Source organism: Acomys minous (genome assembly GCF_964271855.1).
Source record: "Acomys minous genome assembly, chromosome: 15".
NCBI classification, from domain to species: domain Eukaryota; kingdom Metazoa; phylum Chordata; class Mammalia; order Rodentia; family Muridae; genus Acomys; species Acomys minous.
The window spans coordinates 7,568,118-7,708,556 of NC_140497.1; the positions used below are offsets into that span (position 1 = coordinate 7,568,118).

Consider the following 140,439-nt stretch of genomic DNA (forward strand, 5'->3'; position numbering starts at 1 on the left):
ATTTCGGGACATGACATTTGTGGCATTCCTATACGGTGAGCGCAGAACTAAGCTGAGCACGTTCACAACAGATGAACGGAATGGGGAATGTATAAGTGACACCTATTGGCTCGGTTGCTGCCCTCGGGTCCTAATTTTGCAGCGATGGCAATGTTAGACCTGTGGGAAGACAGATGCTTGTATGTCCCTCTGAGATCCATGTGACACTTGGTTGATCTTGGCACTGGCCTCCTCCTTAGTGAACAGACTAACTTTGTTCTCCCGTATCCAAAACTCTTATTTACTTGTAAGCAATGCCCCAGTCGAATCGCTCATACAGATAGTGCAGCCTTAATTATTTGGAGCTGAGGTGCCACCCCAACACAGTGCTATCTCAGTGGGTCCAAAGTTGACGCCGGATGCCACGCTCTTCTGGAACAGACTTAGAACGAGATGCCTCGTCCTCTGCACTGAGAACCTGTGCTGCGCCTTATCCCACCGGAGCAGCTCCCAGGGCTTGCCTGGGCAGCAGAAATAAGCCAAAGGTGTTTAGAATCTGGAGCTTAATTATCTGCTGTCCTCCCCCTCCCAAAGCCACACAGGAGAAATGTGAGCTGCTTCCCATCAGGCCCCCGGGCTTGGGTGAATATTAAATCACCACCTTCTGCAGCAGTGTCAGGTAACAGGGCGCCCACCACCTGAGGTTCTGGTACTGTTTTGCTATCAACACAGGCAGCCGTGCACCAGCCTTTCTACCCCAACACACGTGGAACGTATGCCAGCCAGTCCTACCTGTGGTGAGAGCCTCAGCGGTTGCCATGTGCATGACGGTGTTGTCACTCACTGGCCACTTTCCGGGCGAGAGCACGAGGGTGTCCAGTCCCCCCGTCTTCTGCAGCTCCTCCTGGATTGAACCTAAAACACTGTTTTCTCTGCACACGTTTCCATAGCCCAGTGCATCGCCAACACTCCCCAGCAACATCGCAGCCTTGAACTTCTCCATCTTAGAAGGTGACCCCTCTTACCCTGCAGTCGCCTTTGTCCTTCCCTGGCCACCCCTAGCCAGCCCGGCTCACATTTATAGTGGTCATTGTATCACCATCCAGCGCTCTCCAAATGGCCAGGCGTTCCTTTCCTGCCTTGGCAGGTGGCACCAATGAGATAAAGGCTCTGCGCACACCACGTGGGAGCTGTTTGACAGCACTGGCTCTCCAGCAAAGGAGCCTGCTGGCACCAGTTCATACCCAGAGCCTCGCTACTGTGTCAGCTCCTTGACAGAATGTGCCCCCTGCTGGCAGAGCAGTGCAGGTCACAATGTCAACATTACTGCTCCATCCCATTTTTTTCTCTGCCCCAACTACCAAAAAATGGCACTCACTTTGCCATCACACGAATAGCCTTTGTTTTTGTTTTTAGAGACAGGGTTTCTCTGTGTAATAGCTCTGGCTGTCCTGGAACTCTCTTTGTAGACCAGGCTGGCCTCGAACTCATAGAGGTCCATCTGCCTCTGCCTTCCTAGTGCTGGGATTAAAGGCACGTGTCACCATCTTGGTGAAGATGACATCTTTTTTTTAATCTGCCCCTTTCACTCAGCCTAATTCTGAGATTCATCCATTGTAGTTTTATGCTTTTAGAAAACTTTTCTGTCTGCGTGGTGGTGGTACACACCTTTAATGACAGCACTCAGGATGCAGAGGTAGGAAGAAACCTGAATTGGTGGCCAGCCTGGTCTACATAGGGAGTTCCAGGACAGTCAGGGATACATAGAGGAACACTGGGGCGGGGGGGGGGGGGGAAGAAAACCAACAAAAAAAGAACTTTTCTGATTATAAAATTGTGAGGACTCTGGGAGTAGCTCTGACAGAGCAATTACCTAATGTATACAAGGCCCTTGGTCTGATGCTCAGCTCCATTAAAAAAATGTCATAAGAGAAAACCTTAAAAGGTGTTTCACTCCTAGCCCCTGTGAAAAAGTATTCTCTCACATCTCCATGTCCCCTAAGGGTCTCCAATGTTAAACTTTAGAGTGCTGCATATCTCAGCAAATACAGTGAAATGTGGTCATGCTACCTCACGCCTCCTGTGCTGCAACCATCACTGCCAGCTCATGGAGTTGCTAAATAATATGAGGCTGGGTAGGTGCCCTTTATAAAGCCAGGGCTCTTGCTTTGAAATGAACTGTGAGGAGGGCCACCTCCTTACTCCCTGCCTAAGACAAACTTTGCAGCCCGCTCCCCCCCCCCCCCCCCCCCCCCCCCCCCCGTGACTTAGTCTGGCACACCCAGAATTGGGCAGGGAGGATCACTCAGATTTAAATACAATTGGTGACAACTTTAGTGTGTAGCAAGATGCCCTTCCGGCTGGCACAAGTCTCAGTCTAAAGCAGTCCTGCAGAACCAGAAGGCATAACGCTCCCATCCAGATAAGACAAACAGCAGAAAGCCAGTAAGAGACAGCTACCCACTTAGGGCCGAGCAGCCTATGGATGAAGTGTGAAATGGCTGAGAGGGTCAAGTTCAAGGACTCTTGGAGAGAAACTTTGTTAAGGAAGGCGGTCTCATTCCTTTGTCTAGCTGACGAGCACTGAGTGCCTCCTCTGTTACAGGATGCTAGGCACAGCAACAGGAGCTGGGGGAAGTCTACGTTTGCGGCCACAGAGCACGCAGTTTGAAAGGTACTGAACACTTAAACTGACACAGCACTGCACCCATGTCACTTAGCAAGGACGATGTTGTCTTTCCTGGAATTCCTGGCAGTCACTAACTGGGACAGATCGCAGGCATTTCTTAAAGCTGTTTTGTCTGGTAAATATGTTTTAAACTAACTATAGCTTGTTGTAGGCTATTTGTTTATTGTACATAGAAAACCTAATTGTTAGCAAGATATGAAAACTTAAATGGGGCTGGAGAAATGGCTCAGCCATTAAGGCTAGGCTCACAACCAAAAATAAAAAAAGCTTAAATGGATGTCAGGTGCAGTTATGGGTGTCCTGAAGGGATTGATGCACCTTGGGTGAAAAGTTCCCTTCCTATTCGAAAGAAAACGCTTGGGAGAGCTCTTGTGGTCTTTGCTCTATGAATCAACGCAAAGTCAGCTGGTTGGCTTGAGATGCTCCACCAAGTGAGCCAAGGTGAGATGGCTTGGCCCCTACTGACCTGGCTTGACGCGGTTCAGCCACCATGGCTGTAGAGGCAGAGCTTGAGACCTGCTTTACAGCAGCTGGACCTCTGAGAGCTCTCTCTGCCCTGTGGCTGGGAAGATCCCTCATGGAAGGAGCTCCCGGTCAGAGGCACGGATTCTCTCTCTGGCTTGCAAGAACCACAGAGAGGCAGCTGGCAGGACCCAGCCTAACCAGAGTTCTAGGAAAGAGAGCTACAGAGCCCTCGTGGGGTTGGAGGAGCTTAAGAGAAAGCTAGCTAGGTAGAAGGACACAGATAGAAAGCTTTCTAAAGAGCCAGCAGTTTAGTTGTAGAATCTTGTAGATATTTTGTATATAGTTCAGAAACAAAGTTATGTTGCTGAGCTTGCATCTCCTTTTTCTCCCTCCCCCCCCCCTACTCTTTCTCGTTTTTTTCAAGACATGGTTTCCTTGTGTAGCTCTGGCTGTCCTGGACTCACTCTGTAGACCAGGCTGGCCTCAAACTTACAGAGATCCGTTTGCCTCCTGGGGTTACAGGTGTGCCTCCCATGTATAAATATTAGATAACTTAAAAGGATAAATATTACATTTGGCACTTCAACATGTGGCAAAAGTACATGGAGACAGATGTCGGCCTCCTTGTGTTATAGTAGCTGCAGTAGTATACTCTGATGTGAAGCTCTCACATTCCAGCATGCTGCACTGAGAAAGACACCTGCGTGCACGAAGCTGTCTGTCGCCAAGGGCTTGCTTGCTGCTGCTACAATGGGCCTTTCTGCTGGTCCAAGACAAAGACTAGGGCCTTGATGTGCACAGGTAGGTATTTGTGCAACCAAGAATAAAGGATGTCACAACACCAGGGAAAATATTTTATTTACTATTTCTGAAGTTTTCAGCGTTTCTGTAACATGCACAATTCAAGTGTAAATAACAGAACAGAGAAGCAAAGTTCTCTGAAAAGCCTTCGTTGAGCAAGAGTACGTCACAGCCCATTGACAATCCCGTAGAACCTAACATTTTAAAGTTACAGTTATTTCTTTATTTAGTTTATTGTGTAAGTACATGTGTGTGTAGGGGGAGTGCATGCATTTCGTGGCACATGTGTGGAGGTCAGAGGACAGCTTGTAGGAGTCTGTTCTCTCCTCCACCATGTGGCTCCCAGGGACTGAACTCAGGTTGCCAGGCTTGGCAGCGCGTGCCTTAACCTGCTGAATCCTGTCACTGGTTCGTCTCCTGAAGAAGTTTAAATCTTAAGAATAAAAACGTATTGCAGACTTTCAAATTTTAGTTATTTTTATCTATAAACTTCTCTAAACAGAAGTTAACTACAGGTCAAGAACCCACAAAGCCTGGAAGGACACTTTGTTTCCCAGGTTTTCACTAAGTTGGTTTGGTTACCTATGCTCTCAAAGATGTCCCAGTTTTCCCTTTTACAGACCTGTGTTGACAGGTCGCGAGTGATGTCATCTCACACACTGAGGGGTTGGCTTTGTGGAGACTGGCCTCCTGTACCAGTCTTCAACCTCCTCGGTGAGATCCCTGTTCAACAGCAACAGTGTGCCTCATTGTGGGGCACGTGTGCCTCTGACTGTTCCTAGATCAGGAGCATTGTCCCATTACCAGAAGCCACCCCGACAGCACATTTGGGACATGCTTTCTGCACATAGGTATTGACCAGTCCTCATGTCCTGAAGTGGGCCCAGCATATTTGCTCCAAGGCCATGTTGTAGGCCGGGCAGCAAGGCACGCTTGTGACACCAAGTCTTGGCAAGTGTGAGGTAGGGTCAGCACAGTGATGTTCAGAGCTTGACACCAGATGAGCAGGTAGTAGTATCCGGGCCTCCATGCCTGTGTGCGTGAGTGGATCTTGACCAGACAAACACCAGAAAAGCAGATGGTAACACGGCACAGTGACGCGGTACAGTCCCATGGTATAGACAAATAAGACAAGGGTTTGGGTGTAGGAGATTCTTTCAGGATGATCTATGTGTTTGCTTCCAAATGCATATGGCTATCCAAGGATTGGACACTGGGCGCTGAAGACATTATAGACAGGTAAAGGGAACCAGTGTATTTGATTTGTAAATCTAATTCATCACTCAAAAAGAAGTATTTCTTATGGAAAAATGTCCTTTTAAATATAATAAAATATATTAAAAAAATAAGAAACTTCTCAGGAGGCAGCTTCCAGGCCTAATAATAACCTTATTAGAAGTAAAGCAGGCCCACCAGTTTGTAAACAGTTTGAGATAAACCTGCTGGGTTACATCCTGTGCCGTCCCTGTGCAAACTGCAACAATGTCTTCTAGAGAAAACGAAAGCAAAACATCTAGTAAATCTAGAGATTTGATAATTCAAAACTATCAATCTTGAATACCAAGATTAAAAGCAGCAGGCTCTCTGACAAGGCCATCTTCATGAGGGCGTGGACATGTATAAAAAATACAACATCATTCCTAGGACACAGACACTATTTTGAAGCATAGTTACAACAGGCTTCCAGTTTGGGAAACGCTGGTGCTCACCTTCACATCATGAACTGAACAGCATGCTTTCAGCCTTGCAAACAGGTTCTATGTTGCTTTCTGTACCGACAAGTCATGCAGGCGTCTCCTAAAGTGATAGCCCTGATGACGCGTCCCTGGCATCCCGTGGAGCTTCTCGTCTGCCTGTGAGCCGCTGCAGCCTTTAAGCGGAGGAAGGATCTGCTTTATGAATGGACGAGGAAGACTCTGAAGTCAGCGACAAATGCACACAGCAACCGACCCAGCGGTCTCCTCCAGGACATGGCCCATTCTACCCTCCATCCATCTGGCTTTTTCACCTAGAGAGGGCCACGTCTCCCACCTGTGACTACGGGTCGTGCATATTCTACAAAGTCATCTATAAGGACAGGCCAGGCTCCTAAAGGAAGAAAAATAGGTTTTTATGATAAGTCTTATGACATTATTTTTACATTAAAAACGTTCTTCCCCCAATTCTAACATCTAAAGAATCAAGATGATTTGAAGCTTATGCAGTTTGCATCTGATCACATGACTTCTGCTCCCGGAAGTAGGGTCACTGAGTGGTGGGGGTAATAGCCTTGCGATCACTCACTCACTGACTGAGCCTACATGTTGGCTTCTCAGGCCTAAGCCAATTTATAGGCAGTTAGAACCTGCTGACTGGGAATGGAAATATATGGACCTACTGCTTCCTAGGGCCCAAGGAGCACTAATCCCCTAGTTATGAGCTGGGTAAGGTTGAGTGTAGAGGACAGAGATGCGGGGCATGATGTGGACTGAATGCTGGCAGTGACAAGGTAATGCCCACAGGCGTGAGGCCTGAAGGTGCTCTGGACAAAATCCAGGCCAGCCACCCGGGGCCAAGCTCCTCTGTCAGGTCTCTGCTGTGCGCTTCTCTGGCATGGGGAGGAGAAACAGACAACATGCCCAGATGTTTGATGCCTTCTGTAAGGCATCCTACCCAGGCTTGATGTGGCTATGGGAGCTGACACGGACGGAAGCAGTTCACTGCTCTTATCCCTGTGGGTGGGTGGCCTTTCTTGGTCACTGTCTGCCCCTTGCTCTGCAGGTGGTCAGTTGGCATCATAGGTCATGTGAGCATTTCTGGAAACCCTGTGAAGTCCTACAACTTCTAGTACCTTCTTCATCGTAGTTAGACAAATCATCTGCAATCATGTTTCCAAAATCTAGAAGAAGGTTCCAAGTGTCCCTTGGGATTGATCTTTTGTGATGCTCCTAATACATAAGAGAAAAACACCCACCAGGTTAAGGTTCACATCATAACTCAGTGGAGGGGACACACTGGATTAGTAAGTCGTCTTCCTTCATGTGACGAGGACAAATCCAAAACCAGCGCAGGTGAAGGTAACGGTCCTTTATATCAACTGTATGTGCTGTGTGCCATGTGTCCAAATAAAGAATACTGACTTACTTACATGCATTTTAAACATGAAAACGACACATTTCTGGTTTGGTCCCACAGACAGCCAGTCTCTAAATGTCTTTGCCCTTCCCCTCTGGCCTAAACTGTTCAGAAATGACGCGGGGCAATATGGAGTTCTTACTATGTCACATTTATACTTCTGCACACCAAGTGTTTCTTGAGTGTGATGAGATCGCCGTCTAAAATAATCTTTGTTACTTAATGTTGCAGTTACATCACAAACATGGAGACTAATACCACGCCTGTGCCACAGAGAGGCAAGTTCTGAGCCAAAGCTGGGCCTCCAGGGCTCCGGTCTCATCCAGCTCTCGCCTTACTGCCTACGAAAGCACTCATGTCGTCAACCTGTACACGTCAGTACATGCATGAACGCAAACAGCTGCTAAGTGTGCATGCTACCTTAAATCTTTTCACTTTACCTTTTTTCTGTGCATGCGTGTAGTTCAGAGGACAACTTGTTGGGGGTTCAGTTCTCCCTGGGGATCAAACTCTGGTTGTCAGATTTGGTGGCAGGTACCCTTATCTGCTGAGCCATCTTTTTTTTTTTTTTTTTTTTTTTGGTTTTTTGAGACAAGGTTTCTCTGTGTAGCCTTGGCTGTCCTAGACTTGCTTTGTAGACTAGGCTGGCCTCGAACTCACAGCGATCCACCTGCCTCTGCCTCCTGAGTGCTGGGATTAAAGGCATGCGCCACCACGCCTGGCTGCTGAGCCATCTTGCCAGCCCTTGTCTTACATCTTTATTGTTTTTTTTTTAAGTATATTTTATTTATTCTTTGAGAACTTCATATAGTAAATTAAACATCAACAGCCAGATTGTCAGTTGTTTCTACAGTTTGTCCCCGCCCCTGTCCACCCCACCAACATTAGGTCTGAGAGGTGCCCAGCTGACACACTGATCTGATGTCACCGCTCTGTGCACTGTTCTGTTGAGTAAAGGCTCTCACTCTGATTATCGGCCTTCCACTCAGTGGACACTGTGTCTGCTCTAGCATCCTGCTGTCTCTGTGATGTGCTGGCACCTTCTTATTTCTATACACATGGTTGTGAGGTTCTTGGGAAGATGCCTGTAGTTTGGGTGCATACCAAAGACGAGAGCCTGGTGAAATAGGCCAGTTAATCCCAGCTATTTAGTAAGCCAGGCAAGAAGATCCCAAGTTCAAGGCCTGCCTAAACTTGTCAAGTCCATGCCCCAAACCAAACATGAACTGGGGTGTGGTTAGTTGTGGAGTACTTGTCTAGCCTGTATGATGCTGTAGGTCTCATCCCAAGTGTCATGGGATGAGTGAAGGAGGACTGGGTACCGCATTATTAACCACTGAGCATCTTATAAGTAACGTGACACATGATGTCACAAAGCCCGTCCCTAGGCCACTGAGACAGTGTTTGCTCTACACATTCTCTATGAATGCTACCACTAAAGAAACTGAGGTACAGAGAAGTAAAACGCCCAAGGCCACCACTCTTGCCTGTGGCAGGGCAGACTGCGTGCTAGCCGGGGTCACAGATGGGGTCACAGGCGGAAAAGAGGAGGGATGTACCCAGCCAGGACGGGATGTGCTGTGGGAAGCCTTTCCTGGTTGTCCCTATAAGACAGTATCGAGCACACCACAGTGCCTGCCTCAAGACACCACCCAAAAGCCTCCTGTCCAGCCCTATGTGGCGGAATGCGTTTTCAAACAGTGTCAGATCACACATGATGGCCAGGGCACTTCTGGACCACAAAAGCTGGTCCACACTCTGGAGTCCCGAGTGCCATGCAGCAGGTGTGCGTCTGGTACTTTGTGGATTTGCAGTTCCTCAGGAGAAACAAAGGCCTCCTCAAAGGAGATGGCAGGATGAGAGCTGCTGAGATCTGCAGCTGACTCACAAGCAACATTCTGGAGGAGGAGCCGCTGTAGAACAGCCTGGAGCAGCTCCTACCCGGCTAGCATGGAGCTCGATACTTAGACTAGCTGGCCTTGAACTCACAGAGATGTGCCTGCCTTGCCCTCCAGAGTGCTGGGCCTCCCCATGCAGGACCTACATTCTAGCATTTTAAATAAGACCTTCCTCTTAGTTAGGCACAATATGCAAGGAACGGACACTTACCAGCAGAAATGTGTTCCAAAGATCTAAGAACTTAAACCTTCCAGACAGTACTAACTTCCAATATGCAACAGCCATTTCTAAATCTGGCAGAGAGAAATGGGAGATGAGGGAGCAGAGGGAGTTGGGGTGGGAGAGAGGGAAGGACAGAGAGAGAAAGAGAAGGGGTGATTAATAAACCCCAATCTTTTGTTTTCCTTTGGAATAAAAATAATGATTTGGCAATCTTCCCCAATAGTCACAGAAGAGCTGATTTACACAAGTCTTTCCGGAAATGGACGAGATCTAATTTTATGAATCTGAGGACATTTCTTAGGAGGCACTTGTGTGACAGCTAGCCAGTTTTGGAGACTTGCGTCCCATGTGGATCAGACTGAACTACATGCCTGACCCAGCTGGTGCTGCCGTCTAGATCCGGCTGGTTCCCAGGCAAACTGGGCGGCCTAAGGATTCTCAATCCTCAGTGCAGTCAAGACAAACTTCTACATGTTTCCACCACTGCGACCAAAGCCAGCATCCTCTCCCTCAACTAGAAGACAGTGACTTCCTCACCATTCTTAAACAAATCGACACTATAGAGTGTTTTAAAGGTGTGTTTAATGGAAAACGAATTCTGGGTTTCAAAGAGCCACTGGAACAGAATCTCTAGGCAGAATTTTCTGGAATAGCAGTTTACTCCTTTTTATATGCTAAGACCTAGCATAAAGGGACCTGGCTTACAGGGACAAGGCAAGCCTGTCTCTCAGCTTGGCCACTGTTAGTCAAGATGACTACTGCTAACCACAGACAATAAAAGGAGAGCTATGTTGAAATAATCTCCTAATTATATTTATGCATATATGTCAGATAAAGCAAGGTGAAAAGCAGGTTGGCAGCCATATTAAGAGGACAGGTTAGTTTATATGCAAATATGCAATGGGGCACCTTTCTTGACTGGCTTGGTCCCTGTCGGACAGCAATGGTTAATGTCAGTGCTCTAACTTGTCATTGCCGACGCTGATAAACCGGAGATGAGTGGCAGACAGCACTGCGCAGGACACTAGTCCCTATGGTTTATAGGGTATGCTGCAGGCTTGATCCGTCCTAAGCACGCTGGAGTCTCACTCAGAAAGCAGAGAGCTGGAGAGGTCCGAGTGATGGCAGGTGGAGGGCTGCTAGGCCTTACCTATGGGACCCGCTGTAAGGCTAAGGTGATTAGTCTTGTCCTGCTTACAAGTCTACTCCTTATCCCTTAGGAAGGGCATTACGTGGGGTCTACATGCAACCCATGTTAATGATGTAACGCGCTCACACTGGGAAATGGAGGAGAACCTGAGGAGGAAAGAAAAATAACGTTTTACGGCATACTTCATAAGCTGCGTGCGTCTGGGGTACTTCTGGTCCTAGCAACCCTCCTTATAAAGCACCTTATCTGGATGTGCAAGAGTTACATGACCAAAGGGAAATGTATACATTTACAACATTTAATATTCCCATGTGAAAATGTCACAGTGTCCAAGTGAGCTTGGCCATTTACAAAATACTAACTATAAAATCCCCAAACAGTAAGGCTTGAGACTGACGTCAGGGAAGGAGGCATAGTTACTTTGGTATGAGAATGTTTGGACACCAATTTCTTTCCAAGAACCTCTAAAAAGTCCATTTCTTAGCTGGGCATGAAGGCACATGCCTTTAACCCTAGCCCACACTCAGGGAGGCAGAAGCAGGTGGATCTTGGTGAGTTCCAGGCCAGCCTGGTCTACAAAGGCCAGCTAGTGATACACAGAGAAACCCTCTCTCAAAAAACGAAAATAAGCCAGGCTTGGTGGTACATGCCTTTAATCCCATTCGGGAGGCAGAGACAGGTGGATCACTATGAGTTCTAGACCAGCCTGATCTACAAAGCAAGTTCAGGACAGCCAAGATAACACAGAGAAACCCTGTTTTGAAAAACTAAAAAACAAAACAAAACAAAACAACCCCCCCAAAACCAAAATATGTAAATAAGTAAATAAAGAAATAAGAAGTCCATTTCTTGATTAAGAAAGTGCTAGAAGGTAGGCTAATTAGAATGTACATATGTCATGCTCCACTAGACACAGAAGCATCCTCTGTTCAGAAAAAAAAAATTACCTAATTAGTATGAAACCTCATTTCCTCAAAAATGGAGACTCCCAAAGCCAGAGAGTTTAATGGTGGCCAGCGTGACTTCACTTAAGTTTGTGTCCAGACAAAGAAGCAAGCCGAGGGCAGCTCAGCAGCTGAGTACTCACCTGGCACGCGTGAGGCTCTCCGTGTGATCCCAGGAGCAGGCACATGAGTGCGCGCATGCATGCACACACATACACATACATGTCAAAAAAAATGTAATTAGCCCCTTGCTTAGGTTAACTCTCTGCCGAGAACAGAATAAAGAAGGGCATCACATGAAAACACTGTAGCTGGGGCAACGGCAGCAAGACCACAGAAGTCCAGGACTTCGGGGCCGGTGTGGGTAACGTAAGAACCCTTGTCTCAAAAACACCAGTACTGTACACATGACACTGGCATGCACAGACAGGAAACACAGGGAACAGAGAACAAACTCCCTTGCTGTCAAGCCAACAGCAGGATGTGCCTCCTCCAGGAAATGCAGAGCATGCCTGCCGTCCGCCTCTGCTTCTGCCAGTTGCTGAGCAGACACGCCATACAATATACATACATGCTCTAGAAAGACTTAAGCTGACGGCTCTGCTTTTAATTCACACTCACAAGGTGACCCAGTCACAGGTGGATCACCGTGAGTTCCAGGACAGCCAAGGCTGCACAGAGAAACTCTGTCTTGAAAAACAAACAAAAACCTGGATAAGACTAGTCCTTGGTTCTTTTGAAAAAGCCCTTAAAAACCTTCCTCAGATAAAAGAAACAAACTCAGTAGCTTTTAGCTTTCTGGTGAACGATTTGATAAACAACAGTATTCTCAGAAGTAAGTAAGACCGTCCTTTGTTCTTAGCAAAGGGATAATTACATTTTCTGTAGCTTTTACTGGCCAACTCTACTGCCTGAGGCTATGGAGATTTAAAAAAATGGAGGCTAAATATATTAAGCCTGTATCTTTTGTTTTTGTTTTTTGTTTTTTTGGCTTTTTAAGACAGGGTTTTGCCGGGCGTGGTGGCGCACGCCTTTAATCCCAGCACTCGGGAGGCAGAGGCAGGCGGATCGCTGTGAGTTCGAGGCCAGCCTGGTCTACAAAGAGAGTCCAGGACAGCCAAGGCTACACAGAGAAACCCTGTCTCGCAATCCAAAAAAAAAAAGACAGGGTTTTTCTGCTTAGTCTTGGCTGTAGAGGACTCTCTTTGTAGACCAGCTAGGCCTTGAACTCACAGCGATCCACCTGCCTCTGTCTCCTGAGTGCTGGGATTAAAGGAGTGTGCCACCACACCCAGCTCCCTTTTTTTTTAAAACTGTTTTTTGGAGGAAGGGTCTCACTATGCAGCCCTGGGTGGCCTGGAACCTGATCAGGCTGGCCTCAAATTCACAGAGATCAGCTTACTTCTGCCTTAGAGTGCTGGGACTGAAGGCAGGAGCCAACATACGGGGCTGAATCAGCACTTGTTGATGGTCTCAAAGGCACTGAGACAAACACAGGGCCTATGGGGAATTCCCGAGGCTGGTCTTTATAAGAGCTGCCCTGGTCATGGTGTCTCTCCCCAGCAACATAACACTGGCTAAGACAACCAGTAAGAGGAAGGGGTGGGGCAGGGAAGGCAATATCGGGTAAATATGGCCAGTGTATTTAATACACTGTTTGAACATTTCACAATGGAACCCATTATTTAATACAGTCAATATAACTTAATAAAAGGAAACAAAAACAAAAACAAAAACACCCAACAACAGCACTGGGTTCTGCTTATCAAAGAGATATGGAAATAAATCATTAACCAACCAATCATTAACAGGTCCTAGAGGTTATTGGGCACAGTATTCAGACTCCATTTTTCACTGGAAAAAAAAAAGTATGGCTTCTTGGAGAAGCAGGTGAGCCTAGCTCTGAAGAAGAAGACATCTGGCTAAGTCTTGCGCTGTCCTGCAGACAGTGAGGGAGCAGCCGGTATCCTAGGGGTCAGATGAGGAGACCGGAGTCGGCCTGAAAAGGGGTCTGCTGGCTACAATGGACAACCCAAGCTTCTGAAAGGATCACTAATAGTCACAGCTTAGCCTTCAGTGTGGCAAAGCATGGTTTACCTGAATCTCTTTTGGTTTTCGTGCTGGAGGTGGAAGCCAAGGCTGTGTGCAGGCTGAGACTGCAGCCCGCCACTGAGCACTCCCTGGGCCTCAGCATCTTTTGAATAGGGATCAATACATCAGGGTTTCGGCAGTGGCTCTCTGATAGGAAGTGATATCCCTGCCACCTCCTGAAATCCCAGCGCACCTATTCAGACAAGTTTTTAAATGCAACCCTGAAGGCTGTCAGGGGGGGAGGAGGCTGCTTCAGAGGCAGACCAGCCATGGCCCAGTACGCCAACGTTAAAACATCAGCAGAGAAAACAAGCCTCGAAGAAAGCTACCCTAAGGGACTGCTTTGCAAGTGTGGGAAGAAAGGCCACCCGGCTGTTCTGCCTCTTTGGACGTGTACCATGCTGGAGGAGAAGGACGGGGAAGGTGACAGGAGGAGGGGGCGGGAAAGATGGAGGTGAGAACACACACATCTGCACACAGCTGTGTGGCTGTCAGGACAGGCACTGCAGGTGAGGCCTTCAACCAGGTGCACGCCCCTTTCTAACGCCCTGGGTAAGCTGAGTCCTTTGCAGTACCGCTTCTATTTACCAGAATTTACCTTCTAGACAGACCTTCTGATACGCCTGTAAATCCTTATTTCAAAGACCACATAAGCCCTATACCTCAGGTTTGTAAGAGGATTCATATAAATACATAAGTCTTTTACATAGTCCAGTCTAGTAATGGTAGGTTGATATAGATTATGCTTAGGAAGAAATGAGCCAGAAATAAGCCAGTACTCAGATGCAAAACCACATAAAACCCCCAAATAATTCAAAACCCCAACCTGGAATTTTCAGTTACAAACTTCCCAGATGTGTGCATTTGCAGTGAAGCTCACGTGGAACTATACAGTGCTGCAGGAAGCTGTGCTGCAGGTGTGCTATGCTGCAGGTGTGCTATACTGCAGGTGTGCTGTACTGCAGCTGTGCTGTGCTGCAGGTGTGCTGTACTGCAGCTGTGCTGTGCTGCAGGTGTGTTGCAGCTGTGCTGTGCTGCAGCTGTACTGTGCTGTGCTGCAGCTGTGCTGTGCTGCAGCTCCGTGTGCAGTAGAGCTGCTCCAAGGCGTGGCTGGCAGAACCGCCATGTAGGGAACAAGTCCCAAACGTTCAGGCTGTCAGCTCTGATTTGCAGTAACAGAGACAACATGAAACACAACTAGCTCACATTTTAACTTTAAAATATTTAAATTTAGAAGCCAAGAGATACGCTCAGCTGCGTGTGCTGGGATCGCGGCGGCTCCGCCCACTTAAAACAGGACTCGCCCCAGGCACCTGCAGACCTGGGCTCACACTTACCTAAGCCCTTTTGCCCAGGGTTCTTAGCGAAGGTGAAGGTAAATTGGTAAAAGTCCTTGAACTTCGCTGAGTCCTTAAGTTCTTGCTCTAGTCTGGGAAGAAGGGCTTTCAGCTTCTCTGTGCTGTCACACCTGCGACAACAGACAAGGACTTGTTACTTGTGGTCTGCCTGTCTGCCGTCCACTCTTCATCTTCAGAAACCTCATCTCCCAGGATCCCTTGTAAATGCTGTTAGGATCTTGAAGTACAGAGCTGTGAAAGTGCTCAACCCAATGGCTGTGAGCTCTGAATGTGGGAAAGGAAGGTATGTGTGTTACATCAGGAAAAACCCAAAGTGTCCCCTCCCTAAGGGCATGGCTCCCTCAGGAGCTCCGTCCATACTGAGGCCAAGTGAGGTGGCTTAGTGACAAGACGGTGAGTGTTTATTCACTGACCACAGAACTGGACCACACTGTCAGCCTGGGCCAGTGCCACCACTGTGGGGCAATACGAGGGAAAGAAGGCTTACCGCTTATGCATTTAGGGGCCTCAAGTTGAGTTTGAAATAGGCAGGTGTTACAAAACCTGTTTTGGTTTGGTTTGGTTATTTTGAATCAGAGTCTATGTTTGGTTTTGGTTTTGGTTCTTCTGAGACAGGGTTTCTCTGTGTAGCCCTGGCTATACTGGACTCACTTTGTAGACCAGGCCTGGAACTCACAGTGATCCACCTGCCTCTGCCTCCTGAGTGCTGGGATTAAAGGCGTCCGCTACCATGTCTGGCTCTAGAGTTTTTCTATGTAGTCCTGTCTGGTCTGGAGCTGTGTAGACCAGGTTAGATTTCAACTCACAGAGATCCATCCATCTGCCTGTCTTCTAGGTGCTGGGATTAAAGGTGTGCACCACCTTACCCAGGCTGTATTGTATTAAAATTTGATTTTCTTCCAAAAGGACGATCAGCTTTAAAAACGGTAACCAGCCTGGGGCTGGGGTGTGGCTCTGTAGTAGACTGCTTGCCTACTGTATGTAGGCCTGGGCTCCATCCTCAATACTATAAAACAAAGGCATGTCCTATGAAAGTCTTCACTTACCAGGAGATTGGGATAGATGTAAGGACATCCTACTGAGACTCTAGGTAAGAGAAATATAGGAGATGGAGAAATAGAAGGACCCAGAGGATCCTAGAAACCTACAAGAACATCGTGACAGGTAGATCAGGGCCCAGGGGCATCTGCTCAAACCATTGCACTCACCAAGGATAGTACAAGTAGTAAACATCGAACCCCTACTCTGATCTACCCAATGGACAGGACATTCTCAACAGTTGAGTGGAGAGCAGGGACTGACTCTGACATGAACTCTGGTGCCTCTTATTTGACCACCTCCCCTTGGTGGGGAGGCCTGATGGCACTCAAAGAAAGAATAAGCAGGCTATCAAGATGAGACTTGATAGCCTATGATCATATAGAGGGGGAGGAGGGCTTCCTCGGCCATAGACCTAGGGGAGGGGAATAGGGTGAAAGCGGGAGGGAGGGAGGAATGGGAGGATACAAGTGATGGGATAACAATTGAGTTGTAATCTGAATAAAGTAATAAAAATTTTAAAAACCTCTGAATTAGAATGGAAACAAAACAAAACAAAACAAGACAAAGAGCCCCCCACCCACAGAAGCCCAAAATACCTCAGTAAAAATACTGACTGTTCTTCAAGGCATAAATGTGGCACAGTGAGACAAGATTGCTCTTTTCTGCTTCAGCTGTACAACAGGGAACACGGTAAGAACAACATGCAAGCGCCCAGCAGGGGAAGTCCAACTAAGGAAAACCAAGGTACCCCCGGCTGTCCTCTATCCTGGATCCTTACGGAGTGTGGATATGGACGTAGCACAAATGTGCTGACTCCTGCTGGTGAGCCCAGTGCCAGCTGCATCCGGGTAACACACCTGCCGCAGGCACCAGGCTCACACGCGCAGGCTGAGGACCTTCCCTCCCCAGCAATCTGAGGCCGGCTCCCTTGTTTTCCTATCCGTCTCTCCCACCCTGACTTCACTCCTGCACCTCTGAGCTTGATGTAAATGTGAGCTCACGCTACTTTGTGCCTGGTCTTTTGGGCCTACATCGTGTGTGTGTGTGTGTGTGTGTGTGTGTGTGTGTGTGTGTGTCTCACTCTGTGGTATATGCAGATACAACTCAGCCAGCACCTTTGCCACAGGAGCCATATATATATATATATATATTTATATACATAAAGTATAAATAATCAAATACACTGATGGCGAGTATGTAGGCTGTTTGTAGTCCTCTCATCACAAATAACAGTTAGCATTTCTACACACACAGCCTGTACACATGAACATTAAGTCCCATGAGGCGTGTGTCCCTGAGAGAAGCAGCTCTTGGGTTGGTGTGAGTGCACCTTCCATGTGGTAACAATGTGAGAGGCGCACACCACAGCACCCCAGGCCAATCTCACTGCATGCTGCTGGGTCTTATTGCAGCCAGTCTCGAGGCTCCACCCCACTTCTGGTATTTTCACCGGCCCCTGGAAGTGCTTGCTCACACCTCGTTTATTTCCAATCTGCCACGTTCTTTAAGAGGCGGAAGCGTCTGCCAGCATGTATTCCTAAAGTAATGTCTTCCTACTTTAGGTTTTTTATGACGAGAAGTTTTTGTTATTTATTTGCACAAACACTCTAAAAAAAAGTCCTTCCTTTATCATGTTTAATTGGTGACGTTTTAAAACTTAACCTTTTGCATGTTCATAAAGTTATTTTCTGCATTACTTATTAGAGGTTAAATGCTTTCAGCATTGAGAACTACAACCCACTTGAAACCGATTAAACAGACTTGGAAATCATCTTCCTTTTATGGAGCTTTGCAGAAGAGGCTGTTTAAAACTAGGGATTTCTTTGCCTTGGAAGTTTGGTAAATGGGGCTGGAAAGATGGCGCAGCAGTTAAGAGCACTGGCTAGTCTTCCAAAGGACCCGGGTTCAATTCCCAACACCCACCTGGCAGCTCACAGCTGTCTGTAACTCCAAGATCTGACACCCGCACACAGACATACATGCAGGCAAACACCAATGCACATAAAATAAAAATAAATTATTTTTTAAAAAGTTTGGTAGATGAAGCAAATCCTAAGTTTTCTCTTTGAAAAAAAATTTTTTTTTTTTTTTTTTTTTTTTTTTTGGTTTTTCGAGACAGGGTCTCTCTGTAGCCTTGACTGTCCTGGACTCATTTTGTAGCCCAGGCTGGCCTTGAACTCACAGCGATCCGCCTGCCTCTGCCTCCCGAGTGCTGGGATTAAAGGCGTCCGCCACCACGCCTGGCTTTCTCTTTGAAAATTTAAATTACAGATTCTAGTAGCATGAGTGAGAATGTCACCAAGAGGATCACATGTTTCAACACTTGGTCCCCAATCAATGAAACTGTTTGAGAAGGATTAGGGGGTGTGTTTTGTTGGAGAAGGCATGTCACCGAGGGTGGGCTTCAAGGTTTCTAAAGATGTTTCGCCTCTCTCTCTCTCTTCTCTCCTCTTTCTTTCTCTCTCCCCCGCCCCCTTCCCTCTCCCTCCCTCCAGCTTGCTGGTTAAGATGTAAGGGCTCAGCTGTTCTGTCATCACACCATCACGGACTCTAATCCTCTGGTTCTAAGCCCCAAATTAAGTGCTTTCCTTTGTAAGTTGCTTTGATCATGTTGTTTTACCACACTGATAGGAAACTAAGACACAGGTTGACATGTTTAAGTTACAAAATTACCACAATTTCCTCTTTCTTTCCCTGTCAGTTTTCAGCAAGCTGTATTTTAAAAATCATTTTTCTATTTCAAATGGGCTGTCAAGTTTCACTGGCATAAATGTTCGTGATAAGTGTCTGTGGGGCTCTGCAGTGAGGTCTGCCACCCTTATGCGATTTGACTTTGTTAGTTTCTAAAGCAACAAGCTCCTGCTCTTGCTGATCCCACCACTCTCTCCTTTTAATATTGCTATTAAACTACTGCTTTTGGGGGTTGTTTTTGAGACAGGGTCTCATCGTGCCGCTCTGGCTGGCCTGGACCTCACTTACGTAGACCAGGCTGGCCTCAAACTCAGAGATCTGTTGCCTGTCTCCCTAGTGCTGGGATTAAAGGTGTGTACCACCATGCCTGGTTTAAATTATTGTTCACTACTACCACCCCTTTAAATTCCTTCTTTCTACATTGCTGTTTTCCCCTCCTGCTATTTGTACTTTACCTCATCCTCCTCATCTTCAGGTGATGTGGATTAAACCCGGGGCTTAGAGCACGCCCACTTCTGACATCACCGCCTTGCCTACCTCCTTGCTCTACTGTCCTACTGAGGGATGACATTGTCCTGGCTAGTTTCCTGTCAACTTGACAAATGCTAACATCATTAGAAAGAGGGACTCTCAAGAAAACACCTTCCAGGGCGATGGTGGCGCATGCCTTTAATCCCAGCACTCAGGAGGCAGAGGCAGGTGGATCTCAGTGAGTTTGAGGCCAGCCTGGTCTACAAAGAGAGTCCAGGACAGCCAAGGTTACACAGAGAAACCATGTCCCAAAAAAACAAAAACAAAAAGAAAAGGAAACACCTTCCTACAACTAGCCTGTAGGCAAGTCTGTGGGGTATTTGATTAGTGATTGATGTGGGAGGGCCCAGCTTACTAAGGGTGGTGCCGCCCCTGGGAAGGTGGTGTCCTGGATGGTTAAACAAACAAACAAAGGACAGGCTGAGCAACCGGAGCAGGCCAGCAGGCTGAGCAGCACTCCTCCACGGCTTCTGCTTCAGCCCTAGCCTCCAGGTTCTGCCTTGTTTGAGTTGCTGCCCCAGCTTTCCTGTCACCTGAAGTGTACAATGAAATAAACCCTTTCCTGTCCAGGCTGCCTTTGGTCATGGGTTTTATCACAGCTAAGACAAATAACTTAGCCAGTGCTCACCTCTTCCTGTTTACCCCTTAAGAGCTAGAGCTCTGCAAGTTTTGACGCCAGCCTTTTCGTCACCATTGTGCTGGGTGCTTTTTATGTCCACAGCTAAAGGCATCTGAGAGGAGGGAACCTCAGCAAGCAAATGCCCCCCCGTAAGGCCGATTGTAGGGAGTTTTTCTTAATTAGTGACATAAGCGTGTGCTCTAGAGACCGCTTTACAGACTTTCAGTTTTCCAGCAGCGCAGAAGGACCAAGTCCCAAGCACCAACAGTGAGAGTTAGAAAGACCAACAAGTGGAACAAGTGGCCTTTGTACCTCACAAAGCCGGCCAGGAAGCTTAACAAGTAAAATATATTTTTGTTGGGTGTTTTTATTTACTTTTGTGTCACATCTGCTAAATGATCAACATCTTAAGTCATTAATCCTAACTGTGTAGGTAAAATAGAGAAGCAAAAAACAAAATAATATTTTATTGGTATTTAATACAGCACCATAACACATTATACATTTAGTATAAAATAACACAAGTGGTTAAAAATCTTAGTCTGTTCTTCGCTGTTAATTCAAAATTGAAAGAATATTTGTTTTAAGATATTAAGCTTTATTTTTATTAAGTTATATGTATGCACTTAAGTTATGTGTGTGCACATGCACACATGTGTCTATGTGTGCTGAGAAATTATAAAATTATAAAATGTAAGACGCTTGCTTGCCCTGCCCAGAGGCTTCTCCCAGTTCTCGTTACTACTAGCCTCAGAGTCCCACCCTAGTTCCCAGAATAGCTACATGCGAGCTCCCGATATCAGAAGTCCCATATGGTTTCTAGTAACCGCCCTAGGGACCCACACCCAAGTCCCCACAAGAAGTCTCCCACTGCCAATGTCCATATGGTTTAAGCTTGATAAGGAACCCCACGTGCTTTGTGGTTTTTGCCCTTAAAAACTAGTCTGTAACAGCTACTCGGGGTCCTTCACCTCCCGAGGCTGAAGGGACCCTGGCGCGTCAGTAAAAACAATAAACCTTTGCTTTTGCATCAGTGTGTTGTGCCTCGCGTGGTCTCTCACGGCGACCCCCCTTCCCGAGTTGGGTGTTAGAGTCCAACATTTGGTGCGTTGGCCGGGAAGTTGAGGTCGCCCGAGACCCCCGACTCACCCACTGAAGGTTCCCCTCCCCCCGGCCCGGGCCGCCGACGGACGACTGAGACGTAAGTGACTTTTGTTTCGTATTTGTCTGTATTTTTGTTTCTCTGTAGCGCGCAAGTCAGTAGCAGGGACGAGAAGTAAGGGCAGACGTGCTGAGCACTCTCTCTCCCTCACCCTAGAGGACGCTCTAGGTGGTTTGGTATCACCCTGGAGGACGCTTCAGTGGTGTTCTGGAGGAGCCCTGACGGCGACACCGTCAGTCTCCTCAAATCAGTAGGCGAGCGTGTCCGCACGCCGCCGTCAGAATCAGTATTTTTGGTTTGGCGTCGATTCAATGCTGCGCAGCGTGTGTTCGCTTGTCTACTAGTTGCGTTTGTGTGTGTTATAGCCCTCTTTGTATTTGTGTTGACTGAAGCGACCAACGCTGACATGGGACAGACTGTGACCACCCCCTTGACTCTAACGCTTGACCATTTCAAAGATATACGTGCCCGCGCACACAACCTCTCTTTAAGCGTCCGCAAGGGACGCTGGCAGACTTTTTGCTCTTCGGAGTGGCCCGCCTTCAATGTAGGCTGGCCACCCGAAGGGACCTTTGACTCACTGACTATCACTAGGGTAAAATCCATTGTCTTTAGTCCAGGGTCGCGTGGCCACCCCGATCAGGTACCCTATATCTTAATGTGGGAAAGCTTGGTTTCAGACCCTCCCCCCTGGATCCGCCCATTCCTGCCGCTGAAGCCTCAATTGAAACCTGACACCACCCTCCTGCCGGTAACGTCCTCAGCTGCTGGAGATCAGGACCAGACTTCAACTTCCCGCGATTCGATTTCTCGGCAGTTCTTGAAACCTGTTATTCCCCAAGATCCAATGCAGGACCTTCTCCATCTGGACTCCCCTCCTCCGTACCCCCTACCTCTAACCCCACCAACTTCGTCTCTACCCTCTACCACCTCCGTATCTACCCCCTCCACTGTCTCACCCACAGCACCTCCTTCCCCTGACCCTCCTCTTACCCCAGCACCCGCTCCCTCCCCTCCTCGCCTCCGCCTCCGCCGGGGCCCCACTGAAGACCAATGGCAATCTTCCCTCTTTCCTCTCCGTACAACCAACGGAGAAATCACTTACTGGCCTTTTTCAGCCTCAGACCTTTATAATTGGAAAAACCATAACCCCCCTTTCTCCCAAGACCCTCAGGCACTGACATCTCTGATAGAATCCATTCTGCTGACACACCAACCCACCTGGGATGATTGCCAGCAGCTGCTGCAGGTGCTCCTGACGACCGATGAACGACAGCGGGTCCTCCTAGAAGCCAGAAAAAATGTTCCTGGCCCCGGGGGCTCACCCACACTCCTGCCCAATGAGATTGATGCAGGGTTCCCCCTCACCCGTCCAGACTGGGACTATGAAACCCCAGCAGGTAGGGAAAGTCTCCGTGTCTATCGCCAGACTCTGCTGGCAGGCCTCAAAGCAGCGGGCAGACGCCCAACCAATTTGGCCAAGGTAAGAACCATAATTCAGGGAAAGGATGAGAGCCCTGCAGCCTTTTTGGAGAGATTATTAGAGGGGTTCCGAATGTATACCCCGTTTGACCCCATGGCAGCTGAACACAAGGCAACAGTAGTCATGTCCTTCATAGATCAAGCAGCTCCTGATATTAAAAGGAAGTTACAGAGACTGGATAACATTCAGTCCTTCAGCACCCAGGATCTTGTGAAAGAGGCAGAGAGGGTATATAATAAGAGAGAAACAGAGGAAGAGAAGGAGGCTAGGATAGCAAGGGAACAAGAAGAACGAGAGGACCGTCGAGAAAGACGTAGAGGCAAAGAATTAACTCGGATCTTGGCCACAGTGGTAGCTAATAATTCTAGGTCTAAGGGGCAGGATAGAGAGGGGGGAGATCGGAGGCGGCCCAGGGTAGAAAAGGACCAATGTGCTTATTGCAAGGAGAGAGGCCATTGGATCCGAGACTGCCCTAAGAGACCCAGAGACCAGAAAAGGGTTCCAGTCTTGGCCCTAGGCGAAGATAGTGACTGAAGGTGTCAGGGCTCTGAAGCCCCCCCCGAGCCCAGGCTAACTCTTACAGTCGGGGGGCAACGTACCACCTTCCTGGTGGACACTGGCGCCCAACACTCAGTCCTGACCCAGCCAGCTGGACCAATGTCATCAAAAACTTCCTGGGTCCAAGGAGCAACTGGAGGCAAGTTACACCGATGGACTAATAAACGGACTGTTGACCTTGGCACAGGTATCGTGACCCACTCCTTCCTAGTAGTTCCTGAATGCCCTTATCCCCTGCTAGGAAGAGACTTGCTAACCAAATTGGGGGTCCAAATACATTTCTCAGAAGAAGGGGCACAAGTACTTAACTCCATGGGAATGCCTGTGCAGATTCTTACTGTCAAACTGCAAGATGAGCACAGACTGTTCGAACCCACCCCTCAAGGGCCTCTTTCAGAAGATAACCCATGGCTCCAGCAGTTCCCTCAGGCATGGGCAGAGACTGGAGGGCTCGGACTAGCCCACACACAGCCACCTATTATTGTGACTCTTAAACCCTCGGCTGTACCAGTCTCAATCAAACAATACCCAATGAGTCAAGAAGCCCGGCTGGGCATTAAAAAACATATCCACCGATTCCTGCAACTAGGAGTCTTAAAGCCTTGTCAATCTCCCTGGAATACTCCACTCTTACCTGTAAAAAAGCCAGGGACGCAGGACTATAGGCCCGTGCAGGACCTCAGAGAAGTCAATAAGAGGGTGATAGACATCCATCCCACAGTGCCTAACCCATACAATCTACTGAGCACTCTAAGGCCGGATTTTACTTGGTATACTGTTCTAGACCTTAAGGATGCCTTCTTTAGTCTGCCCTTGGCCCCCCAAAGCCAATTGTATTTTGCCTTCGAATGGAAGGACCCTGAATTAGGACTCTCAGGACAGGTGACCTGGACGCGCCTTCCTCAAGGTTTCAAGAATTCTCCTACCCTGTTTGATGAGGCCCTGCACCAGGATTTGACTGACTTCCGCACCCAGAACCCTGAGGTGACACTCCTGCAGTACGTGGATGACCTTCTATTGGCTGCTCCCACCAAGGAGGCCTGCATCACCGCCACCCAGCACTTACTCCAAGAACTAGGTAACAAGGGCTATCGTGCATCGGCCAAGAAGGCCCAGATCTGCAAAAAGGAGGTAACATATTTGGGTTATGTCCTGCATGAGGGAAAAAGATGGCTTACCAAGAGCCGAATTGACACGGTGGCCAAGATTCCCCCACCTCAGAGCCCCAGACAGTTAAGAGAGTTCTTGGGGACAGCAGGCTTCTGTAGATTATGGATACCAGGCTTTGCTGAATTGGCTGCCCCCTTATACCCTCTGACACGGGGCACTGACTCTTTCCAGTGGGGGGCCCCCCAGCAACAGGCCTTTGAAGCCATAAAGAAGGCCCTCCTGTCTGCCCCAGCCCTGGGATTGCCAGACACCACGAAGCCATTCACCCTCTTTGTAGATGAAAAACAAGGGATCGCCAAGGGGGTATTGGCACAAACTCTGGGACCTTGGAAACGGCCTGTGGCCTACTTATCTAAACAACTAGACACTGTAGCCGCTGGATGGCCTCCATGCCTGCGCATTATGGCTGCCACTGCGCTGTTGGTTAAAGATGCCAACAAACTGACCTTGGGACAATCCCTGACCATAGTCACGCCTCACGCATTAGAGGCAGTGATACGCCAGCCCCCCGATAGATGGGTCACCAACGCCCGTCTCACTCACTACCAAGCTCTACTCCTAGACTCCGAACGTATCACCTTTGGCCCTCCAGTTACCCTCAACCCTGCCACATTGCTGCCAGCCCCAGACCAAGGACAAGAGACTCCACATGACTGTCATCAAGTGTTGGCTGAGACACATGGAACTCGAGAGGACCTCCAAGATCGTGAACTTCCAGAAGCCGACCACACTTGGTATACAGACGGTAGCAGTTATTTGGACTCAGGTACCAGACGGGCCGGGGCAGCAGTGGTGGATGGGCAGAAAGTCATATGGGCCCAGGCCCTTCCCTCGGGGACCTCTGCCCAAAAGGCTGAGCTTATAGCCCTAACCAAAGCCTTGGAACTCTCTCGAGGCAAAAAGGCTAATATCTACACTGACAGCCGGTATGCCTTTGCCACTGCCCATATACATGGGAGCATCTATGAACAGAGGGGCTTACTAACATCAGAGGGCAAAGAGATAAAAAACAAGCCCGAAATTAAAGCCTTGCTAAAAGCCCTCTTCTTGCCTGCTCGAGTGGCCATCATTCACTGTCCTGGGCATCAAAAAGGACAGGACCCCATTGCCCTGGGGAACCAACAGGCAGACCGAGTGGCAAAACAAGTCGCCTGTATGGAGGCCCTAACACTGGCCCTAGAGGCTGATAAAGCCAATCAGGCAATCAGCCAAGTAGAACCATATATCTACACTTCAGAAGACCAAGCCAAGGCTCAGGCCTTAGGGGCCTCATTAGACTCAAAACTCCAACAGTGGATCAAAAATGGCAAGACTGTGCTACCAGCCAAAGAGGCAACTGCCATGATCCAACAGATGCATGCCTGGACCCACCTAGGATCAAAAAAGCTTCGACAGATCCTGGACAAAACAGAGTTCATCATCCCTGGAGCCAATGCCCTGATTGACAAAACTGTAGCCAATTGCCAAGCCTGCCAGCAAGTCAACGCTGGAAAAAGCCAAGCCCCAGAAGGAACCAGGGTCCGTGGGGACAGACCAGGAACTTACTGGGAAGTTGACTTCACTGAGGTAAAGCCCCCAGCTGCGGGTTATCGATACTTATTGGTCTTCATAGACACTTTTTCAGGATGGGTAGAAGCTTTCCCAACCCGACGGGAAACAGCACAAACAGTAACCAAGGCTATCCTAGAAGACATCTTTCCTCGGTTTGGACTCCCTAAGGTAATTGGGTCAGACAATGGGCCAGCCTTCATCTCCCAGGTAAGTCAGGGATTGGCCAAGATCCTGGGGACTGATTGGAAATTACATTGTGCTTATAGACCCCAAAGTTCAGGACAGGTAGAAAGGATGAATAGAACCCTAAAAGAGGCCTTAACTAAATTGACCATAGAGACTGGCTTAAAAGACTGGAGACGCCTCCTACCTCTGGCCCTGTTTAGGGCCAGAAACACCCCTTCTCGTTTTAATTTGACTCCATATGAGATTTTATATGGAGGGCCACCTCCTCTGTCTACTATGCTCAATTCTTATCAGCCCTCTGCTTCCAAAACTGATTTGCAGGCTCGCCTAAAAGGACTACAAGCAGTACAGGCCCAAGTTTGGGCCCCCCTTGCTGAGATCTACAAGCCTGGCCACAACCAGACAGGACATCCTTTCCACGTCGGTGACTCAGTCTACATTCGACGACACCGGTCCCAAGGACTCGAGCCTCGGTGGAAGGGACCCTATACAGTCCTCCTGACCACACCCACCGCTCTCAAAGTAGACGGAATTGCAGCTTGGGTACACGCCTCCCACGCCAAGGCCGCTCCTCCTCCTCCTCCAGACCCCGAGCAACGCTCCCAATGGCGCCTACACCGCTCCGGAGATCCTCTAAAGATAAGACTCACCAGATCTGGTCTTTAACTGTGCTCTTCCTCATGCTGGCCCTAGGGACAGTGGCCTACCTCAATCCCCATCAGCCCATGAAACTCACTTGGCAGGTCCGATCCCAACTGGGGGATGTGGTCTGGTCAATATCCCGAGAAGCCCCCCCCCATACCTGGTGGCCTGATCTAACCCTAGACTTGTGCCTCTTAATTGCTGGCTTAGATACTTGGGATATCCCAGAGAGAAGTTATAAAGAGTTACCCATTCTTTCTGAAGCCACTCATTACCAAAGAACAGCAGCCTTAGGTTGTGCCAGGCCCTGGTCAAGATGCCAGTTACGACTGGCTCCTTTTTATGTTTGTCCTCGAGATGGTAGATCAAGATCAGAAGCCCACCGATGCGGAGGGCTGGAAAGCTCTTATTGTGCTGCCTGGGGGTGTGAAACGTCAGGCTCTGTCTATTGGAAGCCCTCCTCGACATGGGACTTAATAACTGTATCCCGCAACCACTCTGGCACTACTAAATGCCCTCAGCGGGGACGCTATCTTCCTAGCTCCCAGGCTACTTGCAATCACAATAGCCAATGTAATCCCATAGTTATAAAATTTACAGAAAAAGGAAAAAAGTATTCAGATTGGGTAACAGGGCGACAGTGGGGCTTAAGATTTTATGTAGAAGGCACTGACCCAGGACTTACTTTCTCCATTAGATTAAAATTAGAAAAACCCCTAAAAATGTCTATAGGCCCCAACCCCGTCCTTGCTGACACTGGAGTACAACCCCCACGCCCCAGGCTCCCGACTATTGCCCCAACTCCTCCACCCACTACCCCAAACACAGAGCCACCCTTACCCAAGACTGGAGATCGGCTCTTTAATCTGGTTAAGGGGGCTTTCCAAGCCCTCAACACCACCAACCCCCAAGCAACCCAGTCCTGTTGGCTCTGCATCACCCCAAGCCCACCTTATTATGAGGGAATTGCTACCTCAGCCACTTTCTCTAACACAAGTAATCATTCCTCCTGTGACTGGGGTCAGCACAAAAAGCTCACCCTGACGGAAGTTTCAGGTCAGGGGACCTGCCTAGGCACTGTTCCTCCTAGCCACCAACACCTCTGTAATCTTACCTTCTCCATAACTACCACCACCAGTAACTACTTCCTTACTCCTCCCTCTAACCTATGGTGGGCCTGCAACACTGGACTCACCCCTTGTGTCTCCACTGCCATATTTGCTGCAACCCACTATTGTGTGCTAGTCCAGCTTGTCCCCAGGATTTACTATCAGACTGCCCAGGCTTTTGAAGCCAACTATGAGGACACACGTCCTTCCCGTTTTCGGAGAGAGCCAGTCACTCTGACTCTGGCTGTCATGTTAAGCTTGGGGGTTGCAGCAGGGGTGGGGACAGGGACAGCAGCCTTAATACAAGGGACCCAACAATTCAATATGCTTAGAACAGCTATAGACGAGGACCTCCGTGCCATAGAGCAGTCCATCACCAAGTTAGAAGAGTCCCTCACATCACTATCTGAGGTGGTCCTACAAAATAGAAGAGGGCTAGAACTTGTGTTTCTCAAAGAAGGAGGTTTATGTGCAGCTTTAAAAGAACAGTGTTGTTTTTATGTGGATCATTCTGGGGTAGTTAGAGATTCCATGACTAAGCTCCGAGAGCGCCTTGACAGGCGGCAACGAGAACGGGAGGCCAACCAGGGATGGTTTGAAACATGGTACAGTCAGTCCCCTTGGTACTCTACCCTGATATCGTCTATTATTGGGCCCCTGATCCTGCTCCTGCTTATACTCACCTTTGGCCCTTGCCTCTTAAACCGCCTAATGGCTTTTATCAGAGATCGACTTAATGTCACTCAGGCCTTAATCCTGACCCAACAGTACCAAGCCCTTAAACAAGAGCCTCAAGATTGAGGCCAGATAAAAAAAAAAAAGGAGGGAATGAGAAATTATAAAATTATAAAATGTAAGACGCTTGCTTGCCCTGCCCAGAGGCTTCTCCCAGTTCTCGTTACTACTAGCCTCAGAGTCCCACCCTAGTTCCCAGAATAGCTACATGCGAGCTCCCGATATCAGAAGTCCCATATGGTTTCTAGTAACCGCCCTAGGGACCCACACCCAAGTCCCCACAAGAAGTCTCCCACTGCCAATGTCCATATGGTTTAAGCTTGATAAGGAACCCCACGTGCTTTGTGGTTTTTGCCCTTAAAAACTAGTCTGTAACAGCTACTCGGGGTCCTTCACCTCCCGAGGCTGAAGGGACCCTGGCGCGTCAGTAAAAACAATAAACCTTTGCTTTTGCATCAGTGTGTTGTGCCTCGCGTGGTCTCTCACGGCGACCCCCCTTCCCGAGTTGGGTGTTAGAGTCCAACATGTGCATGTAGGCAGATGCCTAAGGAGGCCAGCGGGGTGGGATCCACTGAAGCTGGTGTTACCTGTGGCAGCTGTGAGGACCCTGACATGGAAGGGTGCTGGGAACTGAACTACGGGCCTTGGCAAGGGCACTGCAAGCTCTTAACCACTGAGCTGTCTCCTCAGCACCACTGGAAACAATGTTTTAAGTTTATGAAATAAAAAAAAAATTAATGTGACTAAAGATAGTAGATAAAACCTTGAATGTGAGAGGAAACCAAAGGCTTACAATACACAAAGAAAATACATGTATATGAAATTAGTATTTATTTGTTGAAAAGAAGAACCAAGTAAATTTCTCCTTCTGAAAAGTTTAAGTTGAGAATAATTTACTTACCCCAGCTCTGTCATGCCGTCCACAAATTCCTTTTTGCTAAATTCGCACTGCGTGGCAGCCCTGAACTTCCATGCTATGACCAGGACTCTAATGCTCGCAGGGTCCAGGCTTAGATCATCGCAAAACTGCTGAATCCCATCAATTCCGATTCTGTTTTCATCCTGTGGATCTGTTGTTAAAATTAGGGGGAGAAAAGTCACACTACATTGAAAAGCAACCCTAAAATGGCTTTTTTTTTTTAATAAGAGAAAGTGTTTATTTGGCCTTATGGTTCCAGAGGAGTAAGTGACCATCCCCATGATGGCAGGAAGCAGTAGGCACAGTGACAAGCATGGCTCTTGTAGTAGCAAGCTGGGAGCTTGCACCCTGAACTGCAAACATGGAACAGAATGCACAAAACTAAAGAAACTGAGCATACAATAAATCCTTATACATTAAAAAAAAAAAGAATCATATAGTCAGGCTTATCATAGCATGGTACAACTTTTGTCTCGTCAAAGCTTCCCCGCTAGTGACAAGCTTCCTCCAGCAAGGCCACATTTCCAAAATCTACTCAAACTGCACCACCAATTTGGGACCAATTATTCAAAATCCCAACTCAGGAGATGGGGGCATCTAATTCAAAACCACGATATCTATGTGTTTACATTTAAGGATTCTGACTATAGAATTTGTACATTATAAGGACCAAGGTGATAGTTAATTTAATATTGATTATAAAATTTAACAGCATCTAGAATTCACCTCAGAGGGATTACATGGATTTTGTTAGCCTCTGGAAATACCTGTGAAGAATCATCTAGATTTGGCTAACTGCGGTGAAAATTTTAACCCTGAGGGTAGTCAGCTCATTTTTGTGGGTTTTCATTTCAAACTGCATTAAAAAATGCTTGCTGAGGAGCACAGACATTCTTTGCTCTATCTTTAATGACTGCAGATGCCATGTAAGGGGCTGCCTTGAGCTCCTGATGCTTGTGACTTCCCTAGCAAGATGATCTAGCCACAAACTATGAGCTACAGCGAATCTTTCCTTCTTAAAGTTGTTACTGAAAAAATATGTTAGCACAGCAATGAGGCATTAACTAATACAGAAAAGTTGTACCATGTTGTGGTAAGACTGACCATACGATTCCCTTTTAATGTATAAGGATTTATTGTATGCTCAGTTTTTTAAAATTTTTTATTAATTTATTCTTGTTACATCTCAATGGTTATCCCATCCCTTGTATCCTCCCATTCCTCCCTCCCTCCCATTTTCCCCTTATTCCCCTCCCCCCTATGACTGTTCCTGAGGGGGATTACCTCCCCCTGTATATGCTCATAGGGTATCAAGTCTCTTCTTGGTAACCTGCTGTCCTTCCTCTGAGTGCCACCAGGCCTCCCCCTCCAGGGGACATGGTCAAAGGTGAGGCACCAGAGTACATGTGAAAGTCAGACCCCCTAAAGTAGCTTTTTAGAACCATACTATTTTATTATACAGTTCTACCTAGTATTTCAGCCATATCAGTCAATGAACAAATATGGAGCATTGAAAGTCTATCCAGGAAACAGTTCTATTCTTAAAATCTAGACTTCTGGATTTTACGGGAAGAAAACAACACTGAAAGTCTTGTGAAGGGACACAGTCATTAAGAATTAATTTAAGAACTGGGCGGTGGTGGCCCACACCTTCAATCCCAGCACTAGGGAGGCAGAGGCAGGTGTATCTCTGTGGGTTCAAGGCTAGCCTCATCTACAGAGTGAGTTCCAGGACAGCCAAGGCTAACAGAGAAATCTTGTCTTGAAAAAACAAAAACAAAAACACAATCAAAAAAGAAAGAAAGAATTAATTTAAGGGTTGAGCATACAAGCTCAGCGTAGCTTCATGTCCTAGGATCTAACATCAACACCAGAAAAACTAAAACCCAAAGCCAAAACTCCAATTTAATTTCTAGCTGTGGATGAGGCTCTCTAACAAAAGGCTTGCTTCGCACGCCCATGGCAGTGGGTCTGTCTTCAGCTGTGACACGGGAGAGCAGTGCAAAGGAAGAGTTCTTACGATTCTGCCAAAGCAGAAGTGACTAACTGTTTTCTTTTTAGGTCATTTCCCTTGCTAGCTCTATTGCTGTGGGACAATATTTCTGAAATATTGTTAGCGTATGCAGCCATATTTAACAGCGTAGAAATTCACACTCCCTACCTCATCTGTCCAGTTTACAAATAAAAGAACTCAGGGTCTGTCTGTCAGTGACATCATGAAATTTGTAGGCAAATGGATGGAACTAGAAAAGATCATCCTGAGTGAGGAAATCCAGACCCAGAAAGACAAACATGGCATGCACGTACTTATAAGTGGATATTAGCCATAAAGTACAGGACAACCACGCTACAATCCACAGGCCCAAAGAAGCTAAGTAACAGGGAGCGCCCAAGAAGGGACACTTGATCTCACTGAAGAGGAAATGGATTAGACACCAGGAGTGGATGGAAGGAGAGCACTGGGCTGGGGAGGAGGGGGCAGGAGGGATGTGGTGGGGAGAAGACAGAGGGAGAGGCAACTGGATTTGGGGGCAGGTGTCTATGGGACAAGCTAGACACCCAGGACAGTGGAAACTCCCAGGAATCTGTGAGGGGACCCCAGCTAAGACTCCCAGCAATGAGGGCTGTGGAGCCTGAACCGACCATCTCCTGTAACCAGGCAAGACTTCCAATGGAGGGACTGGGACACCAACCCAGCTACAGAACCTTAGAGCCACAATTTGTCCTGCCCACAAGATGTGCAGGGGTAAAAGATGGAGCAGAACGTGAGGGAAGGGCCAACCAATGACTGGTCCAGATTGAGACCCATGCCATGAGAGGGAGCCCACCCATGGCACTATCAATGACATTGTGCTGAACTTGCAGACAGGAGCCTAGCATAACTGTCATCTGAGAGGCTTCACCCAGCGACTGATGGAAACTGATGCAGAGACCACAGCTAAACAGTAAGCGGAGCTTGGGGGATCCTGTGGAAGAGGAGGAGGAAGGACTGAAGGAGCCAGAGAGGTCAAGGCCACCACAAGAAGACCTACAGAATCAACTAACCTGGACCCACAGGGGCTCACAGAGACAAAACTGCCTACCAGAGAGCATGCACGGGAGCTCTGCGCGCGAGGCTAGGCCCTCTGCACATGTGTAACAGTGTGCAGCTCGGTCCTCGTGTGAGACTCCTGAAGTGGGAGCAAGGGCTGTCTCTGACCACATTGGCTGCCTTTGGATCCCTTTCCCCTGACTGGGCTTCCTAGTGCAGCCTCAAAAGGAAAAGATGCTCCTAATCTTACTGCAACTTGATATGCCCAGGCTGGCTGATATGCATGGGAAAGGTGGGTGTGGGGGGAGGGAGGTGAGGTGAGAGGTAGGGGCAGGGAAGAGAAGAGGGAGGGGGAGCTGTGATGGGAAAGAAAAGTAAGCAAATAATAATACTAAACAGAAAGAATGAAGTATATTAAAACACTTCAGCAATATCTCAAACTAGATTTTGACATTTCTGACAGAGTAAATGTATCACTATATATCATAGTATATGTGTGAATTCCATTGGTTCAAAGATACAAACAAAAAACCTGTAAATCCTTTGCCCAAATAAAGACTGCCCTTCATAGAAAATTTACCCTTGGTTATTTAAGTACTACATAACATTACTTTTATATATGATGGTGGAAATGTGTGTGTTGTGTATGTGATGCATGTGTGTTAATGCACATGACCATACAGACATGTATAGAGGGTAGAGGTCAACCTGAAACATTTCCCTTATTTCTCTCCAAGTTGTTGTTGTTGTTGTTATTGTTATTATTTTGGTTTTTCAAGACAGGGTTTCTCTGTGTAGCCTTGGCTGTCCTGGACTCCCTTTGTAGACCAGGCTGGCCTCGAACTCACAGCGATCCATCTGCCTCCCCAGTGCCGGCTCCATGTTATTATTTTTTAATGCTTTTCATTTTATTTGTATGAATGTTCTGCCGATATATATTAAACGATATGCATGCCTGTTGCTAGCGGGAGCCAGAGAAGGGTGCCCGTTCCTCTGGGACTGGAATTACAAAGGGTTGTCGGCCATCACATAGCTGCTGGGAAGCAAATCCTGGTCCTCTGTTTCTCTAACCCCACCATCTCTCACTGAACCTGGAGCAGATGCTATGGCTACAGTGGCTGGGCCAGGGACCCCCTGGGATCCACCTGTGCCTACTCTCCTAGGAGTGGAGTTGCTGGTGTGTGTCGCCACAGTTGGCGTTTATGTGGGCACTGGGACTCTGAACTCAGGTCCTCATGCTTGCACGGCAAGTACTTTCCTCACTGAGCCATCTCTCGGGCCCCACTGCTGTACTCTAAATGATGCACTTGTGGTCTTTTGAGGTAAGAGTTTTGCTGCGTTTCCCAGGTTGTCCTTGGATTGGCAGCAATCCTCTTGCTTCAGCTTCCCGAGTGCTGGGATTATAGATATGTGCCATGGTGCCCAGCAGCAAAGAAAAATGGGCACAAATGAGATGAGTGAAACCTGACACTTTACTAACTGCATAACAGGGAAAGCCATATGTATATCCCATGCTTATGGAATAAAGGTTATATTAAAAGACAAAACCCCTCTTCAGCCTGAACAGAAGAGCTTGTGGTGGGGTGGGGTTGGGGTTGGTATTAACAGGTACAACACGGCTGACACAGAAGCCTACAAAACGGATCCCCGTGACTGTCCTTAGTGCAGCATTCGCTGTATCGGAAGTCAGGGCTGAGGGGTTAGGGGAAGTCTCCTTTATTATCAGTCTTTCAGCTCCCTCCCTCATCTCCAGCTTTTCTGCCAAAAAGGGTGGCCACCAGAACTAGCCACCAGGAGGCGGGCGTCCTTGCGTCACTCATGCTGGGGTCTGCGGGTTTGGTGCAGCCCTTACCTTTGTACCTGCCGTACAGCTGCTCCAGCTTCTTCTGGTCCACGGCGCTCTTCATAGACTCGCGGTGGAACGCCTCTGGGTTCTGGAAGAAGCTGTCAGTGGCCTCGTCTAGTTTCCATTCATTCTGTGTCAGGCAGTAGACAGCCGTTTTCTCGCTAGCCTGAGTGCATGCCATGAACTGGCGGACCTTGTCCTTCTGAGTTGATTTAAGTTTATGCTTTGGGGAAAAAAAAAGTGGGAAAGCCAATGAAGCCATGTTTGCTCAGCCTCTATTCTCCCTCCCTCCTCTTAGCCCCCCCACTCCCACCCCCCCATCACTTCTCTGTGTAGCCTTGGCTGTCCTGGACTCACTTTGTAGACCAGGCTGGCCTTGAACTCATAGAGAGATCCACCTACCTCTGTCTCCCAAGTGCTGGGATTAAAGGCGTGTGCCACCATGCCCGGCTAGCCTCTATTTTTAACACCTGCATTTTAACTGGAGTTATTTTTCTGCTTGAGTGACTCTACTTTCAGAATAACAGCAAGCAAAAACTTGCTCTTCATTAATTCAAAAGACTGCATAGTTTTCTAAAAATGGGAACGATAGTATCTATAAAGTAGCAAATATATACAAATTTAATCTCCAAAACTAGTGAAAAAAAATCAACATTTTATAGAAAAGACCCTGCAAACCAAGAGTGGCGCTGCACATCTGTAATCCTAGAACTCGGGAGCCAGAGGCAGGAGGACTAGGAACAAGCCCAAGGACAGTTCTAAGTTAGCCAGGGACATAGGGGAGACCCTGGCTATAAATAAGTAACTTGCTGGGCATGGTGGCCCAGGCCTTTAATCCCAGCACTCGGGAGACAGAGGCTGGTGGATCTCTGTGAGTTCCAGGCTAGCCTGGTCTACAGAATGAGTTCCAGGCCAGCTAGGGCTACACAGAGAAACCCTGTTCCCCCCCCCCCCTTAAAATACTAGTACAACATCTCAGTAATATACATCTGGGCTCCTGTGTACAACACAGGGACCGGAGGCCGCCACAGGGGCCCACCTGCGTAGACACTGAGCTTCCACTGAGTTTAGGCTCTAATGAGCAAGGAGAGGATGGAAAGTCTGGAAGCATTATTGTTTCTAGGCTTTTCCTAGTTCTGCAGAGCTGCGCTGATGGAAAGACAAAGGAACTAAGAATTACACCGGAGGTAATCACAAAAGTGCCGCAGGTCAGCAAAGGAAGAGCTTGTGGTGATGAAATGAAGACGATGGTACTGTACGTGAGAGGAAAAGTGGGACAGAGGCTGTGGGTGGGCAATAAATAATAGAACTGTCAAGTGATGGGGCTATATATAGTCCATAGCGAAACAGGAGAGCGTCTCCGTACTTCCGGACGTGCGCAGCTACTTCTTAAGGTAACTTGGTGACAGTAATGGCAGAAGTGACTAGCTCCTCTCTAGAAATCAAAACAGAGTCCACCGTATACAGCTTCCTTATTTATTTGGTGGCACTGGGGACCAGAGCCGGGGACTCGTGCACGCTAACAAATGTGCCATGCTGCAGCGGCGTGTCACCAGTGCTGAGACCTGAAGATGACACTGAATCTTCTTCAAATAAAGGTGGGGATTTATAGCGACACGGAATAAATTTTAACTTACAGAAACACATAATGAACAGCAAGATGCAGATGGGGAGATGGGGGCGGGGGAAGAGGGTAAGAATATAGTTAGAATAAAGACACGCATACCATGTACAAGAGCTGAAAATGGGCTGAAAAGCGGCTCCAAGCCTCCTAGCTGCCGCAGCAAAGAAGAAAACGTGATTAGCTTAGGACAAATCTCTGGTAATAACACATAAAATATCTACCAACGGATCAGACATAGTCATTGGCTCCTGGCCTCAAGGCTGAGGGAAATGGTCCTCACAGCCCCTTAGGAAATAAGATGTGTGTGCAATGTCCGCTGCAAAGACACAAATGCCAACAACAGAGAGAGCACACCCCAGAGTCTTCCTGAGGTAAAACTCATGCTCGCGTCAAGACACAGCTGATGACGCAGTGGGAGGAAGACGACGCAGTCCAAACACAGCAGCCGTGGGTGGGCACTGCAGAGCCGGGGCGCTGAAATCGTCTGGGGGCTCACAATGACAGAACAGAGTTCCCAAGGTGCAACACGTCACTGACTCACGCTCTTCTCCTCATGAGTATGCAGGGAAAGCCGCTAGCGACTCCATGACTTGTGATGTAACAGGAGGACGGACATAGAAAGACTGGGACACTCCTTAACCATCACGGAACACTTCATGAATCTGCACGCCATCTTTGCACAGAGGGGTCACGGTAATCTCCTCTGTAGCCTTCTAATTTTAGAATGAAGTGAGGCAAAGAATTATCTTTTCTAATGAAAATATTTTGGAAGGAGATAAAGGGGGTGGCTGCACAATATTGGGACATACTAATCACCATAAATTTGTACACTAAAATTTCTAGACAGTAAGATATTTTCATAGGTGTAAGGCACACACACAAAAAAGGGTTTGCCATTGCAAATTCTTTTTAAAGGTTTTTTGCAGTTTTATTATTCTCATGTGTATGAATGTTTCGCCCGCTGCACAGCTGTGCACCATGTGTGTGCAGCACCCACGGAAGCCAGCAGAGGTTGTTGGATACACCAAGACTTGGCGCTCCCGGGGGCTGTGAGCTGCCAGGGGACCGACCACAGGCCTACGAGAGCAGCCAGGGGCTCTTGACAGCTGAGCCACCTCTGCAGGTCCCACTATTAAAAATTCTAAAATATGTTTACTTTACTTCCTGGCATGGTAAATTCTGATTCCCTACCATTATTAATATAAACAAAAGCACCCTGCAGTCCTAATGACTAAAGATACATTGGGTTCCTGACACAAAAGTCTAGACAGGGAACACTGTAAGCTAAAGCCACGAAGTCTCTCACACACACTCAGCTTCGCAGAGGAAAGGCCAACAGTTCAGATACAATGGACATGTGAGTAAAATGCCACACAGGCAGGGGCTTGGCGGCTCCAGTCTGCTGTTCCAAAACAGGTTCTGGAGGAACAAATTCTACATACTATCCTTTAAAACTGATTAAAAACAAAAACAGAAAAAGAACCCAAGGTACATTCTTGGCTAAGATGAAATTAATTAAATCAGGACAGATGTCATATGCTATCACAGTCATCTGACAACTGACAGAGACAGTATCTTTTTATGACTCTGACAGTCTCCTTAAGGGGAAACTGGCAAAGCTGGAAATACTTAAAAAGCCGTAAGAGAAAGACAAGATATGCTGTCCCCAATGGCCCTCTACTAAGAGTAGACAAGGTATCTTTACTGTGTAATAGCTGTTAGTGTTAGGTTTAAAAATTCTGTTATGGTTAGAAAACTAATTTTGGTATAGGTATACAGAGTTATCATTCAGTCATAAAAAGGAATAAGGCAATGACAAAAGCGGCAGCGTGAGTGCCTCTCAAACACACTGTGCTCAGTGAAATAAGCCAGACAGAGGCCCATAAATTATAGAAAATGTCGGGTGCTGATTGGAATGTGCAGAAGAGGCAAGTCTGTAGGTAAGTGGGTACCAGCAGCTGAGGAGGGAGGAACTGGGGGATGCTTATGGGCACATGGCTTTCTTTGAGGTGATGAAAATATTTTGGAAAGAGATAAAGGGGAGTGGGTGGCCGCACAATTCTGAGAGCACACTAATCACTATAAACCTGTACACTAAAAGAAAAGTTCAAGTCAGGCATGGTGGCACATGCCTTTAATCCCAGGGCTCCAGAGGCAGAGGCAGGCGGGTGTCTGTGAGTTTGAGGCCAGCCTGGTTTACAAAGAGAGCCCAGGACAGCCAGGACTCTGTGTAACAGAGAAACCCTGTCTTGAAAAAAAAAAAAATCAGCATAGCAAACAATAAACTCCAAGATTATCCCCGGAACATCCACACCATTTAACAAGTACCATACAGAGTTGTAAATCAAGACACTGTAGTCGGGCTGGAGAGATGTCTCAGAGGTTAGGAGCACTGCCTGCTCTTCCAAAGGTCCTGAGTTCAATTCCCAGCAACCACATGGTGACCGTCTATAGTGTGATCTCATGCCCTCTTCTGGAGTGTAGACGTACACGCAAACAAAACAGTGTATACTTAATATAAATAAATACATCTTTTAAAAAAAGACATTGTAGTCATCTGGAAGGCTGGAGGATGCCTGGTTCTGAGCTAGGTGACTCCTGAACGTACCTTGGTAGGCCTCTCCCAGTGTATGACAACTCAGTTGCAGCCAGGCTAAGAGCATGTGATGGATGCAGGTGTGTCAGGCGCTCCTTGATGTTAGTTTAAGAGTGGACAGAAGTGGGAAGGCAGGGACGTCAACAGATCCCCTCCAATATACTAAAATGGGCTTACCCCCACCAACTGCAGGCCTCAAGGGATTGCCAAGGTGCTAGTCAACATGTGCTGCAGCATCGTCCATGAAGGAGCTGGCAACACAGTTACATAATTTGATTTTTCCTGTACAGATTTTGCCATAAAAAATAATATGCCAATGCTGGGCATGGTGGTGCATACTTTTAATGCTAGCGCTCAGGAGGCAGAGGATGGATCTCTGTGAGTTTGGGGACAGCCAAGCTACATCCATGTAAGCAGTTGTAAAGTCTACTCAGCAAGTGGCTTTCCTTTCAGTTTACTGTGTCATGGGAGTCAAAGTGCTAGCAGGTACTTTCTATGTTCCATTATTTTAGTGTTTAAAATGCTCAGGGTATTTGTTTTGTTTTTTTCCAAAACAGGGCTTCTCTTGTGTAGTCTTGGCTGTCCTGGACTTATTTTGTACACCAGGCTGGCCTGGAAGTCACAGAGATCTGCCTGCCTCTGCCTCCCAAGTGCTGGCATTAAAGGCTTGTGCCAGCACGCCCAGCTAGGAAAAATTATCTGATTTCATACTGATGCCAAGAACTGTGGATCTTGGGTGCTGCTCAGGGTTTTTTACATTCATTTATCAAGTGTATCTCTGCCACAACGTGTGTGTGTGTGTGTGTGTGTGTGTGTGTGTGTGTGTGTGTGTGTGTTGCTTGGAATGGAACTCAGATCCTCTGGAAGAGGCACTCTCACAGCTGATTCATTCTGTTAAAAAGTGCCCGCAGCCACGGATTTGTGTTTTCGTAGCCTCTCACAGAGCTCCACACAGTTCCTCACATACAACAGTAGCTGTTCAGAATTTTTTTTTTTTTAGCAAGTGACAATCAGTAAAATACACGGAATCCTGGACGAGGGGCCCTTTGGAACAGCAGAAGCTGGCATAGAACAGGCAGGCGACCTTCTGAACAGTGCAAGCTGGAATGAAAAGTTCCGAACGATTTATGTGTTATCTTGTGAAAAATAACACACAATCTAGGAACAAAGGTACTTCTTCCTGTATAAGATTTTCAGAACATCCTTCCAGAGACGCTTAGCAAAATACCTCCTCTTACGGTCAATTGACAAAGGGCCCATTTGATCGGATAAGTTGTTTCAGGCCCACTTTAGGCTGACTGCTTTGGCATGCGCAAGCCTGCAGAATCAGTGGGTCATTAAATGCAAATGCTTCCGGATCTTCCGCCTCCCAACATTTCCTTCCCAAGAAACGCTCCTGTTCACATGCCTAGGTGAGCGGCTTGGCTGCTGGCTCTGGTCTGCTAGCAGCTGGTCTGAAGAGGCTGTCCGCTGCTCTTTTCAATTATTTCTTGGTTTCTAGGTTCTCATCTTCTAGTTTTCCAGCCTCGCCCAATTCGTTCCAGCCTCTCTTCCCTCCCTGCGGTCCTCAGCCCTGTTTCCTCTACTCAAACTCCAAGACATCGCTCTAAGGATAGAGGCAAAACTTGTCTTCCTCGACTCCCGCAGTCTCTCGGAGCGTAGCTACCAAACACCCCCCGGAGGTCCAGGGAACGGACTGTCAGGAGCCCCTCCTGCGTGGTCCAGGCTTTTGCACAACCCTACTAGGCTAACCCTCCTCTTCCTCTACCTTCTGCCCGTCTCTCCCGGTCTCCAGGATCCCCAGCCTGATCTTGGCTTTGGAACAGAGCAGGCAATTAATTGGTGATCTCCTCGCCCGGCGCCAGCTGCACGGATCGCAAACCACCCTCACCCCGGAGTGCCTCGCGCACCACCTCCCGGGGTTTGCTTCCTTCCATCTCTTCCAGAAACCTCCCCGGACCAAGAGCTTGCAGAGCTCGGCCAGCTCCGCCCCAGTCGGCGTCACTGTCCACTCAGACGCGGGTCGGCTCCGCCCATCAGGCAGGTGTCACCCTTCGCGCAGCCCCGTCCCGCCCTCCGGGCCGGTCAGCACCGGGCAGGCCAAGTGCCGCTGCCCTTCCTGAGACCCAACTGGGTTGTTCACATCCCTCTCCAAGCCATGCCTCCTTAAGTCAACCGTGCTCCTCCTTCAACACCCCGATGGGGACACCCAGCCCCCTCCGTTAGGTTATGCAGAAGGCGCCACGGAGCGGTGACCTCCGCGCCCCGCTCTGGCCGCACCTGCCAAACGCAAACCCTGCCACCTACCATGCTCCCCAAACGCTGCCGAAGCGGCTTCAATTTTTTGCGCAAGCGCACGCCGCTTTCCCTCTGCGCAGGCGATCGCCGCTGTCACTGCCAGCAGCAGACTCTCTGCGCAAGCGCAGTGTACTGACGCTCGCTTTAGCGGACTGGGAAGCTTTCCCGGCCTTCGGCTCTCAGCATGCAGTGCACATAGGCGCCCTTCAGCTCGGAGGCACGGCGTTTTGGGTAAACCGTAATCTCTCTTTCGGAGGCTGTTGCTTTTCTGTGGCTCTCAGGCTACGCAACCTCTGGAAGGCGACTGGCCAGCCAGCTCTCGAAACTACACTTCCCGGCGTGCCACACGCCGCGCGAAGGCCGACGGAGCCATCTACCGGCAGCCTGCTTAAAGGGGCCGAAACTACTGTTTGGTGCGCGTCAGAAGAGCCTGAAGTAAGAAGAGGGCGGTGCCGTTCTCCGTGTCCTGGTCCACGGCCGGGAAAGAGATGTGGGCAAGTCCACGTCGGCTCGTTTGCTCGCTGCGCCGGGGAGCTCCTGATCAGAGACAGTGATGCTGAAGTCGCATGTCCAGAGAGCGGCCTCCTCCATCGGGGTGAGCTTTGCGGCTGCGGGACTGCTGTCCTAAGATGCGTTCTCCCAGGGTCCCCACCCCGGGAGCTCAATCCTAGGGACTCCTACCCTACTCCTTCTTGGTTTGTCTCTTTCAAAAGGGAGCCCTTCCTAAGGGGCTGCCTTTGTCCACTTTCCCGGGGTGGGGGCTCCTTTTCTAGAAGTTCTTTCCAGTGGCTTCCGGAGCTCCGCTTCCCAAGACTTCACCCAGACTCGGAGGCTGAGCTCTCTGAGCCTCCCGGGTTTTGCCGGTTCCTGGAATTTTATGTCGTCCCTGAGTGCTTCCCCGTGAGGTACTGAGGCAGACAGCCTCTTTTTAAAACGAACACCCCCAAGATTGTCTTTCATAAGGGATGTGATATGCGCACTAACACTTGACTTAAGCTTATGCAGTCTGGGAGGTGTCCTAAGCAAACCAGACATTTTACACGTTCCCCAAGGAGTCTTAATTCTTCATTTAGGTGTAGTCCTCTCCCCCGCCCCCGACCGCACCCGCTTTGGGCTTAACCAATCAAGTTAAGTTGAAAGCGATGTAGAAGGTCACTCTAGCTTTAACCTCTGGCTGGAGCCTCTTGGGTAGATCCTCCTGGCTTTATTTCAGCATCCAGTGTCGTCTTCTGTGGTGAAAGGTGGATTTGCTTAGTTACCAGGGAAATATTTGCCGCTGCTGAAAGGATCTATCTCTTCACGGATCTTTTTCTCCTTCTTGGCTTCCCTAACCAAAGAAAGAACAAACACGGGCAGCTGGCTAATGAATGAGTGAGCTCTGCGTTTCCTTTCTTTGTGGACTTAAGTAGGTGCCTCCCGAACAAATAAAGTAGCTATTTGAACAAGCCTTTGGACACCATCAAGACGCTATGGGTTATCGGTTGTGCCAAATCACAGTTTGCCCAGCCTCTGTTTTTTTCTCATCTTTCTTTGGTTCATGACTTCTTATTCATACTCTTCGGTATTATGTTTTCCCCCCAAAGTAGTTTCAAGGATTGGCCAATTAATGAAATGCTTCTCTCCCCCCCCCCCCCCCCCCCCCGCCAAGTTTAAAAAGTACTTTCAAGCTTTTGGGGGTCACAAGAATTACCTTTTCATTTATATCCTCTTTCTTGTTTTCTCTTTCTTGTACTAATTAGCGAGTGAACAATACACTTCCTCTTTGCCAACTGCCTGCTGTGTTTATGTGGGTATAAGGGCTCTTTTGAAACAGACTTTAGAATTTAGAACAGGCTTTGCTGATGGTAGAACACACCTTCAATCCCAGCACTTGGGAGGCAGAGCCTCAGATCTCTGTGAGTTCAAGGTCAGCTTAGTCTGGCTAGTTCCAGGACAGACATGGCTGCATAATGAAACTGTCTCAAAACCAAACACCAAACAAACAAGCTTTAAGCCAAAGGGCTTTAATTCAGTCATTTTTTTTTTCCTGTTGAGACGTTTCTTCCCTGTCTCATCCATCTCTTCTTTAGCCTACTGAAATGTTGTCTTGTAAAGGACAGAATTCTACCTTGGAGGCTGAGGCAGGACAATCAGAAGTTCGAAAGTAGCCTGCCTGGCTTATGTAGTAACACAGTGTTTCAAAAATGAAAAAAATATTTTTTTCTTCTTAATAAGTTTTGAAGTAAATGTTATGATTCTTTTGTTTTGTTTCTACAAGACAGAGTCTCACTATGTAGTCCTGGCTGCCCTGGAACTCACTATGTAGATGAGGCTAACCTCGAACTCACTTAGCTCCACCTGTCTGTGCCTTCCCAGTTGGTGGGATTAAAGACTATGCTTGGTTTTTTGTTTTGAGACATAACCTTATTCTGTGGTCTGGGCTTGGCTGGAACTCGTTGTGCATTCCAGATTCTTCTTGAAACTCACTGCTGAAGTTATGGCACTGAATTTACCATGCCTGGGAAGATTATGTGCTCTCATGCTGGAAGTGCTGCTGTTGCTGCTCCTAATGAAGAGTGGCCAAGGGCCGACAAGAAAGAGAGGAGAGAGCGAGGAAGGAAGGAAGGAAGGAAGGAAGGAAGGAAGCGAGCCCCTAAGCCAGGCGGAGTGTCATCCACCTTTAATTCCAGCACTTGAGAGGCAGAGACAGGGGCATCTCTGAATGAGTACTAGGACAGCCAGAGCTACACAGAGAGATTCTGGACCCTGCCAAAAAAGAAAAAAACAAAAACAAAAACAAACCAGGAAAAAAAAGTCTCTGTTTCTGTTTAGTGCATTTCCTTATTCAAATATAAAAACGATATATGCTTAGTTCTAAGCTCTGTGCCTCTTTAGGGCTACTTGTGAGCAACGTAAAAACTTATTTGAGTTGATTAAGAGAGCTTGTTGCTCCTCCAGAAAGTGTGGGTTCGGTTCCCAGCACCCACATGGCAGCTCACAACCATCTGTGACTCCAGTTCCAGGGACCTGACATTCTCTTCTGACCTCCGAGGGTACCAGGCGCACATTTGGTACTTAGACAGAAACAGTCACAGTTGGAGAACATCGGGGAGCATGAGAAGCACACATAAAGGCGCTCACGTTCCTGCCCTTAGCATGCTCTTCTGATGGAGGCTGCGCCCCTGGGAGCAGGGAAGGGACAGCCACTTCAAGAGGCACCGAGATCACAGATCCGGCGTGTTGCCAGGTGGGAGGAAATGGTCAGCTTGCGTTTGAATTGGGAACCTGTGTGGGTACAGCGGGGTTGGTCCTGGCACAAAGTCAAGCTGCCACAGCAGCGTGCTCGTTCTTTCTCACTGCTCAAGTCCTGCTAGAGTTCAGTGCTTTGACTTAAGCCAGAATATGGTGTTTTCTTTGGGATTTCGAGTGTTACTCTGACCACAGTGGCAGCCCCCTGGTTTCTCAGTGTGCTGGCTAGTTTCATGTCAACCTGACACAAGCTAAAGTCATCTGAGAGGAGGGAACCTCAGTTAAGAAAATGCCTGCCGGTGGCGGCACATGCCTTTAGTCCCGGGAGGAAGCAGCAGGCAGATCTCTGAGTTTGAGGCTAGGCTGGTCTACAGAGTGAGTTACAGCACAGCTGGGGCTGCACAGAGAAACTCTCGTGTGTGTGTGTGTGTGTGTGTGTGTGTGTGTGTGTGTGTGTGTGTGTGTGAGAGAGAGGGGGGGGGAGAGAGAGAGGTGGGGGGATGGGGGGCAAGCCTGTAGGAGATTTTCTTAATTAGTGATTGCTGTGGAAGGAACCAGCCCATTATTTGTGGTGCCATCCCTGGGCTGGCTGTCCTGGGTTTATAAGAAAACAATGTGCCGGGCGTGGTGGTGCACGCCTATAATCCCAGCACTCGGGAGGCAGAGGCAGGTGGATCACTGTGAGTTCGAGGCCAGCCTGGTCTACAAAGCAGGTCCAGGACAGCAAAGGCTACACAGAGAAACCCTGTCTCGAAAAACCAAAAAAAAAAAAAAAAAGAAAGAAAAAAAGAAAAAGAAAACAATGTGAGTGAACCGAACCGTGGGGGAGCAAGCCAGTATGCAGCACTCCTCCATGGCCTATGCCTCAGCTGCTATCTCCAGGTTCCTGTCCTGACTTCCTGTGATGAACAGTGATTTAAAAGCATAAGCAAAATAAACCCTTTTCTTCCCCGTGGCTTTGGTCGTGATGTTTCATCACAGTAGTAACAGAGAGAAACAGTCTGTTTTTAGAATCAACACGTTGACACACCTTCTTGTAGGAACCCTCACTAAATGACCTGGCCTCCAGGATTTTTGAGTTCTCATGTTTTGATGTTTTTGGTTTTTGTTTTGTTTTGTTTTCTGAGACAAGGTTCCTCTGTTCAGCCCTGGCTGTCCTAGAACTTGCTGTGTAGACCAGGCTGGCCTTGAACTCAGAGACCCAAGGTGTCATGTTTGTTTTCTGTTAGTCTGTCTCCATTGTCTTTCCCTGCCTGCTTTTGTCAGAATGCAATCTCTAGAAGTGCCACCTTTTACTTATTTTACTGCTAGCCCGTGTTGTTTGGAAAATTGCTGGTATTTAACTGTGTGTGTGTGTGTGTGTGTGTGTGTGTGTGTGTGTGTGTGTGTGTGTTAAGAGGCAGATTCCCAGTGAGATGAGATGCTGCTGGGTCCAGGGTGGAGGAGACCTATGGCAGTCAGTTGGATGGTCCACTAAGAGGTTAGGTGTGGTATACCCATGAGCTGCAAAGCGTGTGAAGATGGTATGTTTTGCTTTCTTTGTGGGCATAACTCCTTGTGACCAGGGGTTCCATGATCAGCTGATTCCGTGGGTGACTCCTAGAGTTTAACCCCCTTGACCGCTCTAATCTTTGTTTCTTCTTCGGTCTGCTTTTCAGGCTCCAAGATCATCCTTTCTCAGTGACATTTACTGAGCATTTCTGCTACTGGCTTTTAAAACACCACTCTCCCCCGCCCTGGGCAGTGTCTTCTACTCACCTCAGCTGTAGCTGGCACCAAGACCTTCCTCACGCCCCAAACTAGACTGCAGGAACCAGGTTATCTCCGTCTTTTTTTCCAATCACCAATGTGTGTGTGTGTGTTAGGTCTCCCTTCAGAGAAGACAATAATGAGCCTGGATTTCAGTGATGGAAACAGTGTGAACATTTGATCAAGTCCCAGAGTTCCAGACATGCGCAGATGCTTGTGACTGTTTTTAATCTTCATGTCTTACCTCATTAATCATGGCTCATTTTGGAAAATTGGCAGCACCCCAAAAAGATTTATAAAGCGGGCAGAGTGACCGAGCACACCACTCAGGATCTCGGACGGTGGCTTTCCCTGTGATGGGGAAGTTTATTTATTTATTTTTTTTTTTCTGCTGTTGATGTGTGGCTCCTCTTAAGTAGAATAGGCTTTTGTCTTTCACACATAGTCAGTTTGTGAAGCTGTGTGTAATTCACTTACCTTTCTACTTGTTCTTGGGTTGTCTTGAGACAAGGTGTTATGTAGCATAGGCTGGCCTTGAACTCTCAACCCAGGCATGTGACATTGTGCCTGGAGGGGCTGTGTTTTAGACTTTTTTAAAAAAGATTGTTTACTATGTATACAGTGCTCTGAGTACAGGTATGCCTGTACACCAGAAGAGGGCACCAGATCTCATTATAGATGGTTGTGAGCTACCGTGTGGCTGCTGGGATTTGAACTCAGGACCTCTGGAAGAGCAGCCAGTACTCTTAACCTGAGCCGTCTCTCCAGCCCTGTGTTTTAGACCTTTAAAACTGTCTTTAAAGTCGGATGAACCGCCTTTGCCCTCCACTTATGGTTCTGTGATATTCAGTATTTGGTTGTGATCTGGACACACAGTAAGTTCAGAAGTTGATGCAAAAATCATATATGTCTTTCAGCTGTAAAATGCGTGTGTATAATGCAAGCCGCCTGTAGCAGAAGTCTCTGCACCCTGCCCCTCATCCTTGGACCATGAAGGTACTGGATGAGAGTCTGTTCTGGATGCTGCTCCCAGTCTGTCACCTGATAGCCAGTGCTGCGGAGCACGAGGAGGTGGCCAAACATGCCATCAAGTTACACCGAGGGAAGGGCGCCACGGCCACCCAGCGGAAGCAGTGGGTCCTAGACAGCTGCCGGCGGCTCACCGGGCTGCTGCGGCAGAAGAACGTGGTTCTGAAGAAGCTCAAGAATGCCATCAGAGCTGTGGAGAGGGACGCCAGCCTCTCCGGGGAGGAGAAGCTCTTCCAGGTGCACACATTTGAAATCTTCCAGAAAGAGTTGAACGAAAGTGAGAATTCAGTCTTCCAGGCCATCTATGGACTGCAGAGAGCCCTGCAGGGGGATTACAGAGATGTGGTCAACATGAAGGAGAGCAGCAGGCAACGGCTGGAGGCTCTGCGGGAGGCCGCCATCAAGGTCAGCCACCAGTCAGGGGTGGAGGAACCTGCCCTGTGCAGGCATCTGTCGGGGGGATGGGAATTCGGGGTGGGGTGACACACAAAATTAGGAAGGCCGGCTGGAGGGAGTACCTCTCTCAAAGCCTGTTTGTGTCATCATTACTTGTAGGAGGTGCCTACCCATGTCATGTAAATCCTAGTGCTCAACTCAAACTGACTAGGATTGGCTCGTACTCTGCCTATAAACTCAAAAGTATCCACATGCCTCACACTTGGCAGCTCAGCACGTGGTGTCATGCTGGCAGAGGGCCTCCGTCATTTACTGATGCGCTCACTCTTCCTTGGTATGTTTCAGTGTTGCTTGCCCAGCACATTTTGCTTGGCTCAGCATATTTGAGCAGTTTAGGATGCTTGACTCCCTCTGCTGGGTAGAGTTAGAGTTGCACCTGTACAAATGGCCCCTTGGCCTGGAAAACTTCTCCTGGGTCTAAGCCAGAGGAGGGAGTCAGTCATATGCTAGTGTAATCCTTTCTAAAGCTTCATTTATTACAAATCACTAGGAAGAGACAGAGTATGTGGAACTTCTTGCTGCCGAAAAGCACCAAGTGGAAGCCCTCAAAAATATGCAGCATCAAAACAAGAGTCTATCCATGCTCGATGAGATTCTTGAAGACGTGAGGAAAGCTGCGGACCGCCTGGAGGAGGAGATAGAGGAGCATGCCTTCGACGACAACAAATCAGTAAGCAGAAGACCATAGTGGTCCCTCCGCCGGCTGGGCCGTTGTGATGAGCATAGGCCCCGGCGAGCTCCGGAGAGTCACATGTGTGTCTTAGAGAAGCTGAGACTGGGGCAGGCTCGAGCTCCTCTGTGCCACGTCGAAATTAATATGACATGTGTTCAGAAGTGAGCTAGCTAGCCTGCGCTCTCCCCCACCCTCTCTCTAGGGTTTTGAGACAGCGTTTCTCTGTGTAGCGCTGGCAGTCCTGGAACTCACTCTGTAGACCAGGCTAGCCTCCAAGTCAAGAGCTAGGCATGCCCCTGCCTCCCCAGTGCTGGGATTAAAGTCCAGCATCACCACCCGCTGGCTCCATACAGCTGTTCCTGTTTGAGTGGCTTGTCCCTGGGCCCCAGCTTTGCCACTCAGCTTGGCCTGGGACTCTGGAGCCAGGAAGTTTTGGGGGTTAGGTCTCGGGGCTTACCTACTGGGGAGTACCTTAAAGTTTGCAAAAGACAGGCTCATAGCAGAAACCAGATTCAGGCTTTTCCTTTGCCATGTGGCGATCAAAGGGGAATGATCTGATTTAATATTGACGGCAGGAGCTGTGGGTCTTGGGTGGACTATAACAGTTACTGAGTGTGTGGGGACAACAGAAGCAGGGTGTTCAGTTTTTTTGGGATTGGAGAGGAACTCCTAATCATTTCTAGAGCTATAAATGTTTGAAAGAATATACCATAAATCAGCCAGGCGTGGTGATGCATGCCTTTGATCCCAGCACTGGGGGGGTGGGGGGGTGGGGCAGAGGCAGGCGGATCGCTGTGAGTTCGAGGCCAGCCTGGTCTACAAAGCAAGTCAAGGCGACACAGAGAAACCCTGTCTCAAAAAACCAAAAACCAAACAATAAACAAACAAACAAGAATATACCATAAATCAAGGAAAGCAGATGCTTGGAAGCAGCATAAGCCCTAATTTATTATTTTTATTTTTTTATTCTTCTGGTTTTCCGAGACAGGGTTTCTCTGTGTAGCCTTGGTTGTCCCCAGACTGAGAGATCTGCCTGCCTCTGCCTCCCAGAGTATTAGGATTACAGATGTGCACAACTGCACCTGGCTAGCCATAATGTTTTATCCTTAAATTCTTTAGTGGAGAAATTGCCTAATTCTAGCTAATGGACACTATTGGGTTTGTTTGTTGGAAGTACTGGGTGTTGAACCCAGGGCTGCACACACTGCCAGAAGAGGGCCGCGCTGCTGAGTTACACAGCCAGCCTTCTGTTCACTCTGATTTTGAGATGGGATCTTGCCAAGCTGCCTGTTCTACCTTCCGGAGTCCAGGTAGGTCTCGACCTCGGACCTGTGTGCCTAACCCTCTAAGCTGGGATCACAGACCTGGAACCAGACTTAGTGTTCCTGATCTGTTTGTAACAGAATACTAAAGCATTTCTGTTATTCTTTCACTTTACTCTTTAATTGTCAATGTGAAAGCAGTTAATGCTGCATGTGTGGTATTGGTTACTTTTACAGGTCAAAGGTGTCAACTTTGAGGCAGTTCTGAGAGTGGAGGAAGAGGAGGCCAGTTCCAAGCAGAACATCACAAAGCAGGAAGTGGAGGATGGCCTGGGCCTCAGCATGCTTATCGACTCCCAGAACAACCAGTATATTCTGACCAAGCCCAGAGATTCAACCATCCCACGCGCAGACCACCACTTCATTAAGGCAAGCTGCAGCCGTCATCCTGGGGCTGGCCTGTGAGGCCGAGCCGTGTCTCCAGCCTCATGCTGGATGCCAGCCTCCTTGCTGTCAGAGGCTCCACTGGAAACCTCAGATCCTTTCTTCCAGAAGCCTTCCTTGTCTTGTTTTGTCAGGGCCGGCTCTAACTCTGGGGCCTGGGCTGGCCTGGAACTCACTATGTAGTGCAGATTGGCCTTGAGTTCGCAGCAACTCTCCTGGCTTAGCCCCTGAGTGCACATAGCCCACATTTGAGTTTCACATACCCTCCCCATGAACAGAGAAGGCAGGAGGCCCAAGGGTGCCTCCCAGGTGCTGATTCTCACAGGAGAACCAAGCACACATGGTTATGACTAGAACCCCCACCCCCACCCCCCGAGCTGATTCTGCAGACAGATGTTGTGGGTACCCTCCATGAAGGTCGGGGCTTCTTTGTAATGGTCTCTTCCCCTCCTTTAGTGATGAGTAAATACTGTCTGTGACATACTGGGGACTGTAAACACCCGGCTCCAAGTCTCACTCACCCAGGACTTACTAAGTTATGTAATCATCTGGTGGTGAGGAATCCAAAGGTGAAGGTGGCACGAATTAGCATATGAGCTCTTAGGGCCCTGAGACCAGAGCATCCACAGAACTCAAATACTCAAGGGCCGAGGATGGTTCTAGAGAGCTTGAATAGACAGGCACATCCTATGAGGATGGAAGTTCATCTCTTAGAGCACAGTTTAAGGCCCTCAGCCTCTGTGTTGGGCAGGGCGGTGGGGAGCATTCTTCCTCTTACTTTCATCACTTGTTCTTTATGCTCGTGAGGTGAAACCAGGGACCTCCGTCCCGCTCTGCCCTCCCAGGTACACTCCGTGCTTATTCCCTCTTCTGTCTGTTAGGACATCGTGACCATAGGAATGCTGTCCTTGCCATGTGGCTGGCTGTGCACCACGATAGGCTTGCCTACGATGTTTGGGTACATCATCTGCGGTGTGCTTCTGGGGCCCTCAGGACTAAACAGTATTAAGGTGAGAATCATTCTTTACTGTTTTTAGTGTCTAACATGATGCAAAAGAAACATGAGTGAAGACTAGAGAGGTCTGAGCCCGAGTCAGTGAAGAGACCAGGCAAAGATACCCTTGATGTATTCTTTAATCTATAGGAATATCGCATTTCTTGATGCAGGATGGCTTGATGACAGGCCATCTGCCTCTTTACATTATATTAATTTAAAAAAAAATTTTTTTTTGAGACACAGTTTCTCTGTGTAGCCCTGGCTGTCCTGGTCTGGGTTTGCAGATCAGGCGGGCCTCAAACTCACAGAGATCTGCTTGTGTCTGGCTCCTGCCTTCTGAGAACACAGGTGTGCACCACTGTGCCCAGTTTATATTAATATTTTAAAATTTGCATCCTAATTAAAAGCGGGGCATAGTTAGTAGAACCAAACCATTAGCCTCTTCCTGTAGGAAGTTGGTAGGCTTTCATTATGAAGCTGAGAAGTGGAGATTTGAGTGTATCATTTTGGCATCATAGCTATGGTCTGAGCAAGAGAAGGGAAGGGAAATAAAAGGAAAATAGAAGAAGCAGTAAGGAAGCATAAACACACGAAGATGTCAAGGAAATAACATCGGGCAGAACAGTAAGTGGAATACACTCGCACACTGAGAGACAGGCTGAAGGATAGTATCGAGGGGAAGCGTTGTAGCAAGAGGCCTGGAAAAATAAAGCAGTGGAAAGTGAACACGTGTGGTGCAAGCAAAAGCAGAGTGAGAACACTGCAAACGCAGGTGGCTCGTGCTGGCCTCAGGGACACTTAAAAATTGCTGTCCTGTTTCTTTTCATTTAGTATGACAGTATTAAAAGCAAGTGGCAAATGAGTCAAAACTGTGTGTGTCTGTGTGTGTGTGTGTGTCTGTGTGTGTGTGTGTGTGTGTGTGTGTGTGTCTGTGTGTGTATGATACCTCACATGTGAAAATTCACCTCATGAGAAAAACTTCCTCCTCCCTGGGAAGGCATGGAGAGAGGAGTTCACAAAGACAGAGTGGCTGTGTGGGTGAAAGCCAGTGACCCCCACAGCTGCTTTTTTGTTTGTTTGTCTTTTTGGTTTTGTTTTGTTTGGAGACAGGTTTTCTCTGTTACATAGAGCCCTGGCTGTCTTAGGTTCTCTTTGTAGTGCAGGCTGGCCTCAAACTCACATAGATCTGCCTGAATCTGCTTCCTGGGTGCTGGGATTAAAGGTGTGTGCCCCCACAGCCAGGGATACAGCTGCTTATTAATGGAAACTATAATGAAAATAAATACTCCTCTGAGCCAGGTGCAGTGGTTCATGCCTGTAATCCCAAGACAGCCAAGACTATACAGAGAAACCCTATCTCGAAAATAATAATAATAGCCGGGCGTGGTGGCGCACGCCTTTAATCCCAGCACTCAGGAGGCAGAGGCAGGCGGATCGCTGTGAGTTCGAGGCCAGTCTGGTCTACAAAGTGAGTCCAGGACAGTCAAGGCTACACAGAGAAACCCTGTCTCGAAAAACCAAAAAAAAGAAAGAAAAAAAAAGAAAATAATAATAATAAACAAATAATAAACAAACCTCTGGCAAATCAAGAAAAAGTGTGTGTGCATGTGTGTGTGTATACACATAATCAGGAACCAAAAGATTTCAGATATAAGAGAAATTCCCAGAATTCATCTTTCTTTTAGAACATGCTGATTTTTAGTGGGTAGGGCATATTTCTCTGATTTATCAGCACATGTTCTCTGCATACAGTATACTAAAGAAAGCAAATGTAAATAACATGCTTTTGCTTTTCAGTCTATTGTACAGGTGGAGACATTAGGAGAATTTGGGGTCTTCTTTACCCTGTTTCTTGTTGGCTTAGAGTTTTCCCCAGAAAAGCTGAGAAAGGTAAGGACCCAACCGGCTGCCACTACCCGGGAGAAACTTAGGTTATTCACCTTTTTCTTTTTTTCATTTTGAGCTGGCTGGCTTTGAACTCAGTCTTCTTGTCTATCAGGTGTGTTTTTTTTCTTTTTTAAATGAGAATATGACATTTTAGTTTGATACTATTTTTTAGAAAATACATTTGAAAAAGTCAAAGCTTAATAAATAGGATGAATTTTCATATCGCTTTATATGTATCCCCTCCAAAAGTGTGAAACTGAGGGTAGAATATAATAGCCATTTAGTATTTGGGGTATTTCTCTACAAAAAGTCCCCAAGATGGAAAGTGAGTTAGAGGTTTTATTTTTACCTCTAAAATAAAGGCAATGATTTCTTAAAGGTTAAAGGTGTTGGAGGATAGAGTGACCACCCCTGGAAGCTGGGCTGGTGGTCCATGCCTCCAGTTCCAGCATTTGGGAAGTGGAGATCCATGGGCTCGCTGGCCAACTGGTCTACCCTAGTTGGCCGCCTCCATGCTACTGAAAGACCCTGTCTCCAAAAGGCGGAGGGTACAAGGAACGACACCTGAGTGTGTCCTCTGGTTAGTGTACATATGTGGTATGCACCAGTACACACACATGTACTGCCTCCCCTTCCCTCAGCTTGCACATCCATATGCATACAAATTTAACAACAAAGGAACCTTAACTCTTCATGGTAACAAGCTTAAGAAATGTTGGAGGTGGGTATGGCGGCATATGCCTTTAATCCCAGCACTCAGGAGGCAGGAGCTGGTTGATCTCCATGAGTCTAAGACTCGTCTGCTCCACAGTAAGTGCCAGGCTTGTCAGGGCTACACAGTGAGACCCGGTCTCAAAACAACAACAACTGTTGGCTCTGTTTCTTAACAATTAAACCTTATACAACCCAACTAGCTTACACAAGAGGGAAAAAAGAGTGAACCTTCCAGTGCCCGTTCCATGCAACGGGTCCCTAGGTGTCTCTGGCCTGTGTGCTGGTCCAGCCTGTTAGCTGATCCTCCTTCCAATCCTGCAGCTGCTCTCTCCTCTCTGCCTGCCGGTCTCACTTGCTAAGGGCGGTCTTCCTTCTCCCATTGAGGGTTGATTAGAAAAACAATAGTCCAGGTGGAGTCCCCAGGTCCGCTTCCTGAATTCCAGGAGCAGGATGGCTCCACCCAGTCTATATCAGGGAATATCCATGGTGTGTCCAAGGGTGTGCCCGCCAAGATTGCTTTCACCTGTGACAAAGCTTACAGTCCTTCCCCCAAACAACACAACAACAACAAAACAGGACTGCTAATGGGATGGTGCAGCATGGAGAAGGTGTGTGCAAGCCTGAGCACCAGAGTATGATCTCCAGGAGCCACACTGTGGAGAAAACCAAGGTGACCTCTGCCCTGCATAGGCAGGCTGAAGCACCGCCCCACAAATCCACCAACCAATCAATGAATGTTAAAAGAACGATGTAACTAATCTGGATAGTTCATGGCTGAGTAATAAACTACCTGCCTGATGGAATGTTGTCTAGCCACAGAAACACTAAAGCCTAGAGACTAAGGAAAGTGGTCAGTGGTCGTTACAGCACTAACCTTAAGCAAAGCGAGGGGCTGGAGCGATGGCTCGGGGGTTGAAGCACTTCCTGCCCCTGCACAGGACCTGCTTTCAGTCCCCAGCGCCCACACCAGGTGCTCACAGGCTTGCTGTCCTTGATCCATGGCCCGTCCCCCGTCCCCCGTCCCCCTGTAACTCCTCCAAGAGGACCCAAGACTTCCAGACTCCAAGCACAATTGCACTCATGTGCACACACACCACCACACATAGACACACATGATTAAAAATAAAGCAAACCTTGAAAAAAGGAAAGAAGCCGAGCGTAGTGGTGCACACCTTTAATGCCAGCACTTGGGAGGCAGAGGCAGGCAGATCACTGTGAGTTCGAGGCCAGCCTGGTTTACAGAGTGAGTCCAGGGCAGCCAGGGCAACCCTGTCTCGGAAAAAACAAAAGAAACAAAAAAGAAGAGACATGAAACTGTCCAGTAGCATGAACCTCTCTCTAATCCTAGCCGTTTCGTAGGCTGGCACCGGAGGGGTCCAGCCTGAGCTGCCGATAGTCAGACCTAATGTGGGAAACTAGGGCCCATTACATGATAGCGGCAATGTAAAGACGCAGGCGCACACAAGGAGTCAGCAAGGAACAGCCATAGTTGTATCCCTCTCTGTGTTTTCAATTTTCCTACAGTACTCATTTTTTAAAATAACATTTTTTTATTTTTTGAGGATTTTATATAATTTGTTTTGGTCATATTTACCCCTCCCCAGCTCCTTCCCGATGCGTCTCCACTTCCCTAGCTTCCAACTTTATACTTTGTGCGCTCTCTCTCTCTCTCTCTCTCTCTCTCTCTCTCTCTCTCTCTCTCTCTCTCTCAATCTCTCTCTCTCTCTCAATCTCTCTCTCTCTCTTTCTCTCTCTAATTCTTTGAAAGGGTCAAGTGTCATGCAGTGTGTTTTGGTCATATTCGGGCCCCCCAACTCTTCTCAGGTCCACCTGCTCAACTTTGAGTCCCTTTTCTTTTTAAAAGCCAATTAGTGCAACTCAAACTCTCTGGAATGGATGCTCGTAAGCTGGAGTGTGGTCAACTTACCAGGGCATACAGCTTTACAAAAACCTGTCTCCCCTCTGCTAGCAGCTGCCGTCCTGGCCACGGCTAGAGGTGGGGTCGTGTGCCCAGCTCCCCGTCCATGCTGGGGCTTCGTGTGGCTTGGGCTTGCACATGCTGTGTGCGTGCATCATAGTTGCTGTGAATTCATACACACCGCTGGCCTGCGAGAGGATGTTTCCTTGTCATTCACTGCCTTTTTCTCTTACGCTCTTTCCACCCCCTTTTCTGCAATGAGCCCTAAGCCTCGGGGAAGGGAGTATGGTCTATATGTTCCCTTTAGGGCTGAGCATTCTATAGTCTCTTATTCTCAGGTGATCTACGGGTATAATAACAAGTCATTAGGAGACAGTTTAATGCTATGTCCATTTAACAGAATTCAACAGATAACTGTGGTAGGCTTTTCCTCTAGAGCCTATGTTGTGTCTGGCCGTAGGTTCTTAGCTCAGTGATGGTGCCAGGTGTGGGTTTCGTCTTACAGAATGGGGCTTGAATCTAGTGAGAAGGCGCTTGGTTCCTCCCGTGATGCTCGTACCACTATTGCACCAAAGGGCGTGTCTTGCCAAGCCAGTCATTACTGTGGTGTACATGGCTCACAGATGGTTATGATTGATGATGACTTTTCTCCTCCGGTAGCTTGCATAGAACCTCTAGCACCATGAAAGCTAGTCAATATTTTGATTTTTTTTTTTCAAGACGAGGTCTCTCTGTGTAGCCTTGGCTGTCCTGGACTCGCTTTGTAGACCAGGCTGGCCTCGAACTCACAAGGATCTGCCTGCCTCTGCCTCCCGAGTGCTGAGATTAAAGGTGTGCACCACCATGCCCGGCTAATATTTTGGTTTTTTATTGTTGTTTTAGATTCCCTATAGACCCCTGGTTGAACCTGGTATTCACCATGTAGCCCAGGGTAGCGTTGATGTTGTGGCAATCCTCCTGCCTCTGCCTCCCATGGACTGGAATTATAAATGTGTGCCACCTCTCCTAGGTACTGGTTTGTTTGTTTGGTTGGTTTTTTTTTTTGTTTTTGTTTTTTTTCCAGACAAGGTTTCTCTGTGTAGCCTTGGCTGTCCTAGACTCCCTTTGTAGACCAGGCTGGCCTCGAACTCATAGCGATCCGTCTGCCTCTGCCTCCCAAGTGCTGGGATTAAAGGCGTGCGCCACCACGCCCGGCTGGTATCTGGCATTTTTAAACTTTCTTTTTTAAAGTCTTGTTTGCTTGCAAGAGTGACCAGTGGTTTCTGACATTTGTCTTTACACTGTGTGATTCTTTTTTGCCTTCTCTGGAGAGAGGCTAGTTGTCACTAGTGCCTTTAATTTTCTTTTACCTCTTTTCTGCTATAAGCTCTGTTAGTCTGGCTGATCTCACAGCCTGGGACTGATGTGCCCAGGTAATGCCTCCTCTTGAGGAATTGTGAACTGTCTCAGTGCCGTCTCAGAGGAACTTCTGTCTCCCCCATGTTTCTTTCATCATAAGCCATATATGGTAATCTCTAAACTTGAAGTTCAAAGAAAATTAACCATATTTAATTTAGATCCTAAATTTAAAACAGCCTTATTTTTCCTGGGCGTTCTCTTGAAGAGCTTGTATGGGGTGGGGAGGGGATGAGGTGGGTGGAAGGGATTTCTGGGTGCCCCACTTTGTTATAGGCCGGAGTCAGCCATCACAAGTACCGCCTTGGGCAGGCTTCATGGGAACTGACCTTTGTCTCCAAGTACAGCGGCTCATGTAGGATTTTAAAATTACAGACATTCGATGTAAACAGTTATTTGTGGCAAGCGAGGCAGGTAAAGTTCTGTTTCCCTAGAACAAGCAGTAAGATCTTCATAAGGCTCCAAGCTTTCCTGGACATCACTTTGGGACATCATCTGTGTAGCAGAATTCTGTTAAAGGTTGCCCTGGTTTCGTAATTTTTTCGGTAGTATTCCAAAGTTGATGGTGAGTGACATTCTGTAACATTATAATGTAAGACCCCCAGCACGGCGGTCTTGACGTGGAGACCCCCACCAAGAACCAGCGAGACCAAGGTTTCGGTTGCAACACGCAAGAGGCTTTATTATTAAGGGGACGGGTACCCGGGCGTTTCAGTCTCTGGAGAGGCTGGCGCGCCGAGTGAGTCTTTCGGGGGTCTTTTTATAGGGATTTTGGCGGGAAGTGCGGTTACAGAAGCAAGAAGCATAGTTACAGGGCTCTGATTGGTAAATTTAAATGAGGCGAGGTTATAGCCCGGTCATTAGATGGGCTCTGGGAACAGGGGAGTTTATCCGTTCTCTGGGCCAGGTGGTCGTCCATAAATATCTTGTTTGACGTGAAGCGAGGTTATGGCCCGGCCATCGGATGGGAACAGGGGAGTTTGCCCATTCTCTGGGCCAGATGGCCGACCATAAATATCTTGTTTGACAAGGACAAGCACGCTTTTATCTTTTTCCTCTGAGCCCCAGGCCTTATCTTATCCCGGGAACCTATTATTCTAGTCTTGCCTTGCAAGATAGCGTTACTGCTGCTATGCTTGCTGTCGGGTACACAGGGGAGGGGGTCTTACATTCCCCCCTCTTGTTGTAAACTGAATGAAATCTTTCATTCAATGACCTCTGGTTGTACCTGTTGGAGCTGTTGGTATTGTTGGGTTAGAACCAAGGCCTGTACAACCGATAGGTGGTCTCGGTCTCGGATGAATTGCATCAGTCTGTTAAGAACGCAGGGCCCAAAAAGTAGGAGCAGAACAATAATTAACAAAGGGCCTGTTATGGTAGATATTAAAGTGGTGAACCAAGGAGCCTTATTAAACCAGTTTTCATACCAAGTTCGTCCTGATTCAAATTGCAACTGTCGCTGTTTTAGTCTTTCTCGCAGCTTGGACATACTATCTCTAACTACCCCTGTATGGTCAGCATAAAAACAACATTCTTCCTTGAGGGCTGCACAGAGTCCACCCTCTTTCAGGAATAAAATATCTAACCCTCTACGATTCTGGAGCACTACCTCGGAAAGGGAGGTCAGGGACTGTTCTAATGCACTAACAGATTCTTCTAATGCTTGAAGATCTGCGTTCATGGCCTGTTGTAGCTGCTGAAAATGAGCAACCTGAGTGAGAGCAGTAGTCCCGGTTCCGATCCCTGCCCCAACTCCCCCGACTGTTAATCCTCCCAGTAGCAGTGCCAGAGTGATGGATACTGGCTCTCGGGGGTAACGATTAATCCCCTCAAAATGGTGGTATAGGTCGGAGGGGTCATGGTATGTGATCTTGGGGAAGAGCTGGACTAATACACAGAAGTCCAAGGTCATTTTAAGGATGGATGTTGTGACACATGGGGTTAACCCAGTGTTACAGGCCCAGTAGGTTCCATTTGGGCCAGTAAGGTACCTGGTTTCTGAAATTTTCGGGGTGCTGGTCAAGGTGGTGTTGCACAGAGATTTATGGGACGAGGGGATGGTCCCTAAGCAAGTTCCCTTACCAGATATTTCAGACAGCGTAAGACGGTGAGGGGTATTGGAGAGACACCTATTGTCTGGGGTGGAGGAGTTGGTAATGCTGGTCGTAAGGGCAACTCCCTCATAGTAAGGGGGTTGGGAGGTGAGACACATCCAACATTCCTTAGTCTTTTCCGGGGAAGTATAGTTTAGGGCCTGGTATGCTCCCGTAACCAAGTCCAGGAGCTGATTTCTCGTGTTAGGATGCAAGTGTAAGGCAGAAAGGGTGTTAGGGTTTACCGAGGATGGCGTCAGGGGAGTAGGTTGGGGTGGCGCCTGGGGTCCTGACTGACTAGGTTGTGGTTGAGCCAGGACGGGGTTTGGGCCTATTGCTATGGTGGGGGCAGTAGTCAGAGTCATTTTAACCTTAAAGATCAGGCTGGGGTCTTTGCCTGAAGCATACAAGCGCAATCCCCAAGTGTGTCCCCGAAGCCAGCCACGATCCTGTTTTCCCTTTTCCGTGAACTTAATGACTATGGGGTTGCAGTATTTGTCCTTGCAGGGGCCTTCTGGGCCAGTAAAGGGAGCACACTCCCACTCCGAGTCAACCCCCCAGTATCTATACCTGTTTCTTTCTCCTGACCCATGAGCGTCATAGGTACTATTTCTCTTTACAGTGATTAAGTCCCAACTAGAGGTGGGATTCCAGTATGCCTCTCCAGTTGTTTCACATCCCCAAGCTGCACAGAAGTAGTCAAGAATTCCCCCACATTTGCGCCCAAGATGGCGAGGCTGACCCTGTCCGGGGCATACATAAAATTCAGCGGCGCGGAGGTTAGCACAGTAGAGCTGGCTGGAACACCCAAGGTTGTTTCCTATTCCCTTGGGGATGCAGGCTGCCTCACGGGGGGGCTTGGACAAGTCGGTATGGTCAGGTAGGTCCCAGGTGGGTGATCCTGCTGCCAATTTGCAGATATCAGGAGTTAAGTCTGGCCACCACGTCCATGGGGGATGGAGGCCTGAAATTGACCAGATGGAATCCCCTTCCTCATTGAGGACATTCCAGGTGTGTTGAACCGGGACGTGGGGGCTGGCAGACAGGGTCCAAGGGAGGGTAAGGAAGAGGAAAGTGAGGGTCATTGGGCGAATTAGGCTCGGGAAAGTCTTATCTTTAGGGGATTGTCGGTTCAATGAGCCTTCCATGCTGTCTTGTCTGGGTCCGTATCCCTGGCTGCCTTGACGTGGGCTGCGTGGATCCAGGTGGCAATTCCATCTACCTTGAGAGCCGTCGGGGTAGTCAGGAGAACAGCGTAAGGTCCTTTCCAGCGGGGTTCAAGGTTCTTGGTCCGGTGGCGTCGGACCCAGACGTAGTCTCCGACCTGGAATGGGTGAGGGGCCAGGGGCTTGTCAAGCTGGTCTTTATGAGCACGGGCTAGGGGCTTCCATACCTCATTTTGCACCTCTTGGAGGGCTCTTAGGTGTGCCTGGAGGGAAGGCCTGGTAGCAAAGGAGCCGATATCTGGGTCAAGGAAGTGAACAATAGGAACATGTGAACCATAGACAATCTCAAAGGGAGTAAGCCCATGTGGGCCAGGGGTGTTCCTAACCCTGTATAGGGCCAGGGGTAGCAGGGCCACCCAGTCCTTAGTGCCTGCTGCAAGCGTTAATTTAATCAAAGTCTCCTTAATAGATCTATTCATGCGCTCTACCTGTCCTGAACTCTGGGGTCTATATGAACAATGTAATTTCCAATTAATCCCCAATAGTTTGGCCACCTGCTGGCTTACCTGGGAGACGAAGGCTGGTCCGTTGTCGGACCCAATTACCTGTGGCATCCCATAGCGAGGGAAAATATCATCTAAAAGCTTTTTGGAAACCACCTTGGCCATCTCATGTTTGGTGGGGAAGGCTTCAGTCCATCCTGAAAAAGTATCTACGAAGACCAGCAGGTACCGGTATCCGTATATACCTGGTTTGAGCTCCGTGAAGTCAATTTCCCAATGGGTCCCTGGCCGGTGCCCTCAGACCCTAGTTCCTGACAAATTCAAGGACTTGTTGGTATTGACCAGCGTGCAGGGCCGGCAATTGTCAATGGCTCTCTGGAGGGCCTCCTTTTTTCCCAATAGGTAAAAGTCCGTTTCTTCTCTTTCAAGGAGGGTCTTCATTTTCTGGGCGCTTAAATGAGTGAGCTTGTGGAAGTAGTCAATCAAATAGTCAGTTTCTTTTGAGGGGACGACTACCTTGTCCTGGTATCGCCAATGGTTGGGGCCTTCAGGAAGAGCACCCATCTTGTGAAGTCTTTGTATGTCGTCGTTGGTGAATTTCTAATTCCGATCCTGCTGTCCTGGCGCTCCGGTGTCCCCTTGTAAGGAGAGCGCCTCGAGAGTGTCGAGGGGTCTTGTAGCGGCTTGGCGGGCTGTCTCGTCAGCCAGCCGATTACCTCGAGCCTCAGGGGAGTCCCCTTTCTGGTGGCCCGGGCAATGGATGATGCTGAGCTGCTGGGGTAAAAAGAGGGCCTTCAGGAGGGCCAGGATTTCAGTCTTATTTTTAATTTCTTTACCTTCTGAGGTGAGGAGTCCTCAGCGCCGATAAATTTCTCCATGTACGTGGGCCGTGGCGAAGGCATACCGGCTGTCTGTATATACTGTTAGCCTTTTTCCTTTTGCCAGTTCCAGGGCCTTGGTCAGGGCGATCAGTTCAGCACGCTGGGCGGAGGTCCCTGGGGACAGAGGGCTGGCCCATATTACCTGGTCGGTGGTGGTGATAGCCGCTCCGGCCCGTCGTGTCCCGTTATCCAGGAAGCTGCTCCCATCCGTATACCAAACGAAGTCTGGGTGAGGGAGGGGCTGGTCAGTGAGGTCAGGGCTGGTTCCGTGGGTTTCCGCCAGGACTTGCTGACAGTCATGATCCTCGGGCCCGTCTGGGAGAGGGAGCAGCGTGGCAGGGTTGAGATTGGTTGTTGGCCCAAAGGTGACTCTGTCCGAGTCTAAAAGCATGGCCTGGTAATGGGTTACCCGGGCGTTGGAGAGCCATCTGTCTGGGGGCTGCCGGACCAGGGATTCCATGGCATGGGGCGCTAAGATAGTAATTGGCTGTCCCATGGTGAGTTTATTAGAGTCTTTAAGGAGTAAGGCGGCTGTAGCAACCATCCGTAGGCAAGGGGGCCAGCCTGCTGCCACGGAGTCCAGTTTCTTAGAGAGGTAGGCTATAGGCCTTTTCCAGGGCCCCAGTCTCTGGATTAGAATTCCCTTGGCGTAGCCTTGTTTCTCGTCAATGAACAGCTCAAAGGGCTTGGTTAAATCGGGTAGCCCCAGTGCAGGGGCTGAGATTAAGGCAGTCTTAATAGCCTCGAAGGCCTGTTGATGGGTGGGCCCCCAGGCAAACATCGTTCCTGGCTTGGTAAGGGGGTACAGGGGAGCTGCCAGTTCCGCGAACCCAGGGATCCAGAGGCGGCAAAAGCCCGCTGTTCCTAAAAATTCTCTGAGCTGACGGGGGGACCACGGTGGCGGGATTTGGAGGACAGTTTGTTTCCTAGCCGGAGTGAGCCACCTCTGTCCATCCTTGATGGAGTAACCTAGGTAGGTTACTTCAGTCTGGCAAATTTGTGCCTTCTTGAAAGAGGCTCGATACCCCAGCCGTCCTAGGATTTGTAGGAGGGCGTGGGTTCCCCGTTGGCAGCTCTCCTTAGAGGGGGCTGCCAGGAGGAGATCATCTACATATTGGAGCAATATGAGGTCTGGGTATCGTACCCTGAAGTCGGCCAAATCACGGTGTAAGGCCTCATCGAACAGGGTGGGACTATTTTTAAATCCCTGGGGCAGCCGTGTCCATGTTAGTTGCCCCGAAATCCCCAAGTCGGGGTCCTTCCATTCGAATGCAAAGAGAGGCTGGCTGGAGGGATGCAGTCTTAGGCAGAAGAAAGCATCCTTTAAGTCCAGCACAGTGTACCAGACATGGTCTGGGGATAGCCCCATCAATAGGTTGTAAGGATTGGGGACAGTAGGATGTATGTCTTCAACCCGTTTGTTGACTTCTCTTAAGTCTTGGACCGGCCGATAATCCCCCGTTCCGGGCTTTTTAACAGAAAGCAAGGGGGTGTTCCAGGGAGACTGACAAGGAGTCAGTATGCCTTGGTCCAGGAGTCTCCGAATATGAGGCCGTATTCCCAGGTAGGCTTCCTGTGACACAGGGTACTGCCGGATAGAGACTGGGGTGGCAGAAGCCTTAAGGTGTACTAATATGGGGGGCTGTTGGTGAGCTAGGCCCATTCCCCCAGTTTCGGCCCATGATGATGGATACAGGGCGTGCCAGTCTGGGCTAGGGCTATCGCTCCCAGGGGGGTCAGTCTCATACAATCTGTATTCATCCTCTAAATTCAATACCAAAGTTTGAATAGGCCGCCCTTGTGGTCCTGTCACACGAGTGTGCCCTTCTTCGAAGTGAATTTGGGCCTTGAGTTTGGTTAATAAGTCTCTTCCCAGGAGGGGATATGGGCAGTCCGGGACGTGAAGGAAAGAATGTGAGACCTTACCGGTGGCAAGATGTACTTTTCTCTCAGTGGTCCAGCGGTAAGGCTTCCCGCCAGTTGCTCCTTGCACCCAGGCAGTCTTAGTTGTCAAGGGCCCCGGTGCAGTGGTGAGGACGGAGTGCTGAGCTCCCGTATCCACCAAGAAGGTGACGGGTTGCCCCCCCACATTTAGAGTTAGCCGGGGTTCAGGGGGAGGCTCCTGACCCTGACTTCTTCAGTCTTCCAGGTTGAGGAGAGCCGCGGAGGGGGGGGTTCTACGGGGCCCTTTGGGACGCCTGGGACAGTCCCGTACCCAGTGGCCTCTCTCCTTACAATAGGCACATTGGTCCTTATCCACAGGGGTTTTTCTCCGTTCTCCCTGGCCCTGACTATCCTGGCGCCCTGAAACTACGGTGGCCAACAGTCTACTCATTTCCCTATGTCTCTTCTTATCTCTAGCATTTTCCCTTTCTTCCACTTCTTTTCTCAATCTCTCTTCCCTTTCTTCGGATTCTTTCCTAAGTCTTTCTTCTCTCTCTTCCGGCGTCTCTCTCTTATTATAAACTTTCTCTGCCTCCTTTAAAAGATCCTGAACTGTACTCTCTTTGAGTTCTTCCAATCTCTCTAATTTGCGTCTGATATCTGGGGCCGACTGCCAGACAAAAGCCATGGCCAGGGTGGTGGCCAGGAGGGGGTCCTCTGGATCATATGGAGTATAGACCCTATAAGCCTCTTTTAGATGCTCAAGGAAAGCTGACGGCGTCTCATCTGCTTTTTGAGTAACCATCTTAACCTGGGCCAAATTGGTGGGCCGCCTGGCGGCTTTTTGGAGACCCGCTATAAGCAGCTGGCGATAAAGACGTAGGTGGGCCCTACCTTCCTCAGTATTGAAGTCCCAGTCGGGTCGTTCCAAGGGGAAGGCACTGGCGATCTCATTTGGCAGCTGAGTAGGCCGCCCATTAGATCCTGGGACGCTCTTGTGTGCCTCCAGAAGGATGCGCTGCTTTTCTTCGGAGGTGAGGAGCATCTGTAGGAGCTGTTGACAGTCGTCCCAAGTGGGTTGATGAGTTACTAGAATAGACTCAATAAGGGAAGTTAGCCGGGAGGGGTCCTTAGAAAAATGAGGGTTATTATTTTTCCAGTTATAAAGATCTGAGGCGGAAAACGGCTAATATTGCATCTGGCCACCCGTGCCAGCCCGAAGGGGGAAGGCCTGAGAGGTCTGGGGTGGAACTTCGCGCCGGCTACGGAGTCGGCCGGCCATTGGTGAGGCCTCGGGCGCTGCGGCGGGAGCAATATCTTCAGGGCGGGGCGCGGGTCCGGAGCGCTCAGGTGGCAGCGGCGCGATATCCTCAGGTGTCCCCGGCGGGGGAGGAGCCGAGGGAGTCGGAGGTCCGGCCGGTGAGGCTGGGCCTGGAACCACTAGGGCCCGATAAGGGGGTGGTTCTTCAGTCAGGAGATCCAGGAGGGGCCCCTCATCCGGTGGCAAGACCTTAGGGGGGGGGCGGACAATGGCGGGGTAGAGACCTGCCCCAGCGGGAGCCGCCGGAGCAGGGGCCGACGGCTGGGGCGGAGCGGGGTGGAGCCCGGCCCCGGCGGGAGCCTCGGGAGCCGCCGAAGTAGGGGCCGACGGCTGTTCTAAGGCGGGCGTGGTAAGAGAGGTGGGGATAGGGGGGGGGCTGAATGAGGAAAGGTCTGACCCATAGAGGGGGGTCACGAACGAGAGATTCCCAAGTCATTATGTAGGGGACCTGGTCCGGATGACCGTGTGGTCCAGGGTCTATAATTTTGGACTTGATCTGTAGAATGAGAGAAAGGTTAAAAGTGCCATCTCGTGGCCACCCGGTATAAAGCGTAGGCCATTCGGCGGAACAAAAAGTCTCCCATTTGCCCTTGCGGACTTCTACTGACAGATTGTGTGCAGTGGCACGGACCTCTTTGAAATGCTGTAAAGTAAGGGTTAGCGGGGTGACAAGAGTCTGACCCATGGTACCAAAAATATAAAACGAAAGACAACAGAGGAAAACTAGACACAAAAGACCAGAAACAGCCTGCGCGGGACGCTTGCGCCAAAGCGAAAATAAAACGGCGGTTGGAGGCGGCGGCTCGGGCGCCGCTCCCAGATGAGGCGAATAGCCTCTCAGATGGGCCGGGGCCCCAAATAACCCTGGGGTAGACAGGGTTCTGGTGGGACGGAGAGTCCCTACGGAATCCCGCCGGGACGTCTCCCGGGGGCACAAGGGGGAAGTTCGAGCCCGTCAGCTCCTCCCGCCCTTGCCAGATTCAGAGAGTCTGCACAGACGAAATGACAACAGGACAACAACGACAAAGCCAGCCGGCACAAAGACAAAGGCTTACCTCCAGAATTTGGGTCGATGGTCCCCGGGCAGGGGTCTCGATCTCGGTGGGACCTCCAAATGTAAGACCCCCAGCACGGCGGTCTTGACGTGGAGACCCCCACCAAGAACCAGCGAGACCAAGGTTTCGGTTGCAACACGCAAGAGGCTTTATTATTAAGGGGACGGGTACCCGGGCGTTTCAGTCTCTGGAGAGGCTGGCGCGCCGAGTGAGTCTTTCGGGGGTCTTTTTATAGGGATTTTGGCGGGAAGTGCGGTTACAGAAGCGAGAAGCATAGTTACAGGGCTCTGATTGGTAAATTTAAATGAGGCGAGGTTATAGCCCGGTCATTAGATGGGCTCTGGGAACAGGGGAGTTTATCCGTTCTCTGGGCCAGGTGGTCGTCCATAAATATCTTGTTTGACATGAAGCGAGGTTATGGCCCGGCCATCGGATGGGAACAGGGGAGTTTGCCCATTCTCTGGGCCAGATGGCCGACCATAAATATCTTGTTTGACAAGGACAAGCACGCTTTTATCTTTTTCCTCTGAGCCCCAGGCCTTATCTTATCCCGGGAACCTATTATTCTAGTCTTGCCTTGCAAGATAGGGTTACTGCTGCTATGCTTGCTATGTCGGGTGCACAGGGGAGGGGGTCTTACAATAACCGTGAGCACTATAAAACAGTGCTAGCTCAGACTGGGGCTGTTTTGCCCCTGTCATCTGTACCTGGGAGAACCTGAAGGAAGAGTCCTTGCTCTGTCAAATGAGTGTTTTTTTGGGTGCTTGGGGTAAGTGTATTTTGGCCTGATAAAGGAGAATGTTGGACTAAAACTCTGTGTGTTCTTGAGGCCTGGCTGGGCCTTCATCCCGTGGCCCTGCAGCACCCCGCCCCCCATCTGTGCTGAGTGGCAGCCTAGACCTGGACGTGTGCCTTGGCTCTGCAGTTTCATCGCCAAGAGTGCAGCTTGTTGCAGCTCCTGCAGGACATTGGTACTGACTTAGCCAACCGCAGTCTGTCTTCATCTTTCCTGTTTTGTCATGCAGATACAAATGACCGGGGCTTTAGGGCAGCTGGAAGTAATGAGTGAGCACTTGGCCACAGTAGGTCTCTTCTGTGTAGGAAGCTTATGTTTGGCAGAAAACACCTGAGAGTGTTTCCAAATTAGTAATAATTGCTGGGCACCCTCTCAGCTCTCTGGATCCTCAGAAGGGACGCTTAGACACAGCCAAAGTGACACGAATCTGGTAGAGAATGCAGTCTTCCTACCCAGAATGCCCATCCCTGCTTAGTCTGGGGTTCTTGGACATGCCAGGACCTTCCTCACCATCCTGCTTCGCAATTTGACTCAAATTATTCTCTTTGTTTTGAGACAAGGTCTAGTTGTGTAGTTCAGAGTGGCCGGACTGAGAGACCCTCCCACCTCGCCCTTCGCAGTACAGGAATTATAGGTGCATGCTACTGTGCCTGCCTTTGAACTCTTCGTTTTTTATTTTAATAGTTCACCAGTTTTTACCTCTCTCTGAATAAACTATGGATTCTGGGGAGCCAGAGTTATGTTTTCTTCTCTTTTCTTTCCTTTGGTCTTCTAGCAGGTTCTTGCTGTACAGCATGATGTTCATCCCCTTAGCACTATGGTTCAGTGCATCAAGCCCTGCCCTGTTCCCTGACTTTTGGGTCTCAGAATGATGTGCCTTGAGAAGGAAGAAACAGAAACCTAAAGTAGCCTGTGAGGCTGGTACCCAACTGTCTGGGGATTCGTGCTGTTGCTGGAAGCTTGCCAATAGGGGCTTCCTGATTCTTCTTTGCAGGAATCACTTGTGGGTGAAGTGGTCACCTGTAGGCTGCATTTCAAATGCATCTTGGGTCCCATGCTGACTGGGAACCTCTGGCTGAATCCACTTGTACCCGAGTCTTTCCATGGCTTGTGTGTCCCTGGGCCCTCCATGTGCTGGAGAAACGCTGAGGGTGCTCTATTCTCCAGGGACCCCAGCAGAGTCCTTCTGTCTCAGAGACCACTCAGTCTCACCCTTCCTCCCTCCAGGTGTAGAATCTGTTACCTGTCAGAGCACATAGCTGAGGATTGACATAAGCAATCTTAAAACTCCCAGCCCTTTAGGGTTAGTAAGACGGTTAAAAAGAAAAGAAAGAGAAGAGAAGAAAGAAAGCTTGCCCACCTGAGTGTGAATAGCCTAGTCGGTCTCTTAAGTGGCTGTGGGAGATGCAGCTCACACAGACTCATAGGTAGGGATGCTCAGTGCCACCCCACCCCCAGAGGCTGTGCAGGAATGTTGAGTGAGTTAGCCTCAGAGGACTGCTGTGACTGCCAAGCACAGGAAGGAGAGAAGGGTGTCTGAGCATCTGGGACGAGTCCCTGGGGCGCTGAGCATTTCTACCTATGAGTCCGTCTGAGCTACATGGCAAAGGAGGCTGCGTAGCTCTTGGACCCAGTCACCGTCATTGGGTTCTATGGTGCTCAGGGCGTCTGTATGTTTGGAAACCCTCAGGGACCCTCTGATTTCCTGGATCAGCCCAGCAGGTTGATGCTGCGCATCATGGGAGGTCAGGGGAGTGCTCCCTTGACTGCAGCCAGAAAGCTCTGCCACCAGTGTAGGAGCATCCCTACCCCTTCCCAGTTCCAGAGGGATGAAGTTGTCACCCCAAGATTAGAGCAGGGTGGGGAAGGTTCTAGGCTGCAAGGCAGCTAAGGTAGAGGCCTTTGAGGCTAGCTCTGTATAAGGCCTCTGCTGGCCTAGGGAGCACGCTGCCTGGGCTGTCCTCCAGGCTCTGTGACCTTTCACAAGCTGCTGCTGTGTCTCCACATCCGTACAAGATAGGAAGATGTGTTCTGTACCTCAGAGTTTGTTCTGAAGATCTCATTTTTTAAAATGTCTACACACAGTCCAGCGGTGGCAGTGCACGACGCCTTTAATCCCAGCACGTGGGAGGCAAAGGCTGGGGGATCTCTGATTTCAAGGCCAGCCTGGTCTATAGAACCAGTTCTAGGACAGCCAGGACTGTACAGAGAAACCCTGTCTCAAAAAACAAAACAAAACAAAAACAAAAACAAAAAACCACCAAAATAAAACAAAACAAAATATCTATAGGCACCCAGAGGATACATAGAAGCCACGTGTATAAATGACCTCTAGTTACTTTTCCATATTGGTGTTCTGCATCCATGGATCTGTCCAACTACAGAATGAACATATTTATAAACAGATATTTCTGTATTGAATATATAAAAGACTTATTTTTGTCATTAATTTTCTAATTAATATATATAATCATTTGCATAAAATTTATATTGTATTGAGTCTTATAAGTTATCTAAAGATGATTTAGCATCTCTAGGGCATGAATAAATACTATACATTTTCAATAGGAAGATTTGAGCAAGGCTGGGGCTCAGTGGTTAAGAGCACGGGCTGCTCTTCCAGAGATCCCAGGATCAGTTCTCAGCAGCTACATGGCATCTAACAATCTTTTATAACTCAGACTCAAGGCATCTGACACGCCCTTCTGCGCTGCATGGGCACCAGGCACGCATGTGGTGCACTGACAGATATACAGACAAAGCACCCATACACACAAAAATAAATATATACAATTTAAAAGTAAAGAATTTGAGCACTGGAGAGTTTTAGTATCTGGGGTCTGGTGGAGGGCTATAACAAATCTCCAGGGACACTGTGAGATAATTGTACATAATGTGTGTGTCTCTGTCTGAGTATGTTTCAGCCCAGGATGTGTGTTTATTATGTCTGGGTGTATAGGCTCTGAGTTCCTTCCTGAGAGGTCAGTTTTCTACTCTGCGGCAATTGCCCTGGGTGTGTAGGGATGAACGCATGTGCTCTCTGTCCACTCTGCAGCTGTAGTTATTGGGCCATCGCCCTGGATGTGTAGGAATGAACGCGTGTGCTCCTTTCCAGGTGTGGAGGATATCCTTACAAGGACCTTGCTACATGACACTCCTGATGATTGCCTTCGGCTTGTGGTGGGGACACCTTCTGCGCATCAGGCCCACTCAGAGTGTCTTCATCTCTACCTGCTTGTCCTTATCAAGCACACCCCTGGTGTCCAGGTTCCTGGTGGGCAGTGCCCGGGGCGATAAAGAAGGTGGGTGAGCAGCATGTTCTAAACATGTGTGCAGTTAGTGTGCAGCTGCGCATTCACAGCTGCAGGCTGTCAGTCCTCCTCCGTAAGATGTCCAGCTGCTACCAGCTACTCAGGCTCCCGTTCAGCACTTCAGGGAGCGAGGCATCTGCTAAGCTCTTCCCCGGGTTAAAAGAAACACCTGTCGTGTGCTCACGTACCTAGCATCTTTAGAGAGCTGGGAGGAAATTAGAGCAAGATCACATGTCTGCACTACACAGCGTGTGGAGGCTGTGGGGATGGTAGCGTGTTGAGGGCCAGTGTTACCATTGGTTTGTTTAGTTGTGGCAGTACTAGGAGGTAACACAATTGGCGAATTCCCCCATAAAACCAGAGTGCTTTAGCAACACAGCAACTCCCAGCTCTTCTGTTTGCCCTGTTTGTTCAGTGTGTGAACTGTTGTCTCCTCTGAGCCACTGCTTTGTGTGGTGAGACGGAGCAGTGAGGAGCAGTCACAAATGGCTTTATCGCCCGGCTTTGTGTCCTTGACACATTATCCGCATTTTCATGTACTTGTTCCCGGCGCAGTCATTGTTTGCTTCTTACTCGGTGTAAGTAAAACAAAGGCCAGACGTCACAGTGACCTCACAGTGATTCCTTGAACACACCAGGAACAGAAGAGAAAGGATAAAGAGAAAACCAGGAAGATATGGCCGACTCTCTAGTGACACTAGCACTGGTGTGCTGGGCACAGAGAGCTGTGTGAGACAGTGCAGGGAGCTGGCCCCAGGCCTCATGAACTCTACAGTCTCACTGTGACTGTCACAGTGTACTCATGGTGTGACCTGGGAGTTAGGGGCTTCCCATTGGTGAAGGAGGCTCAGAAAACTGCTGTCTCTACCAGACCTGTGGGACTCGTGGGAAATGGATGTGACACTTCCTTATGTGGCTCACCTTGCTGTCACTACCTTGACGGCCACATCTGTGGTAGCCCAGAAGATGGGCCCAGTATCCCTGTGGATGGTGTCTGGATCGCAGGACTAGGAGACAGAGGCTGAGACAGTGCGTCCAGGGATGAAGTACAGAGCAGATTCATACAGCAGAAGAAAATCTGCTAGGAAAGACAGCTGTCAGGCCGGGCGTGGTGGCGCACGCCTTTAATCCCAGCACTCGGGAGGCAGAGGCGGGCGGATTGCTGTGAGTTCGAGGCCAGCCTGGTCTACAAAGTGAGTCCAGGACAGCCCAGGCTAACACAGAGAGACCTCGTCTCGAAAACAAAAAAAAAAAAAAAAAGAGAGAGAGAAAGAAAGACAGCTGTCTGCCTCAGTGCCTGTGAGTCCCTCCTTCGCAGGAATGCTCACTAGATCACAATGGCGTGACCAAATGACTGAAAACATGAAGGTGTCACATCTGTGTGATTGGATCAGATACAAAAAGCTTAGAGCAGACATGAAACAGAGGCATTTAGATACCTGCAGAGAGGTAAGCTTGACGTCTGTGTAGGAGAAGCCACAGAAAATGACTGGCGATTTTCCTCAAGCAGAGAAAGACATGAGGCTTAGATTTAAAGTACATCTCTAAAACTGAATGGGAAAAAATGAAAAGTTTTCCCTCATCATGTCAAAATACAGAAGCAGTGTTTCCAGTCCAAGGACATCTCAGCATTTGGCAGAAGAGACAAGTGCCTTAAAGAAACAGCACCTGCCTTCTCTGTACCATCAGGTCATGTCAGAAGGTGGAAAACCTGTACAGTCCTGGCAGAGCAGGTCACAGATACAGAAATGCGACTAGGGCAGGGATGGTGGAGGGTTTCTAACAGCCTCATGCCCCGCTCTACAGGATAGCAACAGCAGAAGGTGCACAGCCAGGCAAATAAGGCAGAAACAGTGAGGAGCATGGGATTTATAAGCTGGACTACTTGGAAAGGAGGCTAGTTTTGTTTTGTTTTTAAGGTCACACTGAAAGTATAGAAAAAGTCAAAGGACATGCTGCTCTTGGTGTGTGTGGCAGGGAGGCTGATACACCAAGTGTTGTAGACTCTTAACAAGGTTTTTATTTCTTGTGTGGTGGTCAACGTCTGCGGATACAGCTCAGTTGGTAGAGTGCTGGCCTGGCATGCTTGAGGCCTTGGGTTCAATCCCCAGTACTGCTTAAAACAGGCAGGGAGTATGATGCTGGTCATCCCAGCACTTGGGAGGGAGAGGCAGGGGATCAAGTTCAAGCCATATAGGCCAGCCTAGCCTAAAGATCTTGACTTCCTTTTTAAGTTTTAATGAATTAGTAGTAATAAAATATGCAAGAAATTTGGGAATAAATCTCTCAAAAGACATGTGTTACCTTTGAGGGGAAAAATCATACAAATGCAGTATTACTGAAGATTTAATCAGGGAATTTGTGTTTGTGGACAAAAAGGCCTAATCTGTAAGATACTATTTCTCCTTGAATTTATAAGCTCACGGCTATTCTAATAGAAAGATCTGCCAGCATTTCATGGGCATTGGCAAAAGTGCTACAGATTCACTAGAGGCCAAGAGGTAAGACTGGCCCTGTGGATCTGAAGAGGGCTGGAGACGGCTCAGTGGGTGAGAGCCCCTGCTGCTCTTGCAGACCACCGGGTTTCCTTCTCAGCACTCAGACAGCAGCTCACAGCCTCTTCAGCTGCAATTCCAGGGCCTCCAGGGCCCTCTCCTGGCTTCCTAGGGCATGCATGTACATGGTGCAAATACAGATACACAGGCAAACCACTCATACACATAAAAACATTTTTAAAAAATGAATTTATTTATTATTTGGACAGTGTTCTGCCTGCAGGCCAGAAGAGGGCACCAGATCTCACTATAGATGATTATGAGACACCATGTGGCTGCTGGGAATTGAACTCAGGACCTTTGGAAGAGCAGCTAGTGCTCTTAACATCTGAGCATCTCTCCAGCCCAACATAAATAAAATTTAAAAAATATTGAGCAAGGAACTGTTCAGACAACAGGACTTTCTATGGCTGTAACAAGGTGGCAGGGCCTTTCCACAGGCTGGTGTGGAACTGAACAGGCACCCTAGGTGCTGCAAGTACGTGGGAGGAAATGGGGAGCCCCTGGTGAGAACAGCTGCCCCAGAGAGCTCTGGAAGAGTGAGTTCTCCATGGACCAGCAGCAGCAAATGAGCACAGCTTGAGAGCTCCTGAAGGAAAGATGAGCCTGTCCCATGGCCTCAGTGTACAGTCCCTGAAACGTAGCATGCTGACCCCAAAAGAGAAGCTTGAGAGCAGTGAGCACAGGCAGGCCAGGGGAAGCCGTTTGCTCACTCCGTAATGTACACTTGTCTTAGTTACTGTTTCTGTTGCTATGGTAAAATAACCCTGACAAAAGTGACCTAAGGAAGGCAGGCTTATTTTGGCTCACAGTTTCTGGGGGAGTCAAGGCAGCAGGAGCTTGACGCAGCGGGTTGCTCTGTCATCAGTGAGGAAGAAGCACAGTGGATGCCAGGCGTGCTGTGAGGGGAGGCTGTGGCAGTGGCAGCAGATGCAGCTGCCCACCACGTGGAGCTCTCCACCTCTCTCCATCCGCACGGTTTTGCAATTGCTCGTAAGAACGAAAGGTGACCACTGAGGTGGAAATGCAGTCTGCAGTTCCTGCTTTGCTGCTGTGGTTAGGAAGAGCCCCTTCCGGTGCCAGGGGAGGGGCCAGGGACTGGGGTCGCTCTAGCAGTATGCAGAATGTGGAAGCCTGCAACTAGAAAGGGCTGGATCTGGCTTGTCAGGGAGCCGGGGTTAAGGACAAAGAGACCATCTTCCCATTGTCCAGTCCTGTCATCTTGTTTGCCACAGCATCTTTTGATAGTGGCATGTTGCTATGATGTATTAATCGCAAGCCATAGAAATAAAGTATTTTGGTGATTTTTTAAAAAAAGATTTATTTATTATTATGTATACAGTGTTCTGCCTGCTTGTACCCCTGCAGGCTAGAAGAGGGCATTAGATCACATTGTAGATGGTTATGAGCCACTATGTGGTTGTTGGGAATTGAACTCAGGGCCTCTGGAATAGCAGTCAATGCACTTAATCACTGAGCCATCTCTCCAGCCGCCTGATTTTCTTTATAACAGGTTTTTCTGGCAATGGTGTGCACTTGTAGTTCCAGCTATATGGGAGACTGAGGCAGGAGGATTGCCTGAGCTTAAGAGCCAGTCTGGGCAGCATAGTGAACCCTGCCCATCCCCATCTCAATCAAAACTAATACAAATATTTCTTTGAGAGCAAACTGATTTTAAAGACAATAAACCCTCTTAAGTGTGTTTTGACATGGGCCTTGTTGCATTGCTTAGGATAGCCCCAAACTCTTGCCTAGAGGGATCCTCCTGCCTCAGCCTTGCAAGAGCTAGGACTACAGGTATGCCCCACCTTCTGCTCCAAAGAGATTGTAAAGTTTGCTTTTATTTAAATTACAAAGATTATTTGAATTATTTTGAAAATATTCCAAGTTCTGTGATTTTTGTTTTGTTTTAATTTTACTGATATGGGTGTGTTTGAGCATGCGCCATGGTGTGCTTCTGGACTGCAGCTAGGTTTGAGAAGTCAGATCACCATCACCTTGTGGATTCTGGAGGTTGGAGTTAGGTTGACAGGCATATACTACAAACACCTTTGCCCAGTGAATAGTCACAGTGGCCAGCGCCTGGGGTTTTGGCTGGGGGCGGCCAGGGCCTGGGGTTTGGCTGGGGGCGCCCAGGGCCTGGGGTTTGGCTGGGGGCGCCCAGGGCCTGGGGTTTTGGCTGGGGGCGGCCAGGGCCTGGGGTTTGGCTGGGGGCGCCCAGGGCCTGGGGTTTTGGCTGGGGGCGCCCAGGGCCTGGGGTTTTGGCTGGGGGCGGCCAGCGCCTGGGGTTTGGCTGGGGGGCGCCCAGGGCCTGGGGTTTTGGCTGGGGGCGGCCAGGGCCTGGGTTTTGGCTGGGGGTGGCTAGGGCCTGGGTTTTGGCTGGGGTACCCTGGGTTGCCGAGCCTTTGTTCTGAGTAGCTGTGTCACCAGCAGGTGACATTGACTACAGCACGGTGCTGCTTGGCATGCTGGTGATGCAGGATGTGCAGCTGGGGCTGTTCATTGCCGTCATGCCAACCCTCATACAGGCCGGAGCAAGCACATCCTCCAGGTAAGTGTCTGTACTCTGTGTGCTTGTTTGGCTTAAAGTAATTTGTTTATAGGAATACACAATACCTTTCTCAGCGTGGCGCCTGAAGTCATGTCAAACACCCACAAGCTGCTCCAGGCTTTGTTGGATACCAGCTCCTGGACTGGAACATTGCAGACTTTCCTGCTCTCCGCTGTGATGTGGAGTGGGATGGTAGCTCGCCTGTCCTAAGGCAGCCCAGAGGCTTAACTGAGTCAGTGTGCGCACGAGCCCAGGGTCCTATGGAAAGAGCAGTATATGTGTGTCTATGCACATGTGTGTTATGCTGTGTGATGATGTGCATAAGAGGTGTTGTGGGGGATGTCACTGCCACTGTCACTGTTGTACCCTCTCAACCTTCTTTCTATTCTTCCCCCGAAATAGCCCCAAACCTAGTCTGCACTTGATTGGTCCATGTGGAAGGAAAAGTCAACTTGTCCAAAAAAGTTAACTTGTCTGCGAGCCTTTGATTATGTTACAAGTCCAGCGGGCCGCCAGTATATAACCATGGTTGGGAAGTATGGGGAGCCCTCCAGAACGAAGAGTAGACCGTGTGGGAGAGACTGAAAGCTTGCTCTCGCCTTGGACAGACAAGCGATAGCTCACTCCTATAAATACTGTGTTTATCTCCAGTAGGCATTCAGCCTCCTGAATGTAGTTTTATCATATGGCTTTTATAGAGATAAAAAGGTATTAGTTAAGATGTGTGTGTGTGTGTGTGTTTGTGCATGTGTGTGGTGTGTGCATCTGTGTATGGTCTGTGTGCATATATGTACTTGTATGTGCCTGTGCATGCTCTCATGTGAGTGTGTGTGTGGTATGCATATGTATATGGTATATGTGTATAGTGTGTGTTTGTGGTATACATGAATATATATATGTGTGTGGTGTATATGCATGTTTGTGTATGTGTGCATGTACGTGGTGTGGATGTGTATGCAGTGTACTTACATGTAGGGAGGGGTGTGCATGCGGAGGAGACACCAGGTGTCCTGCTTTATTGCTCTGTCTTATCCCCTTGAGACAGTGCTTCTCCCTGACTCTGGAGCTGAGATGGCCCCCAAAGCCTCAGCTGTCCCCCTACTTCTATCCCCCACAACACTGGGGTGTGAGCATGCACGTGGCCACACCCAGCTCTTTTTGGTGGTCATTGTCTGACACAGGGTTTTACTATGTTTCTTTGGCTAGCATGGCATTCACTGTGCAGACCAGGCTGGCCTGGAACTTACAGAGATCCCCCTGCCTCTGCCTCCTGATGCTCGGATTAAAGGTGTGCACTACCACACCTGGCCTTGCACTTCCTTTTGTTTTTAGTGGGTGCTAGTTATTTGAGCTCAGGTCTTCTTGCCTGTGGAGCAACGAGCATCTCCCCAGCCCTAGAGGAAACTCTTTACATCCTCTAGAACTTACTTCAAAGCACAGATCCCCAAACAACCCACATTTGAGTCACATGACTTAGTTTTCTAAATTAATGTAATATATAGGTTTTCTTTTAGCATTTAAAAATAAATGTATGACTTAGATCATTTATTTGGTAGCATGTTAAAGAAAAACATTTTGAGATTGTTTGTAGACTTTAAAGAAACATATTTGGAGGTGAAATGACATCTCCCTCTTTTCTTGCCTAGCGTCGTCATGGAAGTACTGCGGATACTGTTTCTGGTCGGACAAATTCTGTTTTCGCTAGCTGCTGTTTTTCTGTTATGTCTTGTCATAAAGACGTATCTCATAGGACCATATTATCGAAAGCTGCATATGGAGAGCAAAGGGAACAAAGAAATCCTCATCCTAGGCGTATCCGCGTTCATCTTCCTCATGCTGACGGTAATCCTCAAGTGCCTGTGCTGTTAAGTGGCCGGCATGCAGTCCCAGGGGCGCTTGTGGTGGTGTCTCCGCCTTTTCACTTGAGTGCTTGTTTCATATGCAGTCTATCCTACCACGGCCAGGCCTACTTATCATCAATTACTTTGTGAAAGCGTGATTTGCGAATGCTGCACTTTCACGAACCAATGTGTGTGTTCACGAAAAGGCACTAAGCACATCACTGCCTTCAGTTCCACACAGCTTTGCGTTCAAATTAGTGGATCAAGTTTAAAACCACTTTTCATTCTTTTGATGAGGGTGAGCTCATTAATGCTATGACTTCTGCAGCCATAAAGAAAAGACTTTTAAAATAGATCCATGTGGAGCCAGGTGTGGTGGCGCATACCTTTAACCCCAGCACTCAGGAGGCAGAGGCAGGTGGATCTCTGTTAGCTTGAGGCCAGCCTGGTCTACAAAGTGAGTCCAGGACAGCCAGGGCTACACAGAGGAAGTCCTGTCTCAGAGAGCAACAAAATAACAAAACAAAAACAAAAACAAAAACAAAACAAAAAACCTAAAACAAAACAACCCCAAACCAGACCCATGTATATATTTGAAAGAGGGCAAGGGGGGACGTGTGTGAGAGAGTTGAGAGGGAGGGAAGGGAGGGGCAAGTGATATAATTATAACCTTAAAAAAAAAAAAGAACGCTAAAAAACAAAAGAAACAAGATTTGTGTTAGAAAGTAGACCTGCCATGAGAAGAGCCGGGGAGGAGAACCGGGGAGGGCCTAGAGACACCCATGAATGGTGTAACTAGTGGCAGTGGGGTCACCGTGCACTTCCTCTGTGCTGCTCAGCAGCTGTGCCACTCAGCACCTTTCCCAGGTAAATGAAGGCGTGTGTCCCACTCAGGAACTCATGAGTGTTCATAGCACTCTGCATTATAATAGCCAAGTCCAGTCCACTTGTCCTCCAGGGTGACCGGTAAGAAACTGCCACACTGGGGCTGGGGAGATGCTTTGCCTTGAAGGCACGAGGACCTGAGTTCAGATTTCCACCTGGAAAGCCTGGCGGTGCCAAGTGCCAGGTGTTTGAAATCCATGAGCTAAGGTACTACAGGGCCAGCACGGACACCTCCCTGGGGCTGCTTGCCATGCAGCCTCGCTGAATGTCAGTGACAACGCCATATCTGTGAAAATAAGAGAGAGGAAATGTGGTCGAATAAGGCACCTGACGCTGACCTCTACGCATAAGTAGAAATTGTGGTATGTACACGCTAGGAGAGCTGCTACAGTCAAGCTGCTAGGCCCAGGGGTGTCTGCAGAGAGTCAGGCGGAGTGGGAGGAAGAGCTGTTCCTAGGGGCTGCACATGGCCGAGATCAGCATAGCACTCACAAGATGGCAGTTTTAGAGACTGATGCTAAGGGTCAGGAAAGGCAGGCAGCCTGGTGGGTCACCCAGTTAGACAGGGTGCTGCCCTGGGGAGCCTAAATGCCCCTCTTCAGACTGCATCTATCTTGAGAGCCAGGACTTCAGATTTTTTGAAAAGTAAATTAATCGGTTATTTCTTTGGTATTATTTTACAACCTTGGGAAGCACAGGACTTACCCATGATGACTAACTCTTTCAAGAATGTCACTTATTTCAAAATTTCCCCTGCCTTAACTCTTCCAGCGTATTTTCCTTTTGAAACTAACATTCTCGAAAGCCGCCTTGTCTATGTGGGTCGATGTTGCCTTCCCCTGGGATATACCAGCCAGAGTGACTCCTCATTGGTGTTTGGTTTTCCCTTCTGTTCACTTAACAATGTTGCCTGGGCACCTGCTGTTAGGTACCAGGTGCACATCAGATGTTCATAGTTCATGTCGCTGCTCCAGTTAGGGGTAGTGTGAGAGCTGCTATTTGCTGTCTCCTGTAGTTTTGCCCCCGAATTTCTTACTAAGGAGGTGGAGTTCTGGGCTGTGGAATACATATCTGGTTATCTTCTTTTTTTTTAAGATTTATTTATTTTATGTATATGAGTGCTCTATCTGCATGTACACCTGCATGCCAGAAGAGGGCATCAAATTCCATTGTAGATGGTTGTAAACCACCATGTGGTTGCTCAGAATTGAGCTCAGGACCTTTGGAAGAGCAGACTTAACCCCTGAGCCATCTCTCCAGCGCACATCTGGGTATCTTAACTGACCTGCGACACTAACATCGATGGGAGCCCCGTCCTTCCACACCCTCCCGATACTTGGTGGTGTCTGTCTTTGATCTCAGGCTTTCTGTTCCGTGTGTTTGCATACACGTGGGCAATAGATTCTGCTTCCCATTTACGTGGGGCTGCTGGAGCCAGCTGTCCCTTCTAGTGGTACATTCTGACTGACGAGGCTCACGTGCTTATGTTTCTATCCTCCCTGCAACGGTGGAAGCTTTCCCTGGTTCCTTGTCAGTGTAGTCACCCACTGGTGGTTGTCTGTCTTCTCTGTGAAGTTCGAGCTCAGAAAGAGACATAGGCTTAGTGCTGCAGCACACCTGGCTCTTTCCTGATGCAGATAAAGAAAACATATTACAAATATTCAAAATAAAGGTTGGAAAGTACCCTCATAGGTGACTTTGAAAAATTAATTTCTTTCCTCTCCAAGTATGGTTAACTCAACCAATGTTAAGTCTCTTGGGTATGGTCTTTCTGGCCACTCACAGGCCCTCCTGGGGCCTCGTCCAGGAACCCGTGTCTCTGGGGTGGTGCGTGGGGATGAGCCGTGCTTGCCATCCACTGTGGTTCTTCAGCTGGGTTGAGGAGTGTCTAGCTGTGAGCACTCTCAGACTGGACAGTACTGTTCCTGTATGAAGCTGATTCCCTCATCCTCAGGTCACAGAGCTGCTGGACGTCTCCATGGAGCTTGGCTGCTTCCTGGCGGGAGCGTTGGTCTCTTCTCAGGGGCACATGGTCACCGAGGAGATCATGGCGTTCATCGAGCCCATCCGAGACTTCCTGGCCATCATCTTCTTCGCTTCCATAGGTACTCCCCTCAGGGCTGTGATTCCTGGGATGAGTGTGTGACATTTGTCTGTTGTGTCTGTATATAAGTGCGCTTTTCTAGAGTCTGAGAAAAGGTCTTATTTTTAAAGAAGGATAACAGGTGGGGGAAGGGGGACAAGAATTAGCTGGTTGCAAAAGTGGGGATGTGTGTAACCATTTAAGATGACCTTCGGGGGCCCAAGCTTCATGCCTGGGTCCCCGAGGATGCTGTGGGAATCTGTAGGTTCTGATCCTGGGAGCTGGAGCAGCAGATAGGGGAGAGCGTTGCTAGGCAACCCTGGCCTGGCCTCTCTGTGCTTTACTGTTGGGTGTTCATATGCTCTGTTGTGGTCTGCAGACTGAGTGCAGTCCCTGGAAGGTGTGCAAACTGAAAGCTAGTCCTGAGATTTACATAGAAACACAAAAGGCTGTACGTAGCTCTGTCTTCCTTGAAGGAGAGGTACACACTAGGGAGGCCCAGCAGCTATGCGGGCTGAAATAAGACTATTTTACCAGCTGCCTCAGTGTTCTAGGTAGGTATCTGGGCACAAGATGTCAGCCAAGTGCAGTTTGACCCACATAGAACATGACCCATATCTTTCCTCTCATCTGCACTCGGCGACACCCTGTGGCACCCACTGAGCATGCTCACAGCCTGCTAGTTCTGCCCTGGCCTTCTGTTCCCACTTGTTAGTCCGTCCTCACTAAGGCAAGCTCCAAGTTTTATCTGGCCTATTTCCACATTCCCTCAGGTCAGCTGGCTAATGTGTGCGCCCTCTCCATATCTTGTTATCTGGGGTCATTGAGTATCTATAGTTTTGTTTCTTTGTTTGAGACATAATCTCTTTATGTGGCCCTGGCTGTCTTGGAACTTAATAAGTAGAGCAAACTGGCCTCAAACTCAGAGAGATCCCATCTGCCTTAGTCTCTTGAGTGCTGGGATTAAAGGCGTGTGCCACCACATCTAGCGAGTAGCTACATTTTGGACTGGCTTTTGTTTTTTAAGATTTGCTTTCTTCCCAATTATGTTCCTGTGTCTCTGTGGGCATCTGCACATAAGCCCAGGTGCTCCTGAGGCCAGAGGTGTCAGATAGCTCTGAAGCTGGAGCTGGTTGTGAGCCACACAGTGTAGGTGCCGGCGACCAAACCCAGGTCCTGCTCAAGAGCAACACATGCTCAACTGCGGAGCCAGCTCTGCAGCCGCCAAGTAGGCTGCTAAACTCAGAGTCCTGCAGTGTTTTATTTGGACAGAAGCATCTGCTTCGTGATCCTTCTTCATGCCAGGGTTACGGCTCCATGTGTGTTTGCTTTGGTTCTTTAGGCTTCAAGAGAATTCAAGTTTATTTCCAAAGAAACATGCATGCGGCCCGCCGTTTCACCTAGGGTCACTGGGTCATCTTTTTTGGTTCAGGGCTCTAATCACATAAATGACAGTCACTGCACTCAGAAGGCACTTCAGCCTTGAGTCAGTGAGGCAGAAGCATGGCTGCAGGCACGTCAGCAAGGCCAAGGACTACTAGCCGGCAACAGCAGCAACCCCGGGCATCTGCCAGCAAGTGTGTGTCTAAAAAGAGATTGCACTTGCAGGGCATGAGGAACAGGAACAGTGAGAAGGGGTTTTCTGCGTTGAAGATAACCAAGGCCGATGGGGAGAGTGAGAGCTGCTGTTGTGAGGGTGGAGGGGTCATGACCCGGGGTGTGTGGGCAGCATAGTGTAGAGGTAGCACCAGGTTTTTGTGGACCATGTTCTGACTAATGACAAGGGTTGGTCCCTGTCCCAACCTAGTCTGTTGCTTGTCTTGTAAATGAAGTTTTACTAGGACACAGACACACTCACTCATTTCTGTTATATCAGTGGCTACTTTGGTACTGATATCACCTCAGGGTCTTATTAATAAGGACCCTGGGGCTGGAGAGATGGCTCAGAGGTTAAGGGCGCCACCAGCTCTTCCTGAGGTCCTGAGTTCAATTCCCAGCAGCACATGGTGGCTCACAACCATCTGTGAGATCTGGTGCCCTCTTCTGGCATCCAGGGGTACATGCAGGCAAAACAATGTATACATAATAAATAAATATTAAAAAAAAACAAAGACCCCAGACCAGGTCCCTCAAACAAAGGACACGTCTCTCATGCCTCAAAGGTTCTTTAATAGAAAGAAACCATTCATGGACTTCCTCTCACTAGACCGTCCTATCAGGTGGGACGGTCCCCTGTGAAGAAAGTGTCCCCCTGAGTTTGCAGGGCATGGCTAAGTCTGTAGCATGCTGCAGTGGCAGATCTGGATCGAGGTCCTGTGCTGTCACCTGTGGAGAGGAGAGCACAGGCTGCTGGCTGGCACCGCTTACCATCCTCATCTGGTTCTGTGAGCAATGCAACCACTTGTCCTGCATTGAGTATTCTGGGCAAAAGAGGATCCTAACTAGGATTAAGAAGCCTCTGTGGGCGGGGCCAAGCAGGTGCTCATTACACACCTAATGGGATGTGGCTTGGGAGCATCTTGAGGACCTCACATCTGTAGCCTGGGCATCAGCATAAGGACCACGAGGCTGGCCATGGTCTTCACTTGGCACATTTTATCTCTCCACCTCTCAAATCTATACTAATAGATGAGGAAGCAAGTACACTGAGACCAAGAGACCGGCTGGGGCCTGTGGCAAAGCTTGTATATTTACCTTACCGTGTGACATTCACCATGAGAGTAAAGAGCGCTCACAACTGACAGCTCACCTGCCCTCCTGTCACTGACGCTTGGGGCAAAGTTGTTGAACTGCAGATTTTCAGTCTCATTTTTTTTTGTTTTTGTGTTTTGTTTGTTTGTTTGTTTGTTTCTTGAGACATGGTTTCTCTGTGTAGCCTTGGCTGTCCTGGACTCACTTTGTAGACTAGGCTGTCCTGGACTCACTTTGTAGACTAGGCTGGCCTCAAGCTCATAGAGATCCACCTGCCTCTACCTCCGAGTGCTCGGATTAAAGGCGTGCCCGGCTCAGTCTCACTTTGTGTTCTCACTACTGGCTTTGGTGGAGTCTCTTTCCCAGATGTTCCTTCACAGACATCTGGGCAGGAAGATTCTGTGCACAGAGCAGAAGGGCTCTGGACTAGGGACCTAGGAGGAGTTCTCAGCCCACAGCATGCGTGCAGGAACTCCCTTGTGGATGGGCTAAACGGATGGCATCGTCCCAGGAGAGCCACCATAACTAGGGTAGGAAGAACAGTGTCTCCTGGGAGGGGAAGGGATGCCGAGGAAAGCCTGAGGATGGGAGAGTGCAGACCAATGCCCAGCGTAGGGCATCTCGTGGGCGAGAGTTAGGCCAATCAGTAGTTCTCCACAGCTTAGCCTGACCTCCTGCCTTTTGGAAAAGAGAGATGTTCCTGCATGGCCCACAGGTGGGAATCTAGGAAGACAGAGAGTTTAGTTTAGGTGCCTCAGTATGTAGGTTGAACCTGACCCCTGTGGGCTTGGCCTGGGGAGTCTCCACCAGCTGTGGTTGTTGTGGGATGGGGTAAATACTGCTGTACCACACGGTGCTTCTGAGCTCAGTGCGCAGGCTGTGACACCAAGAACATCTAAACTCTGACACCACCAGGAAAGTCCGCGTGGGCTGGCGGTACAGGTCTTGGGTATTCAGGGTTATACAGCCTGTAGGACTTATAACCAGGGTTAGGGTTAGTGGCAAATGAGACTCCAGGGGCCTATCAGGGACGTGGTGAGAAGAATAGGGTTTAACGTAATGAGCAGTCTGATCTCTAGGCACAAGCCTTGAGAACGCGTCCCTAAAAGGGAAACTGTAGCAGATGGAGCAGGAGTGGGGAGGAAAGCCCCCAAAGGGCCACGATGGACAGCTGGAGAGGCGGCTGGGGCCAGGTGCATACATACTAGAGTCCAAACCACTTTGGGAAGCATCTCCATGCCTAAGAAGGAAAGGGAGCATTCTTACATTTATGTTGTGAGCAAAGCAGAAATGGTCTTCAGGGGCCAAGGCCGCGGAGTCTATAAGAGTGTTGACTCTAGGGCCAAGAACCTCCCTGGGGAAGGAGGTCTCCAGATACTAGTGTTTTCCTGAGAAAATGGCAAAGCTTTGAGTGGACAGAGATGCTCCCACCTTCAACCACCTGTCCCTCTGCACCTGTCTCCTTCTAGAGGAACAAAGGACAATGAGAGATGCTTAGGGCAGGGTGTACCCCATGTTTTCTTCTTTCCTTCCTTCCTTCCTTCCTTCCTTCCTTCCTTCCTTCCTTCCTTCCTTCCTTCTTGGTTTTTCCAGACAGGGTTTCTCTGTGTAACGGCTCTGGCTGTCCTGGACTCACTTTTTAGACCAGGCCGGCCTTGAACTCACAGAGCCTGCCTCTGCCTCCCAAGTGCTGGAATTGAAGGTGCACCACCACGCCCAGCTCATTTTTCTTTGTTGTGTGAGCCAAGTGAGAAACAACAGACCATGTAGATGGGCATCAGTTCCCCGCCTTCCCATGTAGATGTGGACCAGTTCCCCGCCTTCCTGTGCCTGCTCTGCACACACTCATGCTGCCTGTGCCCTGGTCCAAAGTCTACAGGAGTGCTGGGTCCTGTGCTGTTTGGGGATTCTGCTGTGTTCTCTGCAGGTGTGGCCTGATGGAGGGGGGCTGCTGTGTCTTCCCTCTTTCCTTAGAAGCGGGACAGGGTTTTGCCAAAGCATTCAGGAAGACTCTGGTTTTAGTTGAATCCCTCTGTAAGTACAGGATTACTTAGGGTGACAGAGTTGTAGACCTGTAGTTGAGAGCCCACACCCTGCCCTGAGCTGTCTTGTCTGTGTCTCCCACAGGGCTCCATGTGTTCCCCACCTTTGTGATCTATGAGCTGACCGTGCTGGTATTCCTCACCCTGTCCGTGGTCATCATGAAGGTATGAGGCTCCCTCTTAGCATCCCCCAGCTCTTGAAGTCCACACTGTGTTCCCTCACGCGTTATACAGCAGCACCTCCCATTGGCCTTCTTGTCCAGCCAGCAGCTGCATCAGTCCCGCAGAGCCCCAAGGACGCTTGTGCCTCCAGGTGCCACGGTGTGGAGACACTGCTGATCCACACTATGGCATACGCCTGGAGGCAGGTCTGCCAGCAGTGGTTAGGGTTAGGGTTAGGGTGGTGTGTTGTGTCGGAACTGAGCTGTTGGGACGCAAGGTAGGGGAGGGCCTTTCTGGATCCACAAGCTTGTTCTGGGTAAGTCTGAGGAACAGCCAATTCCTCCATCCTGGTGGAGATGTGAGTGCTTCCAAATGTCCACCCTCGTGGCCACAAATTACTGTGCTACCTGGACCAGTGCCTAAGTCACAGAGTGGCTACCTCTTTAGCAATACCTGGTGTGTTGCTAGCGCTGAGCTGCCTGCCGGTTCCCAGCTGCTCACCTCTTCTCATGTGTGGAGGAACTCTCTGGCTTGAGCACTTAGCTTGCTGAGGGAAGGCTTGTTTTCTGTCAATGAACCCAAACCTTTTATTTTGCCTTCTTGTTCTATATGAGTTAAAGATAGTCTCTATTTATTTGATGCCTTCTGACATGCCACTGCGTGAACTGTCCCACTCCGTTTGCGACTAGAAGCAATGAGAGCCCTTGGTGTGTTCATCTCGCTTCTGTATCGCGAGAGTAATTTCGTCTGGCTTTTGGTTATGAGTGGTGATGTGATAAACCCTTCCTACAGTTTGTATTGGCAGTGCTGGTCTTGTCTCTCATCCTGCCGCGGAGCAGCCAGTACATCAAGTGGATTGTATCGGCGGGGCTGGCACAGGTCAGCGAGTTCTCCTTTGTTCTGGGGAGTCGAGCGCGGAGAGCAGGCATCATCTCCAGAGAGGTAAGTCTCTAATGTGACAGAAGCGAGAGCTTGTGGGGTTCATTGACTGCTTTAGTGCAAGCATTTCTGGACCCCACCCCCAAACTCCCACCATTCCTGACTTGGTAGTCCAGGCACACCAGTCCTCAGGGACCCTAGCATGCTCACAGTGGACACTGACCTAGCCTTTGGTGGGAGTCACGAAAGCTGGGTCTGGCTGCTTCCTTCTCATTATAAGATGTGGAATTTCTTAAGTGAAAGTCCTTAATCCTGTAGTTGTCTGTTATAATTGACCTTACCCAAAAGGTCATGATTGAATGAGGCATCACTGAACCTGATGCAGAGATGCATCGTGGGTAAGGGATGGGTCCAGGTTGAGTCCCTTTGACTTATGTGGGGCCCTGTCAGGTTTACCTTTAAGCCAGCAGAGAAACCAGGCTGCTGCCCTAAAACTTAGCAGAACTTACCCCGGCTGTCCTCCAGTGGCCGAGTGCCAGTTCTTCCACTGCAAATGCCCTCTTACCTGTGGCAATACTTCAGCATTCTGGTTGACAGTGTACTTCCTGACACCCAGTGGGACCACACTCTCAGCATGTCCTCTGAAGCTGCAGAGTGTGAGGCATGTAGGCTGTAGGCTTTCCCTCCCAGGGCTCTTGTGACTGCCTGTTTGTCTGTTGCAGGTGTATCTCCTCATTCTAAGTGTGACCACACTTAGCCTCCTGCTTGCGCCAGTGCTGTGGAAAGCAGCCATTACAAAGTGTGTGCCGAGACCAGAGAGGAGGTCAAGTCTCTGACTGCACCAGGTGATTGCCTACTGGGGATCCCTGAGGGAGGCCGAGAGTCCTGAGGTGGCCTTTTGCTCACCTCCCCGCTGGCCTCCGTCAGAGACAGGAACACCGGCAAAGAGGCCTTGTCCTCCTGTTTGATTGCATTTTCAAAAACTCTCCTGTCATGTTTAAGAAGTTTCCAGAGTAATTTATTTGCAGTCAGTTGATTACATACAGAGTTTTAGCACTGTATTTTACAATCACCTGAACTATTTTGCCTGGATGTGCCTTTTTTAACAAAAAATTATTAACTTCCTCTTGTTAATTCATTAGCTCAAGATTTTTTTGGTAAAGAAGAAAAATTGAAAAGCCTTTTTATTTATTGTATAATTATAATCTGTTGGTCAAATATTTGTTATTAAACATAGCGGTGATATGAGATTTTAATTTTGTTTTTGAGCTTGGAAACTTAATTTTGATCTTTAATGTCTCAGTGTCCTCTCACCTCTTGTAACTATTTTAAATAAAACATTTTTGTGTTGATTTTTATTAGTTTTACTTTTAAAATATTTGATTTTGAATCACAAGGATACGCATCCCTAAATAAAGACCATTTATGATCAGGGCATAATTAATTGAAACTTACTGAGAGTCTCTTATTTTTTTTTAATCTCTTATTTACTTTTAGCTGATGTTTTGCCTGCATGTGTGTCTGTATGAGGTGCCAGATCCCCTGGGACTAGAGTTGCAGACAGTTGTGAGTAGCCATGTGGGGGGCTGGGACTGAACCTGGGTGCTCTGCAAGGGCTGCCAGCCCTCCAGCTGCTGAGCCATCTCCAACCCCTGAGCATCCCATTTGTTCAGTTAGATTTTTGTGTTGAACTAATCATTGCATAAAATCTAGGCAATCTTTAATTTTGTTTACTGCATGTCTGTACATATGTGTGAATGCATTGCACCATGCGTGTTGCTGGGGCCTGAGGAGGTCAGAAGATGGAGTCAGATGCCAAGAGTCACGGATGCTTGTGAGGCACTATGTGGGTGCTGGGAACCAAACCTGGGCCCTCTGCAAGAAGTGCGGCAGTGATGTGAACTGCTGAGCCATCTCTTCACACACACCCCACTCCCCCGCCCCCCCCACCCCCCCACCTCCGTCCCGTGCTTTTTACAGGGATCGTTCACATGTCATCGTGCAGTTCTTAAACACCAACTGAGTGCGTTTTAAAGGGTTTAAGTTCTAATTCTGGATTTTTTCGTTCTGTTTTGTTTTTTTCTTAACAGGGTTTCTCTGTGTAGCCTTGGCTGTCCTAGACTCACTTTGTAGTCCAGGCTGGTCTCGAACTCACAGAGATCCGCCTGCCTCTGCCTCCCGAATGCTGGGATTAAAGGCATGCGCCACCACGCCCGGCTTAATTCTGGAATTTAAATGATATATTTTAGCTATCAGGTATCCTAGGAATGAAGACCAGCCCTTGTCAGGGCTTCCCTGCAGGGCATGGTCTGTCCATCCATGGTTCTGAACACAGACCTGTGCCTGGATGATCTGTTGGGAACCCGGATGTGTGTTTGATAAGCACAGGGTGTGGAGAGCAGGGCTGTGTCCTGCAGCTGGAATGGTGCCCTGGGGCTGCACGCTGCGTAGGGCGTCTCAGGTAGAGACTAGCAGAGCGAGAGAGAGGATCTCCCTCCAGCCCCCACCCCATCCTCTCATCCCCCCACCCAACCCCGGGGACTAACGCTGTGACTAATCCATCCGTGAGGGCGAGTCCTCCCTGATGTAAATTTTTCTGGGCCCCATCTTCCAACACTGTTATTGGGGATTAAGCTTGTAACACCTGAACTTTGGTTACAGAAACATTCACACATAGTAGGTATTTTATTTCTCAGTTGCATTCATTTTCTATTTTAGTTGACAGATATATACATGTATATATCAACATAGTCATTACTTTTAACATAGTCATTACTTTTAACAAGACTTTCTTTGCAAATCCTGGTTTTAAGGACACATTGACCATCCTGCTCTGAGGTAGAGTGTTAGGTGTGGTTGTGTATTACGTATGCTTATATGGGCTGTAGTGATGTAAATTAAACCATTGAAGTCAGTTAGAATGGACTGTATTTGCTCCAAGCGGAGAGCACTATCAGCATGGGCTTTTAGAAAATGATGTTGCGCTGGGTGTGGTGGCGCACGCCTTTAATCCCAGCACTCGGGAGGCAGAGGCAGGCGGATCGCTGTGAGTTCGAGACCAGCCTGGTCTACAGAGTGAGTCCAGGACAGCCAAGGCTACACAGAGAAACCCTGTCTCAAAAAACAAAAACAAAAAACAAAACAAACCAAGGTGTACGTCCCCATGAAAAACTGTACCTACCAGAATAGTGGGTAAGAGGGGAGGACATCCTATTGAAACTTTAGGTGGGAGAAGCCTGGGAGAAAGAGGAAATGGAAGGATCCAGTGGGTCCTGGAAAACTATAGGCGAGTCTGGGCCCTGGGGTCCTCTGCAAACTGTGGCGACAGCCAAGGAAAAAATAGGCAGTAAAAACCTTGAACCCCTACCCGGACTAGCCGATGGACATTCTCCACTGTTGAGTGGAGAAGGAGATCTAACTTTCACACAAACTCTGGTGCCCCATATTTGAACATGTCCCTTGGACGGAGATGCCTGGTGGCACTCAGAGGAAAGATAATAGGTCACCAAGGAGAGACTTGATACCATATGAGCATATTCAGGGGGAGGAGGTCCCCCTCAGACACAGACTTAGGGGAGGGGAGGGGAGTAGTAGGGGGGAAGTGGGAGGAAGGGAGGAATGGGAGGATACATGGGATGGGCTAACAACTGAGATGTAATATGTATAAATTAATAAAAATGTATTAAAAAAAAAAGAAATATCAAAAACAAAACAAAACAAAACAAAACAAAAAAAACAAAACAAAACAAAACAAAACAAAAAACAAAAAGAAAAAAGAAAATGATGTTGCTCTTCTTGCTAAGTGGCATCAAATTGCTGGCTCCATCCCCCCTCCCATGTGCTTGGATATGCTAAAGGGGAAAGACACCCTGGCACAACTGCTGCCCAGAAGTGACTAGAATGTTTTGTGACATTGAAGAAGGCAGAAGTTGCTTGGAGAGACTGACTGGGAATGGACGGTGTCAGGGAACTCAAAGAGGTCAGTTTCGCTGCCTTCCAAGAGCTTGGTCATCAGCTGCAGGGGACCGAAGCTTCGGAGTGAAAAACATTCGTGGAGATTTTGCTGTGGTAAAATGCTGCTCCTCAGTTTCAAGTGTGGAGGCAGATGCTTCCAAGATACTGTGTGTTCCGAGAAGATGAGGCAGCAGTAGGAGAGGGAAGTATGCCTGCTTTGCAGCCTACATGCTGCACCCTGGTCAAGACAGGGCAGCATGGATTCCGAGTGGTGGCTCTCCTCCTGTCACCCACTTGGGCATGTCTGGAGAAGCGAGGGGATGGAGCCGGCTTACTGGCTCAGCAGCCTTCCTGGAGTTCTAGAAAAGCCTCTTGGAGGAACACTTGGAGACCCCATTTAGAAGATGAAAGGGGGGCTGGAGAATTGGCTCAGTGGTTAAGAGCACTGTCTGTTCTTCTAAAGGTCCCGGGTTCAATTCCCAGCACCCACATGGCAGCTCACAACTGTCTGTAATTCCAAGATCTGACACCCTCACACCAATGCACATAAATTAAAATTAAATAAAAAAATATTTCAAAAAAAAAAAAAGAAGAAGAAGATGAAGGGGAAGAGAGACGTGTGCAGAGAGGCCTAGGACTTCCAAATGGAATAGAGAAGAAAGAAGACGGCTGCAGTCACGTTCCTCGTGTGTCCCTGGGGCCTGATGATGATGACATGACCCCTCAGAGGACCTCGTGTCCCTAGAGGAGAAGGCCTGATAGGTGGTGCTGCGGCTAGCACCTCCAGGAAGAGAGGAGACAGTGCCAAGGACAGGAGGGCTGTGGCCTGGAGGGACAAATGCTGGAATAAAAGCCAAGACACAGTGGCCAGGGATGTCTCCTACTTGGCTGGATGGGGCCAGTCCCTGTTGTAAAGACAGTAGTAAGGATGCTGCTCTACGCAGGAAGAAGTGGGGGCAAGAGACTTAGACCACTCACTGAAGGGGATTTATTGTGTGATGACGTCACAGAGAAGACAGACGATGGGCCCAGGTTATCCCAGCTGAGCAGATACATTTTACATTTTCCTATCCTGATAGTGTTGGACTTGTATTGGGAACTTTTATTTTTCCAAAAATTTATCCTTTTTTTAAAAAAAGATTTATTTATTTATTTATTATATATACACAGTGCTCTACCTGGATGTACACCTGCAGGCCAGAGAGGGCATCAGATCTCATTATAGATGGTTGTGAGCCACCATGTGGTTGCTGGGAATTGAACTCAGGACCTCTAGAGCAGCAGTCAGTGCCATTAACCTCTGAGCCATCTCTCAAGGCTCCAAAAATTTATTCTTGAAAGGTAGGTTATAGGCACATTACAGAGGGTTTGTTGTTTTGCTTTATGTTTTCAAGACAGGGTTTCTCTGTGTGGCCTTGGCTGTTCTAGAACTCACTTTGTAGACCAGGCTGGCCTCAAACTCACAGAGATCCTTCTACCTCTGTCTCTGAAGTGCCGGCATTAAAGGTGTGTGTCACCCCACCCAGCTAATATTTTTGTGTGCATTGGTATTTTGTCTGCATGTGTGTCTGTGTGAGGTTGCCAGTTACCCTAGAGCTGGAGATATAAACAGTTGCGATCTGCTGTGCAGGTGCTGGGAATTGAACCAGGGTCCTCTGGAAGAGCAGAGAGGGTACATTACAGAGTTAAGAGGTCAAAGACCTAGAAGGACACTTGCCCAGAGCGTGGTGGACAGACTGGTAGTGGGGGCTCACTGGGAGGGATGGGTTTCTGTGGCTGGCAGAGCGTGGTGGACAGACTGGTAGTGGGGGCTCACTGGGAGGGATGGGTTTCTGTGGCTGGCCCCACATCTGGCTCGATCTCAGCTGGTGCTCACTAGCATTGTGAAGAACCACACTTGCTATGGTCCTGCAAGATGGTCAGTTTTCACTCTTCTTGCTCAGTTTAGCCAAGTAACTATTGGTTTGTATGACCCAAAAAGTGCACAGGATAAGCATTGCGGAATGACAATTGCATGCATACTTGGAAGGTTTCCAAACAGATACCTTTGGGTAGCCAAATCTCCCCAACCCCCAGCCATACAGAGGAGCAAGTTGATCTGGGAGGTCACCTAAGACCAGTTCCCAGCTCCTTATTCCCGTCACACCCCTCACAATACAAGAACATCAAGTGCCAAGTGCACAATATAAGAATTCTGCTGGGCAATGGTGGTGCATGCCCTTAATCCCAGTGGGGGTGGTGGTGGTGGGGGCGGGGCAGAGGCAGGGGATTCTCTGTGGATTTTTATCTATGAGAATGTATAAATGTGGCCATGACTTTGCCGCCCAGGTGTCAAGTAGAAAAGTGATTCTATTTTCAACTTTTCAGGCCTGCACTTGACCCAATTATCAGCTCTGAAATCCCTTCATGTTTGCTAGTTAGGATAAAGTTTAATTTTCAGGAAACATCTTGCAATTACTCCCCCTTAGTACCAGTGTTCTCATCATCCATATTTTTCCGACCCAGCCATCATTTAGACTGAATATACACAAAAGCAGCTTAACTCCCTTTCAAAGCAGGTTTGCAGCTTCTGGTAAAGCCGGCAGGTGTCCTCTCTGGCATCTGCCCACGAGAACGGAGATTGGTGTCCATGGAACAATCTGTGCATGGTGTGTTACAACAGATTTTCATAGTTGCCAGAACTCAACCCAGAATCCTTCAGTGAATCAGCACTCTGTGGTGCATCCAGACAGTGGTCGGGCCTGGAGAGATGGCTCAGAGGTTAAGAGCACTATCTGTTCTTCTAAAGGTTCGAGTTCAGTCCCTCACAACCACATGGTGGCTTACAGCCATCTATAATGTGATCTGATGCCCTCTTCTGGCTTGCATTTGTACATGCAAGCAGAACACTGTATACATAATAAATCTTAAAAAGAAAGAAAGAAAGAGAGAGAGAGAGAGAGAGAGAGAGAGAGAGAGAAAGAAAGAAAGAAGCCAGTGATCAAGTTGTGAAAATGCCTAAGGGGACTTTAGATGATGCTAAGTGAAGAAACCAATTAAAAAATGTTGCATATTTTGCAGATTGTCTCTTTTCACCTATATGACATCCTGAAAAAGACAAAACTATTGGGATAGTAAAAAGGTAAGTGGTTGCAGGGCCCAGGGACATGGTGTGTGAGGGTGGACAGGGGACCGGCAGAAAACAGAGAACTTATAGGGCTGTGGATAGTTTTAATGAAACTCTGAAATATGATGTAGAGGTGAAAGGAGGGGAAAAGGTCAGTGCAAATAATAAGCAAATGAGAATGAGAGTGTTAGGACAGATAGACTTTGTCACAGATTGTCACAGAAGAAAATGTCATGGTGTAAAAGGGTCAGCTGCTGCAGGGCTGACTCACCTCGATGGTATAACAATTATGAACACACAGGCACCACAGCTCCCAAGTGGAGCAAACAGAGCAGAAGAGAAAGGCTCAGCTTCACAACAACAGTGCAAGGCTCCACTGCTCGCTTCAAGACTGCAAACAACAACTAGATGGATAAATGAGGAAACTGCCAGAGCCCTGGATCCCAGAAGCTGCTACAGATGACACAGTGGCCGGGCCATAAGAACAGCTTTGTTCTTTTTTTTTTTTTTTTTTTTTTTTTTTTTTTTTAACAGCTTTGTTCTTAACTCTCGGAGGACATCCTCCAAGGCAGGGCCAGGGGCCCTGTGAACAGTTCCTATACTTTGTGGTGTAAAATAGTACTGAATGGCCAAAGAGCTCCCCACCCCAAGCACAGGTTACAAACGTGTGCCATCATGTGTGGCCTTTTATGTGGGTGCTGCGGATCTGAACCCAGGCCATCATGTTTGTACAGCAGGGCTTTCTTTACTTGCTGAGCCCCCAGGGTGTAGATTTTGATTGTCAATATGTCTGGCTCAGGAAGTGCCTAGAATATGTGAAGCACACCTCCGGGGGTACCTAAGGGCATTTCAAAGACCCCAGGGCTCTGAACTAGTGGGTCCACCCCTCAATGGAGTCGAACATGATGGCATTGTTGACAGAGGGTGAAATATAGGCGGTGGGACCTAGTTCTAGGAAGCAGGTCACTGCAGACACGTCATCTCATCTTGACTCCTTCCTGTACCCCTGTTGTGTAACGTGAACAAAGCACCTGCCCATTCCAGATAGAGAACCAAGTGCAGAGGAAAATAAGGTTACCACTAGAGACCAACCAGTGAGCTTTACTGGAGTAACCTACAGGCATCTGAGTGAGCTGTTACAGGAGCAGAAATGACTCCGTGGGGGCATGGAGGTCTTTGTGCTCATAGCCATGCACTAAGGGAAGCTGGAATGTTAAACAGAGGCTTGTTCCTTCCAGGGAAGGGGTGTAAAACAGGTTTTACACCCAGAAGGCTGGAGTGGACATGCTTTCTAGCTGGTGACCTTTGCGCAATCTGCACAGGCAAAGACTTCCCAGCAGCAGGCCCTCCTCCAGGCCCCTCTTATAAACTGGCTTTCTCAGTCAATCCATGGAACCCTCCCTGCTTCCCTCCCTCCCCCCCTTTTTTTTCTCTCTAGACAGAGTTTCTCTACATAGCCTTGGCTGTCCTAGACTCACTTTGTAGACCAGGCTGTCCTTGAACTCACATCAATCTGCCTGCCTCTGCTTCCCCTGTGCTGGGATTAAAGGCGTGCGCTATCACTCCCGGGAACCCATCTTTATGGAAGGTGTTACATGTGTCCTTGTAGTCCCATTTGATCAGTATTTAGCTTGCTTTGTCCCTCAAAGAGATTTAAGTGTGCTTTGCTCAGTGGAGTTGGGTTAATCTGCACAAGGAAAGTTTCCACCAAATTGTTCTCGGTTTAAATACTCCTAAAATAAGTCCTGAAGTCAAACTTGGCTACTGAGTCATGTCAGGCTCAAGTGCCTTCTTGCTTCCTGAGGCTCAGCTCTTTATTGCCTGTGAAGATCATGGAGATGCACACCCTAACCCCTGTCCCTACCCCCGCCCCCTGTGACTCAAAGACTGCTGCATCAGCAAAGCCCACCCCAGAGAAAACTCATGAAAACTGGAAACCTAGAGCTCAGTGCACAACTTGCAGGGGCATCTCAACGGGTTGAAATGTGTATTTTCCAGGGAGCTCAGCTGGTCATAGTCTTTTTCTAGAAGGTGGGCTTATCTGAGACTGTGTTGCAGCAGTCTTTAAAGCTTACAGAAGCTTGGGGAGGGAGGCTCCTAGTCTATCCAGTCAGGGACTTCCTGAAGCTCTGGGGTGATTTACTTCCTCATTTCATAAGATTCTCTTTCTTTCTTTCCTTCTTTTCTTTCTTCTTTAGAAGTATTTCATTCTGTTCTTGTTTCTATGTTTCATGTATATGGGTGTTTTCCTTGCACGTATGTCTGTGCCACATGTGTATGCGGTGCCTGGAGCTAGAGACAGTGGTGAGCTGCCATGTAGGTGCTGGGAATCGAATCAGAGTCCTGTGCCAGAGCACCCAGTGCTCTTAACCACTGAGCCATCTCTCCAGCCCCACGGCTCATTTTTTAAAAATGTGTGTAAGTGTTTCGCCTACATGCATGTATGTGCACCATATGCAGTGCCTGGTGCCTAGAGGGCCGAAGAGAGTGTCCGATCTCTCGGACCTAGAATTACAGACGGCTATTAGCTGCCGTGTGGGTGCTAGGAACCAAAGCTCAGTCCTTTGCAAGAACAACAAGTGCTTTTAACTGAGGAGCCATCCCTCCAGCCTCTACTTCCTGAGTCTTAAGGCGCCTGCCTCCCTTGGGAACATTAAGGACCTTCCCTGCAGGATGGAGATGCTATGCAGGCTGCCCAGGGGGTGACAAACAGCTCTCCTCTCCCACATGCTTCCTCCACCATGATATGATATCCTGTGCGCATGCGTGGGGCCAAATGCCCTAAGTCGACACTTCTGAAACTGAGCTAAAATGAGTCTTTCCTCACTTAAGCTGTTTCTGTCTGCCATTTTTTTTTTCCGTGCCGACCACAGTAATTAGCATGCATATTGAGACTATGCCTTCCCTGGAGTCCACTTGCTGCAGCGCTTCCTGGTTACCCGTCATCCACGAAACAAATCTGTCTGCCACAAATTATAAGCAAAACTCAGGAAAGACACTTTCTCCAAACCACCCACCCATGTCATGTGTTCTCTGGCTCCACTGTTCTGGTCACATCTGACTGTCCTTCACTCGCTACCGGCTTCTAATTCCTGTCAATTTGGCTTCCAGAGCATTTTGAGGACCTTCTGCATCCTCCAGAGAATGGAGTTCATTGCTCTCTGGAACAGCTTGCGTGTTGAAGGCTGTCGGCATGTAAAGTCACTCCTTGTGGTAGGGAAACCCACCCCTGTTAAATAGACACGAGAGGCAGGCTCCGCTTCCCGGCGCAGAGGCAGGATGGCATTATATTTTTGTTTTCCTGTTACCCAGGGGAGGGGAGAGAGGGGAGGCGGAGAATTGGAGGATTCCTGGCCACCATGCATGATTTCAATCCTGACACGCAGAGCCAATGTTAATTAGATGCTTGGCGGTTTAAGAAGGTGGGGCTTAGCTGAAGTAGTAGGAGCAGGTGTCGTCAGCATAAAGGTGGTTAATTGTAAAGCCACGCAAAATAGGGGTGTCCAGTAATAATATGTTGCGTATTACCCAGTGAGGCCTTTGGTCTGTGCTCCTCAAAGCTCCTCATAGATGCTAATTAGCCCGGCACTGGTGCAGCTCTGACCTCTGCGTTACTAATGAGCCGGCTGCGGGTCATGCTGCTTTTCCCAGATACACATAATCGGGCAAGGAGAAGTCTCCAGTGCTGGCAATCCCAGCCTTTATACACCCGAAGTTTATGGGATGGACTGGCAGATCCAGAGACTTATTCCCTGAGAGCCAAGGGCCTCTGAAACCTACAGCTCAAGTTACTCAAGTTGGAAGCGTAGAATCTTCTGGGCTTTAGCTATGAGCAGCCACAACATGTGGCAGCTCCGTAGCTTGCGGCAGCAGCAAGTGTCTGCTGGTGCTGTGGCTCTGCATGGGTGTCGGGTGCTGGGAACTTATGTGACTGTGGTAGCAGCTTTCAACCCTAGAGCTCCCCGGAGCTCTTCCGGTGACTGGTACCCAGTTTCTCTTCTCTGCCGCTTCATAGCCTTCTTCAGTCCTGGCTCTTCATCGTCTCTCAGCTTCTCCCTACTTCTGCTGTCTCTTGTCTCCACCACCTCTGTATGCTGGTGCTCTTGCCATACTCACTCTCCGGAACTCGTCGAAGTCCCTGTGGCTGCCACTGCTCTGCTGGTGCTTCTGTCGTTTCTTCATATTACTAGTCTGTTTTTTTTTTTAATGGAAAAAAATGGTGCGATCACTTGAGAGAAGCTTTTATTGGACAAGGCTTTCCCACCTTACTGAAAAAGTGAGCTAAATAGCTTGTTTCTATAGTCAGAAATGGGGCGCGCCAATCCCAGTCCTGCTGGGCCACTGGAGGAAATGCTTCCCCTGCACCCCTCAACGCCCCCATGTCCTGGGTGAAAATGGCAATAGAGTTTACCAAGACTGACGAGGGCAGAAAGCCTGGGGCAAGCGGTTAGAACTGGCCATGCCTTAGACCCTGCATTCTCGAACCACTGTTTTTGCTTTAAGAATAAGCAGCTGTGGCTGTACGGTGGCTTCCTGGAAGCACCTGAGGAGTGTGAAACCAGGAGGGCACCTCTGAGGATGGTTCGGTCAGATGCTAAAGAGGCATTTGGCTGACCAAGGCAGCTAGGACCTGAGGAGTCAGATTGGCCTTCCCCCAGCTTAAAACTTGGTCACTCACAGTAACAGTTCTCCAATAATACTTACCAGCGCTCTGCTCTTCAGGTCTATGATCTTGGGAGAAGTCAGGCCATCTTATCTGAGCCGTTTGGATTGAGTTGGGAGGCCCAGCCTAGTCTCTCAGGCTCTCCAGCCTGAGTCCTACAGTAGTGGTCTCTGCCTTCAGGGCTCAGGGTCTACCACACACCTTCTGGGATGAAGCAGATGGATTCTGAGGTGAAAGGCACAAACACACCTGTCTTACAGGTCACTTCCTGCCCTCAGTCAGGCCATGTGGATGTGGAAGTCAATAGTCCAGCAGTGGCGGGGCCTCTTATGTCTGTGCACTGTGCAGCCTAAGTCTTCGCTTTGTTCTGTGCAAATGCACAAAACTGCCCCCCTTGTGGTGCACATACAGCCACTATAAAGCACTCTCAGAACGGACCTCTTTTTCCTGGTGTGCACACACGCTTTTCTGTGTGCAGACATTAAACATAGGTATACATATTTGTATGCACAGAGGGTTCTCTTCGGTATATATGTTCAGGTGTGCACAAACGGCTGACACTTAAGGCATAAACATATATACAGCCAGATTATCTCCATGTACACAGGTGTGCGCAAACATGACCTCCTATGCATACATACAGGTATGCCATTCACCAGACTTTTCACCGTTGGCGGCGCATACACACACACACACACACACACACACACACACACACGCAGACACGTGGCCCTCTGCTCCCTGCGCATGCACCCAGATATGCAAACAGTTGGCCCTTGGCGTACACACACAGAAGCGCGCACACACGTGGTCAATCTCCATGCGCACATGTAGGCGCGCGCAGCGCTTTTCAATGCTGGCGGTCTCCAGCATCGTCCCGCCACCCGCGCACGCGCGCACAGGCCCCTCCCCTATCCCTGGGCGGGTAGCACCGGCCAGAGGCGCGGGAGATGAGCGGCTGGTGAAGGAGGAGGAGGAGGAGGAGAAGGGCGCCGAAGGCGCGAAAAGGCGCGCAGGCGCGCTGCGCGGAGCGGGCCCGCCGCCGCTCACGTCACCGCGCCGCGCGCACGTCACGCCGGCCCGACGCTCGGCCCAGGGTGAGCCCGCGTCCCGGCGCCGCTGGCTCAGGGCAGGGACCGCCAGGGCCGGACCTCCGGGCCGGCGCCCCCGCGCCCTCGTCGTCCGCCCCGCGCGCCCCGCCGGCCAGCCAGGTGTGGCGGGGGGCTCCGGCCGGTCGCGGCGGGAGGGCGCGGGCTGGGCGCGCGGCCCCGTTCCCGCCCCAGCCCGGTTCCCGCGTCCGGCCGCATCCCGCCTGCCGCCCAGCCCCAGCCCTGAGTCGGCCTCGACGCGGCGTGGCGTGGGCGGCGGGCAGGGGTCCTGGCCACCCTCCGGCCTTCTCCGCGCCAGTGCGCGGGGCTGGTGGCCGGGCCTAGTGACAGGTGGGGCGGGCGGGCGGCCGGGAGCCCACCTGTCAGAGTGGTCGACGGCACCTTGGGGTCTTGGGCAGCCCGAGGGCCTGCTCCGGTCCGGGCGGAGCCACGCAATGTCGTGTGCCCAAGTGGGGGGCCTTGTGCCTAGGTGGGGCCTGTGGTCAGGCGGGGCCCGCGTGCCCAGGTGGGATGAGCCCGATGGCTGCGCCTAGCTCTGCCAAGGGCCCGGGGTCTGGCCCCGCTGCCAGTGTGAGCTGCTGGTGCCCGCAGGGAGCATTTCCATTTGGAGAGGTGACTTAAAATCCCCGTGCGGGACCTGCCTGGCTAGCTCTGCTGTCGGGATTGTGCAAGAAAGGCCCCTGCCGCCTGGAGGCCTGCCTCGTGCTGGTGGGGAGAGGTTTCCTTTGAAATGCGGTGTGTGTTTAACTTCTTTTTTTCATTCTCACTCATTACTTGCCCCCTTCCTTTTTACCAGATAAGTTTGGTTTCTTCTGTGGAGGGTACGCAGTTAACAGTCTTGATTTCCTGGATCTGGTAACATGGCAAAAGATGTAAGTATGATGGCTGCATGCTGCAAACACGTTAGCATAGTGCTCCTTGCAGTTTTCTCCCTTTATTTGAAGGTGGCCGTACTGCATGGCAGTGGTTTACTCAGACATTTTACAAGCAGGCGCTAGGGTGGAGGTTGAGGGTTGGAGAGTCAGTAGGTGGGCGCCTCCCCTCTGCACAAATGCTCTTTGTCATCTGAAGCCTGACACATTATTTGTGGTTGGATGATGCTGTCTTGATTCCCCCCTTAATCTATGTAGATTGCTTAAATAAAAAAAAATTGAATACATCTCAGTTAAAACGAATGTGTGAAGGGGTGTTTGTTAGTGAGTGGGCTTCCACACAGGAGAGATGTCAACACGGACCTTACGCTGTACTTGTTTTATGTAGTATTGTAAGACCATTATTCAGCTTTGATGGGTTGAATACCAACTTCTTGTTTAGGCACCTTTTTTTGTGAGAAAGATGACATTTGGTGATTAATGAAATGCCGTGGAAATGCTGGTTGGTTTAGCTTCATATTTATCGTGAACCTACTGCATATTTTGAACAATTTTTTTGAAATAGGTATGGAGAAGTTAGGCTTTTAGGCTGCAGAATATAGTCTGTATCGTTGGCCATGTACATTTTTGCAATATCACTTTAATTCCCTCCAACACTAACTGTGCTCTTCTCAGTGTTTCTCCGTATTCACTGTCCTGTGAATATTAGGTTTCATGGATTTTTTGAGCAGCCTTGGAATTACAGACAGACATGCCGCGTCAGCTAGTGTGCCTAGGTGCTATGATGCTGTGTCTATGGTGTGCGTCCTGCCCTGACTGGAGACCCGAGGACTCAGCCGTGCTTAGGGACCCACATGGGTCAGATGGTCTCTCTCTTCCTGTCACCAAGCCCTGGGCCTGCTCTTGGGAGCCATGTCACCACACCCTGGGAGACCTTGTGCAGGTCCCCTGGAATCACAGCTATGCATGGTGTCGGCTTGTTCTTGCTATGTCCTGTTATTGTCTGCACCTGTATGTGTGCCTTCCCAGTGCATGCCCACAAAGTAACTGGACTTGGTAAACGGTTTGTAAACGGGGTAGTGGCCCCCATGCCTCTGTGAGACCACATGGCAGGATGCAGTTTCAGGAACATTGCATTTTCAGCAAGTCAGCGTGCTCAGAGTCCTGCCGTCTTACTACTGCATTATGCACTCCCTTTTCCATGTGCTGTGTCCCTGGGGAAGGGGGGGTGGTGTGCTGTGATGACAGGTGGCCAGGATCTCCTGTCAAGCTGGTTTGGGGTTATCAACTGTGGTGTAGCTAGGCCCGTGCTGTGACTGGGTAACGGTGCCGCAGCTGAGTCCCACCACATGGGGGCACAGGCCAGGAGTACCTAGGCAGAGGTGAAGTGGCCCTCCCTGTTTTCAGGCTAGAAGTGGAGATTACAGGCAGTCAAGGGTTAGGCCTGTCTGTAGCCAGTGATGTTTTTAAGTTAGAAAGGGACTTTTTAGCCTCTGCTGAAGGAAAATAAAGAGGCACCATTGAAGGTTTCTAAGGACTTGATGCTTCAGATGAAATCTAGCTCTAAGTTGGGCATGGTGGAGCACACCTTTAATCACAGCACTGGGGAGGCAGAGATGGATGGATCTCTGTAAGTTCAAGGTCAGCCTGGTCTACAGAGTGAGTTCTAGGACAGCCAGAGCTACACAGAGAAACTGTCTGAAAAAACAAATAGCAAAAAACCAAAAACTCTGTAAGTGTTGCCTGTAGATGTGGGGCTTCGAAGGCTGTGACGTCTGTGAGAAGGGCAAAAGCTCTCAGTTGTTATGGAAGAGAACCACAAGGGTAGAGAGAAGACAGTTCGGGGGTTTTCTGCCCCTGCTGATCCCCAGGCCGACCAGCAGGAGAGTCGGGCTCCCTGTGAAATGGGCTACAGGGCAGGGCACGGTGGAGATGCGAGAGCTGGCAAAGGGTTTCTTCCACAGAGGATAAGGAAGCTGATCTGGGTGGCTGTGGGAGTGGGCAGGAGGCTGAGGAGCCATGGTGGGAGGCTGGAGAGTGCCTGCAGTGCTCCCTGTGGCGCTGTACAGCATTCATGTGGGGAGCGTGTGGAGGGTGAGCTGTGGTGACCCTGCTGTGGGGCTGGAGAGGCCTGGTGTGCTGTGGTTGTGCCTTAGAACATGAATGTTTTCTCCCAAGGTTAAGGCTGACACTTACACTTGCTGCCTGCAGAGTGGTGCCATCTTACTGGGCAGATGGTATTCTTGGACTTGTCAGTCATCAGAAAAGTTCACCCCCCCCCCCATAGATGAGCCCAGAGGAGTGTGTCCTAGGTGATTCGCTCCTATTGGCAATGAGCTGTCAAGTCCATCCCTTGTCACCTTGACAACAGACACATCATATTGAGTCTTAACATTCCGTCCTTGGTCCTCAGAGGCTGAGTCCCGTAAGTTTTCTTGTGATCTCCACACATCCTCTGCAGTGCCCTCAGTTATAAGTCAGTCAGTGTGATAAGAAAGGGGGGCTGGAGCCAGACAAGGTAGTGCACACCTTTAATTCCAGCACTTGGGAGGCAGAGGCAGACAAATCTCTGAGTTCGAGGCCAGCCTGGTCTACAAAGTGAGTCCAGAACAGCCAGGGTGGTTACACAGAGAAACCCTGTCTTGAAAAACAAAAATAAATAAATAAATAAATAAATAAATAAATGAAGAAGATAACAAAACAAAGGTGGGGCTGGAAAGATGGCTCAGTGATTAAGACATGAATTGCTCTTTCAGAGGATCTGATTCCCAGAGTCTACATCAAGTGTCTCTGCTCAGACTGAAACTCCAGCTCAAGGGACAATCTGACACCGCTGGCCTCTCTGGGCATCTGCACTCTTGTGCAGATATACACACATGTGTATGCATGCACACAGAGTCTTAAAACATTTTTTTTAGGGCTCAGATCCAGTCTTCCAAGACTCAGTTGCAATGACTGGCCCAGTGCAGGGCAGGCACCAAACCATGCCGTGTCTGTTATCTTGGGTGTGTGATGGAATCCTCTGGGCGGTAGCAGACTGGGGTAGGTAGCCATGCCTCTCTTGTACCGTCCCCTGTAGCACGTGAGGCCTCTTAGGCCTGCTCCATCTTGTGCTTGCAAGTTCTTAGGCAGATGGATGGTGTTTGGTCTGGTCCTGATGTAGTCTGTATCTTGAGGTCTCCGTTGCAACGTAGGCCTTAGCTTCCAGCTTCATACAGTGGCCTGTCAGCCTCTGCAAAACTCCAGTCTTGCCTTCTCTTATATTTTGCATTCCTGCAAAAACTGTCCTGAGGACAGTGCCAAGTCCTGGCAGCTTGAGATTGATGGCCCTTTTCACTATGGCTGTAGTGGCCTCCTGCGTCTTTCAGCTAAACTTGGGAAATCCTTCCCTAAGTGGTTGTTTTCATTTGGTGGCATTCTCAGTTCACGCTCTTTCTTTTTGTTTTTTCATTTTTTCTGAAACAGGGCCTCTCTGTGTTAGCCTTGGCTGTCCTGGACTCCCTTTGTAGACCAGGCTGGCCTCGAACTCACAGCAATCCACCTGCCTCTGCCTCCCGAGTGCTAGGATTAAAGACGTGCGCCACCACGCCCGGCTCGTTCACGCTCTTTCACAGTGACTTTTCATTTTCTTTAAAAAACAAAACTGTTGTATGGTTATGTGCGCGTGCGCACGTGTGTGTGTGTGTGTGTGTCGTTTGTATAGATGGCAGGACAAATTTGTGGAATTGTTTCTCTGGGGACGGAGCCTTGCTTGCCATGCTTGCTTTTACCTGCTAAGCCATCTTGCCATTGGAATTGGCATTTTTACCAGTTGGACCACCCCTTTCTGTCAGTGAGCCTTGCCCTAAGGATGCTTTTCTTACTGCCTCAGTGCAAAGTGTGAGATTTCCCCTCCGTTATAAATGCTTTGTCTGCAGCTTTAAACACGTGCGTGCTCCTTTTTCATTGTGTCCCTTCCCGTCATCTGACTAAGAGCAGTAAGCAGTGACCATGCCACAGCCTGGATGCCACGCTGTCTTGAAATCTCCACCAGACAGACAACGTAGCCTATTGCTTTTAAATTTAGCCCTGCTCAGGTTTTAAGGGCGTGGGCAGAATACAGCCAGATTACTTGCCAGAGTGTAACACAAGTGGCCTCTATCCCAGTTCCCCTCTGACGCCTCATGAGCCTGGCCTTCAGTGTCCACATCTCTATTGTCATTCTGGTCTTTTCGAATGTTTTATCAGAATGGCCCAGTAAGTTTTGCTTAGATCATTCCAGGGCTTCTGTGTATCACAGGCCTGCAAATTATCACAGCAGTGCCCTATTTCTCAGAACCCGTTTTCTACATCAGTTATTTTCTCACCGTTGTGACAAAAGCGACTTCAGCAAAGGTCTCTCTTGGCCTGTAGTTTGAAGGCACCATCATGGTGGTGAAGATGTGCTAGAGGCAGCTCAGGTGGCTGGTCGGCCATGTGTCCACGATCAGAAAGAGATGAATGCAAGTATCAGCTGCTTGCTCTCTTGACTGGTCTTTATTTAGCGTGAGACCCTAGTCCGTAGACAGCGCTGTTCATGGGTAGGTCCTTGAGAGCAATCTCTTGAAGACACTCGCGCAGACTCCCAGAGGAGCGCTTCCGGCATTCCAAGTCAGCCAACCCGCGTGGAAATCTCATTGGTCTCGTTTTCAGCAACTGTCATACTATGGTTTTTGTCATTTTAGTGGTTGTGTATTTGACATGTAGAATTTTAGACAGTTACTACTGCACAGGTGAGTTCATGTAGGAAATAAGCTTGACTATATTTTAGAGCAGTGATACTTGCCAGGGCCTCTGTCCATGGACTGGACGCTGCGTTTTGGAGAGCAAGTCCACTTGCTTCATCTAGCTCAGATTCTGTGAATGCATAGAGAACAAAAAGACACTTGGACGTTGCAGTCTACTAGGTTTCAAGTGTTCCAGGCTCCTTATATGGAGAGAGCTGGTCTTGGGCTGCAGCACCTCAGCCCCGAGTGCAGTTTGTTCAGGAGGGCCTGCTGGCATCAGCTTCCTGGAAGGGGAGGCTGGAGCCCAGAGGTGGACGCGCACCTGGCCTCTTGCTGTGAACATGCACATTGCTGGCTTCTGTGGCTTCCAGGATCCGGCTTCTGAAATGGCTACAAAGCCATGTCACCCTGAGGATGAGTCCTCTAGGGCTGATTGTGATGAGTATGCATGCCTGTCAGGTTTGTTCTAGAAAGACGGTGTCAGGCCACCACGTATGTGTCTTCAGGCTGTCTAAAGTTTACTTTGCCACTCCAGCGTAGACTTCAGCAACCAGACTTCAAAAGCTGTAAAACTTGCTTAACCTGATTCATGAAATAATAAATTGCATTTTGTTGTAAAAAAATTCAGAAATGAGCTGTGCATGGTGCAGATATCTTAAATTCTAGCGCTTAGAAAACATAGGCAGGCAGATCTCTTGAATTCAAGGCCAGCCTGTTCTACGTAGGGAGTTCCAGGTCAGCTACACAGAGGGACTCTTGTCTCAAAAAAAAAGAAAGAAAGAAAGAAAAAGAAAAGAAACGAAAAGTTCCCTTATTTCCCCTTTTGATCTTCACTCCCCCCCCCCACTTTTTCATCTATTTATAAATTAAACATATTTTGAATTTAAAACATTTTTTTAAAAAATTGTGGTGGAAAACTGGGCATGGTAGCACACGCCTTTAATTCTGGCACTCAGGAGGCAGAGGCAGGCAGATCTTTTCAAGTATGAGGCCAGCCTGGTCTACAAAGCGAATCCAGGACACCCAAGGGTACACAGAGAAGCTCTGTTTGGGAAAAGAAAAGAAAATTTGTGTGTGTCTCTGCCTGCTTGCATGCGCATATTCGTGTCATACATGTGGTCACACGGCAACTTTCAGAACTTCTCTGTCCAGCCATGTGAGTCCTTTGAACTCTGGCCACTAGGCTTGGTGACACATGCTTTTACCCATGGAGCCATCTCAGCAGCCCTATACTTTGAATTTTAATATCAAAAACATTATTTGTAGGAAGTGGCTTTTGTTTTGTTTGCTTGTTTTCTTTTTATAGTACTGGAGATTGAGCCTAGTGCTAGTCTTCTGATCAAATTTGTCACTGAGCAACATGGCCAGCCCTCTTTGTTTGTACTTTCGCTTGAGACATAGTCTTAAGTGAGTTAACCTTCCGGTCCTTGAATTCATTCTGAAGTCTGTGTGGCCTTAACCTCACGAGCCTTCTGAGTACTGGGATCACACACCTTTGTCACAGTGCCTGGCTGCAGGCCTTCTTTAGTGTGACCATCATGATTTTCTGAGGCTGGAACTGGAGAGATGGCTTTGTGGTTAAGATCACTTGTGGAGGACCTGGCTTTGAGTCTCAGCACCCACATGGTGGCTCACAGCCACCTGTAACTCCAGTTCCAGGGGATCTGACACCCACTTCTGACCTCCAAGGGTACTAGGCATGTATGTGCTGCACATACATATAAGCATGCAAAGCATGCACACACATAAAAATAAATAAGTCTTTTTCTTTTTTGAGACAAGGTCTCCCTATGTAGGCTGTCCTAGAACTTGCTATGTAGATCAGGCTGACCTTGAACTCAGATCCCCCTTCCTTTGCCTCCCAGATGCTGGGATTAAAGGTATACACTGCTACACCCAGTACAAAAATTATTTTTTTTAAGGTTCTCTATATCCCAGGTTCCCTCTGGTGGTTGCATATGATACAGTGTGGTAGCTTATCAAACCACTTTAGCTGCTGGACCACTTCTGAGTCTTGCAGGCCTTATTTGTAGACTCTGTCATTTGTTTTGCCTTTTAGGAAAACCAGAGATTTGAAGCCCTAGGTTCAACCCCGAGTGTGCCTGCATGCATGTGTGTGTCAGTTTTTGTTTCATTTGTTTTGCAGGTGTTGGGTTTTGAAACCAGGGCCTTGTACATGCTGAACATGTGTTGTAGCTGCAAATGCTCTCTCAGCTCCTGGGATTTAGATTACGGTATCTTAGGCTGCCTCTGTGCCTTTAACCCACATGGTCCTGTGCATGGAAGAAGACAAAAAGTGAGAGAGTGGGAGTTATCCTTCAGCCTCTGCCTGTGTCCTGGTGGCTGAGTTTGGGGCCAGCTTTCACGTTAGGCCTGCCTCTGCGCTGGTATACTTTTGATCAGTCCAGTTGAAGATGACGGTTGCTTCAGAGCATCTTCCAACAGCCTCGCTGTCCCTGCCTCAGGCCCTTGTGTGAGGCAGTGTGGCCTAGAGGACAGACACCTGCCTTAGCAGCTCGTAGGTAGCCCGAGCCTTGCTGCTCCTAGGTTTGTGGTGCCTGAGTATTCCTCCATACACATTCACAGCCACCTAGCAAGGCAAGCGCAGGCTGAGAGCTTGAGTTCTACGTCTCAGTGCTGTTCAGTTAATTTGGGGGTTACTGTTTGAGAATGCAGTGCATGCCTGGTTTAGGAAAGTAGCAGGTAGCAAGGTTGCTGCTATGGTTGGTCAAGAAAGTGAAGTTCTGTGCTGTGGGGCAGCCGCTTCCTGCTCGTGAAGCATCCCCCTGTCCTAACTTCCTGTGGTAATTGCTGTATCCTAACTATCCGCCATTGTGCTCCGTTCTCCCTTTCCAAAGCTGCCCTGAGACACCAGGAAGTGGGGCATAGAACGCCTGGACAGTTGGCTCCCTGGCAGCTCTCCCAGGTGGTTGTCCATTTGGGTCTGTTGTGTAATAGTTTCATTTGGTGTCTTCTAGCAGGAGTTATGTGCCTGCAGGGACTTGTGTGGATTTGGGGCTGCAGCAGATTCTGTGGCCTGTTCTCTAGGAAGACCAAATCTATAGCCACACCTCCTTGAATGCGCATAATCTTATGGAGAAGGGTTGAGGCTGGGAGAGGCCCGAACCCAGCTATGCATGGAACAGCAGACTTGAAGGTCATTCTGGGTTTGGTGGACCTATAGGAGGAAGAAGATGTCGACACTGTGATTCTGTAGGTGAGCACTTGCAGTGCCAGAGGGGGCCATGTCCTGCCAGAGAAGCTGACCAGGTGACAACTAGCTGATACGGCTGGTGGATGACTCGAATATTATTAAGATGCAGACTTCCCACAGTCTGCAGAAGGGAGAGGAAGGGCTGGCTTTTCAGAAGCAGGAGACCACATGAGTTCTGAACGAGGTTAAGATTATGTGCCCTGTAACTAGACTTACAGAGAGTTGCGACCCACCGTGTGAGTGCTAGGAGCCAGTGTGGGTCCTCTGCAAGAGTAGCAAGCGCTCCCGATCTCAGCCATCTCTCCAGCCCTTCCATGGGCACACGTGGCAGCCCTCAGAGGAGTGTTCAGATATGCCCTTGTGTGACACACTTTGACCTCGTTTTTGAGATAGGGTCTTGGTATGTAGGCCTTGAGTTCAGGATCCACCTGTCTTAGCCTCCCTGATGCTCAGATTACCGAGTGTCTCTATCTGTGTGTGTGTGTCTGTGTCACACCTGTATAGAGGCCAGTGGTTGACATTGGTATTTTCTCCTTTCGCTCTGTACCTTATTTTTATTTTTTGTTTTTTCTCAAGACAGATTCTCACTATGTAGCCCTGGAACTTACTATGCAAAGTAGACTAGCCTTGAACTCACAGAGATCAAAACTGTCTCTGCGTCTTTGGTGCTGGCGTTAAAGGCCTGTGAGACCAGGCCTGGCTTACCACTTTATGAGACAGGGTCTTTCACTTTACCAAGTTTACTGACTGGCTATAGACTTGGCTAGCCATTAAGCCCCAAGTGTCTTCCTGTCTCTGCTTCTCATAGCTAGGATTACAGAGACATGCCTGGCTTTTTATGTGGGTTCTGGGAATTCAAACTCAAGTTGTCAGGCTTGCATGGCAAACATTTTACCCAGTGAGACATCTCCCCAGGTTTGTGAGAACTATTTGGTCACCCAAACATGTCATCATTTACCTCTTTTCTCTCTTTTTTTTTTTTCTTGTGGCTATAATATACATGACTTTCTTCCCTCCAAATACTAATTATGGAACCCAGGGCCTCACACACAGTAGATAACACTCTACCGTTGAGCTATACCACAGTCCCATGAACAGCTTTCAGTGTCTCACAAGGTCCGCTGTATATTGACTGGTGTCTGTCCCTTTGGATGTTTAATTTGGGTGGGCCGTAGCACAGATGGCCACTCCTGCAGTAGGTCTAGCTTCTTGGCAGGTGTGTCTACATAGTTAACTCTATGTTGGCCATACTGTGGTTTCAGTTTGACTCGTGATGGCTGAGATGTGAGCACCCATCCTTTGCTGCAGGCCTCCAGGTTGGCCTTGTCGGTGCCTACTTGCGTGTCCTTTCTGTGAAGGGCAGTTGGAGTGGTTATTGTCTGACATGGTCCTGGATCAGAGCTGTCTTTCTTCATTTTCCCCCCTTGAGATCATCTCTTTTATGTAGCCCAGGCTGGCCTCGAACTCCTGACCTCAAATCATGTTAACCACTTCTGGAATAGCTAGGAGACTAGGTGTTTGCCACTTGTGCCTGGCTTCTATATATTTTTTAATGGTTCTTTTTGTGGTGCTGGGAATTGAAGTGGAGCTTTTGTATGAGTTGACCAAGCATTTACATGCTTTCTCCTCCTCCCTCCCCCATCCCCCGAGACAGGGGTTTTTTCTCTTGATAGTCCAGGATAGCCTTGGCTGGTCCTGGACTCACTTTGTAGACCAGGCTAGCCTCCAATTTAGAGTAATCTGCCTGCTTCTGCTTCCTGAGTGCTGAGATTTAAGGCATGCGTCACCATGTCTGGCCGAGAAAATTTTATTTCATCAGTTTCTTGCCATTTTTAAATACTGTTTCTGCCTTTCACCCCTGGAATCAGATGGTGTTTGTTAGACACTTTCGTAGAGGGTTTCACGCTCCCCACAGCTGGCCATGATCCCTGCGGCAGAGCCTTGTGTCCTAGGGTCTTGGTTTTCAGGTGTCTGCAGAGTCTAGTCTGGGGAGCCCTAACTCAGGACATGGTCTTTGAGGCTTTGGGGCCTCAGTTGTGTTTGGGGAACCCCTCCTTGGTTCCCTTGCTGTTGATCTCAGCGTGTGGATTTGATGCTCTTCAGCAGCTGCCTTGTCCTCATTCTTTTGTGGCAGATTGGCCTCACTCACCCCTGCACTCCCTTGCTGTTCCCCACAGGGAGGGAGCACATTTATGATGCTTGTTAGATGAGCTTGGAATCCAGTGCAGATACGGTGGCCTTGGTGTTAATAATGGCTGCGGCCTGCTGCTCTGGCATAGCCCTGATGAAGACCTAGATGGCTTTGAAGGCTGGGCACGGTGATTCCCAGAATCTACAGCATTCCTTCGTGGGGTTCTGTTCCTCCAACTGGAGGATGGACACCCTAAGTTCTTTCAAAGGCATTGGATCAGGCAACTTCTCAGAATGAAGGAAATAGCACAGACAGGTGGGCAGCCAGGCACATGGATGCAGTAACTCAGAACTCTCCTCTGCCAAATCTGGTGGTCAGAAGCCAGTCGCGAGGTCAACCCATGTGCAGGCACAGATGGCCTCCAGAGGTGACAGTGGCTCCCAGGTGGCTGGCTTCCCAGCAAGGGACTGTACTCAGGTGCCTTGGGGTCACACAGTTCCAGCTATCCAGGCCTGTTGTGCAGCATCTAGGGGTCAGGAGAATGCTCGAGCATGGTTTCCGGACTTATACTATTGGGTGCTGTTGGAGAGTATAACTTTCAGGTTAACAGTGCATGAAGAGGAGGGTTATGGGATGTTCCCTGAGGGGAATGACGACCACCAGTGCGTGTTCCCAGCTGCTGGTGTCTAGGTGCTCTGGGTGGAAGCTGCTCCTGAGCAGCACCATCTGCCAGAGCTGAGAGTGTAGCTCTTTGTACACTTGGGGAAAAGCTGCCTGACCGCCACTACAGTCATGTTGGGACACATGACCGTGCCGGAAGGTGGTGGCCATAACCTCTACTGGGAGTGATTAGCATGTAGCCAGCAGGCCCACCCTTGCTGGGCACTCGAGAGGTATGTGTGCAAATCCTGCCATGCACATTACAACTCTTTGAAAGCTGTGGGACGCCACATGGCCTAGTGCCTGGATGGAAGGGGCTAGTGTTTGCACGTCTGTCTGTCTTGACATCTGAGGAGAGATAACCTGTCAGCTGCCTAACAAGTGAGTGGAGTTCCCAGGAGAACCTAGTGTGCTGTTGTAGGCCTATTGGTTGACAGGCGGTGTTGCTGGCTGTTTGACAGGCATCCTCAGAGCTGGCCTCTTGACCCCTTAGGCCACCAACTCATTTTGGGCTGCTGCTAAGAATGTATTTATGACCCCATGTGTGCCTTTTAACACCTGCATGTCTGCCTGTCTCAGCATGTGTTTCCTAAGGAGACTGTTAGTTTCATGGTTATTGCAGAAGAGATTTAATTCTTTACTCTTGTCCTGGGTTTCAGCTGCTGAAACAGGAAACAGATAATAATACTTTTCCTAGTGGTGTTTGTTTTGTTTTTCAAGACAGAGTTTCTCTGTAGCTCTGGCTGTCCTGATTCTCTTTGTAGACCAGGCTGCCCTTGAACTCTCAGAGATCTGCCTGTTTCTGCCTGGCTGGGATTAAAGGCATGAGACACCACACCCAGTTTTTCCTAGTTTTTATGAGGGCGTGTGTTTGTGACCTCTTGACTCTATGCACTTATGATGAAAATAAGAGAACACAGGACAAGTGGGAGGCTTAGGAAACACCAGGACAGGGAAGCTCCGAAATGATGCCTCAGCACAGAATTCCAATGGAAAGTAAGTCTCACTATCTGGCCTTCACGGTAGGCATGCTGCCTTGTGCGGCCCAGCCTCACAGCAAACAGTGCTCCTGGCTAGAGGTCAGTGTTGAGGCTGTCAGGCACTGCCCACACCCACCAGTCTTGCAGAGAGAGAGAGAGATGGGCAGTGGGAAAATAAGCCAGTTGTAAACTGGGAAGTACTTGGAGAAGGGTCAGGCAAGTGGGTCCCCTGGGATTGTGCCTGCAGGGAGCCACCTTGACTGAGCCCTAGGGTGCAGCTGAAAGGGAACAGGAGTATGGGGTATCTGTTCTGCTTAAGAATTGGCCTTTGGTCTGCATCTGATGTGCACAGCTGCAGGGCTATGATTGTGGTCACTGCCTTTTTAAAGGGATGGTGATGACCACCCTGGGCTGTCATTGAGGCTGTACTGTCATGTTTGAGAAAGTTGGCCATTGGCAAGTCCCATCAAGATTAGCCTAATGAGCAGACTAGCATGCAAGTCTCTGGCGAGTTGACTGTCCATCACCATCCTCTGGAAGGGGGAAGTGGTGATCATCATCATGGTCATTGAGGTCATTGTCATCCAGCCCTGTCTGGAGCAGGCTAGAGAGACCAATGTCAGTCTCCCTGGGAGTTGGCTCTTCAGCTTAAAGATACTGCAGAAGAGAAAGTCTAGTGCAGTTAGTCTGATGCCTAGTGTTCTAATGGAAGGTGGGCAGAGGGTGGGGGTGTTGCTGGGGACCTTGTGAGCCATGTGACGACTCATCAGTTGCCACCCTTGGATATGCTGCTGTTATAATTACCACTGGCCAGCTGGGCCTTTATAGTTTTGGGTGGAGCTGGTGTGACCCTGGAAGTAGTGTGACCTCTAGAGTAGATGGTTGGTGCCCGCCTGTGGGTGACACTGCTGTCAGTGCTCCACTGTGGCTTAGCTGGGGTGGGAGTGGGGGGCTGCTGCAGGTCTTTTCCATGCCACCCTCCCCTCCAGAGGGGGGAATGACAAACAAAGAAGGGTGTGGCTCACAGAGCAGGGACTCCTGCTGCTGTGCTGCTGTGTGGCAGTCACAGTTCAGGAGATGGAGTTGAATCTGCATCAGTGGTTCTCTGTTCCAGAGAAGGCTAAGGATGTTTTCTGCTCTCTGGGTTTTTTGTTGTTGTCTGACCATTGGTTCATCCGTCTGCTTCCACCAACCTTTGTAATCACCTCCAGGGAGGGTAGGTGCGGCTGGACTGTGTGCACGTGTGAATAGATCTGCATTCTGGCCATAGAATCCCAGAGTTGTGGTGGTAATGACCTCCTTGTGTGACATAGATGAGTTCAGGTCCTTTGAGAGATGCTCAGTGGTGGCCACTGTCAGTCACCTGGTGCTGTGTGACAAGCACCCTCAGAACTGAGTGGCTTAAGGTAACAGTGCATATACATCTATGATCCTTTGCCTCTGTGGGCCAGGACTGTGAGGTGAGTGAGTGCTGTGACTAGTCTGTCTTGGAGTTGAATGCTGTACGGATTTGGAGCTGTCTGAAGTCTCACCTACCTCTGTGACAGGAATCTCCCCTGCCTACCACAGGCTATTCAAGCACTCTTGTGACCAGGCTGCCAGCTTCTCAAGAGAGAACCAAGAGGCAGAGACCGTGCTGACTGCAAAGGTTGTGCTAGCATTTCAGCTCCTTATGCTATAGAGTTCAGCTCAGTCAGCCTGGAGGAGGGAGGCCTGTGTCTCAGTCTATTTGAGCTGCTGTAATAAAGATGGAATGAAATCTACTTGCAAGTTAAAGATCAAAGGCAGGCTTGGTATTTTGCAATGGCTTATGGCTAGTCTTTTTTAAAAAGTAGATTGAAGGTGGATTTAGTAAGGAAAAATGAGAAAGAGAGGGGCTTCAAGGGAATAAAATTCTTCTGGTTTCTTTGTGCTGTGTCCCCACACGGTGAAAGGGCAGCAGCTCTCTAGGGTTCCTCTTATAGGGCTCCTAATCTTATCACAAAGGCTCTATCCCTCAGCCTCATGGCTTCCTAAACGTCCTATTTTCTCTACTTGAAGGAAGCTTTCAACATGTGAATGTGCGAGGCAGACATTAGACTGGAGCAGAGCCTTCCAGGAGGTTGTCTGCTATTGCACTGTAGTCTTGGGTACTGACGGAGGGTAGCAAGCTTTCTGGCATGTTCAGGTCTCTGCAAGAAGACTGCTGGCCTCCCATGTCAGCTAGACAGAGACTGCGCTGCCTGTCTTCAGATGCCTTTGAGGGGAGCTCCCAGAGGTTTTGTTTTCTAGTTTCCTTTATGGAAAGGAGAGTTTGTGTTTTCTTTTTGTGTTAACACTCGTGTGTTAAGAAACAGTGGCCTCTGCCCATGAGGCTGGGACAAGCTGGGGTGGGCTTTGGTGGCCCCAGGAGCCTTCTGCTGGGCCTTTTGGGTCAGATTTTATCTGCTGATCTCAGACCTCTACTTGAAAGAGGGCTGAGGTAAAGCCCTGTATTTACTGCTAGCTCTGGACAGCAGATCTGTCTGAAGCATTGTCATGAAATCATGCCTAAAAGCTGTGGCTCTCGGCTGACAGCAGTTTTGCAATCTAGAGATAATTTTGTTTGTCATACTGGGGGTTCCAACTGGTGTATAATGAGAAGCGGTCAGGGGTGTTGCTGAGCACACTGCAGTGAGGACTGACCCTCCCGGGGCTACCCAGGGGCCCTGTGGGGTACAGGGGTGTTGCTGAGCACACTGCAGTGAGGACTGACCCTCCCGGGGCTACCCAAGGGCCCTGTGGGGTACAGGGGTGTTGCTGAGCACACTGCAGTGAGGACTGACCCTCCCGGGGCTACCCAGGGGCCCTGTGGGGTACAGGGGTGTTGCTGAGCACACTGCAGTGAGGACTGACCCTCCCGGGGCTACCCAGGGGCCCTGTGGGGTACAGGGGTGTTGCTGAGCACACTGCAGTGAGGACTGACCCTCCCGGGGCTACCCAAGGGGCCCTGTGGGGTGCAGGGGTGTTGCTGAGCACACTGCAGTGAGGACTGACCCTCCCGGGGCTACCCAGGGGCCCTGTGGGGTACAGGGGTGTTGCTGAGCACACTGCAGTGAGGACTGACCCTCCCGGGGCTACCCAGGGGCCCTGTGGGGTACAGGGGTGTTGCTGAGCACACTGCAGTGAGGACTGACCCTCCCGGGGCTACCCAGGGGCCCTGTGGGGTACAGGGGTGCATCAAGGGGCCAGCCGGTTCCCAAGTCAGCTTTCTGAACAAAGTGACAAACACTAGGGCATCAACAAGGGACTTAGTGGGATTTGAGGGAATACAATTAATTATTTGTTTGCAGCCATGGCTGGAGTGGGAGGTGACAGACCTTTGTGCCTTCACGTGTTTCTCTTTTCTTTGTCTTGGTCCATTGCTTCCTCATTCACTATGGTTGAGCTTGATGCCACCAAATTGAGATTTGTGGAGAATGTCTGCCTGTGACCCTGCGAGGGTCCTGCTGGCCATTCCTGGCCACTGAGCTCTGTAAGGCCTGCTACAAGGAGCAAGGGCTGCGTGGAAGGGAGGGATGCTGTTGGGGCCGGCCGGGCGGACATCTCGCCTCCACAGATGACATGGATTCACGGCTGAGTGTGACTTGAGAGACAGGAGGGGCATAGCTGAGGAAGTTCCTAGGTGGCCTGTCCATGCCAGCAGCATTTTCCTCAGGGAGGTGATTTGGACTGTGGTGGTTGTCAGACTTCCGTGAGTGGTAATACAGTGAAACAGACATGGCTCTGTGCGAGAGCCCCACACTGGGTTGTGTTCCTGGGTAGTGGACTTGATTTCCATGGGGCACACTTTTACTGCTGCCGCTCTTCTAGGCCTGCCCCAGGGTGTGCTCTGCCCTGTGCTGTTTTGGTGGTCAGGAAGGACACTGGCAAAGAAGTAGCATGCTGACTTCAGGGAGCAGCTCCCCTGTGGAACCCACAAGCGATGTGGGGCAAACCGGGCGGCATAGTGAGTAGGTGCCAGAGAATGACAAGGGGTAATGCCAGCCGCCTGCTTTTCTAGCATGAGGGTGAGTCTGTCCTCCATGGCCTGTGAGGGCAGACAGGAGCAGTGGTGTAGTGTGGCTGCGCTAGGAGCCCCGCCCTCCTTGGCCCATGGAGCTGAGGGAGCCAGGGAAAGAAGTAGTGCTCTGAGCTGTAATTGCTAAAACTGGGACTCAGGATCCCTAGACCTGTTCCAAATCTCCAGGCCTGAGATTTCTACCTGGCCTGACCAGGTATTGAGTAAACCTTATTCACTGGCCCTGGAGGCTTGGCCTTTGCCTCACTGGCCTCCTGGCCTGGCCCACCTGGTGTTAGCCCCAAGCCTTCCTCTGTTTAGCCAGCCTGATGTGGTCAGCTTTGGCTTTCGGCTTCCGGCTTCAGAACTTCTTGATCTTAGCACATCATTTCCTTGGAGTTTCCTGTTGGGCTGTACTCAGCAGTCTTACCCGTCTGAGAGCCCTCCCCCCTCAGCCTTAACAGCCTGGTTTACCTACCTAGCTGTACCCACCTAGCCTTCCCTTCTGGCCTCCCTGACCTGCCCCTGACCTCTGTGGCCTCAACCTCTTAGACTTTTTCCCTGTTTTATTCATTGACTTTAATGATCTTAGCTTGCCCACTGGGCCTTTCTTTCCTGGCTCTTCCCTTGTGGGTGTACAGGCAAGGCTTCATTCTCCTGGCATGGCCAGCCCGGAGATCTCACCCATCCTGCAGTAACTTCTTCACTCCTTCCTTTTGCCCAGAGCGAGTTAGGGGCACCGGTCCTACCCGCTGTGTCTAATCTCTCAGCCTCACTCTCTGGCCTTCCCGTCCTGGCCCTCCTACCTAGGGTGGTTTTCTGTTTGCTTACTCATTTTGGTGGTGCTGTCGTTGGAGCCTGGGACCTTGAGCCTGGCAGAAGCAACTCCTCTGCACTCAGCCTGGCACTGCAGCCCAGATGTGTTAGCTTTAGGCTGCTAGCTGCTCTCCGTTGGCCCACACTGCGCTCTTCCCCACCTGGCTCAGCCCACAGTCTTCTTACCCGTTGGGCTCATGTAGCCCACCAAGTCTCCTCTCTGTTAAGTTTCTGCATTGAGCTCTTTCCTGAGCCTCCTGGCTTTACCCGCCTGCCCTTAGTGTCTTAGATTTACCTGGCGTTATCTTAATTCCCAGCCTTAAGCTTGGGCTTCACATACCTGGATTTATTTAGACCCCAACTTTACTAACCTGGCTTAAGCCTGTTGGCCCTACTCACCTGGCCTTATTTGAACCCTGCCTTACTTAACGCCATCTGTAACCATGTGTTACCCTGTGACTTTGTTCAGCTTTTCAACCTGGACTTTTCACTCTCAGGTGACTTTACCTTAGTTGTACTGGATCCCTGGCCTGGCCCGCACATGACCCTGTCACTGTCCCCAGCATGTCTCCCCTTCCTCACTTGTGTCACCAGCTTTTCTTTCGTGGGAAAGTATTTGGTTGAATGTTCAGTCAGCTCCATTGCTACCTCCTGACCTCTGCCTCAGGCCAGTGGCCATGTACGGTTGACTTTGGTGTAAGTGTGGCTTCCCTCTGGCAGAGGCCTGTCCGTGATGTCCCTTCCAGGCTTGACCTTTTGTTTGGTGAAGGCAGGAATAAAGGTTTTCCACAGTTTCCTGGAGAGGGCTGAGAGTGACAGTCTTGCTAGGTTCCTTCCTCACGTGCTCCTGCTGACTCTGTCAGACATGTGCTGTCTTCTCATGTATCACATGGTGACCATGTCCTTCTGCCATCAAAGTGCTGGATTTGCAGACCATACTGTCCCCGCCGTGGTGGCCGCTGGGAGCAGTGTGTAGCATTGGAGCTCCTGCTGCTGTCCAGCCATTCTGTATAGCAGTGGCAGCCCTGCCTGAATGCTTTAGTTTAGGCCTGGTGTGTTTAACAACTTTGGCTGTGTGGCTCTTGAGATGTTGTATTTACTGTTGTTGTTGTTACTCTCTGCAGGCCGGTCTAATTGAAGCCAACGGAGAACTAAAGGTCTTTATAGACCAGAATCTTAGTCCTGGGAAAGGTAAGGGAGCCTGTTCTGGAAATGTAAGTCTGCCGATGCTTGTGTGGTGTGTTGATGCCTTGCTGATTGGAGGCCCATTGCAGCGCTTTGAGGTGTCAGGAAATGCAGGAGAGTGAAGAGGGAAGTAGGTGTGTGTGTTTTCTCTGCCCAAAGACAGATACCTCACTACATTGAGCCCCCAGTGCTCCCGTGTGGAGTTGGGTCTTCTCAGGCTTATGCTTGTGTTCAGGGACTCCTGCAGAGGGCGCTGTGTTCAGGGACTCCCGCAGAGGGCGCTGTGTTCAGGGACTCCCGCAGAGGGCGCTGTGTTTCGGGGACTCCCGCAGAGGGCGCTATGTTTCGGGGACTCCCGCAGAGGGCGCTGTGTTCTCTTAGGGAGCCTATGTGGCAGGAGCTGTGTGTGCCAGGCAGAAGGCTGAGGCCACTGTATCAAGATCCTTGGTCTCAGTAACAGCAAACAGCTGCTAGTACCTGCTCACTTGGTGGCTTCCTTGGCTGGACCCCTGGGTTGTGTTGTCTGTGTGTGTGTTATGTTACCACTGTGTCCAGTCCCTGCAGCACCATATCCCACAGGGCAGGATTGGTTGTGCAAAGCACTATGGCTTTACAGTGCTATGACACTGCTAAGGACCAAACATGTGGAAAGGCCCCATTGTCCCCAGAAATATTTCCTTTAGGTCAAGGGAGGGCCCTGTGAGTGTACAGCCTGTGAGCCAGAGCTGTGGTCTGTCAGGGTTCTGAGCTCTGTTGAAGAGTTCCTTATTTCTGGTTTCTCTGAAGTGTTTGCATGTGTGAAGTTAACTCTTTTCTTAGTAATTAGGCCCAGAAAAGTGGCTCCTGCCCTCAGAGGAGGCCTGAAGTCTTGGGATGCTGATCTGGCCCTTAGTTGGCCTCCTCTTGTTTGTCCCATCATCCCATTTGTTTCTGGTGGTCTACAATCCACGTGTATTGGAGCCCAGGGATCATCATCTGTCTCTAGGCCCCCAGGGGCCAGGGCCAGGTGCACCTGGGCCATGCTGTGTCCTCTCTGCTTCTGTGTGGTGTGTCCTCCCTGTGACTTCTCTACTCCTCGGTGTGGGCATAGAAGTGAGAGGATTTGACATTGGTCTTAACACTGAATTTTGGTGCCTGCCTGCATGGTCTCTGCCGCTCACAGTGGGAGACCTGGGAGACAGGACCCTCAGTCACAAGTCTTCCAAGGCTGGTTCTTTCTGGTTTGTTTAATAGGGCTGCGGCCGTGTCTGGTGCTGATGTGTGTGTGTGGGGTGTGCCTTCTTCATGGTTGGCAGCATTCTCCTGTACTTGGAAGACATGAACTTCAGTGTCACAGAACAGTGAGATTTCAGGAGTTTGAGGCATAGCATTTTCCATCCAAGAGATGGGGCTGAAATAGCAACCTCCCTTCCCTGGGAATGCTGCTCCCTCCTCTAGTGTCTGAGTTCTGCTGTGGTCTGCCAAGCCACACCTCATGCTTTTCACGTGTGTGTGTGTGTGTGTGTGTGTGTGTGTGAGAGAGAGAGAGAAAGAGAGATGAGATGCACACAGGTTGACCTTGAGTTAAAGTTGACCTGTAGGGAGGGTCAGGATGTGTCTGTCGACCATGGTCAGGCTGTTCCCTTGCTTCCTTTTACTCCTGGCTTTTGTTGTCAGCTGCACAGACAGGCTCTGCACCCACATGGGCTTTATATTATAACACATTGGTCCTGCTCACTGGATTGGCTGGCACCTTGTATGGACCAGTGTTCTGCATGCTTAGGGTCATGTTGCTTTAACTTACTGTTAACACATGCTGTACATAACGCTGCTTTGGAGTTCTGGTGTTTGGAAAAGGCAGTGATGCCCCCTTCACTGCAGACCTCCTTCCTGTCCCAGAAGATGAGAGTACTGCTCTTAGTCTCAGTTCTAGAAGAATGGCCTGTGTAGAACTGTCTGCCGGGTATGCAGTCCTCCTCCTGACAGGCTCCATGGGCCGTGAAAATGGAGGTTTCAGAGAAGTCTGGGTGAACACACTTGCATAGAGGTAGCCCAAGTACTTCCTAGTTTGTGTGACTTCTTGGCCCTGTGCTCTTCAGGTCCTGCCTTTCTTAGCATGTGCTAGGCCTTCTGTTCCTTTGCTGGTGGAACAGCATTACGTTTCCCAGTTTCCGTCAAAATGATGGCTGAAATAGCTGTACTGGTGAGTTCCTTTGCCTTTCAGCCTAGGAATGCTGATGATGGAGTGTTGTGCTGCCTCTGAACTGCTCATGAGTTTTCTTAGTTGTTGAGGTAGAAAGCATCATTTATGTCACTATGTTGGAGCCCCAACCCTGCTGTGTGTGTGTGTGTGGTGTGTGTGTGTGTCTCCCATGCAACCATTAGGTGTTCTTCCTCTGCACCACGCATGTCCTTGAACAGCCAGCAGTGCCTGTGCAGGCAGTGATCAGGACCCTAACCCCCATTTGTTCCTTGTGGCCAGAGTAATTACAACATTTTGCACTGGAGGCATCTCCTCAGTCAGATCTTGAAAAAAAACCAAAAAACTAACAGGAGCTGGCCAGGAGGCAAGGAGAAGCTGGTGTGAGTGAGGCAGCGTTTCCTCCACATCCCCCCACATTCTGTCTGGTTCCTATAGTTAGCTCAGCCTCCTCAAGGCCCTAAGGCCAGGTACATTCTAAATGTAACCTGGTTGGCAGTGGTGGGACCTGTCTCTGACAAGGAGTACCTCCCTGATGAGGAAGGCCAGTGAGATGGGGTTCCTGCTTTCTTTTTGTTTGTTTGTTTGCTTTTTTGAGACAGGGTTTCTCTGTGTAGCCTTGGCTGTCCTGGACTTGCTTTATAGACCAGGCTGGCCTTGAACTCACAGTGATCCACCTGCCTCTGCCTCCCAAGCGCTAGCATTAGAGGCGTGCGCCACCACCACCCGGCGTGGTTCCTGCTTTATTGTTGCTCTGGTACTGCTGGGTCCTTGTCCTAAACCCATTCATTCACATCCTGGCCTCCCAGCCCTGTGGGAGGCTGAGGGTTGCCCGTGTCATCTTCCCCATCCTCCTTTTTAGTCCCACTGTTCCTGTCAACATCCTCCAGAGAAACAGTGCTGGAAGTCTTCTTGTGTGCACATACAGAGGTTTGGGTTGTGGATGGCAGGTATAAAGGCTGCATGACATGGCAGGGGTGGATGCTAATGTCTTAGCTTAGGGAGAACTTTATCCAGGAAGCCTCTTGCTTGTAATGCCTTCACCTGGTTAATGAGGCCCGCCAGCATTGAGACTGCCTGTCTTACTCAAAGGTGTCTCTGCAGAGGCTTCTCAACTGGTGTGCCAGAGAGTAGTGGGCATTTGGGCCTCAGCAGACAGGTCCAAGAACCTAACCTTTGCAGCCTCTGAGGCCCAGAGCCCCTTCCCCCAGAGAAATATAGCACACCCATAACAATTTGCATTTCCAAGCTTGGTTTTGCTGTAACATGACATGGCGGGCTTTCCATCATAGCTGTCTTGTCTGCTTCTGACTTTGCAGCGCAGTACTTGGTAGACTATCATGCCATTGTGTCCCTGTGTGGGCTCCTGTTTCTGGATGGTGACTTGGCCACAGAGCTGCTAGGTCCTGGGGCCGCCATCTGTGACATCACTGCATTTCCTTCCAATCAGTGTCACTGGGTTCCAGCTGCTCACACCCTTGCCAGCATGTGGTGGTGTTGGGTTTTCAGATTTCTCTGCTACCGATGACTGTCCTCTTACCTCTGTGACTCCGAATTGCCCACAGGGTTTCCCTGAGAACCTTACCTCAGGGCTCCTCCCTGAATACCCACCCTGCCCTGGGGTTGCTGCCGTTGGACTTCCTCCTATGTCCAGTGCGTCTCATCTTTCAGATTCTCTCCCCAGGGGCACATCTTCCTCTGGCCTAGTAACTGAGGGATTATGCTCCCTGGAGTGCCAGCAGCCTGCCCAAGGGTGCCTGTGGTGAAAGTGTGCTGGGAAGAACATCTTTGTAATGGCAGTCACTGTCTCTACTGTGTTATCAGTTCCTGGGCACTGGCCTTTTTACCACAGTTCTGAGAATGGTGTAAAGCCATTTACTGCCTTTCATTATTCCCAGTTTATCTAGAACTCTGTCTCTTGTTTGGACGTTCGTCTCGTCCCTCTTCCTGAAATTCTAAGGCATCCCAGCCCAGAGTTGTCACAGTATGAAGTGGCCATCCGAGTTCCTTGTCTGCTGTAGGTTATTGCAGTGTAGGGCAGCCTGGCCTCCTGTCTGCTCTCGGTGCTGGGTTAGGCTGGTGCTTCTCCAAGCACTCCAGATGCGGCCTGTGCCTGTTGCTCCTCATCCTCACCTAACCGAGAGGATCATGGATGTTCTCAGGGGGTGTCTGCGCTTTCTTTCTGCTTCAGGATTGTGTCTTTTGCCTCAGAATGAGACTTAAAAGTGAGAAGAAATTATAATGATGCTGTGTGTCAGAGCCTAGTGTGGTCTGTGTATTCTTAGACATCTGTCAGCTGCCATGGATCAGATTTGGGGGGACAGGGGGCCAGCCTCGATACAGTTACACAGAGATCTCTCCAGGTGGAAGGGCACAAGGTTTGATGAGACCCTTTTTACAGCTAACACCAGGAGAAGCCTCCCACTTTGTTTTCCTCTCCCTTTGTTTTGAACATGTTTCCATTTTTAGCACCACAGTGACATTTCAGACGCCATAAGCCTTGTCTGAGGTAAGGGGTGTGATGGCCTTTGTTGAGGTGCTCCTCTGGAAGCCAGGTCCTTTGAGGGCACCTGGAAGGGAGGATATGTGCTGAGTGATGTTGGAGGGTCCAGATGCTAAAGGGCAGCTTCATCTGTGGCCACATCGTCCTAAGCTAAAGCAGGGTTGGCTCAGAGCCTACTTTCCTCAGCCTGAGAGGTGGAGTGGGTTAGTAGGAGACCTGTGTGTGTGGTGGGGAAGTGAGGGGAATGGCGTCCTGACTTCTTGAAGGAAGAAAGCTATGTTATAGATGTTGGTGTACCCACCACCAGCCAGCATTCAGGTGAATCCCTCAGAGCCCTATTGACTGGTAGCATTCTGTATCCTTACCGCATCAGCAGCAGGGCATCCAGCACCGGGGGTGAAATAGCTCCCAGTAGGCTTTGAAGGAGACAAGTGGCCAAGAGGTGTCTGGTTTGTTGTTGACCAGAACCTGTTAGGACCTGGTCCACTGCTGTTCCAGAAGTTCTGGATCTCTTCCTAGCACCCACACAACAGTTGCCATGGAGCTACAACTCCGGTGCCGGGGATTTGGTTGCCCTCTTCTGGTCCTCTCAGGCACTGCACACATGTGGTGCAGACATATGCGTAAAGTGAAAATGTAAAAACAATAAACTAAACAGAATCTGTGAAAGTGCTTGTTAGAGGCGAGGAACATCTGAGATCTTGCACACCATGCCCTTGTGCATGTCAGGAAGACCACTGTGCTCCCTGGGGAAACCAAAACGAGCTGCCACAGGATCCTGTGGGCTCTTCTCAAAGGAGGTGGGGCCGCTATTGTGAAGACACCCACCTGCTGCAGTACGCTCACAAGGCACAGAAACAACTGTGTCTGAGTGGCTGAATGGATAAAGAAAGTGGAGGAATTATGTTCTAAAAAGCTGAGATTTGGCACAGTGGAGGTAAGCAGGGAGGATGTTACACTAAGACAGTAATCCAGAAAATTACTATGTGGTCCCACTTACATAGAACTAAAAGGATAAAATATGCAGAGGGAGCATGGCCATTTATCTGGAGTTAGAAGTTAGGGGAGAGGAAGTGAGGACGTGAGTGAAGCAGGTTGGTAGGGCTCTCTCTTTCGGGATGCAGTGTAGGCCTCTAGGCATTGAACTGTTGTGTGTGGAATTTCTGCTGAGATGTGGTAGCTGCTCTTGTTCCAAAAGCAATAGCCAACATGGCTGTGAGAACTGATGGGCAGCTTGAGCTGTGTTCCTGTGGTAACTTTCTGCCCTTGGAATGTCTCATGACATGTATATTTCATAATGCACATGTGACTAAGTACATGATAAACTGGGTGGTAGAACACTTACTAGCATGCCCAAGGCCTGGAATGCATTCCTAGCGTTAATTTTTAAAACTTTATGTATGTTGGTGTTTGCTTGCATGTATGTCTGTGTAGCACCTGTGTGCCTGGTACCTCTAGAGGCCAGAAGAGGCATGTGACTGGAGTTTAGGCAGTCGTGAGCCACTCTGTGGGTACTGGGTTCTAATCCAGGCCTCTTGAAGAGCAGCAAGTGTTCTCGGCCACTGAGCCACTTGTCTAGCCCTTAGTTACTCCAGGACTTTTTTTTCCTTTGTATTTCCATTCTTTTTATTTTGTTTTTAATTTTTAGCATGTGTTTTACAATTATAGAATGTGTCCACATGGATGAGCCACATTTCAAAGGATCAAAAACCACCTTTGGTTGGTGGCTACGGATCTACCAAGAAGGCCCTCCCATCATTTTTACCTCATTAAGCCCAGAACTGAGGACCAGCCTACGTCCCTGGAAAGGTCAAAGTAGCAGCAGCAGTTTGGGTTGTGAGTTCCTCACCTGACAGGCAGGTGGTTAGGGTACAGACAGCCTTGCAGCACTCAGGACAAGAGTAACCAGAGCCCCACTGTCCACCTGCAGAACAACCGTGAGGAACATCAGGAGACAGCACAAAGACAGGCTAGCACAACCAAGCCTGTACGTCCAGCGTTTCACAGCACAGGACAACACACACACCAGAAGCACGTGCCCTCTGCGATCAGTCCATTCATTTATCCCTCCGAGAGCCTGCCACGCCCAGCTGGGCATGGGAGTAGCCACCGCTCACAGGAGCTCCTCCTCAGGGCTGGAGAAGCTTCCTGAGTGCCCATTCATCACTGAAATACTCAGGGCATTTGTTCCCATTGTCATCCCTGAGACTGTGAACTGTAAAAACCTGTCTTTTGTTTGGCGTGGTTGAACCCTAACACACACCTTTAATCCAAGAGCTTTCTGAACACAGGATTTAATAAAGTTAACCCTAGGTCAAGAGGTAGAGCAAGAAAACAGCTGACAGGGAGTAGAGAGTAGGAGGGACTGTGAGTTGAGGGGTATTTAAAACAGCTGGTAGAAGTAGAAGGGGCTTTAACGCTTTAGCTCTTTAGTTCCTTGGCCTTTGGCTTTTGGGGCTGTTTTAGCTTTGAGCTAGCAAGCCTTTGGCCTTGGGTTTTCTGACCTTCTCCTCCTGGGCTGTCTGCTGAGCTAGTGAGCCTTTTCCATCAGGATGTGAGCTGAGTAGGAAGGTCAGCTGGTGCTTTCTCTGCCTCTCTGAGCTAGCAGGTTCTCACGCCACATCTGGCTCCTCAGTCTTTCTTGGTAAAATAGAACGCTTGGGATGTTCATTTAAAACAACACCTAGTTATTGTTTTTCTAAGACTTATTTTTATTTTCAGTCATAAGTATGCATTGTATTTGTGTATGGGTATGTGCACATGAGTGTAATACCCAAAGAACTTCCACACTGCGTTTGTGAGCGTGAGTTTGCCTCTCACCAGCAGTGCTTGAGAGCTGGTTTCCCCTGCACCCTCCTGCATAGATTACTTAAATTCTTAACAATAGCCTTTCTGACAGGTCAGGTGGAACCTCGGGGTAGTTTTTGATTTTCACTTTCCTCCTAAGGTTACTGAACAGTTATTAATTATTGTTTTAGTACTAATTGGATAGTTGTACTTTGAAAATTGTACTTTTCAATTGAAAAAATGTACAAAATTCATTTGCTCAGTTATTGATTGGTTCATTTGTTCCTTTGGTGTTGAGGTTTTTATTCATATAGTGGTGTGAATCCCCTTTTAGATGAGGAACTGGCAGATTTTCTCCTGTGTGTAAGCCTTGTCTTCACTGGTGATTGTCGGCTCTGCAGAAGTGTTTAAATCTCACATGAACCTTTTTTTTTTTTTTTTTTTTTTTTTTTTTTGGTTTTTCGAGACAGAGTCTCTCTGTATAACCTTGGCTGTCCTGGACTCACTTTGTAGACCAGGTTGGCCTCGAACTCACAGCGATCCGCCCGCCTCTGCCTTCCGAGTGCTGGGATTAAAGGCGTGCGCCACCACGCCCGGCCCCTGGTCCTTCCCTGCACCTCTAACTTGAGGTGCTGTCTTGCTCTCGCCCAGCAGCTTCTTACATCAGGTCGTTGGTACATTTGGGTTAATGTTGTGTGTGATTGTCTAGCTACACCGATCTGTGGGTCTCTCTTTGCTGCTGCGGCTCTGGATTGCCATTCCTGAGAGGCACTGCTCTTTCTGCTTGGGGGAGTTACTTTGGCTATTTGGGATTTCATGAAAGCCAAACTGCTTTCTAGTTCTGTAAAAAATGCTGTTTGTATTTTGATAGGGACTGCCTCAAACTCGTACATTTCTTTGGTTGAAATGGGCCATTTGCTTAAAACCATTCCTGTGTTGGGCTTTAGATGGAGCACTTGCTGGGCGCATGGGAGGCTCTGGGTTTCGTCCCTAGTGCATACATACACCAAGAAAATGAAGCAAAAAAGGGGGTGCGGGCGGGGGGCGGGTGTCTCTCACTTGTAGCTCCTTTGCTAAAGTCAGGTGGGAAACTCACGTGTCAGTCCTTTGGATAGTGTCAACGTGAGGAAACACCAAGCCTTATGCTCTCATAATTTGCTGCCTTAAATCTGTAGATAGTAATAGTGTGATATTCAATTACAAAAGTGTGAATGTGGGCTGAAGAGATGGCTTAGAGGTTAAGAGCACTAGCTCCTCTTCTAAAGGTCCTGAGTTCAGTTCCCAGCATGGTGGCTCACAACCATCTGTACTGAGATCTGGTGCCCTCTCCTGGCGTGCAGGCATCCATGCAGCCAGAATACTGTATACATAATAAATAAATAAATCTTTTTAAAAAGTGTGAATATAATGTTTAGGATCTTTGCCTGGATCGTAGCAATTGATACTGTCCGTACAGCTATATTTAAAAGCATTTGGTTTCTTTCCAAAGTCCTTATAATATTATTTTACATTTAGGTTCTTTTCGTGACAGTCCTGTTCTGATTATTTTATAGGAGAAAAGTCAGTCTTCTGGGGATTTGTGTGTCAGTCTAACGGTTGGGAAAGCATGTTAGGTGTTCTACTTTATTTTGCCACATTAAAGCAAAGAAATGGTCATTTTGTCCTCAAAGACTTGAGGGTGGGGGCAGAGAGTGGGCTGTTAGTGACTGGAGCAGCCATTGAGGTGCTGTGGCAAGTCCGATGCTTGCAGTAGACTGAACCCTGGTGGCCCCCAGGCCCCGCACCTTCCTTAGCCAGTGCCCTAGAGAGGGAACCTGAGGGCTCAGGGTCAAATGTTGCAGGGAGAGGGCATTTGTGATTGAGCCACAGGTCTGCAGTAGCAAAATGAGGGAAGTTGGGTTTTTGATAGACACACCATCTTCTGGAATTGTCCCTCTCACCCTCAGCTCAGAGAAGCACTTTGTCTCTTTTTGTTTGGTTGGTTTGGTTTGGTTGGTTGATTGGTTTTGTTTTTCTTCGAGATAGGGTTTTTCTCTGTGTAGCCCTGGCTGTCTAGACTCACTTTGCAGACAAGGCTGGCCTCGAACTCAGAGATCTACCTGCCTCTGCCTCCGGAGTGCTGGGATTAAAGGTATGTGCCACCATGCTTGGCCGCAGTTTGACTTTTAACCTGTGTCCTTGTATTGCAGGTGTAGTGTCTCTTGTAGCTGTACATCCGTCCACAGTGAACACACTTGGAAAGCAGCTTTTGCCAAAAACCTTTGGACAGTCCAATGTCAACATCACACAGCAAGTGGTAAGTGGTGAGACATCCTATGGAAGGGGCTAGGTGTGGTGTTGCTGTGGCTGCCATGTCCCTGAGTGGCAGCGGTTGCCGGCAGGAGTGATTCTGATCCCTGTGCACTGCCCTCTGTTGTACACATGGCATTAACCTGGTGGATGGACCAAGGCCTGAGACACTTCCTGTTCTGTGGCTTCTGTTGCCAGAGCTCTGGGCCTGGAGAGTTTCCTCTGTTAAAGCACGTTCTGTGGCCTTCCTCTGTGGCTACTGTGTCTCCTGGCTGTGAAGGGGTGGCGGAAGGGTGTGGCTGTGAGACTACGGCCACAGGAAGGGCCCAGCACTGTGCCCTTTCTTCATTGAGTAGTGCAGGAAAGATGAGTCCGCACAGAGCCTTGCAGCCTCCCTCCCTGTGATTTGGCCTCGGGGTCAGTGGAGTAGCCAGAGCATCAGTTTGCAGTGTTTGGCTACAACTACCCAGTAGTGGGAAGGTTATTGTTCATCTAGGCTCTGGGTTTTCCCCAGCCTCCAGATGATCCAGCCTCTCTTGGGAAGCCTGGGGCTCAGTGACACCGCTGTTTTTGATCATATGCTACCATTTCCACCAGCGTCTTGTCTTTATGTGTATTATGTGAGTGTTTGTGTGGAGGTCAGAGGTCAACTTGCAGGAGTTGGTTCTTTTTCTCCATCATGTTGGTTCTGGGGATTAGACTCATGTGCTTAGGCTTGGTGACGGGTTCCTTTATCACCGGAGCTATTTCACCAAATCCCTCCAGCCTTTCACAAGTGTCCCTCCCACTCCCTCTAGTCTTCCTAGGTTTCCACAGGCATCACCAGCTGTTTCCAGATGTCTCTTATCCCCAAAGACAGTTCTAGGCTGGGCTTGTACAACTCTTATTGGGGCAACTCTACGGCGCAGTCGGGTTTTCTACAGAGAAAGCAGTCGTGTCACCCGTGTTCTGACCATCTTGTGCTTCAGCTTTGCTTGCAGTGTGCAGCGTTTACTCTCACTGGCATCCTCTAAATCCGACCAGTGGATTCTGAGCGTTATTTCTGTGAGCCAGATGTGGCGCACGCCCGTAATCCCAGCACTCAAGGAGGCAGAAGCAGGCAGGTCTCTGAGTTCGAGGCCAGCCTGGTCTATAAAGCAAGTCCAGGACAGCCAAGGCTATGCAGAAAACTCTGTCTTGGGGGGAGGGGGGGATATCCTACGTCTGAGTATTTTGCCTGCCCAAGTGTGCCACATGTGTTTCTGGTGCCACGGAGTTCAGAACAGGGTGTCATGTCTTGGTGAACTGGAGTTCTAGATGCGTGTGAGCCACCATATGGGTGCTGAGAACCAAACCTGGGTCTTCAGTGAGCACAACAAGCGCTCTTAACTGCTGAGCCATCTTTCTAGCCCTTCTTTGTTGTTGTTTGTTATTTTGTTTAAGGTAAGGTCTCATGTTCCACTGGCTGGCTTGGAAATCTTTGTGTGTAGCGCAGGCTGGTCTTGAATTCATGGAGAGTCATCTCCTTCTGCCTCCTTCTGAGTGCCAAAATTAAGGCTTTGCACCACCACACCTGGCAAGCATTGTGGTTTTAAGTATCGTGGCTGTGGGGAGAGCTCTGGGCTCTGAGGACCCTGCAACACTGTGGCGAGGAGCTAGCCTCTCCTGGACCAATGAGAAGAAGCCTGCATCAAGAGTTTGAACAAACTGTCTTTGCAAGATTTGTGCCCCTGTGGGTGGGGGAGAAAGTTGATAGGAAATTATTTAAACTTAATTCTTCTGAAATTCATTTGATTGGTTAGTGTCACTTTTAAAAATATGGAAGTGTTGGCAGTTTCTCTCTTAACCTGGCTGGCACACAAATAACTGAGACTTGACTTTATATTTATTTAATAAGCTTTACAGCACAAGAACTGAGCAGTATTATTCTTAACCCTCTGTGTTAGTCTGGCTTCCTCCCGGCATAAGTCCCTGAGATACTTGTGTTTTATGGCTTGCTCAGCTCAGCTGCTCTCTCTTGATGTGTTCTGGACCCTCCGCACATGGCTGAATCCCCTATTTCCTCCCTCTTTCTTCTCCTTTCCTGGCAATTAAGCTGTTTTATTGGCATCTTGGGACAACTGGGGAGCAAAGTTTAGACAGCATTGAGACAAGAGGTTCTCAGAACAAGGATTGCAACCAGATAAGAGGGGCACAGGAATCGGCATTTGAATCTTTACTCTGTACCCAGTACCATGCCTACACTGATTTGAAGAGAACTGTATTGGAGGAGTGTAGTGATCGCTGTTTTATGCTTTGCAGTATAGAAGTGGGTCAGGGTTTACATGCTGCAAGATTTTCTTGTTTGGGTTTTTTGTTTTTGTTTGTTTTGTGGTGCTAGGCTTGAACCTAGGACTTTGTGCATTTTAGGCAAACAGCATACTGAAACTAGCCTCAGCCTGGCATGTTCCAAGTAACACTTAAACTGTTTTATATAGCAAAAGTTCAGGAAGATGGCTGGGTTGACTCTAACAAAGGAGATGATAGTTAAACTTGTGTGCATGTGAAGTGTGAGCAGGGCAGTGCTGTGTCCCTGGTGCTTGCCCACTCGGGGCCAGGAGCTCTGGGACCGCAGTGTTCGGAGGGTGCTGTGGTGTTAGAAGATGCGACCCAGAGATGTCTGGCTTGCTGGTTTGCACTGTGTGGGCCCCGCCTGAGGTTTCATGGTGTGCCTACCTAGCCTTCCTTTTAGCATTTTTTTCTTCCCTGACCCTTTATAAATTTGTAGTTTGCTTTTGCCTTTTAAATTTTATTTTGTATGTACACTAGAGTCACGCATTGTTCAAGTTTGAATGGCTTTAGCGTATTTGAAATTAGGGTGCAAAGTGAGTCTTAGGGTGGCTTGGGAAGAGAGTGTTGGAAGGCCTTTTGGTCTTGCTATTGGGTGTGGCTTGGTAGCAGAATGCTTGCCTAGCATGTGGGAGGCCTTAGCAAGGCAGAGCAGTATCAACAGGACCCCTGGATTTGCTTGAAAGCTAGGGAAAGGCTCTGGTCAGAGTGGATCCCAGTCCGAGATCAGTGCCAGCTTTACCTGCATTTCCTGTTGTGTGGTGTTGAGTTCTCAGCATCTGCCTGGCAACAGTCGTGTGGCTTGCTGGAGCTTTGGATCCAGAAGTCTGGCTTTGAAGCAGTCTCAGTCCCAGTAATGGCAGCCATAGAAGACTCTGCCTGTGAGCTGGCCGCCTCTGTTTGTCCATGTGAAGCAGGGATTGTCCCAAAGGGCAGCAACCAGAGTACCTTTGCTGTAGTACCTGAAGAGCCAGTGTCCTGCCGCTTGTGACGATGCCTCCACGCTGCGTGCACATGTGTGCAGGTGGTAGGACATGAGCACACAGGCTGGACGCTGCTTGGTCCCTGTGTCAGGGTGCAGATGGAGTGGGACCCGCTTCTTGCCTGCATGGCTGTGCTCTCCAGGCCTTTGTCTGCAGACTTTCTATCTGGCCACACCAGCAAGGAGTCGCTGCTTTACACCTGGCTCTCCTCTTGCGCTTTCCTCTTTTCCCTTCCCACTTGCTGACATTTCCTTGGTCTGTTTCCCATTTTTTCTTTGTTGTCTCCATGGCCTCGCACTGCTGTAGTTGAACTTCGTTTCTGCTGATCCTATCCCAGCAGCATGTGCACACGGAACTGGAGCTTACCCTAGCAGTGTGTGCACATGGAGGGTGGAGCATGCGCAGAGAGCTGTAGGCACGCAGGGCGGAGCATTTGCCAAGCATTCTGTTCGTGAAGGAACATAAAGGTGTGGAGTTGGAACACGGGCATGCCAAGGGTAGCTAGCTCCTCTGTGCACAGCCTGCCTTTCTGTTGTCAGCTCTATAGAGAAGATGTATATGCCTGAGGGTTGGGGAGCTCACTGTGCACTGTACCTGGGATGTGCACAGGGTCTCTGGGTAAGCTTGTGTCTGTGTCCTGATGAAGTGAGGCTGCCTGTGGAGGGCCACCTACCCCTCCTTGCTATAGCAACTCAAGAAGTGCTATGTGGAGGAGTTGATGCCAGGAATTAGTTTTCTTCAGACCCAGTCAATTGTCAACTTCCTTCTGGTCAGTGGGTGAGCCAGTGCCCTCCTGCGCACACACAGCTGCCAGGTGCAGGCAGGTGAGCCCATGCTGCTCTTGAGTCTTGTCTTGTATCTTCCCGGGGGTGGTTGTTTTTTGTGCTGGGGTGGGGTATGTGAAAATGACTGGCAAGCACCTCCACTAGCAGAAGGTGACGCTCTTGTTGTCTTGAAGCTCTTGTGGTCTGTGAGGTGGGGAGGATCCCTTATTCCCACCTGAGAGAGCAAGCCAAGATGTACTTACCTTCCTGTGGGACCCAGCGCTCCCAAAGCGGGCAGAGGGAGGGGTACTGAGGATCCAGGCATCTCAAGTCAGTCCTCTGGGGATACCCCCATAAGAATTGGATCACTGAGGCACTTGGTAGTTTGGTATTTACTAGAGGTCTTTTTTACTTAGATTTATATATGTAGCAAGATTTTGACAAGATTTTTGTCATTGTTTGTACAGGACATTGTCTGTCTCCAGAAGAACAGGTTTGAGTGTAACTGAAGGGACCAAAACAGCAGACCTCTTACCAAAAGACATCAGGGACATTGCTCTAAGAGTGGTTGCCACATCATCCCTGGGCTAGAACTGGTTATTTTGCCTCCTAAGGAAGCCCCCTGTCCCCTTCTTGTCCTGATGTTCTTTGTATCCTGGGTGTCTTAGTTAGGGTTTCTATTGCTGTCATAAAACACTGTGACCAAAACACAAGTTGGGGAGGAAAGGGTTTATTTGGCTTACACTTCCATATTGCTGTTCTTCACCAGAGGCAAGCAGGGCAGGCCCCTGAGGCAGGGCAGGCCCCTGAGGCAGGGCAGGCCCCTGAGGCAGGCCGCCATGCTGCCTACTGGCTTGCTCAGACTGCTTTCTTACCGACCCCAGGACTGCTGAGACTGTAGCAAAGTGTCCCAGGCAGGGCAGACGAGCGCCACTTCCACCTGGACAGAAGCTGGGGCCACTTTGGAACCGAGGAGGGACCCGCTTCTGTCCCAGGTTTACACTTGGCTCCAGCTGTTTCACTTACTTTCATAATTCAGAAGGGCAGTTTTATCCTTGTCTATCACAGTAAGAGGAAATAAACCAGAAATGTGTTAATGTCCTGCCTTTAGACATAGCTATCAATAAGTTGTCTGCTTGGTGTGGGTAGGACTCGATGTTTTTGCCGTGGGAGGCCTGCCTCGTCCTCTCCAGCCCCTAGCACTGTGGCCTTGTCTTGTCAAGTTTGCTCACTTGGCTGAGACTTCCCAGTGCTGCTGTTAGGTACAGAGGTGACTGAGCTGAGTGGGGAGTGGTGCCTCCTGCGGAGCACCTGTGGTGACAGTGGCCACTACTTGCGATGCTGCAGGCTGTGTGCTTCTCTGCTGTCTTCTCATGGCTGATGAGGTGCTGCAGTGGCTGCAGAAGTAAACTGATGACACAGTTGCCAGTGCCATGATATAGAGATGTCTGATTTTTCTGAATTCTTTTTTTGACTATAGGTGATTGGCACGCCTCAGAGACCTGCAGCATCAAACACTATTGTGGTAGGAAGCCCACACACTCCCAACACTCACTTTGTGTCCCAGAACCAGCCATCCGACTCCTCACCTTGGTCTGCTGGGTGAGCACCCCCGCCCTAGGGCGGCAACTGTCAAGAATGTCCTTTTTCTCTGGCCATGTGTCACATGGTCTGTAATGGGGGGTCCTGAGCACACAGAGTTAAAAGCCCCATCATATCCCTGGGTCAGACAGAAAGGTGCAAGCCTAGTTCATGCCCAACTCTGTGGGGATTCGGAGCTCTAAGCCACAAAGGGAAGAACACTGGCTTCTAGTATAACATGACCACTTAGAAACCTTGACTGCTCAGGCTGGGCGTACATACAGAGATTCTTACCTACTGTTAGGATTTGACCTTTACTGTGTACCCCTTCAGGGTTCCATCCTGCCACTGAGATTGTAGCTGAAGTGATTTTCTTTAAAGGTCATCAGTGTATCTTTTCTTAAAAGCACACCATTGTGAAACCATTTCTATTGCTTCAATTTAAGATCTTCTGTGCCCAAAACTCTCAGAAGATCTTAGTCACACTGTTCCTGGTGTGATTTAATGAGGGCCACACATTTGGTGTGCTCCCTGACCTGAGGCTCACACCGTGGTTTATTTCTGCCTGTCACGTGCCCATCCATCTAAGCATTTGCCTTAAGTCATGGTAGCCTGCTGAAATTAGCCCTGAAAATTCCTAAATTTACACTAAAATGTGCCGTGATCTGATGCCAGCAGACGTCTTTAGAACAGTGGTGCCTAGTGTGTGGTTCGGATCAGACCCATGCTGATTTCTGCCCTTCGGATGTCTGTCCATCTTCCCCTGACATTTAAAGGCACAGGTGTGTGAACTGGCCTCATCTGTGCTCTTTTCTGACCTGAGAAACACTGGAACTGGGCAACATCCTTGCTATATTAGGGTAGAGTCCCTGCTGCCTGTGGTGGGGCTGGGGAAATGGGCCTCTGGGAGCTCTGCAGCCTTGGGCCTTTTCTCTGAAAGTGTCTTGATTCACATCTGGCTCCTGTGACTCATGGTGTCTGTTTCTCTGATATTTGAAAGGAAGCGGAACAGGAAAGGGGAGAAGAATGGCAAGGGGCTGCGGCATTTCTCCATGAAGGTGTGCGAGAAGGTGCAGAGGAAAGGCACCACCTCTTACAACGAGGTGGCGGATGAGCTGGTGGCAGAGTTCAGTGCTGCTGACAACCACATCCTACCAAATGAGTCAGTAAGTTCTCTGGCAGCTCGTGGGGCTTGTGTAGCATCCACTCGGCAGAGCATGGCTCAGCCTTCCAAGTTGAAGCAGTGATAGATGATAGGAAACGCCCCGTTCATTACAAGGCGTGAAGGACCAGTGTCACAGACACGGAGGGTGGTCAGGAGCATCCTCTTGGGACACGCTTGTGGCATGAACCTCGGGTGCTAGTTTCCAAGCTACTGGGTCATCTAGAAGACAATCGCTCTGTCTGGCAGGCTTATGACCAGAAGAACATCCGGCGGCGGGTCTACGATGCCCTCAATGTGCTCATGGCCATGAACATCATCTCCAAGGAGAAGAAGGAGATCAAGTGGATCGGCCTGCCCACCAACTCAGCCCAGGAGTGCCAGAACTTAGAGGTGCACTGCCTAAAGCAGGCGTCCTTTGTCTTTGGTCACTTGAGGGCCATACCAGGTGGCTGAGTGGATGTGATGGGGTCCCTTTGAGTTTATTAGCCCCGGCTGCCAGGCAGTTTTTGTGTATGGCTGCAGGTTTCACATAAGACTAGTTCTGTGGGGTAAGGGTGTGTGTGTGTGTGTGTGTGTGTGTGTGTGTGTGTGTGTGTGTGTGTGTGTGTGTGTGTGTGTGTGTGTGTGTGTGTGTGTGTGTGTGTGTTTGTGTGTCTAAATCTGAGAAAAGAAAGGATCAGTGTAATGTTGAAGTCACAGGAACACTGGCCTTCATCCAGAGCCTCTGCTGTCTCCTCACTTGTCGGTTTCACTGTGGCTGATGTTCTTGGTGAAGTAAGGCCTGTGGGCCTGGCAAATGGGGTGTGTTAGTATGTGTGCTGATGGGCACCCCTCCTCACTGCTGTCTGCAGGTAGAGAGGCAGCGGAGGCTGGAGAGGATCAAGCAGAAGCAGTCACAGCTCCAGGAGCTCATCCTGCAGGTACAGCCCAGCTGAGCACCTCCACCCGCTCCCTGCCAAGCAGGCTGTTGGCCCTCAGGCCTGACAAGTGTGTGTAAGCTTAATAAGCACTCCTTGGAGTGACATCTAAGGGGTTTTGAGCCTGCACTAGGCATGTCGTGAATTCTGTAGATGTTGGTCTTAACAGCTACTAGACAGGGCAGAGGGAAAGCATGGTGACTGCAGCGGCCCTGGGAGTTGGAGAGACGTGGGGATTCAGTGAAGATATATGAGCACAGGTGTCTGGGTACCTAGTGGTCAGAGTTGGAGATCCCAGCGTGATCCTGGCCCCTCATAGCCTTGTTAACTGTCTAAGATACAGTATCAGGGCCTAGTGCTTGGTGGCATTTGCTTGTCTCTGTGTGGTCAGCCTAAGATGGCATGGCAGGGCTAGGCCTGCTGAGTGTACCAAGAAGCCAGGGACCCTGGCTCCAGAGGGAAAAGGAAGCTGGGTAGGTAGTCGGCCAGCCCATTCCTCATTTCCTGCCCTTGCTTGCGTTGGGTAAGTTTTCTACTGTCCTTGTGGAGATTAGGGCCTCCCCACTAGTACTTTGCACGCCCTTATGGCAGAGCCTCCACTATAGGGAGGGAGGAATGGGGTTGGCAGAGTTAGGTGAGAGACTGGTGTGCATGTGGTCACTTCAGACACTGGATCACTGGCTCTGGGTTCATCATGCAGAGAGGCCCTTCATCTCTACAAGGAGAGCTAGTAGCTGAGGATTGAGTGTCCTCCTGCAGGTCCTTCCTCCCTACAGGTGTGACCAGCATGGGCAGTGTCAGTGTGACTATTCCCTGTGCTCCTTGTCCCCTATAGGCTGTCAGCACATGTCAGGGCTGCTACGGGCAGATCTCTCAGCACCCATGTTCCCACTACCTGCAGGAAGGACAGGGATCGTGTTCCTGGCATTGACATCTACTGGGGCCCTGTTGGTCTTTTTCAGCAAATTGCCTTCAAGAACTTGGTGCAGAGAAACCGTCAAGCTGAGCAGCAAGCCCGCAGGCCACCTCCTCCCAACTCTGTCATCCACTTGCCCTTCATAATTGTCAACACCAGCAGGAAGACCGTCATTGACTGCAGCATCTCCAATGACAAGTTCGTTCTCAGTGGGCTCTCCAAACAAGTGTAGCCCCTTAGCAGAGGAAACTGGGAGATACGTTGTTCTCAGGTTTCAGTCTTACTGCTGCTCAGTAGCAGTATTTATGGTGTATGGTGGTTCTTTAACCCAGCAGCAAGAACATGTGCTGTGTGCAGGCAGCACGGTGTCCCAGCCCAGTGCTGTGCCTAGAGCGAGACTACAGTTTGAGACTTAGGCAGTGGCGTATCGTTCACTCCCTAGTTGGAAATGTTTTGAGAAATTCAGTTAGAGGATCTGGGATGAGGGTGAGGAAGGGGATGGGAGGGGCTGCTGCCTGGTTCCCACCCACAGTACCTTGTCCCTTGGAAGATATAGAGTTCTCACAGTGCCTTTCCCCGACAGGTTTGAGTATCTGTTTAACTTTGACAACACGTTTGAAATCCATGATGACATTGAGGTGCTCAAGCGCATGGGTATGGCATGCGGGCTAGAATCGGGCAACTGCTCTGCTGAAGACCTCAAGGTGGCAAGAAGTCTGGTACCAAAGGCTCTAGAACCATACGTGACAGGTCAGTCGTACCCTGCGGCTGGCCATGCTATGGCCCGGTGCATCCTAGTGCCTGGGTGTCTGCTGAGGTGCTGAACATTGGTACCCTTGCCTGTTGGGCTTTTATGGTGAAGGTGTGACGGAGTGGGGGTAGGGGGGGATGGGTCTGATGCATTCCTCAGGCCGTCAGTTGTTCTGCCAGTCAGGATAGCATGGAGCAGGGCTGCCAGCTTCCTGGGCTTCTGCTTGAGTGGCTTTGCTGAGTCATCAGGTCATGGCACCCTTGTGATGAAAGATCCTGTTCAATAGTCAAAGTGCATGATGTGTACTTGCTCTCTGAGGCTGTCAGGGACTTGTGTCCCAAGAACTCTGTCCCAGGTAGAATGTCCTGTCCTTTAAAAGGCATGGGAACATTAGCTCCTCACCTGCTCTTGAGCTTCCTGCAGCAGCTGTGGGCTCTGCCTTGTCCTGCTCCTAATGAGCTCTGTGCGAATCTGGCTGGAAGGCAGCAGGCATGCTGTGCATTCATGCTGTTAGTCTCTGGTTCTGCTCTCTGGGGCCACCGGTGCACACACACCTGAGAGGATGCATGTGCTGAGCTGGTTCTGCCTGCCTGAGACCCAACCACCCCTGGTTCTTACCACAGAGGGCCGAGGAGAGCAAGCAGGTCATGGTGTCCACAGATCTCCCCCAAAGCTGTGGCTGGTCATGGAGACTTTTGCTTCTTTCTCACCCCTGGGTCTCTGTGGAGTTTTGTTTTCTTTGAGACAGGGTCTTACTGCCTCTGGCTGGCCTGGAACTCCGAGACTTGCCTCCCAAAGGCAAGTGCCACCACACCTGGTATCTTGGTTTTATTTCTATTTGCTTTTGTCTCTTTCCAGAAATGGCTCAGGGATCCATTGGCGGAGTATTTGTCACGACAACAGGTTCTACATCCAATGGCACAAGGCTTTCTGCCAGGTGACAACAGCTGGGGGTGGGGCAGCCCTACTGTGTTTCAGATAAACTGGGCTGGACTTGGCCCAGGCAACTATCTTCCCAGGCAAGGGAGCACAGTGCTTATCCCCCTGTAAAACAAGCCCACCGCCTCCCAGAAATTAGGTAATTCATGATTTTTATTTTTTAAAAAGTATTACATAGTGAGATGGGAACAAACCTACCCATGCCACACTGTTCTTGTCAGGGAAAGTGACGAAAGTGTTTTTTGTTTGTTTGTTTACGATTTATTTATTACATATACAGTGTTCTGCCTGCAGGCCAGAAGACAGCATTAGATCACATTATACATGGTATGAGCCACCATGTGGTTGCTGGGAATTGAACTCAGGACCTCTGGAAGAGTAGTCAGTGCTCTTAACCTCTGAACCATCTCTCACAGCTGTTGATTTGGTTTTTCGAGACAGGGTTTCTGTATGTAGACCAGGCTACCCTCAAACTCAGATCTACCTGCCCCTACGTCCTGAGTGCTAGAATTAAAGGTGTGTGCCACCACCGCCAGATTGGTTTTATTTTGTTTTTAAGTAGGTCCTTATTCATTTTTTTGTTTGTTTTTTCGAGACAAGGTTTTTCTGTGTAGCCTTGGGTATCCGGGGCTTCACTCTGTAGACCAGGCTGCCCTCAAACTCAGAGAGATCCTCCTGCCTCTGCCTCCCTGAGTGCTGGTATTAAAGGCTACTGCGCCTGGCATCCTTACTCATTATCTTCAAATGTATCTAGTGGTACAGTGTATATACGATTATTTTCTGCTTCTGTGCACTTTACATTTTAAAAAACTTGTTTATTGTTACTGTTTGTGTATTTGTGTGATATATATGGGCATGTATAGAGGTCAGACGAGAGAGAGAGTGAGTGTGTGTGAGTGTGTGTGTGTGTGTGTGTGTGTGTGTCTGTGGGTGGGTGTCTGTGGGTGGGTGTCTGTGTGTGGGTGTCTGTGTCTGTGTAGTAGATTCCCACCATGGTTCTAAGGGTCAAACTTTGGTCTCCAGGCTTGTGTGGCAAGTGCTTTTGGCCCCAACTTTTAAAATGTATTATGTGCATGATGTGAGTGTGAGTGGAGGTCAGGGACAACTTGACTCCTTTCATTGTGGGATTCTGAAATCAAACTCAGGGGTCATCGGATTTGCATAGTAAGTCCTATTACTTTTTTTTTTTTAATTAAGACAGTTTCACTATACAACCAGGCCTTAGTCTCTTCAGTGCTAGAATTACAAGTTTACAAGTCTCCATATTGGAGTCAAAACTTACTGTTTTGTTTTTTGTTTTTAAAGTATTTTATTTAGCATTCATATGCTCATGTAATGTACTGTGGTCAGACCATGCATTTCCCTCCCCTCCAGCTTGTCCTGCGTTCTCCCCATCCCTCTGCCTTCCTGACGTCACTCTGCTCTGTCACTTTCACTCTCCCCCTTCCTCTCTCTCCCTGCTCTCTCATTCATACTCAACTAAGTCTGTTTAGTGTTGCCAATATGTGCATGGTGTCTACTGGAGCGTGGGTGGCCTCTTAGGGCCTACAGCCCTGAACACCTGAGCAAAACTGACTGTCCCTCCTCCAGCAACTTTCAGTTGCCAGTAGCTCCTCAGCTTCTGGGTTTTGTTTTTGTAGTGAGTGGGGGGGCACGTGGAGGTTAGAGGGCAGCTTTGTGGTGTCGGTTCTCTTCTTCTACCTTTATGTGTGTTCTGGGGGCCGCCAGGGTTATGAGGCAAGTGTCTGACCCATTGAGCCATTTGGCTGACCACAGTTGGTTCTTTTCCTGGCTCCCATTTCTCAAAATGAGAGAATGAAGGAGGCCATTGCGCTGGTGTTGTTTAGCACCCAGAATGCAGATGGCTCACAGTTACTGGAGCAGCCAGAAGAGCAACTGTAGTTTTGACTGTGATCTTCACAACCTCAGAGCCATTTGCTGTGGTGGTTTCTGGGTGTAGCTACCTCCATCAGAAAGCTGTTTTCTGTAAAAGCATTAGGTCAAGCAATTGTGGCTTTATATTAGTTGTTAAGTACTGAATGCTGGAGCGTGCCAGCAGCTCAATCTGTGCTCAGTATTGGGTGATGCTGCCTAGTGATTCTGCGTTCTGACCCTATGTTGTGTGCGTTGTATGTATATGAAAGGGGGAGAGAGAAGGGATTGAACCCTGGTACCTTACAAAGAATGCTTCTTGTTTGATGTTGATGCCCCGGTCCATTCTTTTTCCTGGTCCACTACCTTTGCCTGTATTTTGGAGCTCCCTTGTGAGTCCTGGTGACCAGGCACTGTGCTGTTACAGGTTTTTAAAAGGATGGACTGGGGAATAGCCCAAGCAGAGTGAAGCTCACTGCAGGCTAGGGTTCTAATATTGTAGGCGGTAAAAATGTCTGTAACTAAATCCCACCCCTTAGGGTCATGTCCATCCTTTCTGAGGCTGGACAGAGCAGGCTTCTCTCATTGACTGGCCTGTCTTTGCAGTGATCTCAGCAATGGTGCAGATGGGATGCTGGCCACAAGCTCCAATGGGTCTCAGTACAGCGGCTCCAGGGTAGAGACCCCTGTTTCCTACGTTGGGGAGGACGACGACGATGACGACGACTTCAATGAGAACGATGAGGAGGACTGACGTCCGTGCTGCGGACCCTCCTCCCCTTCAGGCCTAGCTTCAGGAAGAAAGCCTAAAGAAGAGAAACTTTTAAAGTGGGGTTTTCTGTTCTTTTTGGCCTACTCCCAAGAAGACACCCATGAGTTGTGGAATTAGGTGTGCAGCTCCAGTAAGGATTGTGCCCACGGTTTGAGCCGTGCTGCGCATGTGTTTTGAAGCCAGCGTGCTGATGCAGAGCCTGTTTTTTACTTTTTAGGATTCTGTGTTTTCTGTTTCTTCTCTCTCTCTCTCTCTCTCTCTCTCTCTCTCTCTCTCTCTCTCTCTTTTTCTTTTTTTGTTTGAAGTTTATTTTACCCCTCAACAGTTGTTACTGGGTTTGCTGAGGAAACTGCACTGCACCCACACCAGTGACAATAGTAAAATGCTGCCCTGCCTTGGACGTCCAGCTCACAGTTGGTGGATAGCCAGGCTTTGGGATGAATTTTTTCATTTGTTAATCATGCAGTGTCCAAAGAACCAAGCCAGTAGCAAAGCTCTACTTTTAAACATTAAGCGCCATACCATACGTGTTACTATGCCTTTAGTTTTCCTTAAATTATATTGAATGTCGTAATTCCATCAAGCTTGTACACTTTTTCTCTATTGCGGCAACAAATTACAAAGTTTTTCTTGTTTGTTTGTTTTTATTTGGAAGAATTTTCCTGTCACGCTGGTGCAGCTATGGAACTTGTCTAGAAAGTTTGCTTATGGGAAATTTGCCTGATTTCTTACAGGCTACATTTGGAAACTTTTTATTATATAGTTGTTTACATACTTATAAGTCTATCATTTAAAGACGTGTACTGAAACAAATGTTGTATTTGTTTCATAAGCATCTTCCTGTAATCTATTATAAAGTTGAAATTAAACATAGAGAATGTTTTAACAGTTTTTTAACTCAAAATTTGTCAATCATTTTTAATAGTTCTTTTTTTATAAAAAGAAAAAGGAATTTAAGGACAGGCAATAGTCTCTTAAAATTTATTCACAAGAACTCATTAACTGCACAGTTGCCCTTAGCTGCCTGTTCTAAAATGATGGTCTTTTTATTGAAACACAAATAAACTTTTCTGTAATATTTTATGGAATATAAAGAGACTTTAATTGTTTGACTTGTTAACTTGGCACTGTTAGTTTTTATTAATAAAACGCGCATGGGCATTTTAAACAAGCTCTGTCTTTCTGTAACTCAGGACTGTACTTCAAAACTCCTCTGGATTGTCATCATAAGTGGAAAGGTGGGAGTCTAGCCCGGAGCAGAGCCCTGGCATACCTCACAGTCCCTGCGCTGTCAGGCATGCCTGGG

The 140,439-nt window shown here is 49.1% G+C and overlaps 4 protein-coding genes across 13 annotated transcripts in view; 2 read left to right on the forward strand and 2 right to left on the reverse strand.

Annotated features, from left to right (window-relative positions):
- Positions 1-1,152, reverse strand: part of ADPRHL1 (ADP-ribosylhydrolase like 1) — a 37,358-nt gene extending 36,206 nt beyond the window's left edge. Inside the window, exon 1 of the mRNA XM_084758841.1 lies at positions 772-1,152. Within this exon, the coding sequence (XP_084614967.1) occupies positions 772-982 (211 nt within the window). The 5' untranslated portion in view covers positions 983-1,152. The remainder of the gene's footprint in view (positions 1-771) is intronic.
- A 2,821-nt stretch (positions 1,153-3,973) lies between these two features.
- DCUN1D2 (defective in cullin neddylation 1 domain containing 2) lies at positions 3,974-40,705 on the reverse strand. 5 transcript variants are annotated; one of them, XR_014774915.1, is made up of 8 exons: positions 40,514-40,705; positions 33,993-34,209; positions 29,092-29,260; positions 14,692-14,822; positions 9,158-9,240; positions 6,765-6,861; positions 5,644-6,022; positions 3,974-5,423 (listed from the first exon to the last, which is right to left on the reverse strand). XR_014774915.1 is itself a non-coding variant. In XM_084758865.1 (7 exons), exons 1-7 carry the CDS (start codon positions 40,514-40,516, stop codon positions 5,943-5,945), a joined length of 780 nt encoding a protein of 259 aa, XP_084614991.1. In that variant the 5' UTR covers positions 40,517-40,705; the 3' UTR covers positions 3,974-5,942. The 5 variants fall into 5 exon arrangements, 4 of the variants coding, with proteins under 4 accessions (XP_084614991.1, XP_084614993.1, XP_084614992.1 ...); XM_084758865.1 differs by having other exon boundaries at positions 3,974-6,022; XM_084758867.1 differs by lacking the exon at positions 40,514-40,705 and adding an exon at positions 39,975-40,092 and having other exon boundaries at positions 3,974-6,022.
- Positions 40,706-40,892: 187 nt separating this feature from the next.
- On the forward strand, positions 40,893-86,409 carry TMCO3 (transmembrane and coiled-coil domains 3). Of its 3 annotated transcripts, XM_084758852.1 has the most exons (14): positions 40,893-41,099; positions 45,391-45,549; positions 46,399-46,915; positions 47,457-47,636; positions 49,139-49,330; positions 50,227-50,355; positions 52,140-52,232; positions 69,071-69,257; positions 74,252-74,372; positions 76,019-76,214; positions 79,053-79,203; positions 84,000-84,079; positions 84,869-85,018; positions 85,678-86,409. In XM_084758852.1, the coding sequence occupies exons 3-14, from the start codon at positions 46,472-46,474 to the stop codon at positions 85,789-85,791; spliced, it is 2,037 nt and encodes a 678-aa protein (XP_084614978.1). In that variant the 5' UTR covers positions 40,893-41,099; positions 45,391-45,549; positions 46,399-46,471; the 3' UTR covers positions 85,792-86,409. The 3 variants fall into 3 exon arrangements, with proteins under 3 accessions (XP_084614978.1, XP_084614977.1, XP_084614979.1); XM_084758851.1 differs by lacking the exon at positions 45,391-45,549 and having other exon boundaries at positions 40,894-41,099; XM_084758853.1 differs by lacking the exon at positions 45,391-45,549 and having other exon boundaries at positions 40,897-41,099; positions 74,255-74,372.
- An 11,243-nt stretch (positions 86,410-97,652) lies between these two features.
- TFDP1 (transcription factor Dp-1) lies at positions 97,653-140,253 on the forward strand. 4 transcript variants are annotated; one of them, XM_084758858.1, is made up of 12 exons: positions 97,653-97,775; positions 98,584-98,659; positions 116,348-116,414; positions 126,067-126,173; positions 131,701-131,822; positions 132,802-132,967; positions 133,213-133,356; positions 133,818-133,886; positions 134,846-134,997; positions 135,383-135,549; positions 136,409-136,487; positions 138,968-140,253. In XM_084758858.1, exons 2-12 carry the CDS (start codon positions 98,648-98,650, stop codon positions 139,113-139,115), a joined length of 1,233 nt encoding a protein of 410 aa, XP_084614984.1. In that variant the 5' UTR covers positions 97,653-97,775; positions 98,584-98,647; the 3' UTR covers positions 139,116-140,253. The 4 variants fall into 4 exon arrangements, with proteins under 4 accessions (XP_084614984.1, XP_084614983.1, XP_084614986.1 ...); XM_084758857.1 differs by having other exon boundaries at positions 97,765-97,889; XM_084758860.1 differs by lacking the exon at positions 97,653-97,775 and adding an exon at positions 97,967-98,117.
- The last annotated feature ends 186 nt before the right edge of the window (positions 140,254-140,439 follow it).

What these genes read in the sequence shown, in the direction of transcription:
- DCUN1D2 (XM_084758865.1), bottom strand. An exon ending in CCCTGGGCAAAAGGGCTTAG is followed by an intron (nt 9,241 to 14,691) that starts GTAAGTGTGAGC and finishes TCTCTCTGCCAG; the next exon opens with ATTTAGAAATGGCTGTTGCA. An exon ending in GTCTAACTACGATGAAGAAG is followed by an intron (nt 6,023 to 6,764) that starts GTACTAGAAGTT and finishes TTCTTCCTTTAG; the next exon opens with GAGCCTGGCCTGTCCTTATA.
- TMCO3 (XM_084758852.1), top strand. Translation starts at nt 46,472, where the DNA reads ATGAAGGTACTGGATGAGAGTCTGTTCTGGATGCTGCTCCCAGTCTGT. An exon ending in CAGGACTAAACAGTATTAAG is followed by an intron (nt 50,356 to 52,139) that starts GTGAGAATCATT and finishes TTTGCTTTTCAG; the next exon opens with TCTATTGTACAGGTGGAGAC. An exon ending in GGAGCAAGCACATCCTCCAG is followed by an intron (nt 74,373 to 76,018) that starts GTAAGTGTCTGT and finishes TTTCTTGCCTAG; the next exon opens with CGTCGTCATGGAAGTACTGC.
- TFDP1 (XM_084758858.1), top strand. An exon ending in GAATCTTAGTCCTGGGAAAG is followed by an intron (nt 116,415 to 126,066) that starts GTAAGGGAGCCT and finishes CTTGTATTGCAG; the next exon opens with GTGTAGTGTCTCTTGTAGCT. An exon ending in TCCAGGAGCTCATCCTGCAG is followed by an intron (nt 133,887 to 134,845) that starts GTACAGCCCAGC and finishes GGTCTTTTTCAG; the next exon opens with CAAATTGCCTTCAAGAACTT.